Source organism: Oncorhynchus kisutch, linkage group LG29 (assembly GCF_002021735.2).
Source record: "Oncorhynchus kisutch isolate 150728-3 linkage group LG29, Okis_V2, whole genome shotgun sequence".
Lineage (NCBI taxonomy): Eukaryota > Metazoa > Chordata > Actinopteri > Salmoniformes > Salmonidae > Oncorhynchus > Oncorhynchus kisutch.
Genome location: NC_034202.2, coordinates 32,984,324 through 33,117,205, shown reverse-complemented (window position 1 = coordinate 33,117,205; position 132,882 = coordinate 32,984,324). Strand labels below are relative to the sequence as shown.

At 42.3% G+C, this 132,882-nt stretch overlaps 10 protein-coding genes across 31 annotated transcripts in view; 6 read left to right on the top strand and 4 right to left on the bottom strand.

Moving 5' to 3' along the window:
* Positions 1-10,860, bottom strand: part of LOC109874438 (sodium/calcium exchanger 1-like) — an 81,070-nt gene extending 70,210 nt beyond the window's left edge. The window contains exons 1-2 of the mRNA XM_020466338.2: positions 10,124-10,860; positions 9,693-9,792 (exon numbers count right to left, since the gene is read on the bottom strand). The gene's annotated coding sequence lies outside the window, so the exon portion shown is untranslated. The remainder of the gene's footprint in view (positions 1-9,692; positions 9,793-10,123) is intronic.
* An 18,654-nt stretch (positions 10,861-29,514) lies between these two features.
* LOC109874217 (uncharacterized) lies at positions 29,515-32,549 on the top strand. Its single transcript, XM_020466036.2, has 4 exons — positions 29,515-29,923; positions 30,516-30,639; positions 30,801-31,027; positions 31,276-32,549. Exons 2-4 carry the CDS (start codon positions 30,525-30,527, stop codon positions 31,375-31,377), a joined length of 444 nt encoding a protein of 147 aa, XP_020321625.1. The 5' UTR covers positions 29,515-29,923; positions 30,516-30,524; the 3' UTR covers positions 31,378-32,549.
* On the bottom strand, positions 32,111-34,781 carry LOC109874216 (uncharacterized oxidoreductase Mvan_2161). The gene is made up of 3 exons (XM_020466035.2): positions 34,495-34,781; positions 33,293-33,853; positions 32,111-33,116 (listed from the first exon to the last, which is right to left on the bottom strand). Exons 2-3 carry the CDS (start codon positions 33,818-33,820, stop codon positions 32,775-32,777), a joined length of 870 nt encoding a protein of 289 aa, XP_020321624.1. The 5' UTR covers positions 33,821-33,853; positions 34,495-34,781; the 3' UTR covers positions 32,111-32,774.
* A 9,383-nt stretch (positions 34,782-44,164) lies between these two features.
* LOC109874110 (serine/threonine-protein kinase MARK2-like) lies at positions 44,165-69,721 on the bottom strand. 12 transcript variants are annotated; one of them, XM_020465886.2, is made up of 20 exons: positions 69,519-69,721; positions 68,238-69,419; positions 58,201-58,374; positions 57,776-57,829; positions 57,354-57,402; positions 56,840-56,905; positions 56,595-56,665; positions 56,419-56,475; positions 56,012-56,248; positions 55,786-55,905; positions 55,503-55,638; positions 54,248-54,360; positions 54,019-54,154; positions 53,733-53,884; positions 53,553-53,641; positions 50,771-50,905; positions 49,255-49,518; positions 48,520-48,546; positions 46,005-46,040; positions 44,165-45,621 (listed from the first exon to the last, which is right to left on the bottom strand). In XM_020465886.2, exons 2-20 carry the CDS (start codon positions 68,295-68,297, stop codon positions 45,186-45,188), a joined length of 2,412 nt encoding a protein of 803 aa, XP_020321475.1. In that variant the 5' UTR covers positions 68,298-69,419; positions 69,519-69,721; the 3' UTR covers positions 44,165-45,185. The 12 variants fall into 12 exon arrangements, with proteins under 12 accessions (XP_020321475.1, XP_020321477.1, XP_020321478.1 ...); XM_020465888.2 differs by having other exon boundaries at positions 55,539-55,638; XM_020465889.2 differs by lacking the exon at positions 46,005-46,040.
* A 1,349-nt stretch (positions 69,722-71,070) lies between these two features.
* Positions 71,071-84,831, top strand: LOC109873890 (uncharacterized). Of its 2 annotated transcripts, XM_020465597.2 has the most exons (5): positions 71,071-71,320; positions 72,210-72,261; positions 78,094-80,288; positions 82,432-82,737; positions 83,059-84,831. In XM_020465597.2, the coding sequence occupies exons 3-5, from the start codon at positions 78,110-78,112 to the stop codon at positions 83,322-83,324; spliced, it is 2,751 nt and encodes a 916-aa protein (XP_020321186.1). In that variant the 5' UTR covers positions 71,071-71,320; positions 72,210-72,261; positions 78,094-78,109; the 3' UTR covers positions 83,325-84,831. The 2 variants fall into 2 exon arrangements, with proteins under 2 accessions (XP_020321186.1, XP_031665316.1); XM_031809456.1 differs by lacking the exons at positions 71,071-71,320; positions 72,210-72,261 and adding an exon at positions 76,852-77,067.
* Positions 84,832-93,032: 8,201 nt separating this feature from the next.
* LOC109873889 (N-acetyllactosaminide beta-1,3-N-acetylglucosaminyltransferase 2) lies at positions 93,033-97,727 on the top strand. Its single transcript, XM_020465596.2, has 2 exons — positions 93,033-94,934; positions 95,626-97,727. The coding sequence occupies exon 2, from the start codon at positions 95,632-95,634 to the stop codon at positions 96,967-96,969; it is 1,338 nt and encodes a 445-aa protein (XP_020321185.2). The 5' UTR covers positions 93,033-94,934; positions 95,626-95,631; the 3' UTR covers positions 96,970-97,727.
* Positions 97,728-98,233: 506 nt separating this feature from the next.
* LOC109873829 (U4/U6.U5 tri-snRNP-associated protein 1) lies at positions 98,234-105,194 on the top strand. The gene is made up of 20 exons (XM_020465550.2): positions 98,234-98,897; positions 99,332-99,386; positions 99,470-99,525; positions 99,654-99,780; positions 99,874-99,976; positions 100,109-100,186; positions 100,422-100,521; positions 100,649-100,794; positions 101,032-101,238; positions 101,451-101,560; positions 101,637-101,773; positions 101,886-102,010; positions 102,205-102,372; positions 102,588-102,698; positions 102,901-102,988; positions 103,124-103,214; positions 103,423-103,558; positions 103,699-103,788; positions 104,043-104,164; positions 104,941-105,194. Exons 1-20 carry the CDS (start codon positions 98,624-98,626, stop codon positions 104,957-104,959), a joined length of 2,343 nt encoding a protein of 780 aa, XP_020321139.1. The 5' UTR covers positions 98,234-98,623; the 3' UTR covers positions 104,960-105,194.
* A 3,007-nt stretch (positions 105,195-108,201) lies between these two features.
* On the top strand, positions 108,202-118,683 carry LOC109873733 (barrier-to-autointegration factor-like). Its single transcript, XM_020465430.2, has 3 exons — positions 108,202-108,756; positions 116,865-117,036; positions 117,249-118,683. Exons 2-3 carry the CDS (start codon positions 116,911-116,913, stop codon positions 117,393-117,395), a joined length of 273 nt encoding a protein of 90 aa, XP_020321019.1. The 5' UTR covers positions 108,202-108,756; positions 116,865-116,910; the 3' UTR covers positions 117,396-118,683.
* On the bottom strand, positions 118,489-122,045 carry gng3 (guanine nucleotide binding protein (G protein), gamma 3). The gene is made up of 3 exons (XM_020465431.2): positions 121,862-122,045; positions 120,076-120,175; positions 118,489-119,959 (listed from the first exon to the last, which is right to left on the bottom strand). The coding sequence occupies exons 2-3, from the start codon at positions 120,172-120,174 to the stop codon at positions 119,831-119,833; spliced, it is 228 nt and encodes a 75-aa protein (XP_020321020.1). The 5' UTR covers position 120,175; positions 121,862-122,045; the 3' UTR covers positions 118,489-119,830.
* Positions 122,046-122,932: 887 nt separating this feature from the next.
* On the top strand, positions 122,933-131,440 carry LOC109873957 (seipin). Of its 10 annotated transcripts, none has more exons than XM_031809449.1 (11): positions 122,954-123,126; positions 123,720-124,288; positions 124,556-124,637; positions 124,790-124,933; positions 125,437-125,571; positions 126,014-126,111; positions 126,268-126,397; positions 126,536-126,608; positions 126,690-126,770; positions 129,911-129,979; positions 130,120-131,344. In XM_031809449.1, exons 2-11 carry the CDS (start codon positions 124,080-124,082, stop codon positions 130,302-130,304), a joined length of 1,206 nt encoding a protein of 401 aa, XP_031665309.1. In that variant the 5' UTR covers positions 122,954-123,126; positions 123,720-124,079; the 3' UTR covers positions 130,305-131,344. The 10 variants fall into 10 exon arrangements, with proteins under 10 accessions (XP_031665313.1, XP_031665310.1, XP_031665309.1 ...); XM_020465666.2 differs by having other exon boundaries at positions 122,955-123,126; positions 126,268-126,403; positions 130,120-131,440; XM_020465667.2 differs by having other exon boundaries at positions 122,955-123,541; positions 126,268-126,403; positions 130,120-131,440.
* The last annotated feature ends 1,442 nt before the right edge of the window (positions 131,441-132,882 follow it).

Sequence of the window (132,882 nt, the reverse complement as noted above, 5' to 3'; positions counted from 1 at the left end):
TTCCATATGAGTTATTTCATCATTTTGATGTTTTCACTATTATTCTACAATGTAGAAAATAGTCAAAATAAAGAAAACCCTTGAATGAGTAGGTGTTCTAAAACTTTTGACCGGTAGTGTAGCTAGCTATCAGAGATGCAATGATGATGAGAGACAAGAACTTCAATAAATAATTATTTAATAAATATCCAATAGGTCTACATAGACCATACTGCGCTGGTTAATGAATGAATGGAATTCTGAGTGTTTACGGTTTCCATGGTGAATTGTTATTTTCACGTTCATTCTTGGGCTAGCTAGCCCTAGGAACATATCTGTATATTCTTAGAGCTAGACAACTAACACCGGAGAGATCGCATTTGTAAAATGATACATTGTTGCACAGGTTATAGAGGTAGACAGGTAGGTGTATAAAACCCCCAACTGTTGCAAACCAAATAGTAGCGTGGATAATGTTTAGATGCTTTATTCCTTCAGGGAGATGATATGTATACATTTCCTGCCTGGGGTGTGGGACAGTGGAAAAATGAGATTACCACGTCATGGTATTTTGCAGGATACCAAACAATCAGCATCCAGGATCCAAACAACCTGTTTTGTAATTGGAAAAACACTTGGAAAGTACAACACTGAGTCGTGAATTTAAATCAGGTATTTGAAAATAGTATTTGAAATGAATTATTATTTTTTATTTTTTATTTAACAAATAACCATTCAAGTACTCAAATAAAAGTATATATTTTGGACTTAGTATTTCAAAATACCCAAATACAGAAAAAAGTATTTAAATAACAAATATTCAAATACACACATATTTCAACCCTTCAACCCTTCTGGTTGTGTGTGTGCGCGTGTGTGTATGTGAGAGAGAGAGCGAGACAGAGAGAGAGAGAGAAAGAGAATGTGAGAGAGAAAGAATGACAGCGAGTGAGAAAGGGTTTGTAAGAGATTGTGGGATTTAACATTCTCTTCACCATGGTGGAACCCAAAGACATCCAACTTAAATTGTGCTTTTAATTTCCAGGGGAAAAAATCGATAGCTCTGCCACTTCTCCAGTCTGCTCAATGGTTGGTGTTGATTAGGAAGATTTCATCTAACTTTTGTAGCTGTTTCTAACATGCAGAATCAGGACCATGGACAGCACCTGGAACCATTGCTGCTCTGCTGCTTTACAACACTCTATGTGTACAGTGAAAATACTTGGCAGTACATAATGGCATGTTTGAGTGGACACTGTACAGTCAAAGTTTGCCAGATTTGATATGTCAAGCACCCTTATATTTTAAGAGGGAATGAGACCCTAATGTGCCGTTCTACATTAAACATATAACAGGTTGGTAGCTTGGTTCCAATTAATCACTTCAAGATCTTTGGTGGTAATTAGGGGCTCTGTGAACATATAAAAAAACAATTGCATAAACACTGCAAAATACATTAGATTTTCTCAGTCCCTGCGACACACGCAGACAGGCAACACACACAGACACACACACAGACAGAAGTGTCAACAACATTGTTATAATTAACCGAGACCCTGAGACTGTTCATCAGTTTCTGTTGAGAGATTACGACGCCTCTGCAAATTCATTTAGTGCGTCACAAAGCCAAACACCAAACAGGAAACAGACGTTAAATCTGAAATTAACATTCCTACAGGACGAAAGAAAAGAGGATCCACAATCATGTTTGTGCATTCATTAGAGCATCACAGGATTCACTGTGCACACCGGAGACATTTGCCATGTTAAATTGCTATGGTCTAGAGCATTGTTTGCAACTCCGGTCCTCAAGTATCCCCAACAGTACTCCTTTGTATTGTAACCCTGGACAAGCATACCTGATTCAACTTGTCAACTAATCATCAAGCCCTGAATGACGTATATTCATCCCGGGCTACAACAAAAATGTGTGCTGTTGGGGGTAATCGAGGAAACACTGGTCCAGAGACTGAGGCACAAGTTCTCCTGAGGTCGCCTGATTGGGGTACATATAGGTCCTGGAAAGCTCAACACAGTAAATAATGACTTTGGTATTCGATGGTCACAAAGGTCTCTGAGCACACAAAACAAAACACTTAGACCTGTTCCTTTTAGTAATTGTAAGACTGGAAAGACGTTTGGGAGACATTGAACAAAACGTGGCTCAACACCAAATGAGGTTGAAGGTGTAAATCTGACTAAAGCACACAAAAAGCCTCTTCCACATAGCATATGTGTTTAGCCCTCTATAACCCGAGGTTCTGGGAGGAGCTGGACCATCCATTAGCATGATTAAAATGTATGTGTGTGTGTTTTCTTTTGGCTTCCCCATATCCGGAGCATGGATCACAAAATAAACAATTTCTTGAATTTAGCCGACGACAAGAAACAGATTCATATTATCTATCCACAACATGAACTTAAACTGTAGGTGATTTAATCAGCAGTAGCAGAGGAGAAACATAAAACGTTTGTCATCAAGTCAGCAATAGCATACCACCCTGCATCGCACTGCTGGCTTGCCTCTGAACTGTATCCCACCTCTGGCTTGCCTCTGAACTGTATCCCACCGCTGGCTTGCCTCTGAACTGTATCCCACCGCTGGCTTGCCTCTGAACTGTATCCCACCGCTGGCTTGCCTCTGAACTGTATCCCACCGCTGGCTTGCCTCTGAACTGTATCCCACCGCTGGCTTGCCTCTGAACTGTATCCCACCGCTGGCTTGCCTCTGAACTGTATCCCACCGCTGGCTTGCCTCTGAACTGTATCCCACCGCTGGCTTGCCTCTGAACTGTATCCCACCGCTGGCTTGCCTCTGAACTGTATCCCACCGCTGGCTTGCCTCTGAACTGTATCCCACCGCTGGCTTGCCTCTGAACTGTATCCCACCGCTGGCTTGCCTCTGAACTGTATCCCACCTCTGGCTTGCCTCTGAACTGTATCCCACCGCTGGCTTGCCTCTGAACTGTATCCCACCGCTGGCTTGCCTCTGAACTGTATCCCACCGCTGGCTTGCCTCTGAACTGTATCCCACCGCTGGCTTGCCTCTGAACTGTATCCCACCGCTGGCTTGCCTCTGAACTGTATCCCACCTCTGGCTTGCCTCTGAACTGTATCCCACCGCTGGCTTGCCTCTGAACTGTATCCCACCTCTGGCTTGCCTCTGAACTGTATCCCACTGCTGGCTTGCCTCTGAACTGTATCCCACCGCTGGCTTGCCTCTGAACTGTATCCCACCGCTGGCTTGCCTCTGAACTGTATCCCACCTCTGGCTTGCCTCTGAACTGTATCCCACCTCTGGCTTGCCTCTGAACTGTATCCCACCGCTGGCTTGCCTCTGAACTGTATCCCACCGCTGGCTTGCCTCTGAACTGTATCCCACCTCTGGCTTGCCTCTGAACTGTATCCCACCGCTGGCTTGCCTCTGAACTGTATCCCACCGCTGGCTTGCCTCTGAACTGTATCCCACCGCTGGCTTGCCTCTGAACTGTATCCCACCTCTGGCTTGCCTCTGAACTGTATCCCACCTCTGGCTTGCCTCTGAACTGTATCCCACCGCTGGCTTGCCTCTGAACTGTATCCCACCTCTGGCTTGCCTCTGAACTGTATCCCACCTCTGGCTTGCCTCTGAACTGTATCCCACCTCTGGCTTGCCTCTGAACTGTATCCCACCTCTGGCTTGCCTCTGAACTGTATCCCACCTCTGGCTTGCCTCTGAACTGTATCCCACTGCTGGCTTGCCTCTGAACTGTATCCCACCGCTGGCTTGCCTCTGAACTGTATCCCACCGCTGGCTTGCCTCTGAACTGTATCCCACCGCTGGCTTGCCTCTGAACTGTATCCCACTCATACCATCATGTGTACCTAATCATCCCCAGCTTCCAATTGGCTCATTCATCCCTGTAACTACTCCTCGGGCCGCTGTTGTAAATGAGAACGTGTTCTCAGTCAACTTCCCTGGTAAAATAAATACAAATAAATGACACAGGCATAGACACCACTGACCTAAGTAACTGAGAATACAAGACATGCCCTAAAACACCAACACATATTCAAATGTCAGAGGAACTATATCCACTGTTTTCACTAACTCCACATGCAGGATAATTGTCACGATATTTATATTCACAATATTTTTTATGTGCTAAATGGATCTGTTTTTGACCCAACGTGATTTTTTCAATGCAGATATTTCATAAGTGCAAACTCATGTAACTCTCTCTGAGAGGCATCCCTCAACCCTGGCAGTACTATTTCCCAGTCGAACCGGGAAATTATCTGTGGTCGTGACTTTGTGAACTGAGAAAAACAGCGAATCCACTACTCACTACCATTTAGATTGCAGGATTGCAGATGAAGAAAAGGCATTGGCGGAACAGGCTTGGAGTGAAAGTTCATGCCTCTGACTAAACCTCATCTCACAAAAAGATAAGAATGGAACTAGAGCTGATCCAGCTCAATGGGGATGTTTGGCCTCAAAGTGAGAAAATAACCCTACTGTACATGCAAAAACAGACATATTGATACCTGTATCTTAAGAGAATAAACTATTTTAAATCTGATATAAAATAGGAATAATAAATATAATAAAATAGGAATAATGAAATGAAGGTGTGTCCAAATGAAGATTGGACACACCTACTCATTCAAGGGTTTGTCTTTATTTGTACTATTTTCTGCATTGTAGAATATCAACACTACGAAATAACACACATGGAATCATGTAGTAACCAAAAAGGTGTGAAACACATCAAAATATATTTTACATTTGATATTCTTCAAAGTCGCCACCCTTTGCCTTGATGACAGCTTTGCACATGCTTGGCATTCTCTCAACCAGCTTGATTAGGTAGTAACCTGGAATACATTTCAATCAACAGGTGTGTCTTGTTAAAAGTTCATTTGTGGAATTTCTTTCCTTCTTAATGTGTTTGAGCCAATCAGTTGTATTGTGACAAGGTAGGGGTTGTATACAGAATATGGCAAGAACAGCTCAAATAAGCAAAGAGAAACGACCTCATTAGAGGTCACAAGAGAAACGACCTCAACCATCATTACTTTAAGACATGAAGGTCAGTCAATCCAGAAAATGTCAAGAACTTTGAGCGTTTCTTCAAGTGCAGTCGCAAAAAACATCAAGCGCTATGGTGAAACTGGCTCTCATAAGGATCGCCACAAAAATGGAAGACCCAGAGTTACCTCTGCTACAGAGGATAAGTTAGAGTTACCAATCTCAGAAATTGCAGCTCAAATAAATGCTTCACAGAGTAATAAAAGTAAGTAAGTAACAGACACATCAACATCAACTGTTCAGAGGAGACTGCGTGACTCAGGCCTTCATGGTCGAATTGCTGCAAAGAACCCACTACTTAAAGACACCAATAAGAAGAAGAGACTTGCTCGGGCCAAGAAACATGAGCAATGGACATTAGACCGGTGAAAATCTGTCCTTTGGTCTGATGAGTCCAAATTGGAGATTTTTGGTTCCAACCGCTGTGTCTTTGTGAGACGCAGAGTAGGTGAATGGATGATCTCTGCATGTGTGGTTCCCACCATAGTGTCACGCCCTGACCGTAGAGAGACGTTTTATTTCTCTATTTGGTTAGGTCAGGGTGTGATTAGGGTGGGCATTCTATGTTTCCTATTTCTTTGTTTTTGGCCGAGTGTGGTTCCCAATCAGAGGCAGCTGTCTATCGTTGTCTCCGATTGGGAATCATATTTAGGTAGCCTTTTTCCCACCTGTGTTTTGTGGGTAGTTATTTTCTGTTAAGTATCTGTTTACCTGACAGAACTGTTCACTTTCGTTTTGTTACTTTGTTTGAGTGTTTTCTTTGATCAATAAAATCATGAACACTTTCCACACTGCGCTTTGGTCCACTCCTTCCGACGACGAGCGTTACACATAGAGCATGGAGGAGAAGGTGTGATGGTGTGGGGGTGCTTTGCTGGTGACACTGTCTGTGATTCATTTAGAATTCAAAGGACACTTAACCAGCATGGCAACTACATCATTCTGCAGCGATAATGCTATCCCATCTGGTTTCCGTTTAGTGGGACTATCATTTGTTTTTCAACAGGACAATGAACATATCCCAGTCCGTGTGATCAAAACAATCTTGAAGCGTGGATTCCGATTAGTCAGACCAGTGTTGAATGGTTCTAGTCACTGGTACATCCTGTTTGAGTTTCTGCCTATAAGACGGTATATAAGACGGTAGGAGCATCGTGGTCGGGTTTGCCAAAGGGAGGTCGGGGGTGGGCCTTGTATGCATCGCAGAAGTTAGAGTAGCAGTGATCGAGTGTATTACTCCCACGAGTACTGTAATCAATATGCTGATAGAATTCAGGTAGCCTTGTTCTCAATTTGCTTTGATAAAATCCCCAGCTACAATAAATGCAGCCTCAGGATATAAACTCAGCAAAAAAAGAAACATCCTCTCAATGTCAACTGCGTTCATTTTCAGCAAACTTAACATGTGTAAATATTTGTATGAACATAACAAGATTCAACAACTGAGACATAAACTGAACAAGTTCCACAGACATGTGACTAACAGAAATTTTATAATTGGTCCCTGAACAAAGAGGGGGGGTGGTCAAAATCAAAAGTAACAGTCAGTATCTGGTGTGGCCACCAGCTGCATTAAGTACTGCAGTGCATCTCCTCCTCATGGACTGCATCAGATTTGCCAGTTCTTGCTGTGAGATGTTACCCCACTCTTCCACCAAGGCACCTGCATGTTCCCGCGACTTTCTGGGGGAAATGGCCCTAGTCCTTACCCTCCGATCCAACAGGTCCCAGACGTGCTCAATGGGATTGAGATCCGGGCTCTTCGTTGGCCATGGCAGAACACTGACATTCCTGTCTTGCAGGTAATCACGCACAGAACGAGCAGTATGGCTGGTGGCATTGTCATGCTGGAGGGTCATGTCAGGATGAACCTGCAGAAAGGGTACCACATGAGGGAGGAGGATGTCGTCCCTGTAACGCACAGCGTTGAGATTGCCTGCAATGACAACAAGCTCAGTCCGATGATGCTGTGAAACACCACTCCAGACCATGACGGACCCTCCACCTCCAATATCGATCCCGCTCCAGAGTACAGGCCTCGGTGTAACGCTCATTCCTTTGACGATAAACGCGAATCCAACCATCACCCCTGGTGAGACAAAACCGTGACTGGTCAGTGAAGAGCACTTTTTGTCAGTCCTGTCTGGTCCAGCGACAGTAGATTTGTGCCCATAGTCGACGTTGTTACCGGTGATGTCTGATGAGGACCTGCCTTACAACAGGCCTACAAGCCCTCAGCCCAGCCTCTCATATTACGGACAGTCTGAGCACTGATGGAAGGATTGTGCGTTCCTGGTGTAACTTGGGCAGTTGTTGTTGCTATCCTGTCCCGCAGGTGTGATGTTCGGATGTACCGATCCTGTGCAGGTGTTGTTACATGTGGTATGCCACTGCGAGGACGATCAGCTGTCCGTTCTGTCTCCCTGTTGCGCTGTCTTAGGCGTCTCACAGTACGGACATTGCCATTTATTTCCCTGGCCACATCTGCAGTCCTCATGCCTCCTTGCAGCATGCCTAAGGCACATTCACGCAGATGAGCAGGGATCCTGGGCATCTTTCTTTTGGTGCTTTTCAGAGTCAGTAGAAAGGCCTCTTTAGTGTCCTAAGTTTTCATAACTGTGACCTTAATTGCCTACCATCTGTAAGAATTATCTTGGGAGGTAATATGGCCGGCATTTGATTGTAAGGAATTCTATGTCGGGTGATCAAAAGGACTTGACTTTCCTGTATGCTGTTATGATTACACCATGAGTCGTTAATCATGAGGCATACACCCCCGCCCTTCCTCTTCCCAGAGAGGTGTTTATCTCGGTCAGTGCAATGCACGGAGAAGCCCGGTGGCTGAACCGATTCCGACAACATATCCAGAGAGAGACATGTTTCCGTGAAACATAGAATGTTACAATCTCTGATGTCTCTCTGGAAGGCAACTCTTGCTCGATTTTCATCTACAAGAGACTGGACATTAGCGAGTAGTATACTCGGGAGCTGTGGGCGATGTGAACGTCTACGAAGCCTGACCAGGAGGCCGCTCTGTCTGCCCCTTCTGCAGTGCTGTTGTTTTGGGTCAGCTTCTGGGATTAGATCCATTGTCCTGGGTGGTGGTCCAAACAGAGGATCCTCTTTGGGAAAGTCGTATTCCTGGTCGTAATGTTGGTAAGTTGACGTCACTCTTATATCCAATAGTTCTTCCCAGCTGTATGTAATAAGACTTAAGATTTCCTGGGATAACAATGTAAGAAATAATACATAAAAAACAAAATCCTGCATTGTTTCTATTGACTCGAAGTGAGGCGACCATCTCTGTCGGCGCCATTGTTTAGAAGGTTAGATTAGTATGGATGTGTTCACTGAGTTGCTGTCTGCAATTATTCTCTTTCACACCAGGCCTCTAGGATGGGTAGATAATAGATCACATCAAAACACAACAGATCGTATTTACCACCCGTAACCCTTTAAAATGAGACCATAAATAGTCCAAATGCAAAAATAGAAATGGCTACATAACAAAGAAAGCTCCAAACATCTTTCTCTCAGAATTCAAATACATTCTTCAATCATCATTTCCAGTGCCAAGCCCCACAAGAAGGGATAGCAGTGGGACTGGATTCCCGTAACAGGTGGTAATAAAAATACAACCACTAACTCAACATCAGAATTGATCTCATCCACAGGATTATGTATATGGTCTAAACATCTCAGGTCTCCTGTCGTTTTCAAGACAACTCGGCACCTCTGAAATTTCCGACTTGGAAACTAGTTGTAGCAAAATGTACCCCGAGTTTCCCACTTTGAAAATACCAGAATCAACCAATAGGAAGCTCTGTGCAAAAAAAACCTTCAGTTTTCCGAGTTGTCTTGAAAGCACCATCCATCCTCCATTATTTTTTTATTCTCCATAATACAGTATCACTAGGGAACCTACATCGAGTATGAGGCAAAACATACACACTAATACATTGCACTAATGAAAACCACAAATACAGTGCACATGCACATGTTTCCTCATGGGATTATTAACAGCAACTCACATTGTTGTCATTTAAATGTGTATTTCCTCCAGCTTCTTGTGTCTGAAGCTGGGCACCCTTCCAAAATAGGCATGGTCTAAATGGTTCTTCCCTGTGCAAGGTTTAATCAAATAAATCAAATATGTAAATAAATGTTCTCTGGGCAAAGACACACTACTTTGGATGGGCAACTTGCAGTTACAATGTTTTTGCGGTACAATAACACTCAGGTCTCAGGTATACCCTAATCTCAATGTCTTACGCAAACCATGTTCATATAGTCACATCTTAATAAGACAGGTCTGTTGGTACTGTAAACCTTATATCATTACCATGAGAACACTATCATAAAGACAATTTAGAACATTAGACTTACACACATGTTGACATTAAACAGGTGTGTTATCGATGGCATCAGCAACTGAACACAACACTGTTGTTATATACCACAAACATTAACAAGTAAACATGTAGCTAGAACCACTATAGGCTCAGGATATAATCAGTCAGTGGCTGAGGTCATGACTATTTAGTTATTTGGCAACATTACTTTTTCCATGGTTTTGACAAAACATACACTATTCCATAATATGTACAACTTTCTCAGTAGACAGAATAGTATTATCACTCACCTGAGTGCTGCTGTCAGCAGTGAGCAAGAAACTGGTGGTCTTAACAGATCATCACCCTTCGCTCTTGGGAATGGCAGGCAGGTTTTCTTCCTAAATGGATCTGGTGCAAGACCAGACAATTCCATCAATTCTAAGAACTTATTTGATAGAGATACACAAAATGCCACTACTTACCATTCATAATGGAGTACACACAAATACCCTATATGAAGTTGACTATCGTTCTCCAAATCAACTCTTGAAGTATAATTTATTGATTTATCAAAGGTATTGCACCATTTACACAACCCAACTGACCTCCTCCCAATGAGACAAATATTATTGGTTAGCTTATTTGTTAAACATCCTCGATCATTAGAGTGGTAGCTTATTTGCAGAATGAATATTGTCAAGGCATAAAGTAATGCTTCATCCATATCCATAATACTCACTTGCTGCCCAATATCATCTGCCTCCTATCCTTCTTCGACTCCTTCTCCGTATACAATGTGTCACGGCAAAACACTGTAGCCTGTCACTTCCAAAGAACACTATCAATGGTGCTCCGTAGGCTATGCTGATGCGCTGGATTTTGGATACGTCGCTCTCCTTTCCTAGGCGTTTTTCAGGAATAGGCTTCACAGGCAGGTTTCGTTGCTAACTTGGAATTAATAGAGAGGCTATGATCGGTCCTTGTTATTTTATTCGTACTAAATGTATTGTATTCAGAATATCTGTTTTGATTTTTCTAAAAATCTAAATTGGTATTAGTAGCCTATCTGTGAACAAGGCAATGAGAGGTTGTTGAAGCGGAATTAATTAGTCTAATTATTGACACAGTGCTGGATCGTTTAAGGATCCTCGCTCCTCTTTGATCGGCCATTTACTCTCCAGAAGAACCAAATGCTGTTTGTCTACACTAAATTAACCGAAGAACAAACCACTTTGGAAGAATGTTTCGCAATCAACCAAAAATCTGTTTGAAAATGCTGTTTCTCAGAGCCTATTCGAAGAGGCGGGAATGAGTGACGAAGATGTACTAAAAAGACGCAAACCCAACACTCGCTTCAGCATCAGTAGAGCATGGAAGCGAAAGCGATGCAAATGGGGAAGAAAGTGATGGATAGGCAGGCATAAGGATATATGCAAATGCATCCCTGTCTTATTTCGTCTATCTGTTGACAGGTTTTGGCACAAGGTAGAAACAATGCGCGAGAAGGAACAGCACCTTCTAGCAGCTTGGACTGCAGGGCAAGGGGAGGGGACGTTTGGAACATCTATACAGAACAAAAATATAAACGCGGCATGCAATCATTTCAACGATTTTACTGAGTTACAGTTCATAAGGAACTCAGTGAATTGAAATAAATTCATTAGGCCCTAAACTGAGTATTCACATGGGTAGGGGCGCAGCAATGGGAGGGCTTGGGAGGGCATAGGCCCACCCACTTGGGAGCCAGGCTCACCCACTGGGAAGCCAGATCAGCTAATCAGGATGAGTTTTTACACACAAAAGGGCATTATTACAGACACAAATATTGCTCAGTTTCATCCGCCATCCTGGTGGCTGGTCTCAGACAATCCTGCAGGTGAAGAAGCAGGATGTGAGGTCCTGGGTTGGCATGGTTACACGTGGTCTGCGGTCGTGAGACCGATTGGACGTACTTCCAAATTCTCTAAAACGATCTTGGAGACGGCTTATGGTAGAGAAATTAACATTAAATTATCTTGCAACAGCTCTGGTGGACATTCCAGTTGTCAGCATGCCAATTGCACGCTCCCTCAAAACTTGAGACATTTGTGGCATTGTGTTGTGTGACTAAACTACACATTTTAGAGTGGCCTTTTATTGTCCCCAGCACAACGTGCACCTGTGTAGTGATCATTCTGTTTAATCAGTTTCTTGATATGCCACACCTGTCAGGTGGATGTATTATCTTCGCAAAGAACAAATTCTCACTAACAGGGATGTAAACAAACTTGTGCACAAAATTTGAGACATTTTTGTGCATATGGAACATTTCTGGGATCTTTCATTTCAGCTCATGAAACCAACACTTTACATGTTGCATTTATATGTGTTCAGTATAGAAACGCACAGCTCGCCATCAACAGTGTCTGCGTATGAAGGGCCGACAGAAATGATTGGAATTATAGGATTTTCTCAATAAAAAATAAAAACATAACGCATAGTTACGGATGTTAACATAATACTGCTTATTTGCTTCACACTTAGCCTATGATGTTGGCAATTAACAACACTAATTAAGACTAATCCAGTCCATTAAAACATTGTAACCTCCTATCCATTCATCTTACTTACTGTTATAGCCAGATGTTACACGTAAAGTGGAGTGCCACTGTATACCAATGGGCAATTAAATAGATGTACGCTACCAGTCTAAGGTTTTAGAACACCTACTCATTCAAGGGTTTTTCTTTATTTGTACTATTTTCTACATTGTACAACAATAATGAAGACATCAAAACTATCAAATAACACATATGGAATCATGTAGTAACCAAAAAAGTGTTTTATATTTGAGATTCTTCAAATAGCCACCCTTTGCCTAGATGACAGCTTTGCACACTCTTGGCATTCTCTCAACCAGCTTCATGAGGTTTGCTTGCGACTCTATGTCTTACAAGAACGCGCTCACTGGCCAAGCACACGCACTGTCGTGGATGCAAGGTCTGATCCCACTTCTGACACCAATGTAATGAAACAGGCAGGGAGCAGGTCTTGAACCATCGACCTTCTAGTCCGAACTCCAGTGCGCTATCGACTGTGCCGCAAAGCATGCTCGAGCTGCAAAGTCAATATCCTCGCTTATAAACCCAGGGTCGTTACAATATTTTCTATTTGAGAGTCTTCAAATTGCCACCCTTTGCCTTGATGACAGCCTTACACACTCTTGGCATTCTCTCAACCAGCTTCATAAGGTAGTCACCTGGAATGCATTTCAATTAACAGGTATGCCTTGTTAAAAGTTAATTTGTGGAATGTCTTTTCTTCTTAATGCATTTGAGCCAATCAGTTGTGTTGTGACAAGGTAGGGGGGTATACAGAAGATAGCCCTATTTGGTAAAATAAAGTCCATATTATGGCAAGAACAGCTCAAATAAGCAAAAAGAAACGATAGTCCATCATTACTTCAAGACATGAAGATCAGTCAATATGGAACATTTCTAGAAGTTTCTTCAAGTGCAGTCGCAAAAACCATCAAGCGCTATGATGAAACTGGCTCTCATGAGGACCGCCACAGGAATGGAAGACCCATAGTTACCTCTGCTGCAGAGGATAAGTTCATTAGAGTTACCAGCCTCAGAAATTGCAGCCGAAATAAATGCTTCACAGAGTTCAAGTAACAGACACATCTCAACATCAACTGTTCAGAGGAGACTGTGTGAATCAGGCCTTCATGGTCGAATTGCTGCAAAGAACCCACTACTAAAGGACACCAATAAGAAGAAGAGACTTGCTTGGGCCAAGAAACCTGAGCAATAGACATTAGACCTGTGGAAATCTGTCCTTTGGTCTGGAGTCCAAAGTGGAGATTTTTGGTTCCAACTGCTGTGTCTTTGTGAGATCTCACATGATCTCCACATGTGTATTTCCCACCGTAAAGCATGGAGGAGGAGGTGTTATGCTGTGGGGGTGCTTTGCTGGTGACACTGTCTGTGATTAATTTAGAATTCAAAGCAAACTTAACCAGCATGGCTACAACAGCATTCTGCAGCAATACGCCATCCCATCTGGTTTGGGCTTAGTGTGACAATCATTTGTTTTTCAACAGGACAAAGACCCAACACACCTCCAGGGTGTGTAAGGGCTATTTTACCAGGAAGGAGAGTGATGGAGTGCTGCATCAGATGACCTGGCCTTCACAATCCCCCAACCTCAACCAAATTGAGATGGTTTGGGATGAGTCGGACCTCAGAGTGAAGGAAAAGCAGCCAATAAGTGCTCAGCATATGTGGGTTCCCCTTCAAGACTGTTGAAAAAGCATTCCAGGTGAAGCTGGTTGAGAGAATGCCAAGAGTGTACCAGCTGTCATCAAGGCAAATGGTGGCTATTTGAAGAATCTCAAATGTAAAATAGATTTTGATTTGTTTAACACTTTTTTGGTTGCTACATGAATCCATATGTGTTATTTCATAGTTGTAATGTCTTCAATATTATTCTACAATGTAGAAAATAGTACAAAAAATTCAGAAAAACCCTTGAATGAGTAGGTGTTCTAAAACTTTTGACCGGTAGAGGATTTAGTTGAAAATAGATTATAATGGAAAAGCAACTCATTTGGGGAATTATGCCACCACCTTCAAAAACTAAATGTAACCAAATAACCTTTGGATGGAACCCTTGATTGTAACTCCCAGCCTCTGTGCCTGTGAAGGTGGTACCCAAAGAGCTGCTGAACCCGGAGAGGGCTCAGCTGCAAGTTGGGGGCTTAGTATCAGGGTTTGGCTCTGGAGTTGGCACTGCTTCTGCCTAAAGGCGTGGTGTCCAGGGCGTCCAGGCCAGGGAGGGAGGAGGTGGCAGCAAAGGCGGCTGATGCTTCACGGCCTCCACATGGACCTGATTGTCAGGCATCAGAGTCCTGTAAGAGACAGGTCCAGTGGCTTCTTCCACTACTGCAGGTACCCACATAGGGCCTCCAAAGTAGCTCCTCATGTCAAACCAAATCAAAATCAAATCAAATTGTATTTGTCACATGCAGCGAATACAACAGGTGCTTACTTACAAGCCCTTAACCAACAATGCAGTGAAGAAAATAAAGTTTATTAAATGAGCTAAAGTAAAAAATATATGTTTTTAAAGTAACACAATAAAATACCAATAACGAGGCTATATACAGGGGGTACCGGTACCATGTCAATGTGTGGGGGTACAGGTTAGTTGAGGTAATTTGTCCATGTAGTTAGGGGTAATGTGACTATGGATAGATAATAAACAGCGAGTAGCAGCACTGTAAAAATAAAGGGGGGAGGGGGTATTTGATGAATTGTTCAGCAGTCTTATGGATTAGGGGTAGAAGCTGCTGAGGAGCCTTTTGGACCTAGAATTGGCGCTCTGGTACTGCTTGCCGTGCGGTAACAGAGAGAACAGTCAATGACTTGGGTGACTAGAGTCTTTAACAATTTTTTGGGCCTTCCTCTGGCACAGACTAGTCGGGTACAAAATGCCTTAAATGACCATGGCTCCGGTCTGCAACATCCTCCTGCTTTGCAAAGTCCAGGTGCAGCCAGTCTAATGCAGATGTCAATCGCCTGTTAATTAACAGCTTGGCTGGGCTCTTCCCAGTAGAGGCCGTGGGCGTAACATGCTGAGACAGCAAGAACCTTGACAGTCAGGTCTGCCAGTCACCCACCGAGATCCTAGACAGAGCCTCCTTGGTTGTCTGAACCATGCATTCAGCTTGGCCATTGGAGGATGGATGATATAGGGCTGTGGTGACGTGTCTGATTCCGTTCCGTCCGTATCTTTAAACTCAGCAGAAGTGAAGGCAGATCCATTGTCTGACAACCCATGTTTATCACAGCAGCAGAGGACATGAAGCTAACCATGGCTACTTGCAGCGGGAATCCACTACAATGTCATAAGCCTTTCCTTTGAACAGCCCAGCAAAGTCTACATTAAGACGAGACCATTTCTTTGTTGTCCACTCCCATGGGTGCAAGGCGGCCTTTGCTTGGAGCATTGCCTGACAGCTGCACACCACAGCCTCAATTTCCATGTCAATCCCAGGCCACCACACATAGCTCCATGCCAGTGCCCTCATCCTCACTATTCCAGGATGTATATCATTCAGCATGGAAAGGAGCCCCTCCCTCGCCAGGCCAGGAACCACCACCTGGCTACCCCACAACATGCAGTTCTTGTGAACCAACAGGTCATTTCGACGAGACCAGTAGGGCCCAAACTGGCAGCCAGGAACCTCGTAGGCCCATCCATGCAGCACCCAGCAAAGCACCCATAACATGACATGATCCTTAAAGGTCAGTGCGGCTATCCTAGAAACTTGGAGAAGGGCATCAAGCACCACCTCCAAACTGCATCACTTCTCAGGGGGGTGGTGGCTCAGACAAAGAGGTAGTGAGTGGTGCAGCAAAAATCCACTTCTCTCTCTGCAGTCGTAGCCCTGCTTCTACAAAGTGCCTCAGCACTTCCCTCAGCCAAGAGTTCTGCTCTTTCAGAGTTTGGCCTGTTATCAGTATGTCATCAAGATACATCTGGACCCCTGTGATGCCCGATAGCAAGGTGTCCATGTAGCGCTGAAAAATGGCCACTGCTGTGGTCACTCCAAATTGGAGGCCCCCCCTGCCAAAGTCGCAAACAGATCAGCTACCGTAGGCATGGGGTAAACATCAGGGACATACTGTAGCTAGCTAGCAGACAACGATAGCTACTGTCATAAACCACCATGCGTAACATGACCTATTCAGTCATACACATGCTGTCTACTGTCTCTCTCTCTGGATGCATTGCTGCTCATGTGTTTCCTTGTGTCCACTTTACTCACCTCTTTCTTTCTGTTTGTCTTTCTTATTTTCTTTCTGTTTGTCTTGCAGGGACATGAATCGGAGAAAGGCAGAACCCGTCTGATGAAAGCAGCCAGAGCGGGACACCTGTGTACTGTACAGTTCCTAATCAGCAAAGGTGTGCATCTGCTCCCTCCCTGTAAAACACCACACAAAACCACACAGTAGACATCTGACACATTGCATTAGTGATCTAATGTTTACACTCCTGTTGACAAAGAGTGATGGTAAACAGGAAATGTAATTGTAGGGGAAAAGCAGCCAGAGCAGTGTTTTTTATTGTTCCTCTTATCCACACACGGGTGGACATGGTATGCTTCCTGTTAGAGGCTGGGGCTGACGAGATGCACACAGCACTCATGTAGGATTGTATGGTGAGTACTCACATAGACACACACTGGCTGCTGTTGGACAGTGGCGCAAAGGTCAACATACAGTGGGGCAAAAAAGTATTTAGTCAGCCACCAATTGTGCAAGTTCTCCCACTTAAAAAGATGAGAGAGGCCTGTAATTTTCATCATAGGTACACTTCAACTATGACTGTCACGTTCTGACCTTTATTTCCTTTGTTTTGTATTTATTTAGTATGGTCAGGGCGTGAGTTGGGTGGGCAGTCTATGTTTGTTTTTCTATCATTTGGGTATTTCTATGTTTCGGCCTAGTATGGTTCTCAATCAGAGGCAGGTGTCATTAGTTGTCTCTGATTGAGAATCATACTTAGGTAGCCTGGGTTGCACTGTTTGTTTGTGGGTGATTGTCTATGTTGTAGCTTCACGGTCGTCATTTGTTTATTGTTTTGTATACAGTGTCAGTACTTGCTTTATTAAAGATTTACCATGGACACTTACGACGCCGCATTTTGGTCCGATTCTTCTCGCCTCTCCTCTTCAGATGAAGAGGAGGACGGCCGTGACAATGACAGACAAAATGAGAGAAAAAAATCCAGAAAATCACATTGTAGGATTTTCTATGAATTTATTTGCAAATTATGGTGGAAAATAAAAATAACGACAACAATGGGAGGCCTGATCCCCGACAACAATGAGACAGCCTATAGGGAGGAGGTCAGAGACCTTGCAGTGTGTTCCCAGGAAAACAACCTCTCCCTCAATGTGAGCTAGGCAAAAGAGCTGATCGTGGACCTCAGGAAAAGGAGGGCCGAACAGGCCCCCATTAACATCTACGGGGCTGAAGTGGAGCGGGTCGAGAGCTTCAAGTTCCTTGGTGTCCACATCACCAACAAACTATCATGGTCTAAACACACCAAGACAGTTGTGAAGAGGGCACGACAACACATTTTCCCCCTCAAGAGACTGAAAAGATCTGGCATGGATCCCCAGATCCTCAAAAAGTTCTACAGCTGCACCATCGAGAGCATCTTGACCTGTTGCATCACCGCCTGGTATGGCAACTGCTCGGCATCTGACCGTAAGACGCTACAGAGGGTAGTGCGTATGGCCCAGTACATCACTGGGGCCAAGCTTCCTGACATCAAGGACCTATATACTAGGGGGTGTCAGAACCGATATACTAGGCGGTTCTCTCTGCTACCGCACGGCAAGCGGTACCAAGTCTAGGACCAAAAGGCTCCTTAACAGCTTCTACTGGGTTAGATACAGCTAACAGATCCAAGATGGCGTAGCAGTGCAGACGTGTTTTTTTCATCCTCTCGTGTACTTTTGTATTTTTCGTTTTTTTTGTTGTATATATTTCAATTTTATTTTCAATCTCTTTTCCATTTGAATTCAATTATACCTTCAGGTAACCTACCTCATCCAATGTGATACGGAACAGCTATTATTTAACATTTTTAGACCTTATAGCAAGAACCACCTAGCCATCAGAAGCTAACCAGCTACTTAGCTACAAGCTATTTAGTCATTGTTAACCACTGCTAGCAGCTTTTACCTTCAGCATAGATACCAACCCCCTTTTTTTTGCCTGGATAATACTCGCCAGGCTACCAGTATTGGTCTCTCCACCACAACGCCGGATTCCTGCCATAATCCTTGGACCATAACTCCTGATCTTCACAGCTAGCTAGCACCCACCGAGTTACCCAGTACCGAAGCTATCCCTGAGGCCCAGCTAGGCCTACTCAGTTGTTCACCCGGACTCCACCCAAACAAGCCTAAAACCCACTACTCCACCGGCTCCTTGCCGTAAGCTCTGGACCTTGGCACTGGATCACCGCTGCTACTGAGTGGCTATAGTGGCTAACGCCCCTGCCACGAAGCTAGCACCAGTTACCCGTGAGCCAGGCGCATCTCCCGGCTAGCAAACTAAATTACTACAACACCTCTTTCACCATCTGGCTTGGATCCTTTGTCGACACGGCGCCCCCCACACCACCATGACTGGTCTGCCGATGAATACTCCATCCGCTGTGCCTTCAACCGGCCTCCGTTGGACGTCGGAGCAGTCGCTTCTACTAGCCCCGGGCTTCTAACTTTAAACGCTGTGTCGCCGCGTGCTAGCGTAGTAGAGACTACTCCGCGGTTTCCCTGTTCCATTTATTGCTGCCCCCTGGACCCTATGATCACTTGGCTACATAGCTGATGCCTGCTGGACTGTTCATTAATCACGGTACTCCATTTTGTTTTATTTTGTTTATCTGTCGGCCCCAGCCCCGAACTCAGGCTCTGTGTGTAGTTAACTGACCCTCTCTGCCCATTCATCGCCATTTTACCTGTTGTTGTTGTTTTAGCTGATTAGCTGTTGTTGTCTTACCCGTTGTTGTCTTAGCTAGCTCTCCCAATCAACACCTGTGATTACTTTATGCCTCGCTGTAGGTCTCTCTCAAATGTCAATATGCCTTGTATAATGTTGTTTAGGTTAGTTATCATTGTTTTAGTTTACAATGGAGCCCCCAGTTCCACTCATCATACCTCTGAAACCTCCTTTGTCCCACCTCGAACACATGCGGTGACCTCACCCAGCATAACCAGCATGTCCAGAGATACAACCTCTCTTATCATCACTCAGTACCTGGGCATCCCTCCGCTGTACCAGCACCCCACCATGCCCTGAATCTATTCTCCCACGCCCAGAAATCTGAACCCACCATTCTTTGTCCCCAACGCTCTAGGCGACAAGTTTTGATAGCCTTTAGCCGTACCCTCATCCTACTCCTCCTCTGTTCCTCGGGTGATGTGGCGGTAAACCCAGGCCCTCATTTGTTTAATTCTGTGATCGAAAAAGCCTTGGTTTCATGCATGTTAACATCAGAAGCCTCCTCCCTAAGTTTATTTTACTCACTGCTTTAGCACACTCCGCCAACCCTGATGTCCTTTCCATGTCTGAATCCTGGCTGAGGAAGGCCACCAAAAATTCTGAGATTTCCATACCCAACTACAACATTTTCCGTCAAGATAGAACTGCCAAAGGGGGAGGAGTTGCAATCTACTGCAGAGATAGCCTGCAAAGTTCTGTCATACTTTCCAGGTCTATGCCCAAACAGTTCGAACTTCTAATATTAAAAATGAATGAAGCTGTGCCCTGGACACCATTTCTGGATAGATCGCCCCCCATCTAGGTTCAGAGTTCGTTCTGTTAGGTGACCTAAACTGGGATATGCTTAACACCCTACAATCTAAGCTAGATGCCCTCAATCTCAAACAAACATCCAAGGAAACCACCAGTTACAACCCTAAATCCGTAAACATGGGCATTATCCTGACCAACTTGCCCTCCAAATACACCTCCGCTGTTTTCAATCAGGATCTCAGCGATCACTGCCTCATTGCCTGTATCCGCTATGGGTCCGTGGTCAAACGACCACCCATCATTACTGTCAAACTCTCCCTAAAACACTTCTGCGAGCAGGCCTTTCTAATCGACCTGGAAGGATATTGACCTCATCCTGTCAGTCGAGGATGCCTGGTCATTCTTTAAAAGTAATTTCCTCACCATCTTAGATAAGTATGCCCCTTTCAAAAAATGCAGAACTAAGAACAGATATAGCCCTTGGTTCACTCCAGACCTGACTGCCTTTGACGATATGCAACTGTTCAGGGAAGTCAGGAACCAATATACGCAGTCAGTCAGAAAAGCAAAGGCTGTCTTTTTCAAGCAGAAATTTGTATCCTGTAGCTCTAACTCCCAAAAGTTTTGGGACACTGTAAAGTCCATGGAGAACAAGAGCACCTCCCAGCTGCCCACTGCACTGAGGCTAGGTAACACGGTCACCACCGATAAATCCATGATAATCGTACATTTCAATAAGCATTTCTCAGCGGCTGGCCATGCCTTCCTCCTGGCTACCCCAATCCCGGAGAACAGCTCCGCTCCCCCTGCAGCTACTCGCCCAAGCCTCCCCAGCTTCTCCTTCACCCAAATCTAGATAGCAAATGTTCTGAAAGAGCTGCAAAACCTGGACCCGTACAAATCAGCTGGGCTAAACAATCTGGACCCTCTCTTTCTAAAACTATCCGCCTCCATTGTTGCAACCCCTATGACCCAGCCTGTTCAACTTCTCTTTCGTATCGTCCGAGATCCCCCTCTTCAAAGGGGGTGACACCCTAGACCCAAACTGTTACAGACCTATATCCATCCTGCCCTGCCTATCTAAAGTCTTTGAAAGCCAAGTTAATAAACAGATCACTGACCATTTCGAATCCCACCGTACATTCTCCGCTGTGCAATCCGGTTTCCGAGCCGGTCACAGGTGCACTACAGCCACGCTCAAGGTACTGAACGATATCATAACCGCCATCAATAAAAGACAGTACTGTGCAGCCGTCTTCATCGACCTGGCCAAGGCTTTCGACTCTGTCAATCACCGTATTCTTATCGGCAGACTCAACAGCCTTGGTTTTTCTAATGACTGCATCGCCTGGTTCACCAACTACTTCGCAGACAGAGTTCAGTGTGTCAAATCGGAGTGCATGTTGTCCGGACCTCTGGCAGTCTCTATGGGGGTACCACAGGGTTAAATTCTCGGGCCGACTCTTTTCTCTGTATATATCAATGATGTCGCTCTTGCTGCGGGCGTTTCCCTGATCCACCTCTACGCAGACGACACCATTCTGTATACTTCTGGCCCTTCCTTGGACACTGTGCTAACTAACCTCCAAATGAGCTTCAATGCCATACAACACTCCTTCCGTGGCCTCCAACTGCTCTTAAATGCTAGTAAAACCAAATGCATGCTTTTCAACCGTTCGCTGCCCGCACCAGCCTGTCCGACTAGCATCACCACCCTGGACGGTTCCGACCTAGAATATGTGGACAACTATAAATACCTAGGTGTCTGGCTAGACTGTAAACTCTCCTTCCAGACTCATATTAAACAGCTCCAATCCAAAATCAAATCTAGAATCGGCTTTCTATTTCGCAACAAAGCCTCCTTCACTCACGCCGCCAAACTTACCCTAGTAAAACTGACTATCCTACCGATCCTCGACTTCGGCGATGTCATCTACAAAATAGCTTCCAATACTCTACTCAGCAAACTAGATGCAGTCTATCTGTTTTGTTACCAAATCACCTTATACCATCCATCACTGCGACCTGTATGCTCTAGTCGGCTGGCCCTCGCTACATATTCGTCGCCAGACCTACTGGCTCCAGGTCATCTATAAGTCTATCTCAGTTCACTGGTCACGATAACAACACCCACCCGTAGCACACGTTCCAGCAGGTATATCTCACTGATCACCTCCAAAGCCAACACCTCATTTGGCCGCCTTTCCTTCCAGTTCTCTGTTTCCAGTGACTGGAATGAATTGCAAAATTTTTTTAAATTAATTGCTGAAGTTGGAGACTTTTATTTCCCTCACCAACTTTAAACATCAGCTATCTGAGCAGCTAACCGATCGCTGCAGCTGTACATAGTCCATCTGTAAATAGTCCACCCAATCTACCTACCTCATCCCCATACTGTTTTTATCTACTTTTCTGCTCTTTTGCACACCAGTATCTCTTGTATCATCTGCTCATTTATCACTCCAGTGCTAATCTGCTAAATTGTAATTATTCACTACTATGGCCTATTTATTGCCTACCTCCTCATGCCTTTTGCACACACTGTATATAGACTTTCTTTTTTTTCTACTCTGTCATTGACTTGTTTATTGTGTTATTGGCTTGTTTATTGTTTATTCCATGTGTAACTCTGTGTTGTTGTCTGTGTCACACTGCTTTGCTTTATCTTGGCCAGGTCACAGTTGTAAATGAGAACTTGTTCTCAACTAGACTACCTGGTTAAATAAAGGTGACATTTAAAAAATTAAAAAGACAAGACTGCTGAACAATTAATCAAATGGCCACCCGTACTATTTACTTTGACACCCTCCCCCAACCTTTGATTTTACACTGCTGTTTATTATATATTCATAGTCACATTACCTCGACTAACCTGTACCCCCACACATTGACTCTGTACCGGTACCCCCTGTATATAGCCTCGTTATTGTTATGTAATTTTCTTGTGTTACTTTATTTGACTTTTTTTAAACAATTGGACATTAGTTTATTTAGTAAATATTGTAACTATATTTCTTGAAGTGCATTGTTGGTTAAGAGCTTTGTTGGTTAAGAGCATTTCACAGTAAGGTCTACCTGTTGTATTCGGCGCATGTGACAAATACATTTTGGTCTGATAACCAGCCTTTCAAACCACTTCATGGATTACAGATGTGAGTGATACAGGGTGGTAGTCATTGATCTTGGGAACATGAATGATGGTGGTCATCTTAAAACGTGGGGAATATAGACTGGGACAAGGAGTTTGAAATTGACAGTGAATATGCCTGCAAGCTGTTCTGTACAAGCTCTAAGAACGCCCCCTGGAATAGCGTTGGGCCCCGTGGACCTTGCGGGTGTTGATCTGATTAAAGACCTTACTCACGTCGGCCTCTCACCCAAACCTCTGGGTCGGTGGTGGCCCTCTCATCCAGCTCAGAGTTACAGCCCCTACTGGAGATGTTTCAGACATTTTGAAGAGGGTTAAGTCATCCTGGACAGGGTAACTGATGAATTTTTTAAATAATTGGTTTTGGAGTAATGGGCTGCCCACAGACTGGCCTTGGTTACTTAATCGAACATCAAAAGACACTTTGTACCACAGAATTCTGGATGAGCTCCAGGCAGCAATGAGCCACAGCATACCTGGCCTCCACAATTCCCCCAGACAGCAGGGGCTCTGTTCCCTGCACAACCATGGTCTACTAAACAATGAATAAATTATGAATGTAATATAAAGTAATCATGTTGCCTTTGTTTTTCCTTCTCACAGAAAGCACCATTAGCCTACTTGCTCGCAGCTACAGATTGAGCCACAGAGGCATCTACAGTAATGAAGCAATTCAGGTTATGTGCTCAGGGGCAGAGGAGCAATCCAATTTCCCAAGCCCCCGGCACAGCTAACATCGACTCAGTTTAAACGTAGGATCACCCCATACTAATGTGCACAAAGGGTCCAGTAATCTGGTCTGTGTTCAGAAACAAAATCAGTCATTCAGGATGAGAAACAGCAGCAGTAAGATTTACTGTACAATAAGACTTAAATAAAGCATCTAAGCTCAAGAAAAGATAAAAAGAAAATCATCCCTGAAGGACTGAGGTTGACACCAGCAGAAACACTGACTGTAGACAGCTGGACACTGCTCACTTTCTAAGACACTTGAAAACAGAAAATATCTTCCAAACAGTGTGTGTGCGGGCACGTGCGTGTGTGTATTCATCCCTATTACTACTGACAATCGTGAGACCTTCAGCGAGCACCTAAGCACTTGGTTTATCTAACTATCCCATGAAACACATGGAATTGTCTCTCCAAATAATATTTTAATTTCTTCCCTATCGTTGCATGTTGCCTTGATATCTTGTCCTTCTAGGCATCATCTGGTAGAAGCTCTGATCTGAACAGAGACCAATAATGTGTTAGTTAAAGTAAAACAGCAGAATTCCACCAAGCCTACTACCTGGATTTCCAATAATGTTAGCTTAAATGACCCTCCCTTAACATAAATTAATATAAATTTACTTATAGAGATTGAAAAGGACGCACTAGGTCAACATATTTAATTACAATCATGGATTTTGATTGGACGTTTTAATCAAATTCATATAAAGTTTTAATAGCATGCTACAGTCAAATAATTAAGATAACAGCTATGCTGTATAAGAGTTTCCTGCCATCTAGTGGCCATAAAACAAAACTACAACTAGAAAAATAAAACAACCCTAGCCAGCATTTTTATTTATTTATTTAACTAGGCAAGTCCGTTAAGAACAAATTCTTATTTTCAATGACGGCCTAGGAACAGTGGGTTAACTGCCTGTTCAGGGGCAGAACGACAGATTTGTACCTTGTCAGCTTGGGGATTTGAACTTGCAACCTTTCGGTTACTAGTCCAACACTCTAACCACTAGGCTACCCTGCCGCCCCGTAGGCTGTCAGCCCAATTCTGATCTTTTTTCAAACTACTTAGTATTTTGACTAATCACAGACCTTTTCACATCAGACTTTTTTCAGAACTGATATAAATTGGACAAAAGACCAATTATTGGGGGAAAAAATCAAGAATTAGGCTGTCTAAACGCAGCCTATGCTGGCTGTATGTATCTCAATTGCCTCCTTTTATTTTTATTTAACTAGGCGAGTCAGTTAAGAACAAATTCTTATTTACAATGACGACCTACCCCTCTCTACGGGGCTCCCATATCACGGCCGGTTGTGATACAGCCTGGAATCAAACCAGGGTCTGTAGTGATGCCTCTAGCACTGAGATGCAGTGCCTTAGACCACTGCGCCACTCGGGAGCCCAAACTTTACTCATCTCCTACATACCTTCTGATCTCAGAAGACTTGATGAATTACAGCGCCTTCAGAAAGTTTTCAGACCCCCTTGACTTTTTCCACATTTTGTTGTTTACAGCCTGAATTTAAAATGGATTAAATTGAGATGTCACTGGCCTACACACAATACATCATAATGTCAAAGTGGAATTGTTTTCTGACATTTTAACAAATTAATTGAAAATGAAAAGCTGAATTGTCGAGTCAATACATATTTAATTCCTTTGTTATGGTAATAAGTTCAGGAGTAAAATTTTGGTTTAACAAGTCACATAATAAGTCGCATGGACTCACACTGTGTGCAATATTAGTTTTTATTGTGATTTTTAAATTATATGTAAGATCCCTCAGGCGAGCAGGGAATTTTTGTCACGACTTCCACCGAAGTCGGTCCCTCTCCTTGTTCGAGCGGCATTCGGCGGTCGACGTCAGCCTTCTAGCTATCGCCGATCCACTTTTTATTTTCCATTTGTTTTGTCTTTGGCTTACACACCTGGTTTCAATTCCTCAATTACTTGTTCATTATTTAACCCTCTGTTCCCCATGTCTGGTTGTGAGTAATTGTTTGTAGGTAGTACGGTCCGTTAATATGGGCTCTCTTTATTGTATTGCATTCATATATATATATATATATATATATTTTGAGTAAAGTACCTTTATTTACTCATATCTGCCGTCCTGTGTCTGACTCCTCCACACCAGCTACACACAGACCACATTACAGAATTACCCACCAGAATGGAGTCAGTAGGAGCAGACGCCCTCTCTGTGGCAGTAGAGGAGTGCGTCCAGCAGCACGCGACCATGTTGCAACGTCTGGGCACCGCCATGGATCGCGTGCTGCAAACGATGGATCATTGGGAGAGAGGAGGAGGTCTTCCAGCGCCTCCACCAGCCACACTACAGCAGGCCCCACTGTCCACCCCTCCTTCACCGGGTCCCAGCGGGATTCGGTTTGCGCTCCCGAGGGAGTATGATGGGACGGCGACCGTCCACCCGGCTCCTTCGGGATGAGAGAGCGTGTCTCGCCAACGCCATATGGAGTGAAGGAGACGCGGCATTGGACCATTACGCAGAGTTCATCCGCCGCTTTCGGGCAGTTTTCGACCCCCCGCCTGAGGGTCGAGTGGCAGGTGAACATCTGTTCCACCTGAGGCAGGGGACAAGGAGTACATCCGGGCGGCGAGGAGACTGAACCCTCACCAGGCAAGGTGGGCCATGTTCTTTACCCGTTTTGTTTTCACTCTGTCCTACAGACCAGGTTCCCAGAACACTAAGGCAGACGCACTGTCCCGGATGTATGACATAGAGGAGCGGTCCATGGATCACACTCCCATACTTCCAGCCTCTTGCCTGGTGGCACCGGTGATGTGGGAGCTGGACGCGGACATCGAGCGGGAATTACGCACAGAGCCCACTCCCCCTCCAGTGTCCAGCTGGGTGCCTGCTGTCCGTGACCGTTTGATCTGTTGGGCCCACACGTCACACTCCTCTGGTCACCCTGGCATCGGTCGGACGGTGCGTTGCCTTAGTGGGAAGTACTGGTAATCCACCATGGCCAAGGATGTGAGGGTTTATGTTTCCTTCTGCTCGGTGTGCGCCCAGTGCAAGGCTCCCAGGCACCTGCCCATAGGGAAGTTACAACCCCTACCCGTTCCACAACGGCCGTGGTCGCACCTGTCAGTGGACTTCCTGATGGATCTTCCTCCCTCACAGGGCAACACCACGATTCTGGTCGTTGTGGATCGGTTTTCTAAGTCCTGCCGTCTCCTCGGTTTTCTAAGTCCTGCCGTCTCCTCCCTTTACCCAGTCTCCCTACGGCCCTACAGACTGTGGAGGCCTTGTTCACTCACGTCTTCCGGCACTACGGGGTACCTGAGGACATAGTCTCTGATCGGGGTCCTCAGTTCACGTCCAGGGTATGGAGAGCGTTCATGGAACGTCTGGGGGCCTCGGTCAGCCTCACCTCAGGTTTTCACCCAGAGAGTAACGGGCAGGTTTCTGCGGTCATATTGCCAGGACTTGCCGGGGGAGTGGGCGGCATTCATCTCCTGGGCAGAGGTGGCCCAAAACTCACTCCGCCACTCCTCCACTAACCTCTCTCCCTTCCAGTGTGTACTGGGGTATCAGCGGATTCTGGCACCTTGGCGGCAGAAGGCGAGCGCGGACCGTCACTGCAGAGAGGCCGGGTCTGGCTCTCGACCCGAAACCTGCCCCTCCGCCTGTCCTGATGGAAGCTGGGTCCGTGGTATGTGGGGCCATTCAAAGTCCTGTGGAGATTGAACGAGGTATGCTACAGGTTACAGCTTCCCCCAGATTACCGTATTAATCCCTTGTTCCATGTGTCTCTCCTCAGGCCGGTGGTGGCTGGTTCATTCCAGGAATCTGAGGTACAGGAGTTTCCTCCGCCCCCTCTGGACATCGAGGGGGCCCCGGCGTATGCTGTTCGAGCCATCCTGGACTCGAGGCATTGGGCGAGGGGCCTTCAGTACCTCATGGAGTGGGAGGGGTACAGTCCGGAGGAGAGATTCTGGGTGCCGGTGGAGGACGTCTTGGACCCATCTTGGACCCTTCGTTGCTGAGGGAGTTCCACCGTCTCCATGCGGATCGCTCTGCACAAGGAGAGGGACCAAGTCGGTCCCTCTCCTTGTTCGAGCGGAGTTCGGTGGTCGACGTCACCAGCCTTCTAGCCATCGCCGATCCACTTTTCATTTTTCATTTGTTTTGTCTTACACACCTGGTTTAAATTCCCCAATTACTTGTTCATTATTTAACCCTCTGTTCCCCCATGTCTGGTTGTGAGTAATTGTTTGCATGTAGTACGGACCGTTAATGTGGGCTCTCTTTATTGTTTTGCATTCGTATATTTTGCGGTAAAGTACGTTTATTTACTCATATCTGCTGTCCTGCACCTGACTCCTCTACACCCGCTACACACAAACCACATTCAAATTTCAAACACAAAGACCAGGGAGGTTTTCCAATGGCTCCCAAAGAATTGGTAGATTGGTAAAATTAGAAAAAAAGCTGATATTAAATATCCCTTTGAGCATGGTGAAGTTATTAAGTACACTTTGGATGGTTTATTACTATCAATACACCAGGTCACTAAAAAGATACAGGTGTCCTTCCTAACTCAGTTGCTGGAGAGGAAGGATACCATTCAGGGATTTCATCATGAGGCCAACAGTGACTTTAAAACAGTTAGTTTTCTCCTATCACAGCCATTAAACTCTAAGGATGGATCAACAACATTGAAGTTACTCCACAATACTAACCTAATTGATAGAGTGAAAGGAAGGAAACCTGTACTGAATAAAATGTTTCCAAAACATGCATCCTGTTTACAAGGTACTGAAGTAACACTGCAAAAAATGTGGCAAAGCAATTAATGTTTTGCCATGAATACAAAGTGTTAAAACAGAATGGAGCACAGGCAAAATCCTAGAGGAAAACCTGGTTCAGTCTGCTTTCCACCAGACACCGGGAGATTAATTCACCTTTCAGCAGGACAATATCCTAAAACACAAGGCCAAATCTACACCAGAGTTACTTACCAAGAAGACAGTGAATGTTCCTGATTGGCCAAGTAACAGTTTTGACTTAAATCTGCTTGAAAATATGTCAGGACTTGAAAATTGTCCAATTTGACATAACATTTTAAATAATAATGGCCAAATATTGTACAATCTAGGTGTGCAAAGCTCTTAGAGATTTACCCAGAAAGATTCACAGCTGTAATTGCTCCAAAGCTGATTCTGGGGTGTGAATACTTATGTAAATCAGATATTTCTGTATTTCATTTTCAAAACATTTGCAAAAATTTCTAAAGCATGTGTTCACTTTGTCATTATGGGGTGTGTGTGGATAGGTGATATTAAATATTTGTTTTTTCTTGATGTTGAATTCAGGCTGTAACAACAAAATGTGGAATAAATCAGGCGGTGTGGATAGTTTCTGAAGGCACCGTGTCGTGTACATAATTGCTGTGGCGACATAAACAAAAAAAGCATAGGCTACCTCATGTTGATGTGATGTCCCTCATTACAGGTCTGTTATCATGGCCAGAATATTGTACTGCTTCCAACAAATGAAAAATCATTAGGGGTGATCTCAGATAAAGTACACATTATCTCAAATGAAAGTGTGACTAAATTACAGAGGAACAAATATACAGGGCATTGGCAAATTGCTCTACCTAATAGTGTATTTATGAGCTAATCTAAATGTCCGCCACTACACACCAATGAATCACTAACCTAATACTGACACTACCCAATATCAATAATAAGCATTAGTCAATTGTGCGCGCGGGGATGGGCGAAACCGTAAACAAGTCACGAGACTGCACGAACCATTCGGCTTTCCATACTTTATACAACTGTTCCATACCCGTTTCGCAACAGTGACGTTTTGACAAGATAGCCATTGAAAAAGCCCTAGCAGCGCGCGCTTATTGGCTTGTTCTGCTTGCCAGTGTCAGCCTATTGGGCGAAGAGGTGCTACTATACAAGACGACGGAAGACAACAACAGCATTGGGTACTCGAGACCGCCTTCCATATGTCAAGACATTTCAGTAAGAAGTTGATAAACTCGTCGATTGAAATTGAGTTTGTGAAGATAATCTTTAAGAACAGAAGATGTGAGCTAGCTACGAACGTTTACTTTGATCATACAAGGCTCCCGGTGGCACACAAAGCAATAACGTTACTAGCTAGACCGTTACTGTTTCTATTTGGGTGTGCCACTTGCAATGAGAGGAAATCAACACCGACTGGGTTTTGGAGAAACAGAAATAGCATCACTTCCAAAGTCCAGTTTAACATTGACAGAAGAAGAAGAGGATAGCCAAAATAGAGTCAACCTATAACCACCCTCTTGCAAGTCGTCAGGACACCTTGGGTAAGCTCTAGCTGAATATACTGAAAATATTTAATTCCTACTATTAAATAAAATACATGTATAGTGATTTTACCTTGGGGAAGTTCTAGCTGAATATACTGAAAATATTTAATTCCTACAAATAAATAAAATACATGTATAGTGATTTTACCAACAGCCTGCTGTGGTGAGAGTAACCTCCTTACAGTAGATGGTTATGAGCCACACTATTCCTTACAGTAGATACATATGGTTATGAGCAACACTATGCTAGTCTCTCTTGGCTAAGACTTGAGGAAAGACTTGACTGCATCACTTCTTGTTTTTATAAGAAACATTAATGTGTTGGAAATTCCAAATAGTTTGCATAGTCAATTTACACACACACTTACCCCACCAGACATGTCACCAGGGTTCTTTTCAGGTCCAGAACAAATTCAAGGAAATGTACAGTATTACACAGAGCCATGAGTGCATGGAACTCCCTTCCATCTAATATAGCGCAAGTGAACTGCAAACCTGGTTTCAAAAAACAAATAAAACCATTGGCGTCAGCTAATGGGGATCTTAATTAATTAAAATAATTCACTGTGGATGGCCCATTTCTCTTCAGGTATTTACAATGGACCACATACATGATTGTGTGGATGAATGTGAGTCTGACCACTCAGGAACCACACACAACTCAGAATTTCAGCTCCATGTCTCAACTACAATGAGCAACAGACCAAGACCAGGTCAGAATCAAACTTGCATTTGCAATCAAACCTATCATGCCTGGATATGGAATATCATGTGCAAATACATTCATACTCAGTTTGGATACATGTGTGAATCTCTTCAGGTATAAATACATCTAACCATGTCTTAATTCCCCCCTTCCCACTCACTGACACAGGTGAGCGAGTCCGGCTCTACTCAGAGTCCCAGGTGTGCTCCCAGGTTGGAAAAAGGGAAGACACAGAGTTTCTGGATGTGATGACTCCTACTGAGGATGGCGGGGGTGACGGGGCTTCATTCCGAGGCCGATCACAGTCTGCTCCTCCTGCACTGTGGGCTGCAAAGAAATATGGCTGCCAGCTGAGGAGGATGAGTGATGAATTTGACACCTGGCTCGACAAAGGGGTAAGATGTGGGCTGGCAGAGGAGTGTACAGTTTAAAGATTGTGGACAAAGCAGACACTCATGTATAGTAAATGTGTAATATATGACTTTATCCTTAGCTACATGAATGGACTCCACAGGTCTAAGCATAGTTTATATACAGTAGGAAGATTATTTATCAGAGTATCACTAATTGACAGTGATTGCAGTAAAGGCTGCTTTACTTAAAAATGTATAGAGTTGACCTTTCAATCCATTTCCCTGCCCAGGAGCCCAAGAGAGGGATTAGCCCAGGAGGAGGCAAGCAGAAAGTCTCCCGAGGATGGTTCTCTTTCCTCTGGAGTCCAAAGGAGGCGGAAGGCAGGGAGTGAGAAACCAATACAGTACGCACCTCTTTCAGAGACCCAGCCAAGGCATAAAGGAGCTCATACACATTTCCATAATGACTGGACCACACCTGAAATATTCACATCTCATAGGCATACTTTTGCTTAAATTACAGTATGTCTTTGGAGAATATCACCAATTCAAATGTGACCTTTTTGTACAATCAAATCAAACGTTATGCAAAAATGCATTGCATATTGAAAATATGTTGCAATATTACCAAAAAGTTATTCAGTGCATAATAAATGCATTTTCGAAGAAATGCAGTCAATTAAAAAGCGCCAATCTCTTGTGCCAATGACATATTTATAAACATATTTGCAGAGAAATGTCAAATTGTTCTATGAAATGTTTCTACATTTGTAAGTATGAATTTCAAAGCATAGGCTAATAACTAATGGTTTGAAATAAACTAAATGTAAATATACTTTAATGATTCTTAAAATATGAAACCTGTGAAAGAACAACTGATCTGTGACGACAATAATTACAAGACGGGTACAAAACGTTTTATTATACAGATCCCCCCCCCCCCCCCCCCAACCTATGCTAGCCTATTAAACACCTTTGTCTGCAAAAACTTTAGTGCATTCTGACTTGACATAGGCGCATGTAACTCCAGTGTGGGATAGAATGAGTAGATTTACGTAGACTTCAAGTCAGGGTATTGCCAAAAACATCAAAGTAGATGTTAAATTATCTTCATACATACTTAACTGATACACTAAGTTTATTTTGGTATTGTTCTTAAACTTAGATGCTTTACATTTCATTATCTTCTTTCATTTGCAATAGTCTTTAATTGATTCCGTATATTTTTTCAATTGTATAGTGTGTATACCGGTATGTAAATATTTACAATCCAGGCCATATGCAGCCTTCTCAACTGCCTTATATGCAAATATTTGGAATACTGTTAAGCATTCAGTTGAAGAAATGTGTGTGTATATGGCAATCTGATGTATAAACAATAGTAGGAGTCGTCCACTGCCATCAGTTAAAACTGATATTCTACTTGAAAATTTGTGTGTGGCTTAACATTTTTATATTTATCTTTTTCATAAAAAAACAACTGTATAACTATTTGTAAATATTTGTTATGTTACGTAAACAGATTAAATGTTTGAACATTGCTTATTAAAATGTGACTATTGTTTTTTGAAGTAATTCATATTAAGCATTTTAACATGCATTAGGATAGGTCTTTATTTAAACTAACCGATTGGCCTAACATTTGTTCAAGAATCAAGGAACTATGACTTAAACATAAATATGGTCACGTTACATTTCATTATAGGTTTGTTTGAAGTTCAGAATTACATTTAACACATTGTTCTATGACTGATCAAGTATATCAAGTATATTGTTGTGGGGCTCTCCTCTAGACCACACTAGTGGGATCTCTTTTGCAGAATCTTGTTCCACTGTCCATGTCAGACAGTCTCTCCATTCCCCCTTCATCCAGGTCAAAGTCAAACACCTGCCCATTTTCTCTCACCCTCTTGGGCCGTGCGGACCTGGGTAACACAGCCACACCCTGCTGAATGGCCCACCTCAAGAGCACCTGGGAGGGAGTTCTGCCATGCCCCTCCGCCATAGCAACAACTTCTGGTTCCAACAACAGGGCACCTTTCCCCAGAGATGAATATGCCTGGAAGCAGACTCCCGAGTCCCTGCAAATGACCCTCAGCTTCTTCTGTGTCAGTCTAGGATGGAACTCTACCTGCAGAATGGTAAAAAATATATAATAAATGAGAGTTAAAATCCCAGGCCAGATACAAACAGCAGCTGTGCCCTTGGCTAAGCTAAATTCGAATAGATTTAAACTATGGTCTACTCGGTATGTGTCAAATTTGAAATATAAAACCACTTCAACAAATCATGAGGACATTAATGTACCTGCAGCACGGCAGGGCGCACCCTGCAGGTCTCCAGCAGCTCTATCAGGTGCCTTGGAGAGTAGTTTGAGACCCCAATTGCTCTGAGCATCCCATTGGCATAGAGCTCCTCCATGACAGTCCAGCTGTGGGCTCGATGCTGTGCATTCCTCTCATCTTCTGGTTCCAGACCCTCAGTTCCAGGCCAGTGGATAAGGTACAAGTCAATGTATCCCCCTAGCCCCAGCCTCTCCAGGCTACGAACACAGCCCTCTCTGGCCTTCGAGCCCATGTCCGCTGGGGACAGCTTACTGATGAGAAAGATGTCTGCTCTGGTCAGGTTGTGTTTGGGCATCAGGTCCAACAGGGCATGGCCCAAGTCTGCTTCATTGCCGTACACCGCAGCAGTGTCAAAGGCACGATACCCTTCCCCGAGTGCAGCGTCAACACTCAGGTGCATTTGCTCACCTTGCAGCCTGTATGTTCCTAGGCCCAGGAGGGGCATCTGAGCCCCAGTATTCAGTCTAAAGGAGGGCAGGGGGGAAGACATCAACGCCAGATAGAAGGGCTGGGGAGTACTGGGCTGTAAAAAAAAATATGGACATTGTGGTTTAACCATTAGCCACACACAGACCTATACAATCATGCTACACACACACACATCACAACTGCTACTACCAGACCCGTATAATTGCTCGCTAAATACTGCACAATTTAAAACACTTCCTCACAAATCCCCTTCCCCAAAATACGTGTAAATATCGGACTATAAATTGTGCCTTCCTGTGTGATACTGATGCTAAAAATATTATATTGTACTGAGCATTTTACTTTGTCGTATACTTATCTTTGTTATTATTTCTTATTGCATTGTCGAGAAGAAACCTGCAAGCATTTCGTTGGACAGTATGTAACGTTATACTATGTGTATCCCGTACATACGACTAATAACTACAACTTGAAACTAGTGGAATAGTACTTCAAGACAAGTCTACATTGCCAAGCTTTTAAATGTATTTTGTTGAGCAGAAGAGGGCTCAATTCATTTAACTGGCTGGGGTACCACAATATTCGCGCCATGATGGAACTGAATTTGACAGGAAATTGCTAGCTATTAGACCAAATTCAAACCATTTCAGTGACTGCAAAATACTATCATATTTCTGACATAGTGTCATGTTTTGCTTCTCATATGTTTACTTTCTTTAGAGACAGACAACTTACTTGAACGATGACCACGTGTTGTTATGTTTAGATGGTACGGTAAACGAACACACGTAGTAGGATCTGAGCGAAAGTATTTTATGGGTTCCCTACTTTCTTCGCGCACATCACCAGATGAACTGTGGACGCATTTTAATAGATCGTCTAAAGTGGCTTCCTTCCTCTTCGTCAACTACCTCTGTATAAAAATAACACACAAGGCCATATGAATGACACTTTCACTATAGAGCAGATGATTTCTCTGCTACCGCGTGGCAAGAGGTAATGTAACGCCAAGTCTAGGACCAAAAGGCTCCTCTACAGCTTCTACCCCCAAGCCATAAAACTGCTGAACAATTTATACAATCGCCACCGGAATATTTACATTGATCCCCCCCCCACACACACACACACACACACACACACACATTGCTCCTACTCGTTGTTTATTATCTATGCAGTCACTTCACCCCTACCTGCATGTGCAAATTACCTCAACTAACCTCTACACACTGTATATAGCCTCGTTATTGTTAGTGTTACTTTTTTATGATTATTTTTTACTTTAGTCTATTTGGTAAATATTGTCTTAACTCTTCTTGAACTGCACTGTTTAAGGGCTTGTAAGTAAGCATTTCACGGTAAGGGCTACACTTGTATTCGGTGCATGTGACAAATAGAGTTTGATTTGAAAAAAGACAAGTCATACCCAACATTGGAAGTCAAAAGACGTTGTCATGTTATTGCAGGTGACAATGCAATAAGCCAACTTTTGCTTTAAAATGGCAGCTGTTAAAATTAACTTCAATAATGCTAAATGGCTAATCATTTTCTTTAAATACTCACAAACCCTTAAATATGCCATCAGGAACAGTTCCCAGTGACATGCTGTAGACTGGAAGAGGCTGAATAGATGTTGAAATATGTAGGGGTGAAAAAAGAGGACAGTATAAAACAATCTTATTAACCTTCATGTGCTTGAAAAGGGTTAACATGGACCAAATCCTAATTACTGTCCATTGTCCTTTTTCCTCACGTATCAAGTAATTGAAGACCAGATGGGCAAGGACAGAGAAATGGGACATTTCAGACTTCAGATTTTGCCATGGCAGGAAATCATCAAAAGAGATTTCCTTCCAAGCATCCAGTGAAATTACTTAAAATGTGCAACATTGTGGTACCATGGAATGTATTAGATTGGGGAAGTGCATCATGGAGAACTTGAAATGTTGCACACCATCAAAAGCAATCAATACTTTGTCAAATACCATGCTGAAGGCCCTGTGCATCCTTGCCTTCAATTTCAGTACCTTCAGTTTTACCTGCCATTCATTGACCTTTTTCAGGTGGAGGAAAGTTTTCATAGGACAACTTGTAAAAGAGAAATTAAAAACGTTAGCAGTTAAAGGTTACAGTATGCCAGGCCCTATTTCTCTATTTGGAGAAAGGAAGTGTCAAACAAAAGGGAGAAGCCATGTCAGGTCTTACACAAAAGTGAGTTTAGTCTGTTTAGCCCCTTGTGGGTATAGTTTGTGGAGGTAGGTTATATGAAAGATCCTGTATACACCAGACACCTTACCTTTCGCCTGACATTTGACATCCAAACACCTCAACACCATTGACATTGTTCAGAGCTACTCACTTGACCACTGGCGAGGGTGCCTTTTTTTGTCTGTAGAGACTTCAAGTCATTTAGTTGTGGAAGGACACAAATCATTTCAAGTACACCATTGGTAACCGTCAATCACGTATTTGAGCAATCATTATTCCATAATCAGTTCGTAAAGATAATCAACAAAAAATGTATTAAATTAAAAATCGATGGGATCAGAGTGAGAGGTCGACATTTTATTTAAGCTGCTAAATGACAAAAGCGGTTGATCAATACATTTCTTCATGTATTTCTTATCAAAACAAGTCAAATTTGTCCAACGTTTCAACAACCGTAATGATGAATTCGAAATAAGTAATTCAAAATAGCTCCTGGTTTGTTCCCATTCAAATTAACAGCATTTTAACATTAGCAAAATGCCGAGAAGCGTACAATCAGGAGTCTATAGGCGTAGATGTCTATTTTATTTTGGATTACATCCACGTCACGTTATACAAAAACAAAAAGGTCTTGCAACGCAACAGAAAGCGAGTGATTAGTTCATATATGCATCATGTGAAATAGTAATACAAGCTGTGTGACTATGACGGTGCAACGGTTTTTCGGTGGTTATCTTTTTATTTAGTCGATGAACCGGTCGTATCGGGTTTTGTTTTCGAAGGCGATGCTTTATCCTATGATGCTGCGTTGAACGTGGCAAGGCCTTCAGAGGAGATGAGCTCGGTCAGCTGTTGCGGTGTTTATTTATTGTATTTTTTATTTCACCTTTATTTAACCAGGTAGGCTAGTTGAGAACAAGTTCTCATTTGCAACTGCGACCTGGCCAAGATAAAGCATAGTAGTGTGAACAGACAACACAGAGTTACACATGGAGTAAACAATTAACAAGTCAATAACACAGTAGAAAAAAAAAGAGAGTCTATATACAGTGCCTTGCAAAAGTATTCGGCCCCCTTGAACTTTGCGACCTTTTGCCACATTTCAGGCTTCAAACATAAAGATATAAAACTGTATATTTTTGTGAAGAATCAACAACAAGTGGGACACAATCATGAAGTGGAACGACATTTATTGGATATTTCAAACTTTTTTAACAAATCAAAAACTGAAAAATTGGGCGTGCAAAATTATTCAGCCCCCTTAAGTTATACTTTGTAGCGCCACCTTTTGCTGCGATTACAGCTGTAAGTCGCTTGGGGTATGTCTCTATCAGTTTTGCACATCGAGAGACTGAAATTGTTTCCCATTCCTCCTTGCAAAATAGCTCGAGCTCAGTGAGGTTGGATGGAGAGCATTTGTGAACAGCAGTTTTCAGTTCTTTCCACAGATTCTCGATTGGATTCAGGTCTGGACTTTGACTTGGCCATTCTAACACCTGGATATGTTTATTTTTGAACCATTCCATTGTAGATTTTGCTTTATGTTTTGGATCATTGTCTTGTTGGAAGACAAATCTCTGTCCCAGTCTCAGGTCTTTTGCAGACTCCATCAGGTTTTCTTCCAGAATGGTTCTGTATTTGGCTCCATCCATCTTCCCATCAATTTTAACCATCTTCCCTGTCCCTGCTGAAGAAAAGCAAGCCCAAACCATGATGCTGCCACCACCATGTTTGACAGTGGGGATGGTGTGTTCAGGGTGATGAGCTGTGTTGCTTTTATGCCAAACATAACGTTTTGCATTGTTGCCAAAAAGTTAAATTTTGGTTTCATCTGGCCCGAGCACCTTCTTCCACATGTTTGGTGTGTCTCCCAGGTGGCTTGTGGCAAACTTTAAACAACACTTTTTATGGATATCTTTAAGAAATTGCTTTCTTCTTGCCACTCTTCCATAAAGGCCAGATTTGTGCAATATACGACTGATTGTTGTCCTATGGACAGAGTCTCCCACCTCAGCTGTAGATCTCTGCAGTTCATCCAGAGTGATCATGGGCCTCTTGGCTGCATCTCTGATCAGTCTTCTCCTTGTATGAGCTGAAAGTTTAGAGGGACGGCCAGGTCTTGGTAGATTTGCAGTGGTCTGATACTCCTTCCATTTCAATATTATCGCTTGCACAGTGCTCCTTGGGATGTTTAAAGCTTGGGAAATCTTTTTGTATCCAAATCCGGCTTTAAACTTCTTCACAACAGTATCTCGGACCTGCCTGGTGTGTTCCTTGTTCTTCATGATGCTCTCTGCGCTTTTAACGGACCTCTGAGACTATCACAGTGCAGGTGCATTTATACGGAGACTTGATTACACACAGGTGGATTGTATTTATCATCATTAGTCATTTAGGTCAACATTGGATCATTCAGAGATCCTCACTGAACTTCTGGAGAGTTTGCTGCACTGAAAGTAAAGGGGCTGAATAATTTTGCACGCCCAATTTTTCAGTTTTTGATTTGTTAAAAAAGTTTGAAATATCCAATAAATGTCGTTCCACTTCATGATTTTGTCCCACTTGTTGTTGATTCTTCACAAAAAAATACAGTTTTATATCTTTATGTTTGATGCCTGAAATGTGGCACAAGGTCAAAGTTCAAGGGGGCCGAATAGTTTCGCAAGGCACTGTACATTGTGTGCAAAAGGCATGAGGAGGTAGGCGAATGATTACAATTTTGCAGATTAACACTGGAGTGATAAATGATCAGATGGTCATGTACAGGTAGAGATATTGGTGTGCAAAAGAGCAGAAAAGTACATCAATAAAAACAGTATGGGGATGAGGTAGGTAAAAATGGGTGGGCTGTTTACCGATAGACTGCTCAGATAGCAGATGTTTGAAGTTGGTGAGGGAGATAAAAGTCTCCAACTTCAGCGATTTTTGCAATTCGTTCCAGTCACAGGCAGCAGAGAACTGGAACGAAAGGCGTCCAAATGAGGTGTTGGCTTTAGGGATGATCAGTGAGATGCACCTGCTGGAGCGCGTGCTACGGATGGGTGTTGCCATCGTGACCAGTGAACTGAGATAAGGCGGAGCTTTACCTAGCATGGACTTGTAGATGACCTGGAGCCAGTGGGTCTGGCGACGAATATGTAGCGAGGGCCAGCCGACTAGAGCATACAAGTCGCAGTGGTGGGTGGTATAAGGTGCTTTAGTGACAAAACGGATGGCACTGTGATAAACTGCATCCAGTTTGCTGAGTAGAGTGTTGGAAGCAATTTTGTAGATGACATCGCCGAAGTCGAGGATCGGTAGGATGGTCAGTTTTACTAGGGTAAGTTTGGCGGCGTGAGTGAAGGAGGCTTTGTTGCGGAATAGAAAGCCAACTCTTGATTTGGTTTGTTTGGTGTGTTTGGTTTGTCGTTCAGTCAGGTTGCACACAACACCCCCAATCTTTGAATTGGGGCGAATGACAAAAACCTGAGGGAAAGGGGTTATTTTTAGGGGACAAATAAAAATATGTCTTAGAGAGTAGTATTTCAGGACTTTTAGGCAGAGCCACCCACTCAATATAGGGTCTACTACACAAAACATAATTCCTATACTACACCAGAAAATCCTAAACTCCAAAAGTCCAAAATATAATATTAACAGACATTGAGACACTAGCCTTCCACCTCAAGTCTACAAATCTGTTAACAATCAAACACTCAATAAAATTATTCATAGACTGCTGTGAAGGCTGGCGTTTCTTCCATCATAAATAAACAAAAACTAGTCAAAACCACTGTCTTCTGGGCTGCCTCCTCATTCATGTGCACAAAGCCATAGTTTTTCAGATTGTCACAGTACAATACCGGACTATACTTCTCAAATAGGGTACGCAATTCTTGCTCTGTGGTTGGGGAGTTCACATTTCCAGCAAATATATTCACCCTTTTGGTATGGTAGCTAAAAAGACAGTATTGACTTAGCTGTTGCACATAAGGGGTGTTTCAAGTTTACAGGATTCATGGAGGACACTTCTTCAGCACTCAACCGGTCTAAAACCAAAAATAAATTAAGACATTAACATCTCATTGGAATCGTTAGAGTAAATGGGAATTCTGGGGTTCTCAGGCACAGTGTGGGCGTTTGGGGGTTAACTAGCTTGTTACAGCCAGGCTATTTAACGTTAACTGGCTAGTATATTTGCTAGTAGCTAACGTTAGTGACTGATTGTCAGTCAATTGAAATATCTAGCGAGCTAGCTACATTCCACAAAATAAAGTGTGCCTTTCTGACCAAATAGAAATACCTTAGTAGATGTAGCCTAGTTAGATAATGTTGTTAGTGTATGTGAGGGTTAGCTAGCTACTAGTCACAACTAGCGAGATAGCTGCCAGCAGCAGGCTAGCTAGCAAGCTAAAATTGTCAGCTGCTAGCTGGCTGCCTTTTTGAGGTTGTAAGACAAGTTGCTTTCGTCTATTTCTGTACAAATGAACTTAAATATCACCGTGTAGGTTGGGTTACGTAGGTATGTACTTTGATGGCTTCACCACAGCCCTACTTTCCACTGACAACAAATTACGATAGCCAGGCAGCAAGCTAGCGGCAGCTGGCACTAAAGCTAGCTGGATAACTATGAAGGGCAACGTTTGTTGTGTACGGCTGCGTATTTTATTTAACTAGGCAAGTCAGTTAACAACAAATTCTTATTTACAATGACGGCCTACCCTGGCCAGACCCGGACGACGCTGGGCCAATTGTGCGACACCCTATGGGACTTTCAATCACGGCCAGATATGGAATACTGAAGTATAATTACAAGCATTTCATAAGTGTCAAAGGCTTTTTATTGACAATTACATGAAGTTGATGCAGAGTCAATATTTGCAGTGTTGACCCTTCTTTTTCAAGACCTCTGCAATCCCCTCTGGCATGCTGTCAATTAACTTCTGGGCCACATCCTAACTGATGGCAGCCCATTCTTGCATAATCAATGCTCGGAGTTTGTCAGAATTTGTGGGTTTTTGTTTGTCCACCCGCCTATTGAGGATTGACCACAAGTTCTCAATGGGATTAAGGTCTGGGGAGTTTCCTGGCCATGGACACAAAATATCAATGTTTTGTTCCCCGAGCCACTTAGTTATCACTTTTGCCTTATGGCAAGTTGCTCCATCATGCTGGAAAAGGCATTGTTCATCACCAAACTGTTCCTGGATGGTTGGGAGAAGTTGCTCTTGGAGGATGTGTTGGTAGCATTCTTTATTCATGGCTGTGTTCTTAGGCAAAATTGTGAGTGAGCCCACTCCCTTGGCTGAGAGGCAACCGAACACATGAATGGTCTCAGGATGCTTTACTGTTGGCATGACACAGGACTGATGGTAGCGCTCACCTGGTCTTCTCCGGATAAGCTGTTTTCCAGATGCCCCAAACAATCGCAAACGGGATTCATCAGAGAAAATGACTTTCCCCCTGTCCTCAGCAGTCCAATCCCTGTACCTTTTACAGAATATCAGTCTGTCCCTGATGTTTTTCCTGGAGAGAAGTGGCTTCTTTGCTGCCCTTCTTGACACCGGGCATCCTCCAAAAGTCTTTGCCTCACTGTGCGTGCAGATGCACTCACACCTGCCTGCTGCCATTCCTGAGCAATCTTTGTACTGGTGGTGACCCGATCCCGCAGTTAAATCAACTTTAGGAGACAGTCCTGGAGTTTGCTGGACTTTCTTGGGCGTTCTGAAGCCTTCTTCACAACAACTGAACCGCTCTCCTTGAAGTTCTTGATGATCCGATAAATGGTCGATTTAGGTGTAATCTTACTGGCAGCAATATCCTTACCTGTGAAGCCCTTTTTGTGCAAAGCAATGATGGTTGACAGAGGAAGAACAATGATTCCAAGCACTATCCTCCTTTTGAAGCTTCCAGTCTGTTATTCAAATTCAATCAGCATGACAGAGTGATCTCAAGCCTTGTCCTCGTCAACACTCACACCTGTGTTAACGAGAGAATCACTGACATGTCAACTGGTCCTTTTGTGGCAGGGCTGAAATGCAGTGGACATTTTTTGGGGGGATTCAGTTCATTTGCATGGCAAAGAGGGACTTTGCAATTAATTGCAATTCATCTGATCACTCTTCATAACATTCTGGAGTAAATGCAAATTGCCATCATACAAACTGAGGCAGCAGACTTTGTGAAAATTTATATTTGTGTCATTCTCAAAACTTTTGGCCCCGACTATAAATGATCAGCAGGCTTATGTGATTTTCTTCTATTTACTTGGAGCATGCACTTTCAGATCAGTGCAGAATAACAGTAATGGAGGAGTGAAAGCCACATGTAGTGACTCCATACATTTCCCAATGTAAAGTTCTTCCTCTTATTTTTCAACAGCACTGTAAAAATATTTTACAGGTATGAAAAAGCAATATGAAGAAGCCCCATCATTAGGCTAGCTTTCACCAGTCCTGGGGTGTTATTTCGTGAAGTGAAAAGTTCTGAACTTTGCAGATGGAAATGTCAAAAATAGGATCTCTATACTGTAGCAAAAGATCTGCAATAAAGTGAAAATAATTAGTCTCATAAATTTCTTCATTCATCAGCAATATGTGGGCAAATTAAGCAGGCTGGAGTTCCTTCCCATCCATGACTTACAGTTGAAGTCGGAAGTTTACGAACACCTTAACCAAATACATTCATTTTCACAATTCATGACATTTAATCCTAGTAACAATTCCCTGTCTTCGATCAGTTAGGATGACCACTTTATTTTAAAAATGTGAAAAAATAGTAGAGAATTATTTATTTCAGCTTTTTTTTCTTTCATCACATTCCCAGTGGGTCAGAAGTTTACATACACTCAATTAGTATTTGGTAGCATTGCCTTTAAATCAATGTTTCAGGTAGCCTTCCACAAGCTTCCCACAATAAGTTGGGTGACTTTTGTCCCATTCCTCCTGGCAAAGCTGGTGTAACCGAGTCAGGTCTGTAGGCCTCCTTGCTCGCACATGCTTTTTCAGTTCTGCCCACACATTTTCTATAGAATTGAGGTAAGGGCTTTGTGATGGCCACTCCAATACCTATGAAAGTGTGCTTGGGGTCATTGTCCATTTGGAAGACCCATTTGCAACCAAGCTTTAACTTCCTGACTGATGTGTTGAGATGTTGCTTCAATATATCCACAAAATTGTCCTTCCTCATAATGCCATCTATTTTGTGAAGTGCACCAGTCCCTCCTGCAGCAAAGCACCCCCACAACATGATGCTGCCACCCCCGTGCTTCACGGTTGGGATGGTGTTCTTCAGTTTGCAAGCCTCCCCCTTTTTTCTCCAAACATAATGATGGTCATTATGGCCAAACAGTTCTATTTTTGTTTCATCAGGCCAGAGGACATTTCTCCAAAAAATATGATCTTTGTCCCCATGTGCAGTTGCAAACTGTAGCCTGGCTTTTTTATGGTGGTTTTGGAGCAGTGGCTTCTTCCTTGCTGAGTGGCCTTTCAGGTCGTGTTGATATAGGACTCGTTTTACTGTGGATCTAGATACATTTGTACCCGTTTCCTCCAGCATCTTCACAAGGTCCTTCGCTGTTGTTCTGAGATTGATTTACACTTTTCTCACCAAAGTACATTAGTCTCTAGGAGACAGAACGCATCTACTTCCTGAGCGGTATGACGGCTGTGGTCCCATGGTGTTTATACTTGCGTACTATTGTTTGAACAGATGAACGTGGTACCTTCAGGCATTTGGAAATTGATCCCAAGGATGAACCAGACTTGTGGAGGTCTACCATTTTTTTTCCTGAGGTCTTTGCAGATTTCCCCATGATGTCAAGCAAAGAGGCACTGAGTTTGAAGGTAGGCCTTGAAATACATCCACAGGAACCCCTCCAATTGACTCAAATGATGTCAATTAGCCTATCAGAAGCATCTAAAGCCATAACATAATTTTCTGGAATTTTCCAAGCTGTTTAAAGGCACAGTCAACTTAGTGTATGTAAACTTATGACCCACTGGAATTGTGATACAGTGAATTATAAGTGAAATAATCTGTTTGTGAACAATTGTTGGAAAAATTACTTGTGTCATGCACAAAGTAGATGTCCTAACCGACTTGCCAAAACTATAGTTTGTGCACAAGAAATGTATGGAGTGGTTGAAAAATTAGTTTTAATATAAACTTCCGACTTCAACTGTATATAAAACAGATTAAACAACTGAAGAGCACAAGCAAATAAATCATCCAACTTTGTTTATTCTTAATAACAATATTAATAATTATTTTCTCCAGAGAAAGGCAAGGGAATTCAGACATTCCAGTGCAGCACATTGAAACCAACCAGCAACTCTTAATTACATTACAATCCACCAATAATTATCAATTGGCCCTTAATTAGTTCATCAGATAAATTACTCCTGCTGTAGAAAAACAAAAACTAATTGAAGGGGCTTGGGGTAACGGGTGGTGAAGGCTCGTAATCAGAGCAAAGAGGTAAATCCAGTCTGCACTTCCACTTTACCATCAAGTAAGACATTGTGCTGTGATGTAAAAATGGCTTTCTGAACCACCACACTGAAGCAGAAACCTTGTGCAGCCTTCATTAGCTGATCAGAATCAGAACATGATGTGAAATCCAATTTACATTGTAGTGAATATGCTAATCATGTTGTACATTCAGAGTGTCAAACTGCAGGTCTCTTCATCTGTTCAAAACAGACAGCTGAAAGTAGGGGCAAGATGCAGTAACATGGTGTTTAGACCGTTTGTCCTTGGTGCAGGATAATGGAGAGAGAAGGGCCTGAGGGTTACAGCTGGCTGAGTCCAGGGCTATTTTGGGCAACAAAAATATATATCATTAAACCCACAATCAGTTCATTGCTTTATAACTCATTTCCTTTCATATTTTCCATCAATGAATTCCTTTTGGAAAAAGAGGATTGTGAGGTTTAAGGTAGAAACAAAACTGTCTTAGAAGACAACAGAAAAGTCAGAGGGAGAGGATAGAAAACCCAAACGAAAAGAACACCCCCTCAAGAAAATTAACAATCCCCTTAAAAGGTCTATACACGCAACCTCCCCTAAACTCTTTGCACCCCCCCCCCCCCACCCAAAAGTCTCTCCATGCTCCTTTGTCGCCCTCTCAACATAGTTCTGTGTCAAAGTTTAGCCTCTCTGCCTGCGTGCTCCAGTCTGTCTCCTTCCACCAGCCGACTCCTTGTTATCATCATCATCATCATCACTACTCATCCACAAGCTCAAAGTTTGAGCTCATTGGCAACCTTGGAAGCGATGTTCTTGAAGGCGATGGACGTGCCAGAAATGCGCTTAAAGCGAACCCCGTTGAGGGAGAGGCGGGGCAGCTTGCAAACCTCCATCTCCCACTGGACAAAGTCGTCACAGGCGGGATTCCCAGACACGCACAGCAGCATGTAGCGCTCCCGCAGCTCATACTCGCAGCTGTTCGAGTCCAAAACCTTCCGGATCTCCTTCATCATCTCATTGGGCTCCATGGAGGAGGTGGTCTTCATGCTCCAGGTGAAGCGCAGCGAGCGGGGCTTGTGGTCCTTGGAGGTCAGGCTTGAAGTCGGGGTGCTGGGTACCGTAGAGGTGGAGGACAGGAAGTCCTTGTTCTCGTCTCCTACAGAGCCCAGAGTGACCTTCTCCAGCTTCTCAGTGGTGGTCAGCATGGGTCTGAGTTTGCAAAGAAAGTAGGAAAGGACAGTAATATAATAAAAAGGAAGGAGCGAAACAGAATGGGGAGACAGACAAAACAGGAATCTTATGGGCTGGTTAACTATGCATTCAATCACAGGGGGAGCCAAAGATACAGCATGAGCATGAACATGAAAAGCTTCACTAAGCTGCAGAATACATGTCTCCTGTTATTAAAATATCTATGCTTGCATTGTCAAAATTGAATGAGCTATATGATCACAATCATGCTATTCTTTACACCACGTTAAATCAATGAATGTAATGATTATTTGATTAAAAAAAATATATATATATTAAAAAAAAAATTTAAAATCACTGAATCAACAGATTGATCAAATGTTCACTATTGTATTCCTCACCTGCTGGCCTCATCTCGACCCTCTCCCTCATACGGGCTCCGCAAAAAAAATTGGCACAAGTTTAGTCTCCCAAAATTCCAATTAGGCTATTACCAGGTTAGAACAAACACTACCGACTCCCATGGCAACCCCTGCACCTTCCACTTCCAGATTCTATAGTATTTTTCTTAGAAACATGCTGCACATATCCATAGATATACTTAATGTTGGGGGGGGGCTATGAGAGAATAACTAGGTACCTCTACAAATTCAAATGTGTTTTTGGTCACCCCCCCCCACCGCAAAGTGGACTTGTTTAGCATACAACTGGAATGAAAGGTCAGAGATCACATCTTTGTTTTGTTAATACATCCCATCACCACCAGATAATAACCTTCTTCTCAAACTCCCACAGCAAAGCGTCAAAAACAACAAAGGAACAGCATGTCAGATGCATATTCAGGCATTCTGCAGACCTGTTCCCAGTTTCTCAAGGTGCCCAACATCCTTAAGTCTGCACCCACAACAATAAGACTTAAAAATACATGCACCCCTTGATGCACATTTTTGTAAATGTCAAAACTTTCAATCTTCAATTATTTTCTGATTGAATGGACATCTTGGTCGCTGAGAATATCATATTAGAGCCAAGAAATACACGTCTCTAATGACTCTGCAGTCAACTCACTCAAAATAGAAAAACTACATCTAAAAAGACAAAGTATTAGCGGATAAGCCATGGTTAAAAAAAAGATTAAAAAGAAATTGCAGAACGTTGCTGAAAATAAGGTTGTTAAGCACAAACTGCAGTGCAGCCTGGACCGTGGTCTGGTATCAGACTAGAGAAAGAAAGGCAGGAGATATCCCCCCAAAAATATGACAGCGATGCTACATTGCCAACAAACACTTCACTGCCCCCCCACCACCACCACAAGGCTTAGGCAGTATACCACAGACCGGGGTGTTTAGAAATAGCCACAGGATGGTTTATCAATATCATTGAAAATATTTTAAAATAAATAAAAAAAATGTCTATCCTGCAAATAGTTCAGGACTGAGACCAAGTCACTATTATTAGTCACAAGCAAGTCTCAAGGTCCAAGTCTCAAGTCGAGTCCCAGGTAGAATGGGTTGAGTCAAGTCCAAGTCGTGAGGCAATAACTTGTCTATTAAGGCTACAACACATTTTGATTATGTAATAATATATTTTAACAAAAAATATGCAAATGCAAGCTTCATAAGTAAATTATCAAAATGAAATGCTAGGGCGGGCCACCTAAGCATTTTTTTTTTTTTTCAGGTTACCAAAATGTATCTTCGGGATGGAAAAACCAAGTGTAAACATAAACTAAAATCAGAAAACATTTTTGAAAAGATGAATGGACCTAAATATATTTTTTTATAATATAATCTTTGAGAACTAACGATCCCCAAAATAAAAGCTAGACAGTTGGGAAGAATTGAAGTTGGGAACATTTAGTAATATAGATTTTTATGTTTGTGCAAAATAACAGCATTAGCCATGGCAAAATGCATCGAATTGCAGGAAAATAGCTTTAAAACGGCTACTTTTTCTCAGCTCCAAGGGAGAAGATGTAGAATTGGAAGATATGTCCTTATAAAATAAAATAGCTCTACAACGCCAAGATTGGGGGGGGGCCATTAAAAATTTGGCCGTGCCGACGGTCAGACCGCGCCTCCTGCCACGCCCCGTCACCCCCTTTTTCATCCAGAAAAAAACCCTGCTATGACTCCATGCTTTGGCATATGACACGGCGTACAAGGAGTGGTTAGCTGGGCAGCACGGCCACAGGCTGGGCAGCACGGCCACAGGCTGGGCAGCACGGCCACAGGCTGGGCAGCACGGCCACAGGCTGGGCAGCACGGCCACAGGCTGGGCAGCACGGCCACAGGCTGGGCAGCACGGCCACAGGCTGGGCAGCACGGCCACAGGCTGGGCAGCACGGCCACAGGCTGGGCAGCACGGCCACAGGCTGGGCAGCACGGCCACAGGCTGGGCAGCACGGCCACAGGCTGGGCAGCACGGCCACAGGCTGGGCAGCACGGCCACAGGCTGGGCAGCACCGCCACAGGCTGGGCAGCACCGCCACAGGCTGGGCAGCACCGCCACAGGCTGGGCAGCACCGCCACAGGCTGGGCAGCACCGCCACAGGCTGGGCAGCACCGCCACAGGCTGGGCAGCACAGAGTGTTTTCTATTGACTTGGCCAAGGACCCACAGGATGACATTTGATAACACTAACGGAGTCAAAAAGGAAACAGGGATGCGAGAAATAAGGGAGGAGTATCATTCACTGAGGGATGAAGAGAGCCGAGCAGCAGACGAGGGTGAATCAGGCGATGGCGAGAGCAGGGCGCGTTAGTATAAATGGCAAATGGTTAAAAAATAAGTATAAAAAAAATTAAAAATTATGAAAAGGGTCATGACACATAAAATGATAGCCTTACAGAGGATAGATAGGACAGAACACAAGGTAATAGTTGACAGAATCAAGTGTGTGGTTATTTTTGCCTACCTTCTGGGGAATCTGAATGTGAGATTTCTACAACGGAGGGGAGGAGGAAGAAAAAAAAACAGTATGTACACAAACGTGCACAAAACAAACCACAGCCAATCTGTTATACATGTCATGTGCATGTCAGTCAACTCAAATACATGAATACTCCCCCGGTGTCCCTCAGGAGGTGAGCTGCTTGGGCAAAACAGGTGGTCACAAAATGGCTGTTATTGTAGCCTGACATTACCATAGTATTCAGGATGTTCGGGGCAGAGCAGTTACATGAACAATGGACTCAGATTAGGATTAACATTAGCACTGGATGGGAAACATGCATGCCAATTATATTTACTTAGTTTTAATTCCTGGTGTTGTACAATTTATCATTCATTGTTTAAACTATAGTAGCATATTCCGAATTGTATTTCAAGGTACACTCACACAGTAACTTCCCTACCTGCTTCAACTATGTGCTAACTGACCATAGCCACAGAAATATGACCTGCTTCAAACCAATTTAACCTGAAAGAGGGGAGTACTTGTAGTCAAGCGCATTGCATGCACAAAAAAAACCATCACAGGGACACACAAATGCTAATAAAACAGTCCAAAGGTCACGCTGCACAAACATGAACACCTAACTGTAATTCACTAAGCTGTTCAACACCAGGATGTGATCAGCATATCATTGGATTCAACACTAGTCATCTTCCCCATCACACATCTCAGATGCCCATTCCCCCATTCGCTCACCTGCGCACAAATTTAGAAGTGAACTTTCTGAAGATACCAGTGCCCCCGGCTCTTCGGGCTTGGCTGTTCCCATAGGAGAGGGAAGGGGATGATGGGGGACCATTATAAGTGGAGGTATGTTGGTCCCGTGCCGCCCTCTGCTGGCCGGCACTGAAAGTGCTTCGGCTGGTCACATTTCTGGGGAAGTTGGAACGGTCTGTCACCGTGGAACTGCCGATGTTGTGGGCAGAAGGAGACGCCACCGGTACTCTCTGAGGGGCGGTGCTGTTTTGATAGTTTTGTGAGTAGGAAGAGGAGAGACAATTATATATTTCATTATGATTATGCACATCAAAATTTCAACTGCTTTAGCCATTTCCCACAAAGAACTTGTGATAAAAACCTTACTGCGCTTCAGAGTAAACTAACGTTTAGTGAATGAAATGCATACCATTTCTATACAAATGCCAGTTGTAAGGAAGCAGTTTGCAAAAGCAATGTGTAAAAGGCATATTTCTATTGGTCTACAACATGCACCCCAACTGTGGTGCCATCCACTCAGCAAAATTCAGCATGACTGAAGTCAGTAAAATAACATCTTACAACCTTGTGACCCACCACGGGCAGCAGGTATAAACCATACTTAGAATGTGAGGCCAGTGAAGCCTTGTTGAGTGTTAAATCATAGGCACACAGCATGAATCACACAATTAGCATGTCACATTAGGATCAGCCAACAGGACAACGATGGTTGCAGCATCACAACAAAGAGGGAAGTATGGAGAAGGGTCATGGAGCTGTGATACCGTTGATTTATGTCATGGACCACACACATGATCATATTGGCAGAGGTTATAACACCCTTTCAATTGAGAAAATAGCTTCCACAGTATGAGCTGTGACTATTCAGTGATAATGGATTAGACGTAAACCAATTGACATGTGAAGGACATCCCAGCATTATAGCTAGTTCATGAGGAAACATTTATTATTTTTTTTATACAAAATTGAACAATGTGCATGGCCCACGAGATGTCAAGTTGTGTTTGGGGACAGGGAGTTGCAGAACGTATTAAAGGGGATTACATGCACACACCAGCCAGGAGCTGAAAGGGTTCAGGCTCACTGCAGCCAAAAACATAACGGCACCGGATGGGCCAAGATAAAATTGTGATGGTGTGTGATGTGTAACTGAGGGTTTTGCAGGATCTGGCTTTCTAGTGGAAGATTAGTGATAGGACTGGTTGGACAAGGACAGTGGTGGTGGGGAGAACGATATTTCACAAAGAGGCAGGGTGCTTGTGTTTCAGGGGGTGGTGGAAAGTGACAGAGAAAAGTGGGTTGCCTTTTCAACAGCAATATTGCTACTCTTTTAATCCCTACAGCTGATCTTTTAATACCAATTTGTTCCCGATGTTGGACACACAATGCTGAGAACTGCAACCAGGAACCATCTAACCCAAAACCTTTCATATCCACTCTACTCTCCCTCCTGCAGAGTGGCTGTCCTTGTGTTCCACTCCCTGGTGCCACTTGCCTGGGCCGGTGTGCATGGATGTCTGGGGGGCTGGGGTGAGCAGAGGTGGACAAGGACTTGTGATGTCGGGGGTGGGAGGAGGAGAGTACGGCAGCTGCCGAGGCTGTGGAGGCACGGGACCCTGGGGTGGTCAGGCTGAGGGAGAGAAATGAATAAACCCAGTGCCGACCGTCCCCCGTGAGGGGTGGAAGAGAGCCATGGGGTAACAAGGTTAGAACTGGGGAGGAAGCAGGGACACTGAGGGGGGATGAAACCACACTGATGCACATTATCACAGACAACACAGCATCTCAAATAATGCAGATTTGTATTGGATGACTAAACATAACAGCCTCAGTGTTTCCCCTAAGATTTGTTTTTCAGCCACGGTTGTAGATGTAGTTTTAAAGCTAGTTTCCTGTAATTCAACACATTTTGCAATGGCTTATGCCGCGTTCTAATGCTATCTGAGTGACTCAAACATAAAATCAATGGAGGCCCCCATGCCATGACATTTCTGGAATTCTCCCCGACTGTCTAGTTTATATTTTGGTGGGTGTTACTTCTCAAACATGATCTTATTTAAAATATATATAGCTGCATTATCTTTTCTATACTGAACAAAAATAAACTCAACATGCCACAGTTTTAAAGATTTTACTGAGTTATAGTTCATATAGGGAAATCAGTCAATTGAAATAAATTCATTAGGCACTAATCTATAGATTTCACATGACTGGGAATACAGATATGCATTGGTCACAGATACTTAAAAAAAATAAAAATTAATAGGTAGGAGCAGGGATCCGAAAACCAGTCCGTATCTGGTGACCACCTCACGCAGCGCGACATCTCCTTCACATAGAGTTGATCAGGCTGTTGATTGTGGCCTGTGGAATGTTGTCCCACCCCTTTTCAATGGCTGTGCAAAGTTGCTGGCTATTGGCGGGACCTGGAACATGCTGTACACATTAATCCAGAGCAACCCAAACATGGGCAATGGGTGACATGTCTGCTGAGTATGCAGACTAACTGGGACATTGTCAGCTTCCAGGAATGTTGTACAGATCCTTGCAACATGGGGCAGTGCATTATCATTCGGAAACGTGATGGCGGCAGATGAATGGCATGACACTGGGCCTCGGGATTGCGTAACGGTATCTCTGTGCATTCAAATTGCCATCAATAAAATGAAATTGTGTTCATTGTCCGTAGCTTATGCCTGCTCATACCATAACCCACCATGGGAAATCTGTTCACAACGTTGACAAACCGCTCGCCCACACGATGCCATACACGTGGTCTGCGGTTATGAGGCTGGTTGGGCATACTGCCAAATTCACTAAAATGACGTTGAGGCGGCCTATGTTAGAGAACATTCAATTCTCTGGCAGCAGCTCTGGTGGACATTCCTGCCGTCAGCATGCCAATTACATGCTCCCTCAAAACATGAGACATGTTGTTTGACCAAATTGCACATTTTACAGTAGCCTTATTGTCCCCAGCACAAGGTGCACCTGTGTAATGATTATGCTGTTTAACCAGCTTCTTGATATGCCACACCTGACAGGTGGATGGATTATCTTGGCAAAGGAGAAATGCTCACTAACAGGGATGTAAACATTTGTGCACCGAATGAGAAAAAACATTTCTGGCATATTTGATTTCAGCTCATGAAACATACAACCAATGCTTTATATGTTGCGTTTATATTTTTGTTCAGTACTTTATATCTGGTTTTAGTCGGTTTATGTTTAGACTGAAAACGTTTTACCTACCCCCCTTTTTTTGCGAGGTGGCAACGATTTAGAAGCAGCGGCCCGCAGCTTCTAAATGAATATAGGGGAAACACTGAGCTTTCATTAGGGGAGTTTAATGACAGACTGCATTATTTCTGGGAAGCATCACACCCAAAAGAATCTTGCTGCAAAGGAAGTGCTGGAAATTGAGGGAGAAACTGTCAGGACAGAACACAAGTTTGGGGAAAGGAAAAACTGCTTAAAAATTAAACAAAAAAATGGTCAAATGGCTGTTGTGTCAGGAGAATGTGTGCTATTGACTTGTTCTACCAGTAGCGCTACAGCTGACCACTGTCTGTTTGCCCTCCAATCATCTTTTTATAGCAAACATGTCTGAGTCACTGCTGCTCCCCCTCGATCCCCAACAGAACGTGTTCTTTAAACACTTCCCCCCTGCATTTTCCCCTTTTTGTGCCTGGAAGTAACCTGCATACAAGAGCAGCCAGCGTCACAAATCCCAGATTAAGGAGTGGGATCTGATTATCAGGGTCAATGTGTTTAATACTGTTAAGTGTCAGAGTGTCTGAGGCCCCTGATTCTGCACCTAAACCTGGCTTTCTACTCTGCTGTATTCTAAACATTTCAGTGAAGGATATGGTAATAAAATGGTAAAATATTAAATAATTGTTAGCAAACTGATCTTACATGGCAAGATTGTGTGAGCTAGAGTTCAAAGATATTATTATTGTTTGAGTTGATTACAGATGCCGTGTATTACTGTGTGAGTGAGTAAGCTGGCCTTGAGTACATTCTAAGTCCTTCATAACATTTTGCAATTGTCACTAATACATTCTAGAAAAATGTCAAATCTCTGCTCTGGTGTGAATGTGTGACTATGTACACTCCATCTCATGGTGGGAAGCTGCTAGCTGCTGTGTTTGATTGTCGGCTGACCACTGCTTGCCAACACTGCCATCTAGACACGCGACTAGCTCCAAAAAGAGAGCTCCACAGCCATGTGAGCGTGTGTGTATGCCTGTGGCTGCAAGGGTGCTTGTGTGTACCTGTCCTTTCCATTCTGGACCCCAAGTGTGGCCCTCTCAGGGACCGGCGAGTTCCGACTGCGACTCGTACCAGTGGACAGGATGCTGTTCTGTATGACCCATTGAGGAGATGTTAGGTACAGTAGTGTACATGCCATCAATCCTAGAGTGGCAGGCATGCCGAACAATAAGTCTACTCACGGTGGAGGGGGTTGGGGTGCTCCTCTTACGATCTGCTGTTGCTAAAGGACTGGGAGGGACTTTAGTGGAGTTGCCAGTGCCAGAACCTTTCCTCCCATAATCCTCTGCTGTCTGCTTGTTGTCGCCCTGGGAACGCTTGGAAGCAGAAGAACCTGGGAAGAAGAACGAGACAAACAACAGAAAGAAAGGGTGGGACAGAGACGCAAAGAATGAGAATCAAATAAGATGATATATCAAAAACAGTTCAACATTTACAGTACCCTCGTCAACCCAAACAGCTTCCTACCTGCATCTGTTGCTCTCCGGGGCTTCAGATTGGATGAGGTACTGCGCTGTACCTTGTGAGAAGGAGATTGGGCATTGCTGTTTGTGAGGTCACTTCCTGGGCGGGATTTCATTGACAGACTGATACATTCGTCCATCTGAGAGGGAAGAGGAGGGATGGTCATCAATATTACCATGGCAGGAGTAGGACACAGTTCGCTCCTACAGATGTCAGTGTATACACTTTGTACCTCTGTGTTCCTGTAATCCAGTAATAGATATGTGGCCATGACTTCATTGTATTTTTGGTTGACGAGCGAGTCCTGGATCTCCTCTGCAGAGTAGCCCATCTGCAACATGATATCTGGACAGAATGGATAAAATGTCAGCCTTACAACCACATCAAGGACAGAAGTACATTACACACACATGCATTGTAGACAGGGGCATATCAGAGACTACTTAACACAAGTCTAACATACTAAAAAGCAACAGGTCAATAGTTCTCTAAAACACAGACAGGCGCATTGTTATAGGGACAAAACAGTTCTATTGTACAGGCATATCATTTAATAAAATGGAAGGCAGCAAACAAGGACAGACGTCAACAAAAAGTCTAGCATTTAGTTTGACTAAACATGTAGGCACATGCCAACACAGCAACGGGCACGTTACGTAACAGAGACTAACGCTCAATTCCATTTTTAAGTGCATGATCACGCTGGAAATAGAATGTATGAGTGAATGAGAGAAAACTGACGGGCCGCAAGTGTCAAATTAGAAAGCAAGTCTTTTTTTCTAATGTCTACGTGGAGCAATGCTGGTAAAATGAGTGGGTCGTTTGTAGAAAAGGAATTAGAGGAATTGTTATGATCGTTCATATGCGAAGTAGTCTAAAGATGTAGTTTAAAAAGGACTGGGATGTAAGCTAAGGTTTGCCAGTCAAATAGGCTACATATTTGAAAACAATTGCAGCCTACATGAATTGATTTCAATCATAGGCATTTAGCCTAAGCAAACTACAGCTGGAAAACTCAAGTACTCCGATATCAAGAGAACTGTTTATGTAGAAAGAACGAGACTTAATTGTTTATAAACGGCTCAGGTTTATTAGCTACAACATCCTGGTGAAGCTAGCAAAACAACAACTGTTAAGCCTAGGTATGGTGGCTCCTGTAGGACATAAGGTGAGTCAAAGGGAACTTGCAGCAATAACTTCGAGGCTACAGAGCTAAAAAAATATATATAAAAATAAATACACCCTTTTTTTCAGATTTTCATGACAATTATGTCAGCATACGCTACGCAGTATATGTGAATCGACCCTTCACTACTCTCGCACGCTGTCTCTCCGTGTAATTTCAGCTTAAGACAGCACGTAAAATAAGACTGAAAAGATTCTGCACCTTCAGATAGAGGAGCCCTCCGCCAATTAGTGTGACCTCTAAACCCCACCCCAGTAACCCATCTGCTGCAACCAGCTCATCCATCAGACACCTGCCCCACCTCTCTTCCACCCCCCCGCTCGGTCGGGGTTCTGACCTGTCCTCTTGGGGTCCTTATAGTCTGGCTGGGGCTCGATGAAGGGCTTCAGCTCCTCCTCCTCATGGCCTACATTCATCCAGCGGTCCTTCATGATCTGCTGCTGGACACAAGCAGAGAGAAGAGGGAGGACAGAGATGTAGGGTTGATGGAAGATGGGAAACAAAGCACTAACAGTAGCGTTATAGTCATCTACACTATGTATGCAGTGGAGGAAATAGCAGTGACTTGATGAGGTACTATTAACCTCCAGGCTGCCCCTCTTGGTTGGGTTGAGAATTAGGAACTTCTTGAGCAGGTTCTCGCAGTCTGTGGACATGTAGAAGGGAATCCTATACTTCCCCCGCAGAACCCGTTCACGCAGCTCCTAAAGGGAAGACAAGCACAAAAGACAAGGATAAAAGGTAGCTAGGTATTCAAGAACATTACTTGTTTTCCATGTATCCCTTCCTCTTTCACAGTTCCCTGCTCACCTTGAGGTTCTGCCCGTCGAAGGGCAGAGAGCCGCTGACCAGGGTGTAGAGGATGACCCCCAGGCTCCAGACGTCCACCTCGGGCCCGTCATACTTCTTCCCCTGGAACAGCTCCGGGGCGGCGTACGGAGGAGAGCCACAGAACGTGTCCAGCTTGTTCCCCATGGTGAACTCATTGCTGAAACCAAAGTCTGCGATCTTGATGTTCATGTCAGCATCTAGGAGTAAGTTCTCTGCCTGGAGAAAGAGGGTGTTAATTATTGATACAAGCTTCTGTAACATTCCTGTAAAAACGTATCCAACATCATACCTCATAATGTAATGATCTGGATCTGTCACTTTGAATTGGATCCATAAATCTCTCCATCTGCACACAAAAAACACCTGCCACATTTGTCTATCCTCACCTTTAAGTCTCTGTGTACAATGCACTTCTGGTGGCAGTACTGTACCGCTGAAACTATCTGTAGCAAGAGAAGGAGCAACAGCTAGGATGACAATTCCCTTTTAAACAGTATTGTCAATAACATTGTCAAAACGGTGTCAAAAACAGAAAAGAAACCAGCAGACAAAAGGGTCTCACCTGTCTAAATTTGGCTCTGGCCTCTTTCTCCTTCATTCTCCCGTGAGCAACAAGGTAATCAAACACCTCACCTGGGGGGGATAGAGACAGAATATAGGGGAGTGTTGAAGGAACAAAAAAGCAGTGGAGACACAAAAGAGGATGAAAGGACAAGTGTGGAACAGAGTGAATGTGAATAGAGTGAGACAGAACAGAATTTCAGATTGAGTGGTGTGTTGAAAGGAGTGTCTTGTGCCTTTACTCACCTCCACTGGCATACTCCATGATCAAGTACAGTGTCTTCTCAGTCTCAATAACTTCAAATAACTTAACTACAGAGAAAAGAGCGGAAAGTTCAATCCAATCAAGACAACACTAAGGCTGGACGATATGGCCAAAATATCATATCATGGTATTTGTTAAAAAAATGGACAGTATTTTTTATGGAGAGAGAGGGGGAGAGTGATGACTCAAGTAGTGAAGTAAACTATAAAAATGGAAGTTACACACAACATACCACATTTAACAAACATTCAAATAACGTTATAGAAGGTAAAGTAAAAACCCAAACCGGTCCGTGCATCAATATTGTTAAAATACGGTACACCGCCCAGCCCTAGACAACACCCATCACAACATAGCTGTCAATTTCTTAGTATATGCTCAATATTCTCAGATAGGCATCTGCACAAGAATAATCAGGCAGAACACAAACATGTTTCTGTCATTTGGTTGGGGATTGATGAGAATCTTAAAAAGAGAGGGCAGCACAAAGCTCACCGATATTTGGATGATTCAGCAACTTCATGATCCTCACTTCACGAAACAGCTATGGACCGGAGAAGAAATAGACAAGCCATTAACAGAGCAACAATCAGTTTATATCAAACAAAGTCAGTTTATTTTATAAAATGTTAACTCGTATACTCCAAAACTATATCTATGCGCACTGTGTGGGAGTCTTCATGCATACTGTATATACTGAGGACAGTACTGGCACCACACCCAAACCATCACCACAGGAAGTACTTGGGTCTAATTTCCTGTAATTACCGCCATATCCTGCCCTAAGCCCTTCGGAAGTAACTGCCATCTTCATTGATTTCAGCATTATTTTTTCTATTTAAGGAATAAAAACACACTTTCCGAACACAAATCAAAACAACCACATGACATTACACACAGCTTCTACTTGCACTCACCTTTTGGAGACTGGAAGAGTTAAGTTGAGTTTTGTCAATGATTTTCACAGCCACCTTTAGGGGAAAAAAACCATGTTAGACATGAGTAGATCCGCAGACTTAGGATGAACCACCCATCAGTGGAAAGAGCTGGATGAAGACTTTCCCCCACTCTACTGCACTTCGTTTTGTTTATCCATGTGCTGCCCCACTCACAGCAACCACATCACATGGCACGTTATTAGCATATTAAAGAACTGGCAGTTACATGTTCACAATCCACTGATCCATACTCAAGAGATCAGAATGTTAGGGATATGGGTCAAGTGAAGTAAGATCCTGCACTGCCAACACACAATGATAAAACCACATCCAACAAAGGACCAAACATCACAGTCAGTAAATCCAGTGCTTGGACTTGTTTTGATCTCATGGTTTGTCCTCACCTCTTTCCCTGTGAGGACATGCCGGGCCAGTTTGACCTTGGCAAAGTTGCCCTTGCCAATGGTCTTTAGCAGTCGGTAGTTGCCAATGTGTGGCTGCTCGTCTGCTATCGTGGGGACAGAATTCCGGCACCGCGGCATATTGGCACGCCCGCCTGCCTTGGACTCAGAGGGAGACTGAAAGAGGGGAACAAAGCATTCTCTTAGGCATACGCAACACCTCACTCACAAATCCAGACAATGTTTTTCAGAATCCCATTAAAGGCAAAAGAGCTTTGGACATAAAGGTTACCTCAGAAACACAACTGTGAGCATAACTTGATACTGGCCAATAATGTTGATCTGTCAATCTACATAGTCACTCCAGCTCCTCGCTAATGAGGCTTTTCCTGACACTGAGGGTATTGGTCTCTGCTAGCAGCTCAAATCCACACTGACAAGAGGGAGAGAAAGTGTGAAGAGGGAATGACGAGTGACTCACAAGAAGATGAAAGAGCAGACGGAACAGAAGGCAGAGGGTGGGGGCTGATTGAGGGAGTAAAGGAGAGTAGGGGGGAAAAGGTGAAGGGTACCATATGCATGTGGGCAAAAGAGGTAGTTCAGAGTGCGGGAGCCCCAGAAAACAAGGAAGAGAAAGTGACCGGGGGGGGGGGGGGGGGTTTACATGTCTCTGCATTCACAAACACTGAATTGTACCCCATTTGCGCACTCCCCCCCCCCCCTCTGTATGACTGACATGTATGATAAGATTGTTACTTTGTGAGCATATATGTAAGAGGACAGAAAAGCTATTGTTGACATGGCACAGTTCTATGTTGTTTGTTCCACATGGACCTTAATTTCCATGTTCAAGTCTGGGCCAGAGGCGTCCCTACTATTCTGCAATTTTACAATTAGAAAATAGGACAGATTCTTCTTAAGACCACAGGATTATTAATAAATTGACAGTTGACAAACAGAAGTCCAGTTCTGCTCCTCTCTAGTGGTCATATTCAAAGAGAAAGCAAAAAGCAGGGGAGGGACCATGAGACAAATACAGTACGTCACATTTTCTAACAAGCCATGCTCTTACCTCCCTGTAAGAAAGAAAACAGCACTCCACATAAAAATAAATATATATGGAAAACAAAATGCACCAATATCCGCAATTAAAAGATGTGCCGGCTTTGTAAATGTTATATTATGTAACGCCTGTGTGTCTCTGTGTCGTGGCCCTCCCCAGCCAGTTTTCAAAGAGGGATAAAGCAGAAGCTTGTTGAAAGTCTGCCGGTAGAACCAGCAGAGCCTAACGAGCCAGAAGACATCTGTCACCTAAACGCTCCTTCCCACACACACACACACAAAAGCAGACTCTGGCATAAAAACGCATGAGGAAGTGCCTCATCACCTCAATGGCTACATACAGAGCAGAACAGGGTAAACCAGACTACCATACAACAACTGGCAGTGTGGTGACCTCGTTTTCATTTTGTATTTGTCTTGGCACTGGCAGACATGGTTTAGCCATCAGTGGGCTTGTTGTGTAAGGGACAGGGACCAAGTGTCTACTGTACAATGTTTATGTCAAAGAGGTGTCTTGCACCCAGCTGATCTGCAAAGGAGCTCTGCAGTTACTGAGAGCGTGTCAGTAATGCAGTCTGCAGTCTGCAGTCCTCAAACACAGCTTTGACCTTCAGCACAGTAGCCAGCACTTCAATCACACTCGCCGAGGTTGGCACACACTGGGACACAGATAGAAGCACATTCAAAAACAGGCACATTGACAAAGATCAAACAAACATGCATAAATAAAAAGACGTTCACAAATACAACATATGATACAGACAAGACCAGACAGAGAGCAATGCAGACATACCGTCAGTCATGGGAAGCTCAGCTCCAGGGCTGACTGACAGCGAGAGACAGAGACAGGCTGAGGAGAGAGCAGCCAGGAGGAGCCTGAGAGACTGGAGGGTCTCATCACATATACATTATAGCCCCATGTCTCTCTGTTCAGATCATGATCAGCCTCAGGTGGAGAGAGGGGCATGACAAGAACCACAAACACTTGAAGATGGCACATTTGAAATTCATGTCTCTACAGAGCCGGTAGCATGAGAGCAAAACCTCACTGATCAGTGGGCTACCATTCTGTCAAAAGACTCATTCAACAATATGCACAAAACATCTACACATGCAAATGTAGTTGACCTGTTATTCTTATGCTTGAATTGGGACTTGGACTCCATCAAGTGCTAACAGTAGTATAAGTACTGACCAGACAGCTGGGTCGTTCCACCTCAAAAAGCACAAGAGTATTGACACACACCATCTGTGTCCTCAAATTGTTTCTATTAGAAAGAGATAAGATTAGCATTCCTGCAACATTATTTTGTTGAAATATAATATAATTTAAATCGAATTAATTAACGTAATAGAATACACCCCAATTAGCTATTTTAATTTATAGGATTCTTGTAATATTGAATAAATATAGTGCCCAAAATCCGATTTGGACCAAACTTTTTTTCTAACAATGAGTTAGACATGAGGAACCCAAATAAATGTCCAAAAGCCACCCACGGACCCCCATGCCAATCCCACCCCAACAATGAGTTTATAGTATCAGTTCTGTTTGACTAGTATAGAGCCTTGTTTCTTCATTCTATGTAATGTATTCTCAGTGATTTGTGATTTTTTTCTGTTCAGAGAAAGTCATTGAAGTTGTTGGATTTACGTCCCATTGCACATCCTGATATTACCAAGTTCTGACAACTATATGGTGCAGTTCCTGCTATTAGTTCATATTTTTAAGAATCTCCCACCTTCATTGTTAAAGGGATAGTTCACCCAAATTACTTTTTTTTTTTTAAATCCTGTAAGCTGTCTATGGACCAGAGGGGTATCCTACGAAGCAGTTTTGAGGAGTTAACTAGATAACTTTGGTCAACTGAGTTCGACTTGGGATATCCGGTCATTCGAAAGTTGCTCACCTTTCAGCCATGTAAATTTCTATGGCAACGACTCCTCCAGGGAAGGCTAACTCACAGTTCACTCCACTTACCCAAAATGAAATGAGAGCCACAAGTTCAGGACCAATTAAATAAGATCCCCCCCCCCCCCCCCCCCCCCAAATAATTGTCTGCACGTTTGGTTGGATTATGACTAAGCCACTTTGAAGCAGGTGAAGACATACCTCAATATGAAGTAAAACGTTCAAGTTTGAAACAATTAAGTACACGTTTTCAAAATGAATACTGACTCCAGCTCATCGCAAAGTGGTGTGAGACACACTGAAGCCTGCCTACTTACCTATGCACTTGAATTGCAAATGGGAAGCGTACTTTAAAGGTTGAGAACAAAAATAACAGCTAATCTTAATCTTGGCCATCAAAACTGTTTAACACGCAATTGCATTTAAAATGTTGCACAATGATTGGGCTTATAAAAGCACGTTTCACTCCAGCTGCAACGAACGCGCTGTGTGATGAGCTGTAACAGCAGTTCTGGCGCTACATTAACTACTTGTTCCGGACAAAAGCTGGCTACTACCGGCTAATGGAAACCCTGCCCTCTGGAATGACAGCAACCAATGCTTTGGTTTTGTTTACTTGGCTACTGTTTCAAATGCTAACTTTTTAACATGCTTGTCAAGTATACAGTGCAAGTCAATGGTACCAATATTGGCATTTTCATGCTTCATGCCCAAATTATCCAAACAGTGGCTAGGTAAACAAAACATGGGCTGCTGTCATACCTAGTCCATAAACTACTTACAGGCTAAGAAACCAATATGTAAATGGGGTAATTTGGGTGTACTCCCCCTTTAACAATGGGCAGGGTTCTTAAAAATAATCACCTTATAGCAGGAACACCACCATCTAGTGGACAGAACCTGGTAATATCAGGATGGGACCTAACCCCAACTTCAATGAAAAAGAAACGATTAGATAAGATGAAGAAACAATACTTGCCAAACATAGATAACTGTTACTATATACTCATTGTTGGGGGGGGGGATTGGCATGTGGTGTGAGGGGTCTGTGGATTCCTCATGTCTTACTCATTGTTTGAAAAACAGTTTGTTCCAAATGGAATGTTAGGTAGGCTACGATAATTATTGGATATTATATGAATCCTATCAATTAAAATGGCCAATTTGGGTGCAATCAATTATCTTAATTTCTCAGATCAAAATATATTTCAACAAAATACTGCTTTCGGGAATGCTTATTTTATGTTTCTAACTACAGAAACCATTTCAGAACTATCTGAGATGGTGGGTGTCACGGCTTGCTGAAATGAATGACCCAGCTCCAATTCAGCTTTAGGAACCTTGTCAGTTCCTCTATGAAGAGACACTTCAGCCATGCTCTACCACACTGGTGTGGACAAAAGTTCAGATTCACCCTGATCAGTCAGGCTACAAATTCTGTCAAAAGAATCATCCACACATGGAAAAAAACATCCACATAGGCAAAAAAGTTTACCTTCTACTCTACATTAATGCTTGCAGTGGGACTTGTGTACTCCATGGTTGACAGTAGCATTAGCACTGACCAGCCTGCTACCATTCAGGAGGTTTCAGAACATTGTCACTTCCTCTATAAAGAAAGATGTCAGCCATGCTCTATGACGAAGGTGTAGACAGAGTTCAGAGTTAAAAATGTCAAATCAAATTTTATTCGTCACATACACATATTTAGCAGATGTAGTGAAATGCTTGTGTTCCTAGCTCCAACAGTGTAGTGGTATCTAAAAACGATTCACAACAATACAGGTCTGTGTCCCCCTCGTTAGACTTCAAAGCATAAAGGAGTGTTGAGTTGATGGCTTGGATAGATGACCAAGAACAGGGACACAGGGGGCCATGAGGTCTCAGGCTAAAATAGGACACAGACACATGCAGCACGCACAGCCAGGCTCTCCAGAGAGCCAGAAAACACCTGTCCGTCCCAATGCTGAAGACAAAGTAGGTTTGGTTCATTTGAGGAAATATTGTAATTACTACACCCCCCCCCCCCCCCCCAAAAGACAAAAAAGTCTGAAATGGCCGACAAAGACGAGGTCAGGCTCCTAGTGCAGATGAGACATGTCTGGGTTTGTCTGACTGAGGGAGCAGTAGCCCTGGTGAGAAAAGGCAGGGGAGGGAGCAGCCCGATGGACAAGAGCTGACATGCTCAGACAGCTGTGCCCTAAAATCAAAAGAAAAAGGGGATGAAATGAGAGGGAAAGAGATAAGAAAAAAAAAAGAGGGAAGGTCAAGGATTCCCCATGACTAAAGAGAAAACAGGAAGTATAACTTGGTGTTGAGTTTTAAGGTTGAGGTTGGTTGTAGTTGCGCAACAAATGAGCAAATCAGTGTAGTAGTCTCTCTGTACCACACCCTTTATAAAACCACCCAAAACCTTTACCTTGTGTCAAATCACCTAATGCACTTCCTTATCCCTCTTACTCACACACAGATAAACAAGATGAATGTGCTCAGTAACTAGTACTGTAGTAACTCCTACCAGAATTTAACCTGAAAACCTTGACAGGATGAACACAAGGGTCTGCTCTGGTCCCTCCACACATCAAATCAACGTTTGTTGGTCGTGTACACATATGTTACAGCGTGCGTGTTACTAGCTCGTAACAGAGTGCAGTAAAATGTCAAACAAGTACACAAATAATAAAGAATCAAACTCGAAACAAGTACATCAGAATTAATCCAACTATCAGTAATTCCAATGCAATCTGTGTGAAATCATAGACCCATGAACTGGCTCTACCCATCTCCCTTGGCAACCAATCTCCATAGCCCAGCTTAACCCATGTATCGCCTTAGCCTTGCAGTCGCTTTACATATAGAGTTGACTGTACGATTCAATCACTAAGACCGCACTCAACAGGCTGTATAAGGTCATAAGCAAACAAGAGAGTGCTCGCTCAGAAGCGGTGCTCCTATTTGCCGGGGAATTTAATGCAGGAAAACTTCAATCAGTTTTAACGAATTCTACCAGCATGCCACATGTGCAACCAGAGGGGAAGATTCTTTTTTTATTTTTTATAATAAACTCTACCACCTTTATTCATCACAGAGACCATTACAAAGCTCTCCCTCCATTCGGCTTCATCAATAAGTACATATCCCAACCAGAAGCCATGGATTACAGGCAACATCCGCACTGAGCTAAAGGCTAGAGCTGCTGCTTTCAAGGAGTGGGACAGTAATCAGGACGCTTATAAGAAATCCCACCATGCCCTCCGACGAACCATCAAACAGGCAAAAAGTCAATACAGAATTAAGCTAGAATCCTACTACAACGGTTCTGATGCTCACCGGATGTACCAGGGCTTGCAAACTATTACACATTACAAAGGGAAAACTTTTTAGGCTGCTGCTACTCACTGTTTATTATCTATGTCTATGCAGTCACCTTAAACCCTACCTACATGTACATATTACCTCGACTAACCTGTACACCTGCACATTTACTCGGTACCGGTACCACCTGTATATAGCCCGGTTATTATTTTATTGTGTTACTTTTCTTATTACCTTTTAGCAAATATTTTCTTACTTTAAAAAAAAATCTGCATTGGTGCCTAAGAGCTTGTAAGTAAGCACTTCACGGTAGAATACCTGTTGTATTCGGCACATGACATTAAATTTGACGTTAGTGCAATTACCTCTAAAACGTGGCCTGTTGCCACAACTGCACTCATGTTCTTTTACACTTCATTACGTTCAACAATTGAGAACATAAAATGAGTTGTAGAAATGTGCAAGTTTGCTATGAGAGGTTGATAAAATGCTTTAGTGTTGCTAAGATCAGATGGTATAGTGCTTCTCTGACAAAGTAGTTGTGCTGTGGTAGTGTTTCCATGGCAACCTACTGCCTAAAGTACCCAGATAATGTTGACTCATCCTATACTCGTATGTGTCCAAATCAAAAAATTGGAGGAAAAAAAAGAGAAAAAAAATAAAAACACTTCAAGAACCAAACCTCAAACAGACAGTTTCAAAAATACTTGCTTTCCTCAGCGGATGATGTCATCCTCCTGAAGAGGATGAGCTGGCCAATCAACAGTATACTCGCATTCATATTTTTTTATGACCAGTATATGCCCACACCATCCTATTTTGGGGTACACCCATACCATTCAAACACAGAAAAGCTGTTTAACATATTTGGCCTACTTACCATTTTTTGGAATGAAAACTATTTAGCTCATATTGTAATTAATTATAGGTCATATTTCCACCCCCCAAAAAATCTGTTAACACCGGACAGTTACTTTAAACCTATCCCTTACTCTGCCTCCCCAACCTTCTCATATACACAGAAACACATTTCAGCCTGGCTGTCCCCTCACGTCTCTCACTCTCATCAAAAAGCATTAAATTCAGACTGAGCAATGCACAGTGAAACAAGCACACAAACACACTTTTAGAGCATCAGGAACCATAGTTCTATAACACATTTCACAGCAACTATCCGGTTTATGCGACAATACAAATATAGGCCTAAACAAGTAAACATATCATTATTATTATTATTATTTTTTTTAAATAAGCCTACTAGATAATTAGAAAGTGGGTGTCCACGCTGTATCCTGGTTTAAATTCTGAATTGTTTTAGCAAATGTTATGCTACCCTTCAAAATGAAAACTATTTCTTGCCTGCTCCAAGAAAGAAGAAGAGAGGGTAAACAAAGTAAGACTGGCAGGGAGAGGGAGAAGAACTGGTAAATAAAGGAGGTGTGTGAGCCAGCTTGTCAGTTATCTGGGTATTAATATCACACCATGGTTATTTCCAGTCAGGGTAGAGGCAGCAAGAACCACAAATAGACACCAACTGAGCTCTCCCTCCAGTCACCTCTTCTTCTCCATACTCTACTACTGTACACTTGTCAGAAGCATTTAACTCAAGAACATGACAGTAATAACATCCTGAAATCAAAACGCATGGCACAGTGGAACTATGGGGGAGAGAAATTTTAATTTTCTACCCACTGGGGCTCTGGTTTTGTCAATTCTAGGACAATACATTAAAAGGGATACTTCAGGATTTTGGCAATGAAGCCATTTAATCTACATCCCCAGAGTCAAATGAACTTGTGGATACCATTTGTACATCTCTGCGTGCAGTTTTAAAGAATGATGCTAACTAGCGTTAGTGCAATTACTGGAAATGTATGGTAACTTCTAGCATGCAAGTAGATCCCATAGACTTCCAGTCATTGCGCTAATGCTAGTTAGCATTGGCTCACAAAACTACCTCCAACTTCCTTTATACAGGATGCAGAGACATAAAAATTGTATCCATAAGTTCATTCTGACTGTGGGGAAGTAGATAAAGGGCTTCATTGCCAAAATCCCAAAAGTATCCCTTTAACAAGGAATCGTAAATGTAAATATAGTTAGCTACTTAACTAAAAACCTGTCAACTTTTTCCTCAGACAACAGCACAAGCTACAAAGCTGAGAAATAAAAGAAATACTGATGAATCCTTTCAGACAAGAAACCGAATCTACATTTCAAACAAAGCTGGAACAGTGTTGACAAGCTTTTAAAAATCAGCCCACCACCCTCATCCAACACCATCCCACCCCCTCCTATGTGAGCTATTAATACCTACAAGTATATGAGAGTGTGGTTAGGACATGACAAAGACCAGAGAGAAACCAAGATCACTAGGGGAATGGCTGGTAAAAACAAAGCCACTGTTACATAAACCACATAGGCCTATTGAACTGAATTTGTAAAAAGCTACAACCAAATGGAGAACTATTCTCTTCATCTTTCATTGGTGATCAATCATGAACATGATAATGACATATCCAGAACGAGAAACACACACAGGGAAACGTGTGCATACAAATAATGCTAATAAATAAATAAAATGAAGAAAAGGAGCACTCCCCTCAGCCTCCACACAACTCCTACACACCCAGCTCAACTGGAAATGCTGGTTTGAACAAACCGAGAAACTGGGGTAGGAAGAACTTAAGATTCGCCAGCTGGGCCCAGATCAACAGCAGTCTGTAGTCAAACAAGCTGGGCAGGGCATGGCTAAACCGTGCCAACTCCTTGCTTCAGACAAATTCAGTGGCTAACAAAACCTTGGAATTAGTAGCCTGTGTAAGTTAAGGAATTTTCACCACAATGACCACTATGGGATACGTCAGCCTCTCTGCTACCCATGTATAAGTATCAGCAATTTGTGATTTGTACAGACAATTGTCAGAATTTCATTAAATGATTAAAACACTAATCTCACTAGAGAACCAGTTTTCACTGCAAGCAAATGTGTTCAGGACTGAGTGGCTCCTCAAATGCACTGAAGTCCAGTGTCCTCTACTTACACCTGATGTGAGCTATTCCTACTAAAGTATATTTGGAATGCCGTCAGACAATTTGTATGATGGAATTCCCATCATACAAGTGGCAATAGCTAGTTGGGCCTACAACTTCGCGAACTGACAGTGGATATTCTGTTGAAGACAGTCAGTCAAACAATGTGGGCAATAGAGCATTACGATTTGAGATAACATATATTAAACGTTAGAGATTACATCATCTTAGCTCCTGTTGATAAATGACAAGATTTGAAGAAGACATGGAAAAGTGAGTTTGAAAATCATTGGCATTTCCTACTGAGATGTGTTATCCAATTCCATAAAACTCACAGCAACTAAAATGTGTCTATGGTTACAATTTGTCCTAGCCCTCAAAGTTACATGCCTAAAAGTTAAGAGGGCTCTGATCATAATTAGCTATCTAGTTATAAAAAGCCTTAGATTCTACTGCATGACCTCCTATCCACATAACTACAACGTGTAATTAGCTACCTAAAAATATAACATTAGATAGCTGGGGCCTAGGATTTTTTTTTTTTTTTTGTGGTTTAGGTTGGCTATAGTTTGGATGCCAACCGCTGTTAAACCCCATCGAAGAAGTATAAGTTGGCTATAGTATTTCTGGCTAAGGTTGGATATATTAGCTAGCTGGATCTCTGAATTGGCCTACCGCCATTACATTAGCTGCCATCTAGCTTCTGCAGTTGGCTTACCTGGTTTGAAGAATGTTCAATTGTTAATAATGCCGTCCTGGTTACTGTCCGGGTTGACATCTTAAATTTCCGGGGGGAGGGGGGGTAACAACTTAACAGAATCTCAAAACTCGATGTTCATCTGTCCTCTGTTCTTGGGGGCTATCTTGTTTCTTTAGCTAACGTTAGCTAGCTAGCTAACTTATCAAAACGTTTATCATAAGTACCCTTGTCTGGCGGCTAGCTGGCTACGTGTCGAAGGCGTAAACTAGCTAGCTAGTTAGCAAGCTAAAGTTCTAGCTAGCTAACTAGCTAGCTAACCTACTAGCTGAAGTAGTTAATCGTCAGTAAAAAAAAAAATAGCTACCTATCAATAATATGTAAGTAGAGTTAAAAGCAAAGTTCTCGATTCACACGTATCTGAATAAAGTAACGTTAACACTGCATTCACAAGCTAGCTACAGTACCTAGCTACGTTAACGTTACATTGGTGCGCCTATTCCACTCTCTGGATGTACAAAAGTGCTTCGCCAATAACACTGAGCTGTGCAGTGGGTACGATGAGCTGTCAAGTTATAGGGCTCTGTTAGTTAACGTTAAAGCGTTACCCAACGCGAGGTTTGTTCCTACAAGTACGTTATACGGTAAAATCTAGTCCGGGGATTAGCAAACTTTTTCGGCCACGCCGATATATAGCAACAACCCGAACGTCCTCTTTGGATGAAGGAAAGTCAAACGCTAGTTACATAGCATGAACTATAATAAACAGTCAACCCTCAGCTGTAATGCGAATGAAAACAACATAATAGTTGACAATGCAGCTTGCTGATGTTAGCTAGCGTAGGCTAGTTTCTCTTCACTGCACAGGTAAGAATCCGCGAGTTTAACGAGTAAAACAACCAGCGCAACGTCCTGTGTTTTTCCTGACCAGCTAGCAACTAATGTAAGCTTTCTAGCTCTCCCGTCCGTCTTTAGCATTGCTAATAAAATGTGAAATAGGTTGAAGCTAGCTATCTACACTAGCATGTTTCAAGATGAAAATAGCTAGATACAGCGACTAGTAATCAAGTTGATTCAGAGTTTGTCCCCCCCCGCTCTAGTTGAGTATGATTGCTGCTGGGTCGCCGAATCTCGGGCGGACAAGAATTGGAGTTTAGCCCAGGTTTCGACGGCGTCTGCGCTGATTATTTTACAGCCGGCCACCTAAAAACAAACAATCCTGCGTTAATAAATCAAATACTATAGCTAGCCTACACATTTTCCGCAATATCAGATAGGTGTAAGCAATATGGTGGAGCCTACCAGATGGCTAGATGGAGTTTATTTTTTACACTCATCCGATGATTCTTTCAGATCTACTATAATGTCTGGATGTCACGTTAGAGATGCCTGGTTTTACTTCATGTTGGACTAGCCACAAGTTTTATGTTCATCTATTTCTACACTAGAAGTAGTGGGTTCATATCAATAGTCTTAAGTGAAACCCTTTCCTCGTTTCCTCAGTCATTTCTTCTGTCACCTCCTTCACTACTTGTATTAAAAAAAAGACATTGTCTTACCATTTTTTTTCACATCAGTGTGGATGAAGTAAATGAGAGGAGAAAAATGGAAATATCGCACAAACAGATCTGGGACCAGGCTAAGGAATCATGGCTGAAAAATCTATTGGGACTGACAGTTCATTTTCTATCTGCAACACCTTGAATCTTCTGTCACATTAAAGCCCTCCAGAACAGCCCCTAACCCACTAATGGCAAATGTTTATCCTAGCTCATTGTTTGAATAACAGTGGAGCTAGAGGGGACGTGGGCATCCCAATATCAAATCAAGGCTCCTCCTCAATGTGAGCCCCACAAAAAAAGTATAATATTTATACACCGGGTAGCCTCCAAGAGACATTGGGCTCCCCAGGAATCAATGTGCAAATCGAACAAATCACATTTCGGAAACTACACAAGTGTAGGGCCAGATATGCTTTTTTAGAAACTCTGTGGCAGGGCCACAATCAACTTGAAACCCCAACACAGGCATTTACTAGTTTTTGCTGCCAACTGTTGGTTGATGTTTAAAATAACAGCATTTCAAGCTTTTATCCTAGGCCTATGCCATTCTGAAGCTCTGGGCTGAGAAAATGATGTTAGAGAGTGGTAGGGATTGGTGCTCTTTGGATGAAAGGGTCCTAGCCAAAAAAAGAAAAGCACTCTTCGACAAGCCTTCATTATTCACATATATATATATATATTCCCGAGACAGTGTAAAAATTCAATAAACATTCTGTTGTATGTGTGGCAAGGTTGCCTTTACAAAGGCAGCCCAATTGCTGACCTTTTTCCCCCACAAATTGGTATTTTGACCAATCAGATCAGCTTTGAAAAAGATCTAACGTGAAAAGATCAATTAGTGGAAAGGAATATCAGAATTGGGCTACCTGTGTAAATGCAGCCTTACAGATACAGTCCTAATGTGTGGGATATGTAGGCAATAGGATATGTGAAGAGGTTGAACAATGGCTGAAACAACATTCTGTAGTTGTACAACTACAATGAAACAATCGATTTGTATTCAAGCTTTCACTGTTCCATAATTTCACATCCAGTACAACACTGGTTTATAGAATACCTATCACTTTTATCACCAGCTCCCACCCTGTCGAAAGACATAAGAGCCTACCATTTTATACTTCACACTGCTCAAGACGAGGCTTAATTTGCTGGCTGCCTTATCACATATTACTTGCCATTGGTCTGGAATGATGTCATCCACTGTACAGACCACAGACCCCACCTCCTTACCCCCCCATTTCCTCCAGCAACCTCTGTCTTCCTCTCACGCATAAATCCGAGCGCACATTTACACACGCACAAGCACTGACACTGGTATGGTGTAAGCACTTTTTCTATGTTTAATTTTTTTATTATTAATAATAGATGGTTAGTGTCGATGGTCCTATATTTTTCTATGTAAGCTTATACCTGCACCGCATACGGATCCGAAAATATGATAGGTCCTGCAGTGCAAACAAATGTCTGGACAACAACAATGAAAACGTAAGGAATTGTATTACACGGAGAGCATGAAGATAAAACGGAATTGTCACTCCTAACGTAAGTAAGTTTATTTTAAACACTTTAGCCAGCTTAGCTTGACGAACAATATGTCATGTCTGATATTAAATCACTGATTATTATAGGCTATTGTTGCCACATGATGATCCAGCACTATGGCTATGTGTTACACATTTATATGCATATAAGAAACGCCAGTGCGTTAAAATGCCATCCAAATTAGAACAGTGACGTCCTCGAACTAGGATCCCCTTCACTAATACATCGGACACTTACTATTTTTACGGGACACTACGAATCAAGAGCGATTAAATTCACCTTCATTACTTATTAACCGCCTGGCAGTCTTTGCCTAAATATCTGCAGTCTTTGCGAAAATACGTTCTATTATTGATCAGGACCAAACATGAGAGTGAAAGTGATACGAGACGATGACGATTCCTTTTCCATGGCCTAATTTGGACTACCAAACCGGGCTATGATGCTGGAGTTGTAGGTCATGCAGACTAAGCTATAAGGCCATAGCCATTATTTATTGCACATTATTATTTACCTAATTCTTTGTTGTTGCATGGTTTTTTTATGAATTATTTACATGATATGCGTTTTCTATATTACAATTTATTATTATCTTGGTTATTTTTATATAGCCCAGGCCTAATAATTCTAACATAGCCTATATGCGATCAAAGTGCAACCGTAAAACGCCACTCATGGAGATGAGAAGAGACTGCTTCTTATTTCCTGCCAGTGACACACAGAGACCGAGACGGGACCCTGAGCATAATGATGTCTGACGATGCGCGAAATCATTTCACTCTCATATGATTCCACCTTATTTATGGGATTCCTCTGTTATCAGCAGTCAATTTATTAGTGTTCTTTCAACCATGCCTTTTGTTGTTATTTTTATCCTCTTCTCTTGCAGGCGCAGCAGGCCTTTATTTGTCCACAGAAAACCGGGATAAATACTATTGCAGGTAGGTCTGTTTGTGAATGTGTAGAGACACGAAGAAAGGTCACTGAAGGCTTCAAATAGAACCTTACAATTTCAGATAATTTCAGCAGTAGATTGATAATAAGACCCCAAAGATACATACAGTGCCTTGTGAATCTCACATGGTCCTCTACTTCAGAGTCAGAGTAATCATCAGGTTACCTCTTTCACCTTTGTGACATGAGGGGACAGAATTTCAACAGTTTCCAAAAAAAATTGCCACTCTTTCTATCATTATAACAATAATCACATAATGGTATAATGGATGGACTTCTTTTGCACATCATAATATTTTTATGTAAGCCTAAGTTCTAATATTTCTTTGCCCTTTATCAAGCCTCCAAATTCAGAACCTCTTTTCCAAAATGTATGAAGACCTACTGGCTGCAATTTTAGATAGGGTGACAATAATGTTCAGAATGGGGCTGATGAACAATGATGATAATGATCTCGAGGCATAGCTTCAAGCATTTTCTTAAGTATGTTTTTTAGGTTTGCAATGTGTGTTTTTGGTCTGACTGTGCTTAGATAGTATGATTAATACACTGCTACACTGTTTTCATGTACAGTGGGGTCTGAAATTATTGACACCCTTGATAAAGATGACCAGAAATGACTGTATACAATAAACAATTTAAATACTGAGCTATATTGTATGCTAAAGAAATGGGTAAATTATATTATTTTCTACTAATACAGTTGCTCAGAGAAAGAGATTTAGTTTTACAAGTTATATATTTTTTTCTCAAAACGGTGGTGGTCAAAATGATTGACACCCCTGTTTGTTATCAATACATTTTAATTCATTACCTTGCAAGGATAACGACATTGATACCTTTTAGAAAATGTGTTGGAGAACACATTTGAAGGGATTTTAGACCATTCCTCCATACAGAATCCATCCAGATCCTTGATATCCTTCTTCATCTGCGCTTATGGACTGCCCTCTTTCATTCTAACCACAGGTTTTCAATGGTTTTCAAGTTCAGAGTATGAAATGGCTAATGCAAAATGTTGATTTTGTGGTCAATTAACAATGTCAAACTATGCATACGCACAACTTCTAGAAGGTTGATCCACTGTATTGCAAGCAAATATGCTTATTGTTTATTTGGGGAAATGGGAGGTGTTTGATGCTTTTATTTATTATAAGCCTAAATCATAATCATATTACAGGACCTCACTGAGCACAGGTGTCAGTTCAACTAATTTGGTTGAGTTGTCAACTAACGTGAATTCAACGTGAAATCAACTAAACATTTTACCATATCAATGGATTTAAGTTAAAAGTTTGGTGAAAAAAATACAAAATTCCTTTACGTTGATGACTTTTTGCAAACCCAATCAGTTTTCCACATTGAGTCAATGTCATCACATTGAATTGACATTGAAATGACGTGGAAACAACATTGATTTAACCAGTTTTTGCCCAGTGGGACATGTCTCTCCTTTTCTGACAGAACTGGTTTAAATGATTCATGCTACACAACAAATTGTAGGCTACCATTTATCAATCGCTCATTCAATTGCCAAGCATGCTCGAAATTAAGTAGCTTTGACTGTATGTGACAGTATGGGTAGGCTACATTATTGCTGTGCGATAGAGCGCAACATCATAGGCTAGCCTATTTCATTTCAGAGCCTATACCAAGGAAGGAGATAGAAGCAAAATCATGTATTGATAAACAAAATATTGAACATCAGTTTGTCTTTTGCATAGAAGTGTGGGCTGTAGCATTTACTTTTAATTTGTTCGAAAGGACAAGCAATCTTTCACAATGTACAACCAGTGTTTGTCACTCATTAGGCAGCATGCATTTTTAGTTTGGAAAAGTCACTGCAGAGTTCTGCCCACACATCTACAGAAATGTGATAAAATGTTCTATTGCGCTTTCTTTTAGGAGCTGTCATGGCCCATTCCAACATCTCCAAGCCATACAGCAAATGAGGGTGTTTTTGTTCCCATAAAATATTAATTGAGGGCGTTTTCCAGGCGGGGTTTTAGCACAAATATAATATGGCTCTGATTTATCAATGAAAACATGTTCCATCCACATTTTGATAAATCCCAATCATTTGTGGCGCCACGTATACCAGAATTTAGTAGGAAACAGTTGATAAATGAGGCCCCACCCACTGGACACAGACGTCAATTCAACATCTATTCCACATTGGTTGAACGCAATTTAATTGAAATTACATAAAAACAACTTTGATTCAACTAATGTTTGCCCTGTGGGCGGGCATTTACATTTGTTGGATGACGTGAAAATTCGACAGCATCATGATTGGTCACAAAATCCTCATTTTGCAACGGCCGTCTCCGGACATGAAAACCATTGAAAACCTATGGTTTTAAATTGAAGAGGGCAGTCCATAAGTGCAGATGAAGGATATCAAGGATCTAGAAGTATTCTGTATGGAGAAATGGTCTTCGATCCTTCCAAATGTGTTCTCCAACTCATCAAACATTTGAGAAAAAGTCTCAGTGCCATTATGCTTGCAAGGTGAGCTATTGAAAACAGGGGTGTCAGTAATTTTGACCCCAACTTTTTTGAGAAAAAAAAGTATTACATGTTAAACCAAATCTGTTTCTCTGAGCAATTGTATTATTATATTTGAATTATTTATTTTAAACAGTCTGCTCATCTTTATCAAGGGTGAATATAATTTCAGATATGTGCTGATGAGGCGTTTACAATGTGTGATCAGAGTGATGTTGACTTCCACCATTACAAAACTGGGTCAATGTAACCCCCACCCCCTCCACCACAGGCTACAAAGGCCAGGCTGAAAAAGGACAAAAGATGAGGATACCATCACCAAGTTCTGTGCGTTGATGTATGCATGTGGAAATGCAAACATGGTGTGCTTTGTCTATGGGTTGGTGTGCGTGTTGCGGGGGTGTGAATACGTCCTCGGTGCCTTTTTGCCATGTTTCTTCCTCCCCTCTAGTCTGTAGTCTACCCTGTCACATCATATTCTGTCTCTTTATATCCCTGTCCTCCCATCTCTCTATTTCTCTCCCAACCTCTCCCTCTGTATTTTTCCTCCACCTCCTCCTCACTCTCTCTCTCTCTCTCTCTCTCTCTCTCTCTCTCTCTCTCTCTCTCTCTCTCTCTCTCTCTCTGTCTCTCTCTCTGTTTTTCTCTCTCTCTCTCTCTCTCTCTCTCTCTCTCTCTCTCTCTCTGTTTTTCTCTCTCTCTCTCTCTCTCTCTCTCTCTCTCTCTCTCTCTCTGTCTCTCTCTCTCTCTCTCTCTCTCTCTCTCTCCCCCTCCCTCTCTCTCTCTCTCTCTCTCTCTCTCTCTCTCTCTCTCTCTCTCTCTCTCTCTCTCTCTCTCTCTCTCTCTCTCTCACCCTCGCTCTCTCTCTCTCTCTCTCTCTCTCTCTCTCCCTCTCTCTCTCTCTCTCTCTCTCTCCATTGCCCTGTCCCAGAGAATCTTCTTTATTGCAAAAAAAACGAATTAATGGGTTTTGTCATAGTAAATAGGGGTTAGTAGATGACAAAAGCAAAGTCGTTACTACAAATGAGAATTAGGCATCAATTGACCCCATGTTTTTATTTAAAGGGTAGAAAAAAATGATAATGAAAATAATACAATATCTAAAGCTTTGCCCAGAATTCCCTCTCTCCTCCAGTCTTTATTCAAGTATTTCATGACGAAGTGCTTATTTATAGGTTACGTACATCGATGGTCAGTCAGTGCCTCAGGCAGTTACAGCTGGCTCTCTAGTTTGCTGTGCTATGGCAAAGGGCCTTTTCTAACAGGGAGACATTTGGTTCTACTCCATGTCTCCCACCATTCTTTTGACCTAACTTCAATTTCACCAAAATATTTCACCAAAATATTATTAAAACAAATCAAATAAATCAAATCAAATCAAATGTTATTTGTCACATGCACCGAATACTGACGCAAGCAGCAGAATTACATTTAAAAAACAGATTAAAAAAAAACTTATGGAACAGCGGGGACTGTGAAGCAACACAAACATTGGCACAGACACACACACACACACACACACACACACACACACACACACACACACACACACACACACACACACACACACACACACACACACACACACACACACACACACACACACACGATAACATACGCACTATAGATACACATGGATTTAGTACTGTAGATATGTGGTAGTGGTGGAGTAGGGGCCTGAGGGCACACAGTGTGTTGTGAAATCTGTGAATGTATTGTAATGTTTTAAAATTGTATAAACTGCCTAAATTTTGCTGGAACCCAGGAAGAGTATCTGCTGCTTTGGCAGCAGCTAATGGGGATCCATAATAAATACAAATACAAATACAGGTATAGACCTTACAATGAAATGCTTACATACAAGCCCTTAACCAACAATGCAATTTTAAGAAAAATAAGTGTTAAGAAAGTATTAACTAAAATAAACTGAAGTAAAAAAATAAAAAAATAAAAAAATAATGAAACAGTGGTGTCTGCCATGTTTTGGCAAAATCATAAAGGCTGTATTTTGGTCATTTTGTTTTGATTTAATTCCTGTGTGTTTTTGGTGTATATTTTTTCCAATCTAACGGTGACTAACCGAAATATGCTTCACATATTCTTCTGAGTGTTCATCACGGTGGTAGCAGAAGTCAAGTAACAGTCATGTGTGTGTTCATCTTGAATTCGAACTCTGCAACAATTTCAATTAATATGCATTATCTATACAGGGTTATAAACTGGGGGGTTCCAGCCCTGAATGCTGCTTGGCTGACAGCCGTGGTATATCAGAGCGTATACCACAGGTATAACAAAACAGTTATTTTTACTGGTCTAATTATGTTGGTGACCAGTTTATAATAGCAATAAGGCACCTCAGAAGTTTGTTGTATATGGCCAATATACCACGGCTAAGGGCTGTATCCAGGCACTCCACGTTGTGTCTTGCTATATTGGCCATATACCACACCCCCTCTGGCCTTATTGCAGAAATAACAGATGTACATATCTTGTGTACTAGGTATGTATACACAGACTGTTTAATCGTATTTCCCAAAGTGATGTTTTTTTCAAGCAAAAGTGTCCATAACTCCATACCTAGTCTGTTACGAGGTAGTTACATAGCTTGGTGTAGGACCGATGTGATGTAAATATGTCTCCGAATTCAAAAAATGTGATGATGTTGATGATGATACCACAGTGTTGTGGAAGCTCTGAAAATATAGTTTGCCAAGATACCAATTCCTTCACACTGGAAGAAGTTCAGCTACACTACAGCTACCCTTAAGAAACCTATGTATAGTTTACTGAACTAAGGTTACTTTGAAAAAGTAGTTCACTATATCGAAACTACTTTGTGATAAATGATCATATCTAAATCTGAAATGTCATAGACTACAAATTGCAGAACAGATTACTAAGATGTTAACAGAATGTTTAATTTAGCCTATTAAAAACAAAAACTATGTTTCAGGTGAGAATTAGGCTGGTTTGATACTGAAAAAGAAAGTAAATTCTTGCCTACTTCACCCATGTTTTCTTTTCTTTTTGCAAAAAAAGTAGTGTAGTTCCAGTAGTTAGTTACATCGCTACATGGCAAAAAAGTTATGAACTACTGAAAACACTACCAAGATTTCAATTTAGTTAAATACCACCAAGCTACTGTAAAATGTAGTTAAATTACTAGTTCAATTACATGTAGTTTACTACTCCCCAACACTGTGATACCAAAAGTAATTTAAAAAAATCTGTGACCTTAATTTGATATTTTATCTGAGTATAATCTTAACATTGTTTCTCTGTTTCTTTCTCCCTCTCTCTCACACACACAGCTTTGTGTAGACCCAGATGCCTCCACTCCCTATTGGCGAGCGCATAGTGGTTATTCAGCGCCCTAAAAACTTGGCCCTACGTGGGCCCTCCCCACAGACCTCACCACAGCCTCACTCCCATATAACAGCCCTCAGCAACAAACCTCTCTCCCACCCTTCTCATCCCCACCCTCCTCAGTCCCACCCTAATCCTCCCTCCCAGAATTCACTGTCTTTGGAATGCAAGAGCAGATCATCATCCCGTCTGCAGAAAACCAAGGGCAACAAGGCTATCGTGTCAGAGGGTGTCAGACACACCGCTAGCCACTGTCACAGCAACGGGACCGTGACTCTTGGCCCTAGACCCCACCAACACACACACACCATCGACATCAAGCTATCCGTGAACAAAGGCACAAAAGGACAAGGGCACAGCAACACTTTAGGTCGCAGTGGGAGTGTGAAGGTGGGCAAAAAAAGGGTCTCGTTGTGCTTGGATCCCGGATACGGGGAGAGAAAAGCTGGGGGAACATCAGGGAAGCCTGGAGGAGCAGTGCAGCAACTCCAAAACCACCCACAGAACCAGATCAAGGCCTCACTAGGCAATCACCATCAGAATCATCTGGCTGTGTCCCCAGGAGGGGTTCTAGAATTTGTCCCAGCCCAGAGACAGCAGTCCAAGTCCAGAAGAGAGAAGGCGCAGGAAGCAGCTTCCAAAGTCTGCTCTGCCAGCTTCCCCCCCAGAGGTGCCCGGGAAGTGCCCTGCGTGGGTAACAAAGAGAATTCCAAACTGGGACCTGTCCATGAAAACCCCAACGCCCACAGCCTGCCCCGCCACCACAACTCTGTTCCTATTCCCCATGCCTCTGTCCTAAACTCCCATTACCCTGCTTCCCCTCCCTCCCACCAACCCTGTGCTTCTACCTCGTTCCAGCAACCCCTCAACAAGCCCCATCCATCCCGTGGCAGGGACCATCGCCCTCAGATCCTCCACGGCCTACCCCTCTCCCCCTGTTCCTCCCGTGGAGGTTTCCCCAGCCCAGACCACACCTGTACCATAGACTTCTCCCATCCCTTCAGCTGTGGCTGCTGGAAGCTGGTCCGCTGCAGGGGGGCCAGGGGACGTTCTGCTGGCTGTCAGGGGGGTGGGGGGAGTCCATCTTCCTCTTTTTCCTGCGCCCACGGCCACGGGGTTGGAGGGGTGAACCACAGAGGGGGCTCAGCAATGGGTTTAAGAACTCTGGGGGGATGTTTGTCCACAGCCTCCACCACCAACACCTCATCCTCCAACAGCACTGTGTCGGACTACCGGACGGGCTTGCTCAGACCCCTGCGATGTGCCTCCTGCTCCGGGGAGGCAGGTGCCTTTGAGAGTCCTGCTGCATTCCGCAAAAAACTGGTGGGGGGATGCCTGCCCTGTACCCCACTATCCTCCTCAGCCCCGCTGCGAGCCTTACAGAGTTGTGTGAGTGGCTGCAACCCCAAAGCCAGTCAGGGCGGCAGCTCTACATGCAGTTATTGTAGCAGCGACCCCATAGTGGTGACCTTCAACCCCCACCGGGGCAGAAAGCCCCCCGGGATGGGGAGGGGTATAGTGTCAGGGCACCCCATGGGGGTATTCCCCGCCGATGACGATGATTACAGTGTGCGCACAATCTGGCCCGAGGAGCTGGCGAAGAAGATGACCAGGTCTAAAACTCAACAGAACCACCAGAGCTGTGCCGGGATGGGGATGGGAATTGGGAAGACATGTGCCGGTCAGAATCAGAACAGCAGCAATGGAACCAGCCCTGTTATACTGGACTGTAAGAACCTGTTGGAGTTCACCCGGAATCAGATAACAGACCACGCTGGCCGCCGCCGGCTTCAGCAGGGCAAGATGGCCGTCCTGGATTTCATTGGGTCTGGGTCTGGGCCTGGGCGAGATCCAGGCCGGGACTCGCTGAAGAGGCTCTGGAAGAAAGGTGGGGAGACAGGGATGGTGGATGGCATGGGGCAGGAAGACGATATGGCATACCCTCGCACCCCCTCCCCCCGCTCCCCCTCTCCCCAATCCCCTTCTTCCTTCTCAACAGCACCGTCAGTTCCCAGCACTCTCCTCAAACCCAAACCAAGACAGAGAGATGCAGAGGGACGGTATTCCCTCCCCTCCGCCCCGTCCCTCCACCTGGTCCTAAACTCAGTCAACAGAGAGCAGGATGAGGAGAACGGCAGAGGTAAGGATGTCATACACACTTTTTTGTTTCAGTCTTTTAGTTTATACTATATGACCAAAAGTATGTGGACACCTGCTCGTCAAACATCTCATTCCAAAATCAATGGTCCCCCCCTTTGTTGGTATAATAGCCTCCACTCTTCTGGGAAGACTTTCCACTAGATGTTGGAACATTGCTGCGGGGACTTGCTTCCATTCAGCCACAAGAGCATTTGTGAGATCGGGCACTGATGTTGGGCAATTAGGCCTGACTTGCAGTCGGTGTTCCAATTCATCTCAAAGGTGTTCGATGGGGTTGAGGTCAGGGCTCTGTGCAGGCCAGTCAAGTTCTTCCACATCGATCTCGACAAACCATTTCTGTATGGACCTCACTTTGTGCATGGGGGAAATGTCATGCTGAAATAGGAAAGGACCTTCCCCAAACTGTTGCCACAAAGTTGGAAGCACAGAATCGTCTAGAATGTGATTGTATGCTGTTGAGTTAATATTTCCCTAAGGGGCCGAGCCCGAACCATGAAAAACATCCCCAGACCATTATTCCTCCTAGTTGGTCCTATGCATTGGGGCAGGTAGCGTTCTCCTGGCATCCGCCAAACCCAGACTTATCTGTCAGACTGCCAGATGGTGAAGCGTGATTCATCACTCCAGCGAACACATTTCCACTGCTCCGGAGTCCAATGGTGGCGAGCTTTACACCACTCTAGCGGACGGTTGGCATTGCGCATGGTGATCTTCGGCTTGTATGCGGCTGCTCGGCCATGGAAACCCATTTTCTAAATCCCCGGTGTACAATTATTGTACTGACGTTGCTTGCAAAGGCAGTTTGGAACTCGGTAGTGAGTGTTGCAACCGAGGACAGACGATTTATACGCGCTACATGCTTCAGCTCTCGGCGGTCTCATTCTGTGAGCTTGTGTGGCCTACCACTTCGCAGCTGAGTTGTTGTTGCTCCTAGGCGTTTCCACTTCACAATAACAGCACTTACAGTTGACCAGGGCAGCTCTAGCAAGGCAGAAATTTGACGAACTGACTTGTTGGAAAGGTGGCATCCTATGACAGTGCCACGTTGAAAGTCACTGAGCTATTCAGTAAGGCCATTATACTGTCAATGTTTGTCTATGGAGATTGCACCTGTCAGCAATGGATCTGGCGGAAATAGCTGAATACACTCATTTGAAGGGATGTCCACACACGTTTGTACATATAGTGTACTTCTGATGGTTATGGACTGTTGTACATTTTTGACAGAAAGTTATGGACACTTAGATAGTTTCAGTTAAAAAAATCCCCAATGGATAAGCCAGCTTTCATGTCTGACTGCAGAAATGACCATTTGTTTCAGTAAATCTCTTTCCTCCTATTCTCATTACTGTCTCTTTCTTCTACCTTTCCCTGCTTCCCTTTCTTTTAAATCCCCTGCCTATCTCTATTTATATGTTACGGTGTTCTAACATGTTGGTGATTTAAGAGGAACCTGGGGATAATGACTGTTAATTATAGCCTAGGCTCTGGAGAAAAAAGAGACAGAGAAGAGAGAAATGGAGAAGAGCACTGATAAGAGGGGGAGATTAGAATAGCTGAATTAATGTTATTTTTTCCTAAGGGAAATGGGGTCACTGACGCTGAACCCTGTCAGTGGGAGATTAAGCTGTACTCGTTTAAATGATGAAGACCCAAAAAGCTATAATGTATTCTCTATTCTTAATAGTTACTTAACTCCAGCCTCCTCCCACTCCATTAAGTGAGTGCAGGATGTGTTGATGACCTACAGTATAAAATGAAGAGAGTAGTTTCAGACATCTTTTCATGTCTGTACCTTTCCCTCTTCCTGTTAGGAGAATATGTCTGAAATTATGTAAGCATTTGAGCAATTCCTCAGAGCTGCATACTTCTTTGCCCTGCGTGTGTAAAGTGAACGCCAATGATACTCATGCTCAAACAAGAACTATAAATTAGATAAATTGTACACTTTCATTGTCTCTCCTTCATTCACACATCTCTTCATAACTCTTTCTGTCTCCAATGCTTGATCTATGTTGGCATGCTTCAGGGTGAATGCATGTCAGCCAGTGATCCAAATCGAATGAAATTGCCCTTTCTAACAGAAATCTATCACTGTGTTGTGTTGCCCTCTCCTATCCCAGTGCACCTCACTCTGCCGCTCTCCTCCTCGCTCCCGGCTTCCCTGTCAGATGAGAGTGGGATGACCCCTGACGTGGAGAATGCGGTGGTGAGCCCCATCCTGCCCTTCCTTTTCCTGGGCAACGAGAGGGACGCCCAGGACCTGGACCTACTGCTGCATCTCAACATTGGCTACGTGGTCAACGTCACCACACACCTGCCCCTCTACCACCTCGGCTCCAGCCTGATACACTACAAACGACTGCCGGCTACCGACAACAGCAAGCAGAACCTGCGTCAGTACTTTGAAGAGGTGTTTGAGTTCATTGGTGAGCTGAACAATATTTACTTTCATGTTCTACGGCGCTCTCTATCCCTGTTCTTGTCTTTCAGTCTTTTTCTCTCTGAGCTTAGAATATTTGACACTTGAAGTATTTTAGCAGTGAGATAAGGTAAGGATCATGATGATTCATATGTTAAGTTTTTCCTCTGATCTCGATCTCCTATTTCAACGTTTTTGACTGGGGAGACAGTTAGGGAGCTATAAATGGATCAAATGGGAAGATGGGAGAACTGGAGAGTCAGATCCAGAAAAAGCTGTGTATTTGATGAATTTCAGCGATCTGATAGCCACCTCTTTTTATCCACAGAGGAGGCACACCAGAGTGGGCGTGGAGTGTTGGTTCACTGTCAAGCAGGCGTGTCCCGCTCGGCAACCATCATTATCGCCTACCTGATGAAGCATACCCTGATGACCATGACGGATGCCTACAAGTACGTGCGGGGCCGTCGTCCTGTGGTGTCTCCTAACCTCAACTTCATGGGTCAGCTACTGGAGTTTGAGAGGGACCTCAATTCCGGGGTCACTCCTCGCATCCTGACCCCCAAACTCAGCGGCCTGGAGACCCAGGTCTGAGAGTGGGAGACTGATTAGAGGGACAGAATGGAGGGATGGAGGAAACCCGCATTGGGCGAGCCATAGTTTTGTGAAGGAGAAATTAAAGGTAGAATGATGAAGAAGGGAACGCTGATTAACAGATTGTCCATATTGGCATAGATGATGAATTGATGATTGAAATAGTGCACTTCTATAGATTATGGGAGAAATAATTTGATTGGTTATTTTATAAATAGTCTCATTTCTGGCCAACCTGATCTTCATCCAATTCCATTTGTAATTTTGACCATTTTTATACAATGCTTAGATATCTGACAGATAAGGGGGCAGGTAGACTAGCGGTTAAGAGCGTTGGGCCATTAACCGAAAGGTCACCGGTTAGAATCTCAGAGTTGACTTAGTGAAAAATATTCTGATGTGTCCTTGAGCAAGGAGCTTAACCCTAATTTCTCCTGTAAGTCGCACAGGATAAGAGCATCTGCTATATGACTTAAACATGTAAATATTATCTCCCATGATCCACTGTGATCAGATGACTCATTTGATGCTTGTGGTTTATAGAATTACAGAAACTAAGGAAGTGCAATGAGTCCTGGTCTGACACAAGGCCATTTACAAAATCAATAATGCATGCAGAACCAGAATAGAAACAACTATAGTGACACCCCACCATTAAACTATGATAACCCTATACATAGCTCCAGAAAGGTCATTCCAATGCATTTTACCCATCAAAATGTTTGGTCGTTTAGAATATTGCCTCTCAACTGAAGTGACACAGTCCCAGAGGACAGCTGATCTTGCCATATTGTTGGTTTAGTTCTGTCTTTCCTAACTGGATTGTAAATGTAAATGTCAATGTCATTTTTTTTTTTACTCTTGTGAGAATTGTTCAATATAGCATTGTGTGACTGGTGGAGGAGTGAGCGGATTTAAATGTGCCAATTCTTAGAGAAATGGGTTGAAATCAGAAACCTACAACACTGTGGATGAAACCAGAGCTGGTGTCAATAGAAGGATGGTAAATAGAAGCAGCAATGATACACAGGCAACGTTGAACAGATTCAGCAGACTGTTACTGAACTGAACTTAGTCATGGATCTATCCATGTTGTCTTTCCAACAGACAATGGTTGGAAAGATATAAGAAGATGAACCCTACACTCTTAGAAAGAAGGGTTCCAAAATGTTTCTTTAGCTGTCTCCCCCTCCACCCTTTTTGGTTCCAGGTAAAACCCTTTTTGGTTCTAGGTAGAACCCTTTTGGGTTCCATGTAGAACCCTTTTTGGTTCTACACAGAACCAAAAGGGTTCTACCTGCAACCAAAAAGTGTTCTTCAAAGGATTATCCTATGGGGACAGCCGAAGAACCTTTTAAGGTTCCAGATAGCAGGTTTATTTCTAAGAGGGTACATAGGTGTGTGCTTAAATTAAGACAAAACTGCACCAAGATATTCTTTGAGTGTTCTCCTCGTTTGTGGAATATTTTGCCTCTACATGTTTACCATTACAGAGTATTTATTTTGATTTATATGTTTTGTCATTTATTTTGCATTGTTTGTCACTGCTTAAATTCTACTTAAAAATATATATATTCTATACGTATGTGTTCAAATTGAACATGAATTGCAGAGAAGGAAGTCAAGACAACAGAGGGAATATAGAAAATCCTCTTGATCATTTCTTGCAATTGTGAAACATACACTAGTAATGAGCGCATCAGACTTGAAAGATGAGACAGAAAGATAATCCTTGTCAACGTTTCCATTTCACCCATGGCCTAAATAATTATTGTTTTATTTATTTTTTTGTATTTTTAGACCAGTTTATTGATTTATATTGAATTAATTAAATCCAGTGATTGCCAAACTGTGGACTTTTGAGGTCCACAGCCAAACTATTTGGTTGTGTATGAAAATGTAATACACAGTTGAACTATCCTAATGTTTAGATAGTATCCATGTTTCAAAGTTCAACAATCCTAATCTTTAGACAGTATCCATGCCTTTATCTGCCTTGTCTGTCTTCCTGTTTATCGGCTCATCTATCTTTATCTATCCATTCATGCATCCATCCTGGTCTTCAGTTCATTTGTTCTTCCTGGTCCGTTTATTTCCTCAAGCTGTTTTCAGCTATACCATGTTTCTGTATACCAGGGCTCTCCAACACTGTTCCTAGAGAGATACCCTCCTGTGGGGCTCCAACCCCAGTTGTAACTAACCTGATTCAGCTTATTTTTTATTTTTTTTTATTTATTTCATCTTTATTTAACCAGGTAGACAAGTTGAGAACAAGTTCTCATTTACAATTGCGACCTGGCCAAGATAAAGCAAAGCAGTTCGACACATACAACGACACAGAGTTACACATGGAGTAAAACAAACATACAGTCAATAATACAGTAGAAACAAGTCTATATACGATGTGAGCAAATGAGGTGAGATGAGGGAGGTAAAGGCAAAAAAAGGCCATGGTGGCAAAGTAAATACAATATAACAAGTAAAACACTGGAATGGTGGATTTGCAGTGGAAGAATGTGCAAAGTAGAAATAAAAATAATGGGGTGCAAAGGAGCAAAATAAATAAAATAAAATAAATACAGTAGGGAAAGAGGTAGTTGTTTGGGCTAAATTATAGGTGGGCTATGTACAGATGCAGTAATCTGTGAGCTGCTCTGACAGCTGGTGCTTAAAGCTAGTGAGGGAGACAAGTGTTTCCAGTTTCAGAGATTTTTGTAGTTCGTTCCAGTCATTGGCAGCAGAGAACTGGAAGGAGAGGCGGCCAAAGAAAGAATTGGTTTTGGGGGTGACCAGAGAGATATACCTGCTGGAGTGCGTGCTACAGGTGGGTGATGCTATGGTGACCAGCGAGCTGAGATAAGGGGGGACTTTACCTAGCAGGGTCTTGTAGATGACATGGAGCCAGGGGGTTTGGCGACGAGTATGAAGCGAGGGCCAGCCAACAAGAGCGTACAGGTTGCAATGGTGGGTAGTATATGGGGCTTTGGTGACAAAACGAATGGCACTGTGATAGACTGCATCCAATTTGTTGAGTAGGGTATTGGAGGCTATTTTGTAAATGACATCGCCGAAGTTGAGGATTGGTAGGATGGTCAGTTTTACAAGGGTATGTTTGGCAGCATGAGTGAAGGATGCTTTGTTGCGAAATAGGAAGCCAATTCTAGATTTAACTTTGGATTGGAGATGTTTGATGTGGGTCTTGAAGAAGAGTTTACAGTCTAACCAGACACCTAGGTATTTGTAGTTGTCCACTTATTCTAAGTCAGAGCCGTCCAGAGTAGTGATGTTGGACAGGCGGGCAGGTGCAGGCAGCGATCGGTTAAAGAGCATGCATTTAGTTTTACTTGTATTTAAGAGCAATTGGAGGCCACGGAAGGAGAGTTGTATGGCATTGAAGCTTGTCTGGAGGGTTGTTAACACAGTGTCCAAAGAAGGGCCAGAAGTATACAGAATGGTGTCGTCTGCGTAGAGGTGGATCAGAGACTCACCAGCAGCAAGAGCGACATCATTGATGTATACAGAGAAGAGAGTCGGTCCAAGAATTGAACCCTGTGGCACCCCCATAGAGACTGCCAGAGGTCCGGACAGCAGACCCTCCGATTTGACACACTGAACTCTATCAGAGAAGTAGTTGGTGAACCAGGCGAGGCAATCATTTGAGAAACCAAGACTGTCGAGTCTGCCGATGAGGATGTGGTGATTGACAGAGTCGAAAGCCTTGGCCAGGTCAATGAATACGGCTGCACAGTAATGTTTTTTATCGATGGCGGGTTAAGATATCGTCTAGGACCTTGAGCGTGGCTGAGGTGCACCCATGACCAGCTCTGAAACCAGATTGCATAGCAGAGAGGGTATGGTGAGATTCGAAATGGTCGGTAATCTGTTTCTTGACTTGGCTTTCGAGGACCTTAGAAAGGCAGGGTAGGATAGATATAGGTCTGTAGCAGTTTGGGTCAAGAGTGTCCCCCCCCATTTGAAGAGGGGGATGACCGCAGCTGCTTTCCAATCTTTGGGAATCTCAGACAGAGAGGTTGAACAGGCTAGTAATAGGGGTGGCAACAATTTCAGCAGATCATTTTAGAAAGAAAGGGTCCAGATTGTCTAGCCTGGCTGATTTGTAGGGGTCCAGATTTTGCAGCTCTTTCAGAACATCAGCTGACTGGATTTGGGAGAAGGAGAAATGGGGAAGGCTTGGGCGAGTTGCTGTGGGGGGTGCAGTGCTGTTGACCAGGGTAGGGGTTGCCAGGTGGAAAGCATGGCCAGCCGTAGAAAAATGCTTATTGAAATTCTCAATTATAGTGGATTTATCAGTGGTGACAGTGTTTCCTATCTTCAGTGCAGTGGGCAGCTGGGAGGAGGTGTTCTTATTCTCCACGGACTTTACAGTGTCCCAGAACTTTTTTGAGTTAGTGTTGCAGGAAGCAAATTTCTGCTTGTTAAAGCTAGCCTTGGCTTTTCTAACTGCCTGTGTATAATGGTTTCTAGCTTCCCTGAAAAGCTGCATATCACGGGGGCTGTTCGATGCTAATGCAGAACGCAATAGGATGTTTTTGTGTTGATTAAGGGCAGTCAGGTCTGGGGAGAACCAAGGACTATATCTGTTCCTGGTTCTAAATTTCTTAAATGGGGCATGCTTATTTAAGATGGTTAGGAAGGCATTTTAAAAAAAAGAACCAGGCATCCTCTACTGACGGGATGAGATCAATATCCTTCCAGGATACCCCGGCCAGGTCGATTAGAAAGGCCTGCTCGCTGAAGTGTTTCAGGGAGCGTTTGACAGTGATGAGTGGAGGTCGTTTGACCACTGACCCATTACGGATGCAGGCAATGAGGCAGTGATCGCTGAGATCTTAGTTGAAGACAGCAGAGGTGTATTTAGAGGGCAAGTTGGTTAGGATGATATCTATGAGGGTGCCCGTGTTTACGGCTTTGGGGAGGTACCTGGTAGGTTCATTGATCATTTGTGTGAGATTGAGGGCATCAAGCTTAGATTGTAGGGTGGCTGGGGTGTTAAGCATGTTCCAGTTTAGGTCGCCTAGCAGCACGAGCTCTGAAGTTAGATGGGTGGCAATCAGTTCACATATGGTGTCCAGAGCACAGCTGGGGGCAGAAGGTAGTCTATAGCAGGTGGCAACGGTGAGAGACTTGTTTTTAGAGAGGTGGATTTTTAAAAGTAGAAGTTGTTCAAATTGTTTGGGTACAGGCCTGTATAGTGGGACAGAACTCTGCAGGCTATCTTTGCAGTAGATTGCAACACCGCCCCCTTTGGCAGTTCTATCTTGTCTGAAAATGTTGTAGTTTGGGATGAAGACACAGCTAAAACATCCGGGTTGGCAGAGTGTGCTAAAGCAGTGAATAAAACAAACTTAGGGAGGAGGCTTCTAATGTTAACATGCATGAAACCAAGGCTATTACGGTTACAGAAGTCATCAAAAGAGAGCGCCTGGGGAATAAGAGTGGAGCTAGGCACTGCAGGGCCTGGATTCACCTCTACATCACCAGAGGAAAAGAGGAGGAGTAGGATAAGTAGGATATCAACCAGCTAATTATTGGAATCAGGTGCGCTAGATTCGGGTTGTAGCGAAAACCTACCGGACGGTAGCTCTCTAGGAACAGGGTTGGAGAGCCCAGCTGTATACCATGTTATACAGTGCTCAGGATAACAGAAAGGGGCAATCCTTTGTAGCAGACTTAAAATGATGCCCCTTTTACTCTTATCTTCTGACGTGACGCCTTATCCCTTCTTTAGCCCTACAGTGTCTGCTCTGTGATCCTATCTGCCTCTATAGGTTTGAATCTCTTTTACTACAATACTATGCATTGTTCTTTTAGAAATATTGATTTAATCTGTGAAAACGATAACAAAGCTTTATCATTGAGTACACTGTGAATCCCACTCTTCCTGCATATTGGTTATAGTTCTCTGCCTTGGTCCTTAAGGTTAGACCCATCCTTGTTTTTAATACGGAGGGTTGTTAAGTCACCCATGAGTTCCTGTCTATCTGACTATGCCTTGGTTCCTTTTCACAAATGTTACATTTACTGATCATTATTGCAAATTATGATCTATTAAGGTGCTGTTATGTATGACTTGTGGACATAGATTATATTAACGATCTCTTGGTGTTCACACACACTTGTCTGATTATTTGACCCCTATAGATGGTTGTTTCCTTTGATTTGGGTGCAGAAAGACTTAGTTCGTCCACAACCTCAAGACATACCAAAGGGTTCAGTTTGATGAGGGTGCTCTGTGATTGGCTAGACAAAACCTAGCTCATGGGTGGGTGTTGCTGCTGTAAAAAACACCAGAACAACAATATGTGTATTTAAAACTTGAACTTTTGTACTTGAGATTATGGCTTTCATATAAGTGTTCTATAGGATAAGAGGTTCAACCTGAATCAGTTTATGCCATAAGTGTTTTGCTATAAAAGCATAATTTCCCTCAACACATTTTGGTCGAAAAACTGCCAGTAGCCCTTTTCCCAAATTTGTAAACACATTAGGTAAGAAATGCAAGAAATCTGAAATCTTAAAACCAAGAATGCCTTTGGTTAAGCTGTGTATAGTTTGGTCTTCCAAAGCAATGTAACATCCATTCATATTCATTTTGCAGTTAAATAGTTTGGTCTCTAAATACGGAATTGATTCTGCCATTTTTTTTCCTGCCTACTTCGTAATGATGTGTTGATCTATATTTTTCTACATTTCTGTTTGTTCATGACGTACACACATTTGTGCGTACGTGCATCTGAGTGAGTTCTTGACTGTTGATGTCTGGAAGAAGCACATCCAGTCATCTTACCTTTACCAGGTATTTCCGAAACAATGACCTCCAGCTGCGCTTAGTTTTGCTCTGTATTATTCAATCACTCACCAGACCTCACTATAGGTGTGCTGTGTGTCAACACGCCGTACTCCACTGTGACCTCCACAATGAGTTTCTCTTCCTGCAGTTCTTTTAAGTTAATCTGAATTACATCTTTCTAATGGGATCTTTTGTGAATGAGCCTTGTCAAAGAAATGCAGGGCTTACGCAAAGCAGGCATCCACACAATTCAGAGGCTTCCCTGGGGTAAAATGATTAGTCATACATTAGATAAAGAAAAGAGAAGCTGTATAGATATCACTTTAATCTCTGACTGCTTCTTGAACATTCTCCCTGTAGTTCACGCAACGCAAAGGACTTAATACAGAACTTGTCATGTGATGAGTAAAGAATCTTCCATTTGTAGTTTGCACATGAAAAGAAGCAAACAATTTAAACAAAGATCTGTTGTATGATTTCCTTGGAACTTGTAAATCTGTGAATTGATGATTTGTGTGATTTTACATCTATTCATGTATGTATTGAATGCTTGTTTTCTACTGTTCTCTTATTTCCTGCTCCAAATATTGACATCAAGGATGATGTTGATAACCGTCTGATGGAAAAATGACAAATGAGAGACATCCTCCTTTATTAATGAGGAGGGTAAGAACTGTCCATAAGATGTGGGGAAACTATCAGAACTGTTCTGTAGTGTTCTCACCCTGTTGCTCTGCATCCTTGGGAGATCAAAAGGTCAGTTCCGACAGCCTCTGATGACTCTGTTGTAACACTCTCACTTTGTCCAACCCGTTGAACAATTGATTCTCATGAACAGATAATACTATTTTCATATTGTAGTAATGGGTCCCCTTCCCTGTATGTACAGTTTTATCTTCCTGGACCTTTGATCAGTGATCTTTGTATGGAGTGCAATGTGATTAATATGATGCTGCTTTGTTAGGCAGGCGTGATCAGAGCATCACATTCAGCTGATGGAAAGTTGTGAATTTTACTCAGAACAACTGATAGGATCTGGACATGCATGTTCTCAACCCTGCTTATATTTCCTCTGATCAATCCAGACTGCAGTGTACCTGCTCAATGCCACGGTGCATGAGAAAGGATGTGGCATGAGGTAGCCTAGCGGTTAAAAGCATTGGGCCAGTAACCGAAAGGTTGCTAGATGAAAAAACAAGATGAAAAATCTATGTGTGTGCCCTTGAGCAAGGCACTTAACTCTAATATCTCCTGTAAGTTGCTCTACATAAGAGCATTCCACTAAATGACTAAAATGTAAATGTGTTGATCTATATCAGTATGACCGTGTGCACACGCATACAAATTGTATGGTTTTCATCCTGTTCATAATTGATGGCTCAGGGGGAGAATCTTTATGTTTGAGAACATTCTTCTGTCCTACAACTTACTGTGATAAAGAAACTGTGATATTGCTGTTCAGCGACAATAATAATCAGTGATGTTAATACCAACAATATTAATGGTTGATTACAGGATTACAATGCTGTCTGCTATGTGAATCATCTACCCATTGTATATGAAGGACAAGTCAAAGGGAGAGGATAATGATTCTGCAGCCACTCCAAAACATGTGCAGGACAAAAACAGATAGCTGGAATATAAAATCATCCACTGTGTATAATTTCTGGAAAATATGAAAAACCAGAACCGTTTATTGGAATACATTTTTTTTTTTACATCAAACCATGTGAATCTGTTGTGACAATACTTTCTAGTATGACTTTTTATGTATGAATGGCACACACATGAAACATCCATATCTATACTGAACAAAAATATAAATGCAACATGCAACAATTTCAACTATTTTACTGAGTTACACTTCATATAAGGCAATCAGTCAATTGAAATAAATAAATTAGGCCCTAACCTATATATTTCACATGACTAGGCAGGGGCGCAGCCATGGGTGGGCCTGGGAGGGCATAGGCCCACCCACTTGGGAGCCAAGCCCAGCCAATCAGAATGAGTTTTTCCTCACAAAAGAGATTTATTACAGACAGAAATACTCCTCAGTTTCATCAGCTGTCCGGGTGGTTGGTCTCAGACAATCCCGCAGGTAAAGAAGCCAGATGTGGAGGTCCTGGGCTAACGTGGTTATAAGTGGTCTGCAGTTGTGAGGCCGGTTGGACGTATTGCCAAATTCTTTAAAACGATGTTGGAGGCGACTTATGGTAGAGAAAGGAACACTCATTCCTCTGGCAACAGCTCAGGTGGACATTCCTGCCGTCAGCATGCCAATTGCACGCTCTTTAAAAACTTGAGACATCTGTGGCATTGTGTTGTGTGACAAAACTGCACATTTTAGAGTGGCCTTTTATTGTCCTCAGCACAAGGTGCAGCTGTGTAATCATCATGCTGTTTAATCAACTTCTTGATATGCTACACCTGCCAGGTGGATGGGTTATCTTGGAAAAGGAGAAATGCTCAATAATGTAATCAAATTTGTGAACAACATTTTTGAGAAATAAGCTTTTTGTGCATATGGAACATTTCTGGGATCTTTTATTTCAGCTCATGAAACATGGGACCAACACTTTACATGTTGCATTTATATTTTTGTTCAGTATATATACACTGAGCATACAAAACATTAGTTATTAGTTTATGTCACCTGTTAAATCCACTTCAATCAGTGTAGATGACAGGGAGGAGACAGGTTAAAGAAGGATGTTTTAAAACTTGAGACAATTGATACATGGATTGTGTATGTGTGCCATTCAGATGGTGAATGGGCAAGACAAAATATGTAAGTGCCTTTGAACGAGGTATGGTAGTAGGTGCCAGGCGCACCAATTTGTGTCAAGAACTGCAATGCTTCTTTTTCACGCTCAACAGTTTCCCATGTGTATCATGAATGGTCCACCACTAAGGACATCCAGCCAACTTGGCACAACTGTGGGAAGCCTTGGAGTCAACATGAGCCAGCATCCCTGTGGAACGCTTTTGACACATGGTACTTCATGCCCCGGTGAATTAAGGCTGTACTGAGTGCAAAAGGGGGTGCAACTCAATATTAGGAAGGTGTTCCTAATATTTTGTACACTCAGTGTATATATTGTGGACTTTGTTGACTGGAAATGTGCACATGTGAAGGTGAAAGGTGAAATCAACACAAAAAAAGACTTTATCAATATAACGGCACATTAGTGAGTGATACTCTGAAGAAGCACAGAGGCTGCTGCTCTCTCCCCAGTGACTGTTGGACATTCAAGCCATGAGTGCCAATTTGGAAATTATCGAACAGTTACATTATACAGTCAGTGGGACTGTCAGATTGCCATTGATGAATCAGATTTTCACTGAACCCGTATACACCCTGTTCACCATTACATAAGTGTTGGTTGGGAGGCAGGGTGGTGTGATTAGGTACCCTGGGGGCAGATCAATCAGCAGCCCCACTCTGGGACTCACATCCACTGCATGTGGTCTGTGTGACAACAGCCTCTCCAGCCAACAATAGTAGACAGGTACAGGCATACTGAAACTGGGAAACACTTGATGTTGCCTTGCCAAGGACCTCTGTCCTTGGTCAAACTTTAGTTCCATCGTTGCATACAAACTGATGATGTCAGGGAAGAGAGGGAGTCAGCCATGGCAGGTTTCGGTGAGCAAAAGGGACAGGGCGAGAGGAAGGGGGGCCATAGACCGGAAAGGAATCAAGGGGTAGAGAAATTATACTGATACGGGTGTCCCTCAATGCAGTTAACATGACAGTGCTAAAACTAAAATGGCCTTAGAGGGAGGGAGTTTTATTCAGGTTTGTACAATGTGTGTTTTCCGTGTGTGTAAAACTAAAGAGAGAGAGAGTGGTGAAGCTTGAGGCAGTAGGCTATATGTTCACATTCCATATCATGAGAAAAGAAGAGTCCATTTTGAAGTAATCTTTTACATTCAAACTCAACTTAGCCTATGACCTTATAATTGCAGACATGTTTTCCTCTATAGGCTGATGTCCTCTAAAAAGTATGATATATTATTATGAAGCTGCCCTTATTATGTCTATATCCATCAATCAAACCATATAGTCAAATACAAATCTGCAATCAGAACAATGTACATCTGAATGTATATGTTAAACAGCTATGCTGAACGGAACTATGTGGTCTGTGATTTGTAAATACCATGATTTTTACAATAAGCTTACTGCTTGGAGGAATTTGACTGTTTGTGTTTGTGGTGGCCTCATATTTCAAACCCTCGTGACAGATGTCGTAGGCCTATGGGTGTGGTTTGCCTTCTACCTTGTTGCCATCCATCCATAACTTACGTGCAAATGCTGACTTGTGGTGAATTCACCTGCGGAGCTTCTCCTGCATTCTTCAAGCTCTATGAATGATAACTATTGAACACAATGCTAACCAAAGCTAAGAATTCGTATAATTATTTTGATTCAACTCAATGGGACGTTAGGAAAGAATATGGGCAATTTTGGTTTTCCTTTTCCTACCAATGGATAAATGAGGCGTCATGATTTTCTTAAATCTTGGGATGTTGACTAGCCTATGAACAACCTATGCAGCTTGCTCGATTATTGTACTTTGCTGGTGTTCATTTTCTAATTCAATGTTTAATATTAGTTTATTATGTATTCGACTTCTTAGAAGACGCCTACTGTAAACCTAGTCTACAGCCATCACTAAAGGAGCAGAAAAGCATAAGAGCATCGAATAGTCAAAATGATGGATCTTCAATAACGTTTTCTTTCCTCTACTGATACTCACGTCTTCTCCACGCCTGAGCCTACAGTACTTTTTGTAAGTTACTCCTGACCTTAGTCTTGTTATAAAATGAACAACAGTATGCTAATGTAATCGGTTGTAATGGAAACCTTATTTTAGCTAATAATGTAGGTCTACATTTTGTCTTTTGGATATTATTCCTAATGTATTCATTATAACCTCTAAGTTGTATGTGATTGTTGATCTTTTGGGGGGTTCATGGTGGCAAACATACATTCACAATAGCAAAATGTAGACAAAACTATGTGGGTTAATAACCTTGAAACGAGTATTACATGGAAGTTGTTATATCTCTGGTAACTGGATGTTTGTTAGTTTATTTTCACCAACTTTTAGAGGAATAGGAAACATGGTATACCTTCAGGTTTCCTAATCAATGTTGTGTTGAAAGGTACATGATGTAAATATCTTGGGCTGTGTGATGCTCTGAGTCCTTGGCCACGCACAGATAACAAGCCTCTCTGGAGCATCACCTAGGATACTGACCCTCAGAGACCTGCAGTTGCCTCTAGTTCTGACTGGCTGTATCCCCTTATTGGTCTCACATTAATAAAACAAAGTACCTCCTTTTGATAAATACTTATGCTCTTCATTTAACCAATTTATATGCTCATGGTTTTTTTTTGCCGGTGAGTTGCTAACCCCCCCCTCTTCTCTATTTCTCTCTCTCTCTTCATTCTTTCTATTCATGTCCTACTACATACAGCAGCCAATGGCCCGATGCCGATGCAATGGAGCGATCTTGTGCCTCTGCCTCATGCCCTGTGTGATGATGGGACATCTCCTGGTTTATATCATGGTGTCCATATTTGTATCCATATCCTACTCCCCTCCCCACCTACCTGTCCACTTTGTTGCCCCAGGGGTCTCTGCCAACTCTGGGGCACTGGCCTCCCATCCCCTGGGCCCCTTCTGGAACCTTCGCCTGGAGGACAGTGCTTTGTGGAACCAGCTTCAGCATCTCTGGGACCGGCACCATAACCCCATTTTGAGGGGCAACTCAACTGCAGGTATGATCACAAGGCTTAGCACTCAGCCACCAGAGATGGAGGTCTCCTCAGACTGTGGCCCAGACAAGTGCTGGCTGCCTCACCTACCGGACTTCAATACCCTGCCAGAGCAGATGAGGGCATTCGTCCAGTCCATGCATTGCAGGGTGTACCCCTTCCTCATGAACCAGCCCAGAGTGTGTGCTGGCAATGAAAGCACTGGGCCGGAGCTACCTATGCTGCTCATGGCCATCAAATCCCAGGTGGGTAACTTTGAGAACAGGCAGGCTATCCGGGAAACATGGGGAAGAAGTGGCTGGGTGAAGGGGGAGCTCGGGGGGAGAGGTGGGCTGGTGCGTACAGTATTTCTGCTGGGTAGACAGGACTCGACAACGGGCCCTCACCCAGACCTTGGGGGCCTCCTGATGCTGGAGAGCCAGCAGTATGGGGACATCCTGCAGTGGGACTTCAGGGACACTTTCTTTAACCTGACCCTGAAAGATCTGCTTTTCTGGCATTGGCTTCAGAACCACTGTCCAGGGGCACAGTTTGTCTTCAAGGGTGATGATGATGTTTTTGTTAGGACAAGTTCCCTCCTGGACTACCTGCATAAACAGAGGGAGGAGAACGGCATGTGGAGCGCAGATAGGAACAAAACTGAGAAGATAAAGGATTTATTTGTGGGGGATGTAATTCAGAATGCAATGCCAAACCGACAGCCAACCACCAAATACTATATCTCAGAGAGTTTTTACAAAGGTGCATACCCACCATATGCTGGTGGAGGAGGAGTGGTGTACTCTGGTGCACTTGCTATGCGTCTGAGACAAGTGTCAGAGAGGGTGCATCTGTTCCCCATCGATGATGTGTATCTGGGCATGTGCCTCCACAGACTTGGGGTGGCCCCCATCCATCACCCTGGATTTTATACCTTTGATCTCCCAGAAACAGAGAGGGAGAAGCCTTGTGCTTACAGCTCTGTGCTGCTGGTTCATAAGCGAAACCCTAAAGAGATGCTCACACTATGGAGGAGGCTGCAGAGTCCACCCTCACCATGCTGAAGAAACTGTAAAAGGGTGGGGCACCAGACCACGGCCATTAGGCTGTGGTGTAAAGTACTTAAGTACAAATACTTTAAAGTACTACTTAAGTAGTTTTTGGGGGTATCTGTACTTTACTTGACTATTTATGTTTTGTCAACTTTTACTCCACTACATACCTAAAGAAAATAATGTAATTTTTATTCCATGTTTTCCTTGACACCTAAAAGTACTCGTTACATTTTTAATTCTTAGCAGGACAGGAAAATGGTTCAATTCATGCACTTATCAAAAGAACATCCCTGATCATCCCTACTGTTTCTGATCTGGCGGACTCACTAAATACAAATGCTTTGTTTGTAAATATTGTCTGAGTGTTGTAGTAAGCCCCTGGCTATCTGTACATTTAAAAAAACAAGAAAATAATGCTGCCTGGTTTGCCTAATATAAGGAATTTGAGAAGATTTATACTTTTGATAATTAAGTATATTTGAGCAATTACATGTACTTTTGATACTTAAGTATATTTAAAACCAAATACTTTTAGACTTATTCAAGTAGTATTTTACTGTGTGACTTGCACTTTTATTTGAGTCATTTTCTATTAAGGTTTTTTATTTTTATTTTTACTCAAGTATGACAATTGGGCTCTTTTTCCACCACTGCCATTAGGGCAGTGACCATAGCTTCAACCCTCGATGCTTAAGTTAGTTAATTTACTCAGAACATGTCATCAAGACATTTTAAGTTTCATTCCAATAAAATCAATTCAACTGTCAGTTGAATTTTTTGCTTGATGTTCAAATAAATAAATAATTGTATTTTACATGTAGATAGAAACATATTTATTCATGTGAAATTGAGAAGTAGTTGTTATAGGCTTTTTACAATTTAACCATACGGTATTTGTGCTGGCTATTCTCAAGTGGCATGTTATGTAATATGAAAATACAACCTTTTAATAACAGTCATAGATTTTGTATGACACACTATCATATATCATGAGACTTGCAAATGAAAAAAAAGAGATTATTTTTCACCTTATCTCTTCTATTTTTATTTTCAACAAAACATTGGCCTCACTCTTGGTTCACTCTACTTCACTGTGTCAAACAAAATGTCACAGGGTGAAGTTGGTATTTTCACAACAGTAGGCTATCATCAAAACCACAAATATAACTCAAAAATATTACCTGCACATTGACTTATTCATCAACACAACCTAGGGAAAACGAAATCACTTCGTGTACTTCAGATGGAAGTATCAGGAGTCGGTTTTCTCACATAGTTCATTCAACAACAAAAAGTCTTTGTTCTGAAGTGACGTTTCATTTGACCCCGGAAATAAATCTAAAAAGGTCATTCTCAAGTCGTCCACTCGTTTCCAGTGCGATTTGTGTTTTTGTTCCCACGTAAGTAAACACTTGCTTAAATAATTTGTTGCAGCTTGCCCTGAGATGGGGTTTTACGAGCAATGTGTTTGACTATAGTTTTACGTTTTTCCTCTAGCCAGATAACTTAACATATATCTTCATCGTCTACTGACTGTCAACAATCGCTGACACGTTAGCTTAGCTAGCGAATATAAACGTTAGCTGTTGCATACGGACAGGTAAAGTTAGTAGTATTTTTTAAAACTAGTTAGAAAGCAATTTTACAGAACATAAAAAGGAAGATGGGTTCGTCGAAAAAACACAAGGAAAAGGGCCGTGATAAAGATAAGGATGCCGAAGAACGTGGTCACCGCGAACACAAAAAACACCGTCATAAGGACCGGGAGAGGGACAAGGAACGAGATGGCAACCGAGAGCGGGAGAAAAGGAAACGGTCCAGATCGAAGGAAAGGAGTGTACGGGGTTCCGAGAGAGACGGTCGCAGTAAAGGGGAGAGGAGTACTGGGGAGCCTCGCGTAAAGAAAGAAAAAGTGGAGCCCGGATGTGAGGGCACAGGTAAATACATCAGTCATGCAGATTTCCACGTACAAACATTCATAACCACGTCCTATCAGTGCGCAATACACTCAATTATAAACTAGGTGGTTCAGTCCTGAATGATGATTGGCAGACAGCCGTGGTATATCAGAATGTATACCAAAGGTATGACAAAATTTGCAAAAATAAACGTTATGTTGGTAACCAGTTTATAATGGCAATAAGGCACCTCGGGGGGTTGTGGTATATGGCCAGTATACCACGCCTAAGGGCTGTATCCAGGCACACCACATTGTCGTGCTTAAGAACAGCCTTTAACTGTGGTATATTGGCCATATACCACACCCCCTCTGGCCTTATTGCTTAAATATAGTCTAACCTATTGCATATATGACATCGAAGGTGCCAGGTTTTCTCCTGTGTTGTTAACTTCAATTGTTATTTTCCTCTAGAAATTGCACCACAGTCTGCAAGTGGAGATGCCTCGCTTACCATTGAAGAGACAAAGTAAGAGAAAGACAGACATTGAATGATGGAGCACTGATGATGGTGAATTCTGAATAACTCTTCCCTGGTTTTCTTTCTAACAGCAAGCTGAGGGCCAAGCTTGGTCTGAAGCCTCTGGAAATGACTGACACCACTAAAGGTGAGACAAACTTGAGCCATGTTACTTGTCTGACTAGAACTAGATGACCATGTTTGTAGTAGTAAGGTCATGTGAGACTTGCTGATTTGTAATTTTACTGACTCACCTCTCCCTGTCTGCTGCCCCAGAGCTCGGCACGAAGGAGCAGCCAATTGTTGCAGAGACGATCAACCCAGTGTACATTAAACAGCAGAAAGAGATGAGGGAGAAACTGGCAGCTCTGAAGGAAAAGAGGCTCCTCAATAAGAAACTGGGGTAAGATCTAACAGCAGGAAGGCAACTTGGACTATAGTAGTTAGTGATCCAATTTATTTTATTTTTCTCTTCCTCTCCTGCTGTGATTTTCAGGAAAGTGAAGACCTTAGCAGAAGAAGACTGGCTGGATGACACTGTTGCCTGGGTTGAGAGGAGCCGGAAGATGTCCAAAGAGAAAGAACTGGCAGAGAAGAGAGTGAGTAGGGTGGGAACCATGGGGGAAGGATGAGGGCTGTGAGATGAATGGAGCTGTTTGTGTATATTAGTCATGATGTTATTTTGTACTCAGTTTTTAATTGGTTCCTTTATTTCCTTTCTTTCCCTATAGGCCAAGCTTCTGCAGGAGATGGATGAGGAGTTTGGTGTGAGCAATCTGGTGGAGGAGGAGTTTGGACAGACCAAGAAGGTAAAATCTGCTCTCGTGTGATGAATATCTCAACTGCTTAACTTACTGGTTTGTGTGTGTGATTGCAAGCTAGATATAAACAGCATTCCGGCAATATGCCAGTCCCCCCCCTGTGAAGTCACTACCCCTAAGGGAGGCACTTTATGTCTTGATTCTGTGCAGACTTAGTCGTTAAGTGAGTTGATGTGAGAGAATGCCTCTGGGTCTTATGTTCTTCTGCGTGTCTTTGTTATAGGTCGCTTACAGCTCCCGGGACCTAAAGGGTCTCACTGTCCAGCACAAGATGGAGTCATTTAATGAAGGGGAGACTGTCATTCTCACACTGCAAGACAAAGGTGAGAGCAGGTTGAAATGTTACCAATAACACACAAATATATGAATGAAGACCATGCTTAAGCCAGACCCACATCATAAACAGTGGTACATGCCCACCCACTCATTGCCCTTTTGTGTGTCTTTCAGGTGTGCTTGATGAAGAGGGGGGCGATGTTCTTGTAAATGTGGGTCTGGTGGATAAAGAAAATGCTGAGAAGAATGTGGAGTTGAAGAAGAAAAAGCCTGATTACAAAGCCTATGAAGAGGACGAGAGTGTGGATGACATGGTTACGGTAAGGACGAGAGTGTGGATGACATGGTTACGGTAAGGACGAGAGAGTGTGGATGACATGGTTACGGTAAGGACGAGAGAGTGTGGATGACATGGTTACGGTAAGGACGAGAGAGTGTGGATGACATGGTTACGGTAAGGCATGAAGTGTCAACTTCGTTTTTCATTATTTCTGAAATACTTCTATGTCACTCTCACTGCTTAATTCAATCTCACTGTCCAATGTTCACCTCTGCAGTTCAAGCCGCGTACTGTGCTGGGCAAGTATGATGAGGAGATTGATGGAGAGAAGAAGAAGAGTTTCCGGCTGAGCAAAGGGGGCTGTGCTGAGGGGGAACGGGAACGAGAGCTCCAGGCCATCAGGGAGACCCTGAGGAACCAGGCCCAGTCCCTGGAGATGCCTGTACTCGCTATTGCCTCAGAGTACTACACACCCCAGGAGATGGTGAGGGCTGTGGGTAGGGGGTGCTCTGGAGAGGGCCATGGAAGCTGTCCTTTGTATATGTTTGCTCTTGTCTCAGATGTACTGCTTGAATGTGTTTTCTTTTGAATATTAAGTCTGTGTGTGTGTGTTTTTGGAAAATTGTTCACACACTGAGTTATCGTTAATTGTTGTCATTATTCACAGACAGGTTCTTACTTATTTTGTTATTATAGGTGGGCTTTAAGAAGACCAAGCAGCGCGTCAGGAAGATCAGGAAGAAGGAGAAGGCATTGCCTGATGAGCTCCAATTAGATGACACACGCAACACCGACTTTGGCTCCAGGTTCTGCTCCCATCAGCTTCAATATGAATGACAGAGTAGCCTTTTTTTTTTGTCTGACTCTTTCTCTCTTCTTCAGGGCTCGGGGTCGGGGTCGCAAGCAGTTGGATGAGGAGGGCCAGGAAGGGGTGAAGGAGCGTGTCATCATACCGGGACTAGATGTACCCCAACAGTCAGATGACATCAGGATGGCGGACATGGACATCAGTGACGATGGTGAGGGAGACCTCTGTTAGTGGTTTAGTGATGAGCTAAATACATGTCTGGTTCACTCATGCCTGGTTTACTTCAATATTATGACAACCCTTACTCTTTATTTTTCCTTCAGAGAACTTCACCCCCCCTGATCCGACTGTGCTGGAGGAGGATGAGGCAGAGCAGGAGCTGCAAAAGCAGCTGGAGAAACAGCGAAAACTCAAACAGAAACAGCTGCTCAAAAACTCTGGGGAAAAGGTGTGAGCATTCTGTTCAGAGCTGTTCCTCTTTACGATGCTAGAATATCACTGTGGCCAAAGATCAGTATACTGGATAGGATCTTTCCTTTGACAATGGAAAACTGCAATATTTAGTGGATTACTAACACATCTGTTGTGATATTTAATCACCAATAAATGTTTAAACATGGTTCTCACTCTCTTGGCCCTCAGGTGGCAGAGCAGGTCCGGGGGCTTGCAAGAGGGGACGACAGTGACGATGAAGAAGACAAGAACAACCTGAACATTGTGTTCAATGCCACCTCTGAGTTCTGCAGAACTCTGGGTGACATCCCCACCTACGGCCTGTCGGGAAACCGAGAGGACCAGGAGGACATCATGGTGGGTACAGTGCAAGAGACAGGCTATAGCTAACTGTTCAATTAAAAAAAAATGTGCCTCATTAGAATTGGCACATGACCACCTCATGAACAAGGAAGCGATTCCAATTGTATTCTAATGTGCTCAGTAGGGAGAATTGAAATAACCATGAGCTCTGTGTGTTTGCACTTGAACACTGGTTTGTCTCTTGTATAAACCGTATTCTTCTGTTGTAGGATTTCGAGCAGGAGGCGGAGAGAGATGGCGCTGGCGGTTCAGACTCCGACGGGGATGAGAATGTTGGCTGGAGCATCGTCAACGTGGATGAGGAGCAGAAGCAGCCTGATGTGAGTCATCCTACTGCCTTGTAGTCTCGTGCATATTCCCATGCATTTACCAGTAGTGCTCATTTGGAGTCCTCTAGTAGGTAATATAGAGAATAACATACCATGACCCATAAGAATACGCAAAGCTTTTCCCCCCTGAACTACTGAAGTGAAAACGTGTCCGCTGGGTGTGCTTGACTTGCCTCTTACTTCTATCTTGTAGTTTGCCACAGCCTCAACCACCATCCTGGATGAAGAACCCATTGTCAACTCTGGGCTGGCTGCTGCCTTGGCGCTCTGCAAGAATAAGGGTAAGAGATTGGGGGTAGACGTCCCCACTGACACTATTTGTTTAGAAAAGGACCGTAGTGTTTTTTTTTATTTATTCCTCTCGTCTCCTATCTCCATAGTTTCGTTCATGCTCTCATATACTCTTCTTCTCTCAGGTCTCTTGGACACTCAAATGCAGAAGATATCCCGTGTCCGTGCGCCTACCGGTGCCCTGCCCAATGATAACTACAGCATTGAGGACAAGATGTGAGCTACCTTTACATTTTGTGCTTATATGCTAGTTAAATAATCACCACATTCTCACACACTTTGCAAAAGTTACAACATAAATAAAATGGCATGTATTTAGTAATTTACCTTTCTTTTGGGGCTCAAAGCCTGGGTTGCTCATGTGTAATGTATGAAAACCCGTTAGCCTCCATGGAATACTCTGTCCTTGTTTCTCCAACTCTAGGACGATAGATGACAAGTACAGTCGGAGGGAGGAATATAGAGGCTTCACCCAGGACTTCAAGGAGAAGGACGCCTACAAGCCAGATGTCAAGATTGAGTATGTGGATGAATCTGGACGGAAGCTCACTCCCAAGGAGGTACATTTGTTATTTAAAATTCCCTTAAAATCATTGACATGTAGAATGATGATTTTTGTCAAATGTGTCAATTGCTGTTTTTAATCTAGGTAAATGGTGCTCATTGAGAATATTTCACGCTAGCCCTATTCTTTCTCTAGGCTTTCCGGCAGCTCTCACATCGGTTCCATGGGAAGGGGTCTGGCAAGATGAAGACTGAGAGGAGGATGAAAAAGCTGGAAGAGGAAGCAGTATGTCTAACTAAGCTCACTCAAAGATTATTTATTTGAACTGAAATCTGAACTTTGTTTTTTATCTGATACTTTTCATCACATATGGCTTTCAATTGAATGACACTTTATTTCCAGGCCTTACTAGAACATTAATGTTGCAGGGCTTGCCCAATTTGAGTCCTTGAGGATATGACCTAGCAAGCTTCCACACTAGTCAGTGGTTTGACCGAGTATGTATTTAAATACCTCTCCCACCACGTGTCTCTTATCAGCTGCTGAAGAAGATGAGCAGTAGCGATACCCCTCTGGGAACTGTCGCTTTGCTTCAGGAGAAACAGAAGTCACAGAAAACCCCCTACATTGTTCTGAGTGGGAGTGGGAAGAGCATGAATGCGTGAGTATTTTATAAACCTCTATTTTTTTCTTTCACCCTGTCTTTTATGTATTTCTAGTCTAATTACAGTGCCACTTTTTGTGATTGATTAAACCTGGGATGGGCAACTGGCATCCCCCTTTTTGTCGGAACTCAGTCTGGGTCTCAACTTGCTGTTGAGAATATGAATAGTAGAATACACAAGGTGCAATTTAGAAATTTGGTTGTGCATCAGCGGTTTCTCTGTCAGTCACTGACTGATACTCAATTTGCCCGTGTCTGCAAACATTTTTTAAATTGTTAAATTAGTCTAGCGGCCAGTTATCTGAATTTTGTAGTACTCATGGTAAAATGACCAACCGGCAGGCCCCTGTTGATTCTGTTAGTCACCACCACTCAGTTATATTAAAAATTGCAAACCTTTCTCTCCGCCCATGGCAAAATGTGTAAACGTGCAGGAAATTAACTCTAAAACAACTTTTTACAACAAAATGTCACTTGGGGCTCCCCAAAAGGCTGGCTGGCTGACTGTGTGTGGGAAGGCAGACCCACGAGCCACTGCGGTCCCTCATGAGTTCTGATTGGGCTAAATGTATCCCCCTTTTTTTTGTGGCCCCACCCCATCAGTTTCCCATCCGTGGATTACACAAAGCAGGGTTGCAAGTAACAGCTCAGGGTATTTCATTTCAATGTTTTTAATTTTAAGGAGACTGTGAAATGAGTATGTACCTAGTTATTCGTCACACTGTCTGTTTCACTCTTAATATGCTTTATCTGTAATCCTCCTCTTTCCCCAGAAACAACATCACCAAATAAATGTGGTTGAGGGATCTGACCAGTGAGGACGTGTGCCGTGCACCATTACACAGACACTCATACAGACAAACTGATGTTAATTTTATTTTCCTTATTGCATAAAATCAAGTAGCCGCTTATTACTGTTTACTTATTACTGTGTGTGTGTAAAGAAAGTCGTTGTTGCTTTTGACCCTGGATTTATGTCTACAATGATTATAATTTGTTATTTACATACATTAAAGATTTGACATGACTTCGTCTGGTTTCTTTACAGATGTTTGCAGCATGTGAATGCTTGCAGTTGAAGGTACATATCTGACTAGTAGTGCTGAGCTATTAGTGCTTTTTGAGTTTGCATTTGGTTAGATTCTTTTAAAAAATCAAATTTTTCTGTTATTTTTATTTTTGTACACATGCATTATGAAATGACATGTTTTGAGTTTCAAAATCCCCAAATAGTGAACATTCAATTGGCCAATGTATTGCATTGTCTCTGTCAGGCCCATATAGAAAATTACTATAAAATACAATTATTTCAGTTGTGTGTATTACTTAGTTTTATTTAATGACATTGGTTGTGTTTGTAAACTCAATCTGGAGCGTGCTCTGGGTTTACGTAAATTCAGAGCGTTCTGCTCTCGGAGCGTTCGGAGCGCACACTGGACGCTCTGCCTGGGGAGTAGGGTTGATAGCGTTCTGACCTCACAACGGCAGTCAAGCGCCCAAGTTAACTGGCTAACGTTGGCTAGCTTGCTACCTACTTCCAGACACATGAGAGAACCCAGTGGTGTAAAAAGTACCCAACATCATACTTGAGTAAAAGTAGATACCTGAATAGAAAATTACTCAAGTGAAGTCATCCAGTAAAATACTACTTGAATAAGTCAAAGTATTTTTGGTTTTAAATATACTTAAGTATCAAGAGTACATGTAATTGCAAAATATATACTTAAGTATCAAAAATAAAAATATTTTAATTCCTTATATTAAGCAAACCAAGCGGTGCCATTTTACTCGCCCTAGCAGAGATGGTTAGGCTGTTTTCAAGTTATCCAGAGCATTGGTGACTAACTGCTGCTGGAAACAATTTAATTATACACTTTTACCGACGTTTACTGACACCGGCCATATTCAACGGGTGGAGAGCGTTTGTAAATTCATCAGTATTTCTGCGCTCTGGCACACTCAGACGAGTGATCTGGAGTCGGAGTAGATAGCCAGAGCACATTTACGAACGCACCCTTTATAATAGTTTATTCCTTAAAGTCAACTCAATGCTTTATTTGGCTACGGTATAGGTAAACTTCTGACTTAAACTGTATTTTGTGACGTGCAACAGTCTCTCCTGCAGCAAAGCACCCCCACAACATGATGCTGCCACTCACGTGCTTCACGGTTCGGCTTGCAAGCCTCCTCCTTTTTCCTCCTAATATAATGGTCATTATGGCCAAACAGTTCTATTTTTGTTTCATCAGACTAGAGGACATTTATCAAAAAAGTACGATCTTTCTCCCCATGTGCAGTTGCAAACCATAGTCTGGCTTTTTTATGGAGGTTTTGTGAGGGCCAGTCAAGTTCTTCCACACGGATCTGTGCATGGGGCATTGTCATGCTGAAACAGGAAAGGGCCTTCCCCAAACTGTTGCCACAAAGTTGGAAGCAGAATGTCATTGTATGCTGTAGCGGTAAGATTTCCCGACACTGGTTCTGCCTGAACCATGAAAAACAGTCCCAGACCATTATTCCTCCTCCACCTAACTTTACAGTAATCATTCAGGCAGGTAGTGTTGTACTGCCAGATGTTGAAGCGAGATTCATCATTCCAGAGAACACGTTTCCACTGCTCCAGAGTCCAATGGGGGCGAGCTTTACACAGCTGGCGCTTGGCATTGCGCATGGTGATCTTAGGCTTGTGTGCGGCTGCTCTGTCATGGAAATCCATTTCATTAAGCTCCCCAAAAAACAGTTATTTTGCTGACGTTGCTTTGTGAGGCAGTTCTGAACTCTGTGAGTGTTGCAACCAAGGACAGACAATTTTTACACGCTACACGCTTCAGGACTCGATGGTTCCGTTCTGTGAGCTTGTGTGGCCTACCACTTTGCGGAATGAGCTGTTGTTGCTCCTAGACATTTCCACTTCACAATAACAACACCTACAGTTGACCGGGGCAGCTCTAGCAGGGCATACATTTGATGAACTGACTTGTTGGAAAGGTGACATACTATGCCGGTGCCATGTTGAAAGTCCCTGAGCTCTTCAGTACGGGCCGTTATACTGACAATGTTTGTCTATGGAGATTGCATGTGGGTGCGCTCAATTTTATACGTCTGTCAGCAACGGGTGTGGCTGAAATATCTGAATCCCCTGATTTGAAGGGGTGTCCACTTTTGGACACCCCTTTTGGGCCTCACAATTGGCCTCAGGAACTCATCATAGTATTTTTGTGCATTCAAATAGCCATCGATAAAATGCAATTGTGTTCGTTGTCCGTAGCTTATGCCTGCCCATACCATAACCCCACCTCTGACATGGGACACTCTATTATCAAAATGTTATGTCAGGGTAAGCCTACACAAAACAGCCCTTATTTTAAGTTTCTAAAATCCCCTATGGGCAAAATTAATGGTTGAAAAACAATTGGAACCATTTCCCTGTTTGACCGCTAGGTTTTATGGGTATTATGACACCACCACTGAGGGCCTCTACTGAACCGCAGTGATTCTTGAGCTTGGATACTGCTGTTGAACATCACGCAACGCTGGCAGCTGATGGCGATAGAGCTCGCCAGCTTGTAGTCCTAAAACGGGAAAATATGTTGTCTCCGGTTTGTTCAGCCATCCCTATGCGCAAAATGAATGGGGACATAATACGGTTTTGGAATAAACGCCTAAAATATGGTCTGAGGTTAGGAGATATTATGCTTTTTGTTCTATGAGATACCAGTTAATATGACCTTTATGAATTATGAAGCCTTTGATTTGTTTTTATTATTACTTAAATTCTTCAAAATTCACAAAGTGACCATTTGCTGATGAAGATTATCTCAAAGAACAAAACGTATAAGATCTCATAAACCTGTGTTTACCACAGACCTTATTTTCGGTGTTTATCCAAAACCGCCATTAATTTTCATCATAGACTGTCCAATGAACCATGGCGGAGTTTCTACCTACTAAAAGACGCAATTACTATGTAGTGTCGGAGGGGTAAAAGTGTATCCACAGTCTAAACCCAGAAGCGCAGCATCGTGAAACAGACCGGGTGGCGTTTGGGGTTGGAGAACTGAAACATTATTCTTTAGTTGTTAATTTTCTCGAAATCTAAAGGCACAACCTAGATTCGAGCTAACATCTTAACCAGTTGAACATGTTATTACTCCAACCTCGTGGTAGTGACAAACTGACACGTTTTCATTTTCGTCAAAAAAAAAAATATAATCTGAAGAAGTAGGAACATCCGTGAAAATGGAGAAAACCTCGAAAAATAGCCCGCTGGAGGACGTTTGTGAATTACCAAGTATGCTCCCCAAAAGGCAAAAGGCAAAAGGTTGAGATTTATTTGCTAAATGATTATTATAAGTATATTTACATTATACAATATGGGAAAGTGGAAAATGAACATTTATGATAAAAAACAAAAATTGAACTTCATGAACTTTAACAAGAAGTAACGGAAGCGGAAATAGCACAACGGACGGATAAGGAAGTGATATTGGAATTTGTGAAAACGTACATTGATCTCATACACAACCAGTGAGGTAGCTACCGTCTTCGTGGTTGGAAACGGGCACAACCCGTATACCTTCAGAAACAAGGTAATAAATCAAGAGAAACGATAAAAAAAACAAGTATGCTATTGTTTTAATGTTGTAAACGTCTACGCTTGATCTAAATCTCAAATTGGTGGCACAGGAGGAGACCGCGGTGCAGGTTAACGTTAGGTAGCTAGTTGGCACACAATCAGTTTTACATGAGGAAACATTTTAATAGCCATGCGAGTTTCGATTTAAATTGTGATCCAAACATTTGCGTAGCTAGAAGCTAGTTATTTCGGACTGTTTTTATCACACCCATTTGTTAGCTAGCTATGCTAGCTGCCTGTGTTTTGCTTGCTAGTTAGCTAATGTTAGCTAGCTAACTCTTTTTGTTAGGCGCGCAGTTTATGACTTTCTAAAATGTGCGCATGCTGACTATTTAGCGAACTAGCAATATAGCTGTGCATGCGTTTAATTAGATATTGATCCTGGGCCCGGTGTTTCCCATAACCATCGTTATTAACGTTGCACTTAAACGCTCGGAATCTAACGCTTGTTTCAGACCACTCGTAGAACAGCTGTCATTAGATGTGTTTTTTTTGTTGCCTTCCTGCGCCACATTACGTACAGATCTCCGCTAAACAGCACAATATTAGATTGAAGGAGCAGGGCTGGTTCCAGGCATAAACTGTCGCTTAAACGCGTCCTCATGCTTCCCAGTCAGAACAGTCGGGTTTAAAGGCGGTTGGCATCCAATGTTAATGGTGCATTACCGCCACCAACTCAAAAAACATTGCGGGGACAACGACATCATACAAAAACCCATCCCACTTATTCAATCACAGTCCACTCCCAAATACATCCCTACGGCAGCACATTCATCAACAGGACCTTTTGCACAGCCTCGGCTGTGAAATCACGGAGGCCCCAAATACCTCATGCAGCATTCAATGATTCCAAATGTCTTATTCTCCGCTTGGGCTGTACAGTTTGACCATTGCAATAAATAATAAACTTCACATTTTTAATGTAGTTTTTCACTATCCCTCCGTTGGTGAGAGCCCTTCACTGGTTGTGGTGGCTCTACTATCATTGTTTCTTCCCTGTCACTTGTTCCTTCCAATCTTTTCACTGTCTCCAGATAAGAAACATGTTGGATACTCCTTACCCTTACCACCTCGTTCTCCTTCACCCTAATAGGGCGCTCCAGGAATTTAGGTGCATGTTCACCTTCACAGTTGCAGCGTTTCACTTCATCTGGCATACAATACTCTTCCCTTCTGCACACACTTGACACATGACCAAATCTTCTACAATTATGTTGCTGAAGGGGCTTGTGCACAAAAGCTCTTACATGGTATCTCATGAATCCTAACATTATATGAGAAGGGAGAGACTCTTCATCAAAGTCCATTAGCATGGAAGAGGTGAATGTCTTTTCTCCATCCACCATACAGGTCAGTTGACGTGCACCAACCACTCCATCAATGTCTTTAGTAATATCCTCTGCCTTGTTTCCTTGTGCCACCCCAAATAGCCCCCTTGATAGGTGCCCAGCTATGAGAAATCCATACAGGAAACATTCCACTCCGATATCTTTGATTCTTAACACTTCTGCTCTGCGGACACACATAAAAAAAAAAAAGACGACCACTTGTGACTCTCACCGACTACACTTTCCTCCAACACATTCCAGATTTCCCAAGTAGCATTGATCCAAAACCACTACTCAGACTAAAAACTAGTCTAATGGTTTCCAAGTTTCTACCACATATTTACTTCTTGTGTTCGCCATTCATTCTCACTTTCGGTACTATTAGCTACACCCGACTCACTTGCCGTTTCAAACTAAATCAGTTCCTGTCTTCTCCACGATCAACGTCTTCTAGCCAAAACAGTTCGGAGGAGTTTGTGCATATATTGTGGCATGTTTTTGGACATCAGTAAGGGTTTTTTGCACTGTTCGGGCACTTCTTGGGGTAAGCTTAAGCCTATACCTCTTCATCAGGGATTAGTCAACAGTAGGGATTCTTAAGTTAGTCATTCAATGAGAGTTGACTTCATGACTTTTTTGAGAAATACTCCATCTTAGATGTAAAATTTCATGACAAAGATCCTCTGTCATTAATTTTGAAGTATCTTAGATTAATTGTACCTTTTTGAGTTGGTGTATACTGGCTACAGGATGTCAATGAATAAATGGTACTATTGCTGCTTTTCCCCCTTGTTTTTCAAGCGACAGTTTTATGGGAGTATGTGAGCACACTCGTTCAGTTCAGCTGTAACATGCCTCAATCTCCACACAATATCCCATAATGGCACAGCAAAAACAGGTAATTTTTTTGTGCTAATTTCTTAACTTACGGATCATTGGGATGCTAGCGTCTCAGACAACATCCTGTGAAATTGCAGAGCGAGAAATTCAAATTATAGTAATCATAATATTAAACATTCATGAAAATACAAGTGTCATACATCATTTAAAAGCTTAACTTCTTGTTAATCCAGACGCCCTGTCTGAGTTCAAAATGGCTTTACGGTGAAAGCACACCATGCGATTATCTGAGGACAGCGATCCCTGCACACAAGCATTATACATTTTCCAACCAAGCAGAGGTGTCACGAAAGTCAGAAATAGCGATTAAAATAAATCACTTACCTTTGAAGATCTTCATCTGGTTGCAATCACAAGGATCCCAGCTACATAACAAATGGTCCTTTTGTTCGATCAAGTCCTTTATATCCCAAAAAAGTCTGTTTCATTGGTGCGCTAGACTCAGTAATCCACCAGTTTCCCTCGTTCAAAATGCAAACAAATGAATCCCGTAAGTTACCAATAAACTTCTTCCAAACATATCAAACAACTTTCCTAATCAATCCTCAGGTACCCTAATATGTAAATAAACAATCAAATTTAAGACGGATAATACCGGAGATAAATAACGAAGTACTCTCACTCACCGGAACACGCAACAAACACTACAGCAAAAATGGGAGCCACTTACTAAAACTACAAATTCTAGCTCTTTTTTTTTTTTAAATGTCTGAAACTCTTTCTAAAGACTTGACATCTAGTGGAAGCCCTAGGAACTGCAATCTTGGAGGTCTTCCTTTTTATATTCCCATTGATAGCCATAGCATTCAAGGCTGAATTTGTATTTTTTTTCTGGATGGATTGTCCTTGCTTTTTGCCTGCCATATCAGTTCTGTTATACTCAGACATTATTTTAACAGTTTTGGAAACTCTTAGTGTTTTCTATTCAATACTATCAATTATATGCATATCCTAGCTTCTGGGCCTGAGTAACAGGCAGTTTACTTTCGGCACCTCATTCATCCAAACTTCCAAATACTGCCCCCAAGCCCAAAGAAGTTAAATAAAACAACGTTTACATAAGTATTCAGACCCTTTACTCAGCATTTTGAAGCACATTTGGCAGCAATTACAGCCTTGGTTATGTATTTGGTGAGTTTCTCCCATTCTTCTCTGCAGAGCCTCTCAAGCTCTGTCAGGTTGGAGGGGGAATGTCGCTGCACAGCTATTTTCAGGTGTCTCCAGAGATGTTCAAGTCCGGGCTCTGGCTAGGCCACTCGAGGACATTCAGACACTTGTCCCGGAGCTACTTCTGCATTGTCTTGGCTGTGTGCTTAGGGTCATTGTCCTGTTGGAAGGTGAACCTTTGCTACAGTCTGAGGTCCTGAGCACTCTGGAGCAGGTTTTCATCAAGGATATATCTGTACTTTGCTCCGTTCATCTTTTACCTGATCCTGACTAGTCGCCCAGTCCCTGCCGCTGAAAAACAATCCCACAGCATGATGCTGTCACGAATGGGATGGTGCCAGGTTTCCTCCAGATGTGACGGTTGGCATTCAGGCCAAATAATTCAATCTTGGTTTCGTCAGACCAGAGAACCTTATTCTTAATGGTCTGAGAGTCCTTTAGGTGCCTTTTGGCAAACTCCAAGCGGGCTGTCATGTGCGTTTCACTGAGGAGTGGCTTCCGTCTGGCCACTCTACCATAAAGGCCTTATTGGTGGGGTGCAGATGTTGTCCTTCTGGAAGGTTCCATCTCCACAGAGGAACTCTGGAGCTCTGTCAGTGACCATCGGGTTCTTTGGCCTTGGTCAGGTAGGTGACCTTCCCCGATTGATCAGTTTGGCCGGGTGGCCAGCTCTAGGAAGAGTCTTGGCGGTTCCAGATTTCTTCCATGTAAGAAAGGAGGCCACTGTGTTCTTGGGGACCTTCAATGCTGCAGAATAGTTTTTGGTACCCTTCCCCAGATCTGTGCCTCGGCACAATCCTGTCTCGGAGCTCTACGGACAATTCCTTCGACTTCATGGCTTGGTTTTTGCTCTGATGTGCACTGTCAACTGTGGGACCTTATATAGACGTGTGTGCCTTTGCAAATCATGTCCAAACAACTTTACCACAGGTGCCTCAAGTTGTAGAAACGATCAAGGATGATCAATGGAAACAGGATGCACCTGAGCTCACTTTGAGTGTCATAGCAAAGGGTGTAAATACTTAAGGTATTTCTGTTTTTATTTTTATAAATTTGCAAGCATTCCTAAAGCAAAAAAAGTTTTGCCATTATGGGTATTGTGTGTAGATTAAACTCTGGATTCAACATGGCGAATGACAACTTCGAGCATCGATTTGACCGAGGAAGGTACTTCTGTACCTCACATTGCAATTCTAGCCACGCATTATATAAATGCCAATTCATGTTGGGAGATTGCGGAGACGCTGGAGTCCGACCCAACCACTAGTTTGAAAAAGTGGGGTAGGGTCCGCGACAAGTTCGTCAAGACAGAAAAGAAAGGGCTGCAGTGGAAAGAAAGGCTACACCAGAAATGTTGCTGCTGGATTGTTTGGCACGTGGAGCATGAGAAGACTGAAAGCAACATGCCGTCTTCACCAAAGAATGAGGTATGTTGTATTTTATATTGTAGTCGATGAAAAGAGTAGCTAATAATAGCTAGCTACTTGGCTGGCTAGTGGCTAGCGTAGCTGCATACTGTACGTGTGCAGAGAAAGCAAGCCAACCAACTAAACTAAAGATATTTACTACTTTTGATCAAACATTTGTCATAAAGAAAATCATAAGCTTCCCACATTGTTAACACAAGTTGAAGTTAGAAGGGTCCAGCAAGTCAATGTTTCTAATGTTTGAGCAGAGTTGAGTAGCTAGGCCAGGCCTACTTAGCTCTAACCTTTGCAACATATGATCAATTGTAGTCTCTGTTAATGATTTTAGGTTAATTGTTAATTTTGGATATGTACTAAATAACCCTAAACTTTTTTCTTTCTTTGACAAGGCTCAAACATCAGTGAATGGAGACAGCACCTGGTTTTGTTCTCTGCGCCCAAGCACTACCTCAGTACTGGGGACAGACTTTTCATTGGCCCCTGCACTAAGCTGCAGTGTAAAATTAGAAGCCATCTCCATGCAGGACCCGGCAAGCTCTATCCTGGGCTCACCTCCAATACCTATTCCACTGGCTTGCTCCTCACTGATGCCACAGAGCAGTAGCAGGGGTGTGAGAAGGGAGAAAAGAGCTGCAGCCCCTTGACACATCGTCTGAGACCAGCCACCTGGACAGCTGATGGAACAGGAGTATTTCCGTCTGTAGTTTTTCAATTGACAGATTTTTATATGAACAGTAAAATCTTTAATTGTTGCGTTAATTTTTTTGTTCAGTATAGAGAAAAAAAATACACATTTCCAGGAACCATAAACTAAGTTAAATGGATTCCAACATTTAAGGGCGCATGAGGTTCTCATGTAGGGGGAAAGCTGCGTCTCCCAGGAAAACAAGGACATGGCGTTATGGTACCTGACAAGACAGCTGGTGGTAAATTGAGGGTCTTCGGTGGCAATTTGTACCCAAAAAGAACTCTTGAAACACTCCACCATAGCTCTCTAGGCCTTATGCCCCTACATCCACCACTGTGAACCTGTAAGCAGGCATCTTCTGTCTCTGTATCTCACCTATTCATATGTATTGCTAGGTACATAAATCTAGTAGATCCCGGGCAATTCACACAGTCAAGTGTCTTCACCAGTCAAGTGTCTCTGTACACTTTAAAATTCTCCCACACGTCTTTCTTGTTTGGCCATAGATGGCTATTACCAGCTCTTCGCCCTCTACTGTCCTAAAGTAATATTGACAATTGTTTTTATTTTTCAAGCAAATGTCTTTTTAGGTAGCATGCGAGTGCACTTATTCAGTTTGCCTAGCCGCCAGTCGAACTGAAGCATGCTGACGCATTTAGGGCCCCTGGCCGCTATGAGATCCTGCTAGGAACTCTGTCTGGGTCTCAAAATTTGGTTGTGCATCACCAGTTTCTCTAATGTCAGTCACTGACAGTCACTCAATTATCCATGTCAGCTAACAATTTTTGGATTGGCAGTTAGTCTAGCCAGCTATCTAAACTTGTAGTAATCATTTCCAAATACCGACCGGGCACATGCCCAGGGGTCCGGACCTCCAGCCCCCCCACCCATCTTGATCTTAGTCATTCTCACTATCATATTAATATGGCATGTCATGGCAAAATGTATAAAATTGCAGGAAATTAGCTTTAATACTGCACAAAAATAAACTCAAACAAATGTTTTGACGTGATGGTGGAACTGACAGTCATGATCAAGGCTACGCTGAACATGGCTACAATTACATGGTTTATTTGTATCTCTGACAGTGATAACTTACACAAAGTTGACCACAAACACTAAGTTGCCAATGTCTTTGCAATTGATACAAACAAGTGGCGTATAATAAGATGTGCCGATTCGGTGCATTGGGTAAGCATTTAAATAAGCCACTTCAATATTTACAACCGTAGGTGGTAGATAACCTCCTAGGAGCTGATCTGTCATCAGCATTGTGAAATAATGTTACGGTAAGATTTGAATGGAGAAGGTTGATCCAAGAGCAGCACTCCCTTTCTTTTGTTCCTATCATTATCGACACATGCTCCAACAAAACACTTAGAGATCGTTCTCTCTGGGTGGTGTGTCGTGGTAATTTCCTGTATTACTAAATGAGGAGAGTTTACAAACCACACAAGTCAAGAGTTATATTTTCAACTTCTTCTTTAATCAAATGAGTTTCACCATAGCCCTTTGACTCTGATCAATTCAGTGTGTCTAAATTAATTCTGATTCTCAACATAATGGCAACAGATATTTTATAGCAAAGATCCACCCCTCTCAACTTACATGACAAACCACAGATCTCAGGAACTCTTCACAAAGGGCCTTTTACTTAAGAAAGGAGTATCCCATAGACAATCTCTAGAACGAGATTCTAATCTCGTTCCTGGTACTTCATAGTGAGGTAATGTTTTGGTACAATCTGGAATGCTCTTTAGGCTTTAGTGGCCAAAGACATCGTAAATCTCCTCTGTCAGTGCTATCTTCGAGGCCCATCCTCAGTGGAACACTGAACACACAATAGTCGACCGATTCTATTCTGTCGACTAAAACAACCATTCTAATGCAATACAAAGATTATAAAATAATCTTACAAGCACTATAACATAATCTTGCAATTTTCCACGACATCTCCCCATCACATGGTTTAACAGATACATTCACATATGAAGAAAAGTTCAAATCTGACTTCTCCCTTTCTGATAATCTGCATATTAACAGACATGTAAAAGACGAGCCTGACCTCTCCCCTCTCTGGGCCCCAAGTGACTTTTCCCTAGAGAAGAAAGGAAAATGCAACTGCCGACAGTATAGTCCTAAAAAAGACATCCTAATGACAAGTATCTCACATAAGCATATTATGAAAGTAAATAAAACATCTGATCTATGTTACTGAACTAATTCTGATTCAGCTATGACAGGGGTTATGGGTAACATGGAAAGATTTTGGTTTCAGTTTTTTTAGTTGATAATGTCACTTTGGGGTCATAGGGCACTCCAGTCCCAAATACTGTGTGTTCTAAACAAATTGTGACACTACTGTGAATCATGTTTTCCTGATGTATCCTGTTGGATACAGCTACACCAAATATGATTGTTTCCTCTTTCTATGGTTACACCGTATTGGTGTAGATAAATTGTGTGCCTCTGCCTCAACGTTTAAAAAAAAAAAAAAAAAACGTGAAATAATTACCAAACATTTTAGTAAATTGCTTCATTTTCTATTCAGTGTCCTGTGTGAAGGTACTTAAGGTGTTCACTGACTGAAAGCAGGCATGTCGTCAACATCCCAGAAACACAAAGAGTTTGTGGCAGAACCCATGGGGGAGAAGCCAGTCAATGCACTTGCTGGCATTGGAGAGGTGCTTGGCAAGAGACTGGAGGAGAAGGGCTTCGACAAGGTGATGCAGAGTTTTTACTTAACTTTGTTGGAACTTTCATAACGGAACTTTGTTTTGTGAATTTTTACATTTTAGTCACGTCATAGTAAGTACAGCAAAGTGAAGAGGACAATGCAGTTGTGCAACTTTTACCTCGTGTTCTAAGTTGGTGTATTGTCATTCATGTTCTTTTTCACTTTTCCTACTCCGTTCCCATTTGCATACATCTACAGGCTTACGTGGTCCTGGGTCAGTTCCTGGTGCTGAAGAAGGATGAGGAACTATTCCGGGACTGGCTGAAAGACTCATGCGGGGCCAATGTCAAACAGCAGGGTGATTGCTATGGCTGTCTGCGTGAATGGTGTGATTCTTTCCTGTAGAGAAGGTTTTGTTTTTTTCCATTTTATATAACGTTTTCCCAAACATCTATTTACTTCTGGTCTCACGTTAAATGTCACTTCATATGGGAACACTGCACATGAGGCAGTTGAGCGAAGTCATACATTGGAGCACCTGGTTATTTTATTCGAGTCACAATTCAGAGACCTATGGATGCTTAAAAATTAGTAAGACATACTTTGCTGCAGTCATCCATGGGGTTGTTTCACCCAACTGTGTAGATCTGTAATCCTGACCTTTCCTATGATTAATATCTTTGGCTGTACAGAAGCCTTGTGGATGAGTTAATTTGTTTTCCTGCACTTTATATTTCAATTTTGTTCTGTCAAATTACCACTTTTTATAATTACTATCCCTTCATAAATGTGTAACGAATGCTTGTACTTATCTCCAACTCTCTGACAGTTTGCCCCTGCATTTAGTTAAATGAACTTGTCGCTAAATTAATTAATAGCATTTTAAACCATTTGACACCACATGGCTTTGACATCTATAAGATGTTGCACTGTTAATTTTACATCTGAGTTTACAGGAAACCGTTTTAAGATTTACATTTGTAATTGCCCCATGTTATCTTATGTGTTTGTTTTAAGAGATGTTGAAGCGATGCCTTAACGTTGTAATGCTAAAGCAACATTTATCTGCAATGTACCTTGAGTTGTGGAGCAGTGCATGCGGATTAAGAAGCTAGCTACTACAAATCACCTCATTTTCAAACTTCACACAAATGAAAGCCTGAAGTAAAACCACAGTAAGTAGCACTTTTTCAGGAATTCATTTATGAGCATACTTGTGTTGCTCTCTGTTTAATTGTTGAAGGATGGTTTTACGGAAACACTGGTTCATGTTTTTGCATATTGACAGTGAAAGCATGTTAGTTTTTTTCTTTTCTTTTGAAATAAGCAACTGCAAGATCTGGACAATTCTGACTGTTTTGTTTTTTGAAGAAAAAAAACATTAAAATTACATGCACAAATATTTTTGGTGATAGGAGTGTTTAATTTAGTCTTTGATTCCCAAGTCCCCTTTTATTCAAAGCTCTTAATTTGTTTTGGTAAGAAATATTGACAGTAAAGGTTTCAGTAACACTGATCTAAAAATTGTAATAACATTTCTGAACTTGATCAGATAAGCAACCAAAAAAACTGGTCTCGAAAAGAATACCATACAAATTGCTGTTATGTATTTATTAAATGTACTGCTTATTTTTGTTAATGTCATATAGCCTTAGACATCCACTTTGACAAATTAAACCACTTATCAAAACAACATTGATCATTGTATTTGGAAACCCATCATTATAGACAGCTGATCTTAAGGTGGCTGACCACCTCTTGTACATACAGCGCCAGTGGAATTATTTGGATTAGTGTGTATTGACTTGTCCTCATACTGTCCTGCTGGTCCACAGTGGTGCCTACACCTCACGCACATTTCTGCAACAGCTTAAAGTGACATACAGGACTTTCAAGACATCACACACAATTATTTTATTTTTTAACAAACTCCGATTAGGCAATGACTAGTGTGTATTAAAATAATTACAATTTATGTCTAGTTGTCACCCCTCCATCTATTTGAAAAATGAGCTAGGACTATGAGCTGTTTTACATATTGTATGTATATCCACTTTTATGTTGTGCTACAGTTCATGATTCTATAAGCTTCGATGTGTTTTAGGTATGTATACACAACTCCAAATATATTTTAATGGTTTATGTAGATCTATATGTAAATTTTGGTTGAATTAGTCTTGATTTTACTTAGGAGGATATGTACATCTGCAGCCTTTCATAAGATAAAGCAGGCTACATGAATAAGTTATATTTAGCTTTCTGTATGTGGTGAATGCATGTACATACACTGAGTATACAAAACATTAAGAACACCTGCTCTTTCCATGACAGACTGACCAGGTGAAAGCTATGATACCATGTTGATGTCACTTGTTAAATCCGTGTGTAGATGAAGGGGACGAGACCGGTTAAAGAGATAATTGAGACATAGATTGTGTATGTATGCCATTTAGAAGGTCAAAGGGCAAGACAAAAAGTGCCTTTGAACTGGATATGGTAGTAGGTGCCATGCATACCAGATTGTGTCAAGAACTGCAACGCTGTTGGATTTTTCACGCTCAACAGTTTCGCGTGTGTATTAAGAGTGGTCCACTATCCGAAGGACATCAAACCAATTTGACACAACTCTGGAAAGCATTGTAGTCAACATGGGCCAGCATCTGTGGGGAATGCTTTCGACACCTTGTAGAGTCCATGCCCTGATGAATTAAGGCTGTTCTGAGTGTAGGGGGTGGGTGCGTGCAACTCAATATTAGGAAGATGTTCCTAATGTTTGGTATACTCAGTGCACGTTATGTTCTATCTGGACAGTATTTTTCCCAACCATCCTGTGGTTTGTCTCAAAGGAGTGCACAGAAGAACTTCTTCTCCCTGAATGGGTTCTCCGAGGTGGGCACAGGGGTGATGAGGGGGTCCTCAATAGCGTGGGCATCACAGTATGCCATCAGGTCTGCAGCTGCCTTTGATACCTGAGGATGGCAAGTAGTGGGAATCAAGACTGGAAATGAGGGTGTGGATATTTAGCGGAGACTTACCAAGGCGCGTACAATGTTTCAATGGACATGATGCCTCTGGCAAGGCTTACCTTGATCCTGCAGAAACTGGCTTCAATCTTCAATTGCTCCACCAACTTCCTGGCTTGGCCGACACTCATGGTGCTGTTCACTGGGGTGTCTCCTTTCATCCTGTCAAGAGAGCCAATGAAACATATGGCTCATGAGTCACACTAACACATTCAATCATTTTATTTGAGAAAAAAGACACCACTGACAGCTGGAAAGGCAGATGTACAGCGTGCTGTATTGCATGACATTAAACAATTTGACTGTATTCGTTCTAGGTAACTTACATTTGTATGGATTCTTATTAATGGAAAATATACACTGAGTATATAAACATTAAGAACACCTGCTCTTTCCATGACAACCTGACCAGGTGAATCCAAGTGAAAGCTACAGTATATGATCTGTTATTGATGTCACTTGTTGAATCCACTTCAATCAGTGTAGATGAACGGGAGAAGACATCTTAAAGAAGGATTTTTAAGCCTTGAGACAATTGCGACATAGACTGTTTATGTGTGCCATTCAGAGGATGAATGGGCACGAGACAAGATCTAAGTGCATTTCAATGAGGTATGGTAGTGAGTGCCAGGTGCACCAGTTTGTGTCAAGAACTGCAACACTGCTGAGTTTTTCATGCTCAACAGTTTCCTGTGTGTATCAAGAATGGTCCACCACTCAAAGCTAATCGAGCCAACTTGGCACAACTCTGGAAAGCATTGGGGCCAACAACTCAATATTAGGAAGGTGTTCCTAATGTTTGGTATACTCAGTGTACATTTTTATGAATCACTGACTGCGTCCAATTTCACCCTCTCCTAAATTTGACACACTTATTTTTTTTCAGCTCATTCACTTCAATCTTCCTCTGCTCTCCTCCTTCCCCTCCTCTGTCTGTCTGTCTCTATCTCTAGGGACCAATGGTGTAATTTACTACTTACTTGTTAAAAGCTCTGCCCAAGAAAAACTATATCTCACCTTGATATAAAAACATATTTAAGCTACAGGACCATGTATACTGTATACATTGATTATATGGACAATTTGATTATATGGACAATTTATTTACCTTCTTATGGATAGTCAGCTTGTTAGTTAAAATGTTTTTATGCACTGGCTAGAAGAGAAGTACAATACACTTATGTCCAGAGGCCAGGTATGATTTTCTCTACCATACCATGCCACTCTAACTGTAATCTATGAATATCATAAAAGTGGTTACATTCTAATAAATTCCATCATCAGTATGTCTCTTACGTGTTCAAGCAAACCGCATTATGATCTTCAATGGCAGACATAAATCTCTAGAGCTTGTAGAAGGTACAGGGAAAAAAAACTTGCTGAAAACCAATAGTTTTAGGTCAGGCTAATAGTATGATAAAGACACATTTTGTAAATCTATTGGATATGGTCAGCTTTTTATGGGACCTCGTTTGATGGGAGCACACTATTTGAATGGCTGAAGCAACCAAAAAACTGGGAGAAATGCACAGATATATACACTTGCCTCAGCACACAGATACACCCAATGTGAGTGAATATCATCAAATCACATCAAATATGCAAGGGATATAAAGCAAACCACTGCCTGCTTAATACAAATTCAGTTGAACTGACAGCATACAGAGAAGGTTCAACAGAAAATAAATAATGAATGGACAAGAAGTGTGAGGAGAAATGGATAACCGGAGAAAGAGAGAGAAGCAACAAGACCAGTCCATATAGGAGTCTATTTCTACCATTCTGGTCCTCTCTCTCCCCTCTTAATATTCCTTTCCTTCATCAGCTCCTTCTCATCTTCTCCCTTACCCTTGTTGTATTCCTCTTCAGGTGCTTTCTCTCCCTCCTCTTCTCTCCCTCTCGCTCTCTCACCCTCTATCTGCCTGTGTTTGTGATTTTAGTGTAGCTGAACCCCACCCCTCATAGACAGTGTATGCTACACTGTTCTGTACAGTCCAGTGCACTGCAATTCTGCTACAATGAACATCAGACTCTTGGTACATGCATAAGAACCCCCTCTGCAGTGAGTGGAACCTTCCAGGCAAAGGGAGGAAGGCTCCATTGGAATCGTTTTTCTTCTGAGAGCTGGATCATACCATCTTTACATGAAAATAGAGGGTAATTAGGCATGGAATCTCACAAAATAATTCCTTGTCATAAGAAAATATGAGCATGCAGTTTTATGTTGTGTGTCCAAAGGGAAGATACAATGTTCACTATCTTGGATATGCACTGTTGGAATTTAAATTATGTTTGTTATTTGCATCAGTTACCCCCCCCCCCCCCCCCCCTCTCCTCTGTTGCCATGGGAACTGCTGCAGTCTCTAGCTCCTTGTCTTTTACATTCTGTCATCATACTGCCCTCAATGGTTTCTCCCACCTTGGCAAGATACAGTATCTTTGTAGTCCCGCAAACCATTACTGCCCATCACTTGCCCCCTCTCGTCTCCACTCTCTCTCCCTTCCCCCATCATGCCCTCTAATGTTACAGTCTCTCTCTCTCTTCTCTCTCTCCAGACATCTTGATTTAAACTGGAGAGAATAGAATACGTGAAAAAAGACAATGACATGATAATAACATGGATAAAATAATCTCTTATCATAATGGGAAATTCAGTTGAATCATTTTGAGTAATTATGAACAAATTAATAATAATTTATTTCTACAATAGGAAGCAATGAGATTGTAGCATAGACTATGGTTTTGACCACATATTTTCCCCTTTTCTAATCTATGCTATTTATCTTGTTTGAAATGTCTACACCAATCTCCATGGATAAAACCTTTCATGGTTACAGATGGAGGTTTGACATCATGTTCTTCTCAATGTCAACCTCTATGTGCACCCTTTACTTATGAACGCGTTGCTTTGCTCTTGAAGTTTGTCCTGTCGTCCGTATCGTAGTTACAGGTTTCCTGTAGTTTTTTTTCCTTTAGGAAGTAGCTAGCTGGATAGAGTAAATATAATTGTGTATGTCCATAACTATTGTAAGACTTTTCAATTTTAATGATCACAATTACGTGCATGTTAATTGTTAATATATAGTGCTGCAGCTTAACTATAGACGAAAATGTGAGTATGAGGAGTGTTGCAATTTTGGATACATTCTAGCCAAGCACTTGCACCATTTGTCTTGGGCGAGTTAGCCAGTTGTTAGCATGTAGCTAACTAGTCAGCTAACGTTAGCTTGCTACCTTTGCAGGTGTTTTACTATAAAGGTAGTTGTATGTCAACTGAATCTCAGCTCAAATGACATTCTGTTGAAATATATGGGTAACTAGCAATGGCATTCATCGTCATTTTGAAATGTCGTTGTCATCCTCAATGTTTTAGCTAGCTAGCAGCAGACGAGCCTTCTATTAATGTTATTAAAAAGGTTAAATGGCTCAGGCCCAGCAGCATAGCTAACTAACGTGAGGCTGGCTGTACAATTTTTTTTGTGTCATTGATAGATTAAGTCCTTGAAGCTTTTACAGATTACTCTGACGTACGTATCTCTAATTGTTCTCTTACGTTTCCGTTGGCAGTAAAGACAAAAACTCGTAAAACACATTGTTTGAGACACTAGAAATAGTTTCTTGTAAATGATGTAGATTTGAATGGTGCCTTTGAATTCAGTATTCATCTGCATTAAAGTCTCAATGCCTTTCTCTTCTATTTTACAGCTTGCTAAAGAAATATTAAAGGCCCAGTCAACAGCTCATTATCAGATATGACCCGCAGTAGACAAAGAAAACGTTAATTAGATAAGTAATTAATGTCATATTAAGGGCATGTGGAATAATATATATATATTTGTCACAAGGGGTTTTCTTCAGGATGAGCAGGCCAATGTTGGAATTGTTAAGTGGGCTTCCTCCAATTAACAGGGAGCCATAACCCTCAAAAGAAAAGCTATTTTTTTCCCAAGGAAGCAGAGAGAGGGGCATTTGGCAGGAGCCACAGGAATAGGGCAGTGAAATTTCAGGGAGTGGTGTGGAACGTCAGGACCAGAGTCAGGAAGAGTCAGTGCTAGGTCAGTCACCATGGGTGGTGTAACGGGACCAGTTTTCCTGTGGCTACAGGATGTGTTAGGGGTAACTCTCCTCAGAGCCCGCAGGACTCTACTGCAGGCTGCCATCCTCTCCTGCGTTCTAGTGCTGCTGGTCTGGGTGGCCATCTTCCTCTATGGCAGCTTCTACTACTCCTATATGCCCACCGTCAGCTTTTCTACACCAGTGCACTACCACTACAGGTACCAAGAGACATTGAAAGTTTGTTTTGTGCCTTTTTGTCTTCAAACTGAAGTTAAATCCACTCTTTACTCTCCTTTCACTCAACTTTTGAATGGTTTATTTAAAAAATATATAATTGCTTTTGCATGAGCATTTAGCTACACTTAACAAAATACTCATATGCTGTTGCACCTGATTTTTGTTTTGAGCTATTAGCACCATGACAATGTAAAAAGTGGAGGCCCATAACATGTCACACTTTTTTTCCTGACCACTATTTGTTCTAGTACCGATTGTGATGCTTCCAATTCAGTCCTCTGCTCTTTCCCCATGGCTAACATCTCGCTGCTAAAGAATGGCAAAGACCAGGTATGCTCTTCACATATTAACCATTATTTTCCTCACCCCCTCTATCCTGAGCTAGATGCTAATATAATTTTAATATGCAAAGAAATTATCGCTGTAGGCAGGTATGCTCACTGTCTCTCTTACAGTATTCTACCCCTCATTGTCTTTCCTAGGTTATGATTTATGGTCAGCCATATCGAATCTCTTTAGAGTTGGAAATGCCTGAGTCGCCAGTCAACGAACATCTTGGCATGTTCATGATTAAGATGTCTTGCTACACCAAGGACGGCCAGACAGTTGCAGCTGTGGCGCGCTCTGTGAGTGATACAGTTCTATGTTGATTCTGTTTGGCCTCCTACTACACCAATTTCTCTTCTGAGCCTCTCCAAACATTTCAGTGTTTCAGATTCTCGACATAGCTCACTGTAATACATCTACTGCTATGCATACCATTCTTAGTATATCGTTTTGGTATATATACGCATAGATTGCATTTGGATTACTGAGTGTTATTTGGGTTGTTAATTGGATTTGTTCTGACGTTTAAGATTTCTTGTTTCTAGTTTTTGATTATTATTTGTGTACGTGTTTGACATTTTGGCTGCACTGTTAGGAGCTAGTAACACAAGCATTTCCCTGCACCCGCTATTACATCTGCTAAACTGTGTACACGACCAATACACTTTGATTTCATTCCTTGAGTTTCCTCCAACATAATATTTCCTCTATTACTTTACAATGTTAGAAATAAACATGGATATTTTTGTTATTTGATGATTGTGTGGCCCTCTGACGGTGACTGATTTATTTTCTCTACCAGGCTATGCTGCACTACCGATCTGGTCTCCTCCAGACATTGAATACTCTACTGTTCTCTCCTCTCCTGCTGACTGGGATGACGGAGCAGAAGCAGCTTGTTGAGGTTGAGCTCTTCTCAGACTACAAGGCCAATTCTGTAAGTGCTATTTGTGGTTGCCTGTACTTACCAAATCCATTTTCCTCTCCCACAGAGCGTGCACTTAGTTCCTGTCACGCTCTCTGCACTGGGCCTGCTCAATGAGTCAGATTGTCGTGATCTTGTGATCATCATTATTAGCATGTTATCTGAATCATTTCATTTTTATCTGATGTAATTCGATTTACCAAGCATACTTCCCTTTCAGCAGCATTTGATGTTCATGTGCTTTCAATTAAAAGTACTTGGACAGAACTAATTTATTTAGATGCAGTCCAAACAAATACAACCTGAGTAAAATGTCCTCTTTCAAAGTGAGAATGAGTTTTAATAATCTTGCAAGCCAGACCACCTAGTCTCGCATTTGTTCAGTTCTGCAAGACTGGCCAAGTCAGACTAATCTTTTTTAGGTAATAAGGTCCAAATATTTTTCTCACTACAGTATCAACCCACTGTTGGTGCGGTCATTGAGATCCAGTCTCGGCGTGTGCAAATCTATTCAGCTCAGCTCAGGATCCATGCTTTCTTCACTGGTATCAGGTATAGACCTCCCCGATCGTATCAATTATTTCGGTTTCAAATCCAGATTATTTGATGCCAATAAGCCGAATAATTGACTGTTGTCTATTCCGTTCTTTTGTTTTCATCCTATTGTCCATCCATCCTTCTCTTTCTCTGAACCCTTTGTCTTAATAGATACCTCCTGTACAATTTCCCATTGACGTCTGCAGTGATTGGCGTGGCCAGCAACTTTGCCTTCCTCAGCGTCGTTGTGCTCTTTGGATACCTACAGTTTATATGGGGGGGACTTTGGCCTCCTGAGCAGGTCAGGGTAAGATGCTGTCTCATTTTCTCCACTGTAATATGATGTTCCCCATCCATACAGTACATCTAATCTTACATTAAAATATCTGTTTGGAACTGATCCTCAACTTAAGCTGTGTTTTGTTTAATATGTCTGTAGGTTATGATGGGAGACACGACTCGCCTGCAGCGTAGAAGAGAAGAGGCTCGGAAGCGCATGTCCTTCTCACAGAGTGAGTTAGTTCTACTCTACAACACGCATCAAACCCATTGTGTAAAACAGACATAACATGGTTAATCTGAATGTGTTTTAGCTCAAATGCCTCAGAAAGATAATGATCGTGTGGCTGAGCAGTTGGAAGAACCTAGACAACAAGCATCAGAAATAAAGAAAGGTGAGGGTATTAGGGTCTTTCTATAAATAATGGGGCCAATGTATGACATTGGGATCGAAATTTTAAATTGGTTTGAAACTAAAAATAAAAAGGATTTTCATGCAGTTCACATGTGCTTAGAGGAATAAAAGTGAATATATGGAAATTGGCCCATAACTCCACCTATACAATAACATAGATATTTAATTTATTATTACATTCTAAAATATGTGAGAATTATGTGGACATTGCCTGACTAAATAGATTGAATGCATGGCGATTTCTTTGTAGTTTATGTGGCTAAGGCAGCCACGGGAAGTAGTTTGGGGGTGAGGGGGGGGATTCCCCACGCTGCAGGTGGCTATATTGGCCCGCTAATACAGGACTATTAAAGGCCCAGTGCACTACTTTTGTGGGAATTTTTTTTTCTTCTAAAATATATAGATATTTACTTTTCCGATTTTCTCAGGGGGTGCTACTTTCTACGGCTATGTGCAGGTGTAACAGTACTCTTCTTGCATTGTGTACTATCAATCATCGACAAGAAATCCAACTTGTAGCACCAGTCATGAAGATTTATTCTGATAGGAACAGCACAAAATTGCACATCATGCAATGCACGGCTCACCATCCAACTCTGCGCTCATGCACTCTGGTTTGGTGCTTGTTCACTGGGACTGTAGTTACCAAAATATTACAATATACAATATAATATCTTTAACAATGTACCTGATAGGAACAGCACAAAATTGCACGTCATGCAATGCACTGCTCACCATCCAACTCTGCACTCACGCACTGTACAAAATATACGAACCTCCCCCACCACACAGTAAGTTGCTAGCTAGTATTAGCGGGAATTCTCTACAACAAAATGTACAACAAATATTCACCAAAAAACACTGCATCTTATGTGATGTTCGAATAACATTTACAAACAAATTGATATAAATTGTACATTTAAATCATCACTTGGGAGTATAAAAATCACTTTTGACTTACAGTGCTTTGCAACCAACAACTTAACGCTAGTTTACTGGGACGATTCTAACTGAAACACCTTCGTAAGCAAGCCGTGCAAACCAGCCAATAAAATGCCATGTTGAGTAGGTGAAGGCAAGACAAAACTAAAACCAAAAACCCATTGGCTTAACAATAAAGTGGCAAGGGAAATCACCAATATAACTCTGTTACACAGGTACACATTATAAATCCATGAATAATGGTAGCATTAATTTAACCATTTGAATCTCACCATCGTTGTTTTATAATGAACAAGTGAACAAAAACAAGGTTCCCTTTGGAAAGCCAACATTAGATGTTGTCGTCCTCATAATAACCGCAAGTGGTTTTACCGGAAAAAGAGTAGCGCAGCACCCTTCAATTGAAATGGCGGGAAACAAATGAAAGTGGGCACATCTCTCACAAAAACGGATCAAAAATTAAATTGCGGAAAATTATAAGGGCACAGGAGAAATTATAAATTGGCTACAGTAATTACAAGGACTTGTCAAGCACCAAATTGAGGAAATGTCTGATGCTCAAGGTAGGCCTTTACCAGTACTTGATTCTCTGAGCTCTAAATTCTAGTAAGCTACTTCAAGCCCCTTTTATTGTTTAACATTGCAGGTGTAACATGGAAAACAAAATGTACTTTTAATGTTATTTTATTACCAGATCATGTTGTGAATAAGTCCACTAGACGATGTAATTTGTTTTCATTATATCCAGAATAATTAATAGGAATAGCATTGGGCGTTGCTCAATAGTCTATCCTATACAGTTGACCACAGTAGACTCGGTGTCCAATACATTCTGTATGAAAACATTAACTTGCTTTTTCTGTTAAATCTAATGAGACCCTGCTGTAAATCAAGCAGACCACAACAGATGATCAACATCAATTCGCTAGGGATATTAAATCCAAAGTGGATCCAGGCAACTGTCTTCACCAGCGTAATGCATGAGACACCAAAATATTCTGTACATTCCTTGCAACACCTTTTTGATAGAGCATGTGTCACATGCTCTATCACGACAGCCGTTCATCACTTGACTGTCATTTGAAAAATTCCTTCCTGGATCAGATGATGATGTGTGAAAATGTAATGGTTTAACTAATCAGCTGGACACCAAATATGCATCCAACAAGTATTGTGCATAATTATTGAAGAACCACGTTAATGACCGTATCTATTTAGAAGCAATCGATTTTGCAATCGCGTAGATCATTTTGGATTTGTGTGTTCATGAAAACTGTTTTCACCCCGTAACATAAGGAGACAAGATGTTACGTAGTTACACTGCATTTCTGATATCCCTATACAAAAAACAGCTAGATCCAGGATTCTTACAGGGTTCAAGTTCAATGTCTAATTTAACTGATTAATGCTTAATATATGATATAATGACAACTTACACTGGCATAAATGCAAGGACAGAAAAGTTATATTTTATGTCACACGATTTTGGACAAGTCCGTCAAGACACCAACGATGATAATGTGTGTTTAATGTTAAGTTTTAAATCAATTTGTGATTTTTATTGAATATAGTTAGGATACCCCCTTATATCTTAACGTAATAACACGAAGAAAAAAAATGTGAGACTATTATCAATGACTTATCAACAGCTGTAAAAAGTTGTCCAGTGTAGGAAACTGGTACCCTAGTTTATAGAAAGCTCCATGAGAATGTGTGAATTGGTGTATACACAAGATATACACAACAGTATATTAAATCAACTGATCTTGATTTAATTTATACGGACTCGTACTTTGGGGCTGCAGGTAGCCTAGTGGTTAGAGCGTTGGACTAGTAACCAAAAGGTTGCGAGATCGAATCCCCGAGCTGACAAGGTAAAAAAAAATCTGTCATTCTGGCCCTGAACAAGGCAGTTAATCCATTTTTCATAGGTCGTCATTGAAAATAAGAATTTGTTCTTAACTGACTAGTTAAATAAAGGTAAGATTTAAAAAAATATAAAATAATTGTAGGCCTACTTGAGTAGTTGTGGATTATGATGACAGGTTATTTTTATGTTTTGTGTAACATCATGCTATGAATGTTACCGTACTGTTTTTTGTTCAGCATATTTGCTGTTTACATTATATTCTTGCATTCTGTCTCTACTACAGTTGTAACGGCTGTTTGTTTTTGTAGTGGAGCTGGAAACACCAGATGTGATTGGTTCCCTGAACAAGCCCTCTGGTTTGCCAGAGAATCAAACAGGTAAGACTATTTCAGACGAAGATTGTTGACGCTCTGTCTTTTTCCTGAACTACTTGAGTCATTTTGTAATAATCTTTCACTGTTATAATCATTTCCCTAGTCTAACTCAACCTGTCTCTCTATCGGCCTCCCTTTGTTAGCTCTAGAGTCGTCATCGGATGTGCCCCTGGAGGCTCCTCAGATTAACAAGACCGATGCAAGTCAGGAGGAGCCTGCTGATCCGGGGGATAGAGGTGCAGGAGCAGTCCTGTTGGAGGGACCCCAGGTACCTCAGCCAGGGGAATCTACGCTGCGTCAGAGACAGGGACCCTGGATGAGTCTCTGAACCATGGATCATCGCTCAGACATTCAAACGCTCACAGGTCCCTCAATGTGCCTTTCACCGACAGGCAAAGAGAGAGAGATTTGATGTATGGATTGAAGCAGATAGATTGACAGACTGACTCCCACAAACACCCTGCACAAATATTCCCTATAGCCTATCACTTTACTTACTTTAGCATGTACCGTAATTTAATAATAATCATATAATAATAGAATAATATATGCCATTTAGTAGAGGCTTTTATCTGAAAATGACTTTGGACTGTGGCATAATAGCTATGCTCTTTGATTTTTCAAAGATCAACCAGTGTCAAGGTTATAAGCCTTCTTTAGTTAGGCAAATATTGGTAGGATTAAGCTCAAGCCTGACTCTTGCATGTCCTTCAGAGCAATGAAAATAATCACTCCGGTCTTTAAGCACTTATTTAATTCCCTAGTCTGCATCATTGTAGCAGAGACATTTGTTCAGCCTTTTTGTTTTACGAATGAGTCTTTAAGGAATGTGATTGAGCAGGTACACAAGCATAGTTGAGAATGCCTTTTGTGCCTGTGATTGAAGCCTACGGTTACCATAAGAATCAGAGTGCCCTGAGCTGCTGAATGATGACCCTGCAGATTACACTGTTACACGTTTAAAGTTTCTCCAGAGTTATTCATCTTAAATGCAAGGAACATGCATTATGTTTACGCCTCTGTAGAAGGTTATTGTATGATTTTCCTTGAGGAAATATGCCTTTTAGAGCTATTACAGGGACCACCACATGTTGAATTTAATTTAATTGGGACGAAACATATACAGCAAGGTGTACATTCTGTTCCCAAAGGATAGCACTTAAAAGTATTTATTAAAGCACTTGTTTCCAAAGTGGTCCTTAATGTTACTTTGTTTTTAAATTAATATGTATTTTTTTCTGTTTTAGATAACTAAATGTTTCAAGGAGCAATGAAGGATATGTTAAGTTACAATTGGAAGTTTTGTTGAAATGTACTCATATGAAAAAAGTGTTGTAGAAAATAAATAAGATATGATCTGTGATATGGTCAAATGTCATTTGTGAGGTTCATTCAAATGTGAATGAGGGTAATGAATGGAAGGTGATTTGACTTAAGTATCATTAAAATGTTATTTGAGAACTATTCAAGATCATGAGAATTGTATCAGTATATGAATGATCAGAAATAGTTAAGTCAATTCATACAAATTTCAAACTGAAAAATATATTTGACGCAACTGATGAATGCTCTGGTTCTTTACAACTTTTAGTTTTATTGACTTTGATATCAAATCAGTCATAGTTTTGTTTGACTCATTACAGTGCATGTGCATTGTTTTTCTTTACCTGCAATGACTCAAGCAATGATTGTTTTTATGATATTTAAGCTTTACTGCTCGAGTTTAAATATGAATACATTCAATATTTTGTTGGTAATCAGGTAAATGGCTGTATGCTGATGATAACATCTGAGGTTATTTTCCGGTGAAGTGGTTCTTTAAGAGTTAGTAGTGTCCTAGCAGTAGGTAGACAGTTTTTCACACTGAAATATAACAATGCAGTGACCGTGCGCTGTAACGTCCTGGCTTTTGCTGTGAAATGTGTTTATGACAGGGTTTTCTTTGTGCCCAGTTCACACCAATGTTGGAATAAGCAGCCTCTGACCTACAGTATCACAACAGTCCTATTCTACACTGAACAAAAATATAGATGCAACATGTGTTGGTCCAATGTTTCATAAGCTGAAATAAAAGATCCCAGAAATGTTTCATATGCACAAAAAGCTTATTTCTCTAAAATGTTGTATAGAAATTTGTTTACATCTGTGTTATTGAGCATTTATCTGTGGCCAAGATAATGCATCCACCTGAGAGGTGTGGCATATCAAGAAGCTGATTAAACAGCAGGATCATTATACAGGTGAACCTTGTGCTGGGGGTCAATAAATGGCCACCATAAAATGTGAAGTTTTGTCACACAACACAATGCCACAGATGTCTCAAGATTTTAAAGAGGAAGCAATTGGCATGCTGACTGCAGGAATGTTCACCAGAGATAATGCCAGATATTTTAATGTTCATTTCTCAACCCTGAGATGTCGTTTTAGAGAATTTGGCAGTATGTCTAACCGGCCTCACAACCGCAGACCACATGTATTGCGTCGTGTGGGGGAGCGTTTTGCTGATGTCAACGTTGTGAACAGAGTGCACCATGGTAGTGATGGGGTTATGGTATGGGCAGGCATATGCTACGGACACAAAAACAATTGCATTTTATTGATGGTAATTTGAATGCACAGAAATAACGTGACCAGATCCTGAGGCCCATTTTTGGTAAGGTATCTTTGACCAACAGATGCATATCTATTCCGTCATGTGGGCCTAATGAATTTATTTCAATTGACTGATATCCTCATATGAACTGTAACTCAGTAAAATGTTTGAAATTGTTGCATGTTGCGTTTATATTTTTGTTCAGTATATTTCATGAGGAAAGTTTTGTTTCTCGGCATACACATCATGGACAAACTGAAATGGTCCACCCACACAGACAGCGCAACAGCGCCTCTTCAACCTCAGGAGGCTG

What these genes read in the sequence shown, in the direction of transcription:
- LOC109874217 (XM_020466036.2), top strand. Translation starts at nt 30,525, where the DNA reads ATGGACCACATACATGATTGTGTGGATGAATGTGAGTCTGACCACTCA. An exon ending in GAGCAACAGACCAAGACCAG is followed by an intron (nt 30,640 to 30,800) that starts GTCAGAATCAAA and finishes TCACTGACACAG; the next exon opens with GTGAGCGAGTCCGGCTCTAC. An exon ending in ACACCTGGCTCGACAAAGGG is followed by an intron (nt 31,028 to 31,275) that starts GTAAGATGTGGG and finishes TTCCCTGCCCAG; the next exon opens with GAGCCCAAGAGAGGGATTAG.
- LOC109873957 (XM_020465666.2), top strand. Translation starts at nt 124,080, where the DNA reads ATGGGTGGTGTAACGGGACCAGTTTTCCTGTGGCTACAGGATGTGTTA. An exon ending in CCAGTGCACTACCACTACAG is followed by an intron (nt 124,289 to 124,555) that starts GTACCAAGAGAC and finishes TATTTGTTCTAG; the next exon opens with TACCGATTGTGATGCTTCCA. An exon ending in TAAAGAATGGCAAAGACCAG is followed by an intron (nt 124,638 to 124,789) that starts GTATGCTCTTCA and finishes TGTCTTTCCTAG; the next exon opens with GTTATGATTTATGGTCAGCC.
- gng3 (XM_020465431.2), bottom strand. Translation starts at nt 120,174, where the DNA reads ATGAAAGGAGACACCCCAGTGAACAGCACCATGAGTGTCGGCCAAGCC. An exon ending in CCAGTTTCTGCAGGATCAAG is followed by an intron (nt 119,960 to 120,075) that starts GTAAGCCTTGCC and finishes TGCCATCCTCAG; the next exon opens with GTATCAAAGGCAGCTGCAGA.
- LOC109873889 (XM_020465596.2), top strand. Translation starts at nt 95,632, where the DNA reads ATGGCCCGATGCCGATGCAATGGAGCGATCTTGTGCCTCTGCCTCATG.
- LOC109873829 (XM_020465550.2), top strand. Translation starts at nt 98,624, where the DNA reads ATGGGTTCGTCGAAAAAACACAAGGAAAAGGGCCGTGATAAAGATAAG. An exon ending in TCAAAAACTCTGGGGAAAAG is followed by an intron (nt 102,011 to 102,204) that starts GTGTGAGCATTC and finishes CTTGGCCCTCAG; the next exon opens with GTGGCAGAGCAGGTCCGGGG. An exon ending in GGCGCTCTGCAAGAATAAGG is followed by an intron (nt 102,989 to 103,123) that starts GTAAGAGATTGG and finishes TTCTTCTCTCAG; the next exon opens with GTCTCTTGGACACTCAAATG.
- LOC109874216 (XM_020466035.2), bottom strand. Translation starts at nt 33,820, where the DNA reads ATGTCTTCCCCCCTGCCCTCCTTTAGACTGAATACTGGGGCTCAGATG. An exon ending in TGCGCCCTGCCGTGCTGCAG is followed by an intron (nt 33,117 to 33,292) that starts GTACATTAATGT and finishes ACCATTCTGCAG; the next exon opens with GTAGAGTTCCATCCTAGACT.
- LOC109873890 (XM_020465597.2), top strand. Translation starts at nt 78,110, where the DNA reads ATGCCTCCACTCCCTATTGGCGAGCGCATAGTGGTTATTCAGCGCCCT. An exon ending in GGATGAGGAGAACGGCAGAG is followed by an intron (nt 80,289 to 82,431) that starts GTAAGGATGTCA and finishes CTCCTATCCCAG; the next exon opens with TGCACCTCACTCTGCCGCTC. An exon ending in AGAGGTGTTTGAGTTCATTG is followed by an intron (nt 82,738 to 83,058) that starts GTGAGCTGAACA and finishes TTTTATCCACAG; the next exon opens with AGGAGGCACACCAGAGTGGG.
- LOC109874110 (XM_020465886.2), bottom strand. Translation starts at nt 68,297, where the DNA reads ATGTCAACCCGGACAGTAACCAGGACGGCATTATTAACAATTGAACAT. An exon ending in ACTCTTCCAGTCTCCAAAAG is followed by an intron (nt 57,403 to 57,775) that starts GTGAGTGCAAGT and finishes TCCGGTCCATAG; the next exon opens with CTGTTTCGTGAAGTGAGGAT. An exon ending in ACTTCTAAATTTGTGCGCAG is followed by an intron (nt 48,547 to 49,254) that starts GTGAGCGAATGG and finishes CCTCCGTTGTAG; the next exon opens with AAATCTCACATTCAGATTCC.
- LOC109873733 (XM_020465430.2), top strand. Translation starts at nt 116,911, where the DNA reads ATGTCGTCAACATCCCAGAAACACAAAGAGTTTGTGGCAGAACCCATG. An exon ending in AGGAGAAGGGCTTCGACAAG is followed by an intron (nt 117,037 to 117,248) that starts GTGATGCAGAGT and finishes ATACATCTACAG; the next exon opens with GCTTACGTGGTCCTGGGTCA.